The 144,179-nt window shown below is 41.3% G+C and overlaps 3 protein-coding genes and 2 pseudogenes across 7 annotated transcripts; 2 read left to right on the forward strand and 3 right to left on the reverse strand.

Moving 5' to 3' along the window:
- Window positions 1–27,098: 27,098 nt before the first annotated feature.
- On the reverse strand, window positions 27,099–63,598 carry SH3YL1 (SH3 and SYLF domain containing 1). Its single transcript, XM_084793594.1, has 10 exons — window positions 63,156–63,598; window positions 50,406–50,516; window positions 46,681–46,794; window positions 44,218–44,282; window positions 37,984–38,096; window positions 37,090–37,218; window positions 35,189–35,351; window positions 34,264–34,342; window positions 28,582–28,638; window positions 27,099–27,457 (listed from the first exon to the last, which is right to left on the reverse strand). Coding segments are annotated over exons 1-10 (1,023 nt in total). The 5' UTR covers window positions 63,157–63,598; the 3' UTR covers window positions 27,099–27,266.
- A 136-nt stretch (window positions 63,599–63,734) lies between these two features.
- On the forward strand, window positions 63,735–79,961 carry ACP1 (acid phosphatase 1). Of its 2 annotated transcripts, none has more exons than XM_084793595.1 (6): window positions 63,735–63,875; window positions 70,454–70,527; window positions 70,614–70,727; window positions 76,675–76,736; window positions 78,665–78,770; window positions 78,923–79,961. In XM_084793595.1, the coding sequence occupies exons 1-6, from the start codon at window positions 63,833–63,835 to the stop codon at window positions 78,998–79,000; spliced, it is 477 nt and encodes a 158-aa protein (XP_084649721.1). In that variant the 5' UTR covers window positions 63,735–63,832; the 3' UTR covers window positions 79,001–79,961. The 2 variants fall into 2 exon arrangements, with proteins under 2 accessions (XP_084649721.1, XP_084649722.1); XM_084793596.1 differs by lacking the exon at window positions 70,614–70,727 and adding an exon at window positions 70,766–70,879.
- ALKAL2 (ALK and LTK ligand 2) lies at window positions 79,099–90,967 on the reverse strand. 2 transcript variants are annotated; one of them, XM_084793597.1, is made up of 5 exons: window positions 90,127–90,967; window positions 88,235–88,288; window positions 88,074–88,154; window positions 85,122–85,187; window positions 79,099–81,647 (listed from the first exon to the last, which is right to left on the reverse strand). In XM_084793597.1, exons 1-4 carry the CDS (start codon window positions 90,380–90,382, stop codon window positions 85,123–85,125), a joined length of 456 nt encoding a protein of 151 aa, XP_084649723.1. In that variant the 5' UTR covers window positions 90,383–90,967; the 3' UTR covers window positions 79,099–81,647; window position 85,122. The 2 variants fall into 2 exon arrangements, with proteins under 2 accessions (XP_084649723.1, XP_084649724.1); XM_084793598.1 differs by lacking the exon at window positions 88,235–88,288.
- Window positions 90,968–131,942: 40,975 nt separating this feature from the next.
- On the reverse strand, window positions 131,943–132,283 carry LOC311603366 (elongin-B-like; annotated as a pseudogene). Its single transcript has one exon. The product of its transcript is annotated as an elongin-B-like (transcript).
- Window positions 132,284–135,610: 3,327 nt separating this feature from the next.
- On the forward strand, window positions 135,611–136,076 carry LOC311603575 (small ribosomal subunit protein uS19-like; annotated as a pseudogene). The gene has a single exon. The product of its transcript is annotated as a small ribosomal subunit protein uS19-like (transcript).
- The last annotated feature ends 8,103 nt before the right edge of the window (window positions 136,077–144,179 follow it).

A 144,179-nucleotide genomic window follows, 5' to 3' on the forward strand; every position in this document is an offset into this window, starting at 1 on the left:
CAAGGCTTTATTGCTTCTACAGCATGCGTTAGGAGAGTGACAAGAACCGTGATAAAGTGAGGATTTCCAGTAGCATTATTGCTATCCTCATTGTTTCTGGAATGGCTTCTTCACTCTGCCAATACACACACTAACAGAAACTGCTTTCATTTTTCAATTACATCTTTATATTGTGTATGGTGGTCAGAGAGCAATGCTTTGGAGCTGGTTCTCTCCTTCCACCCTGGAAATCCTGGAGATCAATGGAAATCAATATCAGCTTATCAGGCTTGGCAGCGAGTAACCTTTACTCACTGAGCCATCTTGCCAGTTCTGCATTGAAAATCTTAAAACAAGTTATGTGTGATATTACATTTGTAAAAAGGTTAAATAATTACAGGAATAACCCCAAAGTGTATTGTTATTGATATTTACTATTGTTGTTGCTAATTATTATTATTATTTAATGAAACACATGGGCTAACTTTAGGAAGTCCATTGAAACCAAAATAATCTGAGACCTGGAGGAAACTGCGATAATATTGTTTAATGATGGTAGCATGTTGTTGGTGTACTTTTAACCAACTATTTTATTTTGGGTTCCTCAAATTTCTTTCTCTCTATACCACCCTAATCCCTTCTAACGCCTCAACACCAGGTAGGAGAGAAACAAGGTTAGTGGGGAGAGGAGTGTAGTTTTCTTTAGATGCTTCCTGCTGTTTAGGGTTGTTGGGTTCTTTGGGGGAAAGTCCAACTTTGTTTGAGGATATCTTTGACTTTGTCTCATCACACTGCATCAACAGCACCCAGGAGCAGCAGGGGGGAAGCATCAGCAGTCTTCTTCTTTCTTGGAGTCCTTAGTCTATCTCTAGGTTTGCCTTTTATCACCACTAACAAAGACCATGGTCCTGCAGGAAGTAGTTCACAGCTGACAAACATCACAGGTCCTCTCTGGAGGCAACTATCAGCTGTGGGCAAACTGGAGCAGCTCCCAAATCCCACACCTGGGATGAAAACAAAAACATGTTTACATATAAACCAAAACTTCCGCAACATTTCCCTATTTCTGTCTTTCAAAAATGGCTTTTCTTTTACTTCTTGTTTTTTATAACTTGCCAATAACCCAAGATTGCCAGAAATGGCTTATTTGTTTCTCTGGCAGCACGTACCATATGTCTCAGACTTAATGCATTGACCCATTTGAGCTCTGAGGCTTTTAGCGGTTACTGGGAAAGTTAGTGGTGGTAATCTCTTCACCCTAGGCTGCTCCTCTGGGAGCATAATTTGTTCAAGATTAAGCTTATTTCTTAGAACGTGCCTTTTCTTTCTTTCTCTCTTTCTTTCTTTCTTTTTTTTTTTTAAAACACTTTTACCCTCTACAGTCTTCTGCTCCTTCTGGCTTCCCAGGCCGCCCAGGGGCTGTGGGAACTTAACAGGAAAAGTGCACCAGAACAGAGTGGGGCAGCAACTGTGGGAAACCCTGGCTCTCAGTTACCAAGTGTTCTCCCTCTACCAATGGTGCTTTTTGCCTTCCAAATGCTTCAGCCTCTACGTGCAAACTCTCTAGTCAACTCTGCAATCCTTTCCAAAAAAGAAGACGGAATACAGGAAGACAATGACTCAAAACCAGAGAATCCCCTCTGGGTGTAAGGCAGCAGAGAACCCAGCGGCAAAGCCACAGTAAACCTTTTGCTCATATCCTGAAACATTATGTTCATTTCTGGATATCCTGCTGTCTCCTCTATGGCATTAGAAGCCAGATTCTTTCATTATTCCAAACCCCATCTTGGGCACCACCTGTAGGCTTTGAAGTTTTTGAAACCTACTTTACTTGGGGCTCTTTAATGCTTATACCTCCCTTCCAACCCACCTACCCTAGATAGGAGAAAAAAAGAGGTTAATGGGAACAGGAGAAGTAGGCCTTTTTAGAATCAGTTTCTTGGAGTGATTCCACTGGTGTAGTCAGCAGACCAGCAATTCAGCAAAGGTGAACCACAGCAGCCTGAACCTTGAAGTGTTCTCTGGAGTGGTTCTCTCTAGGAGTGTCTCGAAGCAGAGCAATAAATAGCCAAACAATAAGAAGCAATGCCAAGCCTCTTGTTTGGGGGTATATACACGTGTGTGTGTGTGTGTGTGTGTGTGTGTGTGTGTGTGTGTACACATATATACATATATTCCTCTCAGAGTCCGTACTAGGATGTTTATCAGTTGTAAAAGACCATGCCCCCAGCAAGAGGCGGCTCCTCTTCTAGTGGGCAAACATCACTGGTTCTCTCACAAGTCTGTTTCCAGCAGACAAACACCACACACCCTCACACAGGTCTGTTTCACATCCCACACTTGGGATCAAAACAAAAACATGTTTACATCCACTACAGCGTGTGTCTTCTGGGTGGCCAGAGGTGCTCCTGATGGCTACAGCAAATGGTCAAACTTAATATCTTAAGTTTTGAAATTCCTGAATATCTAGGATTCAGTAAACGATGTCATTTTTTCCTGATATAAGGGCTCTGATACCCCACAAAGATACTTGGCTCTGCCATTCTTGTCCCTCTTCCCAGGCTATGAACAGGAAGCAGGGCTAAACTATTACATGCGAATTTCTTTTATGGACTCACACTTGGGTAACAGCTCTCAACGGCCTGGAGTGTTGTAATTGGTTCTAATAAAAACAGAGTTACTATTAAAATAAGATCAATATTCTTGCACTTTATATTTTGGATTTCAGCGCAGGAATCCCCATGAATTCAGAGTTTGAGTGCACAAAGCAGATACTGGATCAAATCAACAGTATGATGAGCTGGAAGGCCCCTTGACCCTATTCTGCCATCACGTGGCCGGATGCGGAATGTTTTCCGAGGAACTGCATTTTTAACAAAAGTAGCATTCCAAGGACAGAAAGCCTCCCCCTACTCTAAGAAGATGTGGCTGCTTGCTCCTGGCACCAGACATCACTATCAACATTGAGAAAGAATCATGGCTTCTAATGTGTATACTTGTGAGGTGCACCAGTGACTGAGAGCACCTGAATATTTCAAAAACACTTCCCAAAGTAGACAGACATATATGAAAGTGGAAACAATGTCTTTCCTGTCCCACCATAGGTACTTACTTAGAAGAAGAAACATGTGATCACAAAACTACGCTTTTATTCAGGGCTCTTCCCACGGGAGCATTTTGGCAAACCTTCTGGCTTCCTTCCTTGATGCTGTGAAGAGGGCTGTGGCCTACACACCAACTTCCCACTTGTACCTCAGATCACTCCATAGCTGTGTGTCTTGCTCATCACCCTGGACTTGACCTCTGACATGTAGCTGACCCTTGGGAGACTCAGTGAGTGTCTAAGGCAGAACATTATAGCCATCTCACTCCTATGTTAGTCAGACTCACACCAGGCAGTCAGGATGCAGTCCTGGCAACTCTATAGGCTTCTGCTACTGTGTTTACAGCTTGTTGCTTATCGATAACTACTTGAAAACACAGCTGAAGACATTCTGTTTCCTAGAAAAATCACAGCTGCTCATGGCTGCTGCAATCGCAGTCCCCTCCCCTCTGCAAAGCCCTTTTAAAACATCCCAATTCAAGAAAAAAAAAAAAAGGGCAACAGAACATAAGAACACATCCCTGGGACTCCTACTGGTACCTCTGGTGACTGTTGATCCAATCTCAGCTGTAGCATCTCTGCACCAATACTAAGCCCTCCTGTGTCTGTTGACCAGGCTTTATCACACTCAAGGAGAACGTTTCATTCTTTCTCTTACCACACTTCCCAGTCTGTTGGCTGCCATTTTGTTCTCTTGACAGTGTCTTTTGCCTTACAGAAGCTTTTCAGATTCATGAGGTCCCATTTTTTATTTGTTGATCTTAGAGCCTGAGTTATTGGTTTCTGTTCAGGGAGTTGTCTTCTGTGCAAATGAGTAAAGAAAAAAATTTTTTGAGTTAGGGCTTCTCTGTGTAGCCTTGGCTATCCTGGACTACACTTTGTAGACCAGGATGGCCTTGAACTCACAGAGATCTGCCTGCCTCTGCCTCTGGAGTGCTGGGATTACATGTGTGTGCCACCATACCTGGCAAGAACTGTTTTTCAAAAGGCATCACTAAGAGAATGAGAGTAAGCTATAGACTGTGAGAAAATGTTTTATAGGCATAGCTGAGTAAGGATGCTATCCTAGGTAGGGTTACCACTGCTGTGATAAAACACCATGCCCTAAAGTAGGCTGGGGAGGAAAGGGTTAACTTGGCTTACCCTTCCAGATCACTGTTCATTATGAAGGAGGTCAGGGGAGGTCAGGGTAGAAACTCAAACAGAGCAGGAACCTGGAGGGAGGAGCTGATGATGAGGCCATGGAAGGGTTCTACTTACTGTTTTGCTCAGCTTGCTTTCATACAGAACCCAGGACCACCACCCACAATGGGCTGGGTCCTATCTATCAACCACTAATCAGGAAAATTCCCTACAAGCTTGCCCACAGCCCAATTTTATGGGAGCATGACTTTAGCTTGCATCAAGTTGACATAAACTAGACATCCCAGATGCAGATAGAATAAAATCAAAATATGATATATGAAAGAATTAATAAAATACTTTAAATAGTGAAAGAAAAGGCGATCATGTCCCACACAGCCACCTCCAGTGTTCTGCACTAAATGTGAGAGGAGCTTTTGTGACCTTCAGGACTTTTTCAAATTTAAATAGGCCCATCTAAAGAAGTAAATATGACATTATTAACTATTGACATCATGGTGCAACTAATTATTTTATAGACTATTAAATAAAAACTCACCACTAAGCCAATATCTTTTCAGGGATAAGAGAAAACTTCATCACATTAAGAGTCTGAAAAATGTATTCAAGAGTGAAAAAAGGTCATGGCCACCCATATGTATGTATATATGTATATATGTATATATGTAACATCTATACGGAAATGTCCTCAAATCATTTTGGAAGCTCTGGCTTAATAGCCTCAGAGGTGTGCATCATCACCAATTCATTAATTTTCTGCCTTGAGTGAATGTGGGCTTGCCTAAGAAGCAGCTTGGGACTCTGCCACTAGAGGGTGCCAGGAGACTGTTAGGGAGACACATGACTAGCCAGGGACCTGGTGCGTGGACTCTCTACAAATAAAATACAATAAAACATGATCTTTTACCTTTTTTTTTTTTAGTGTAAAAAATAATATAACAACAGCACAACATGGTTGAAACAAGCAGACACTATTTTTCCTTTTATCAGTTCAGGAAACCTGGGGCTCTGGCTTATTTTTTTAATATACATTTATTCACTTTGCATTTCAATCATACCTCCTTCCTCCTCTCCTCCCGGCCCCTCCCTCCCTCTTTGCCCTAGTCCTCAGAAAAGGGGAGCCCTCCCCAACCAACCCACCCCAGCACATCAAGACGCATCAAGACTGAACACATCCTCTTCCACAGTGGCCAGGCAACGTAGCCTCACCAGGGGAAAGTGATTGAAAGGTAGGCAATAGAGTCCATGTCAGAGACAGCCCCTGCTCCCCTTACTAGGGGACCCTCATGAAGACCAAGCTTCCCATTGGGTACATATGTGTAGGGCGCATAGGTCCAGTTCATGCATGGTTCTTGGTTGGTGCTTCAGCATCTGCAAGCCTCCCTAGGCCCAGGTTAGTTGGATCTGTTGGTCTTCTTGTGGCGCCCCTGACTCTTCTAAGTCCTTCTATCCTTCCCCAGACTCTTCCACAAGGTTCCACAAGCTCTGCTCCTGAGTGGGGCCTCTCAGAAGACAGCTATGCTAGGCTCCAGTATGCAAGCATAGCAGAGTGTTGTTAATGGTGTTGTTAATGGCTCTGTCCCATGGTGTGGGTCTCAGTTTGGGCCAGGTATTGGTTGGAGATTCCCTCAATCTCTACTCTATCTTTATCCCTGTACATCTTGTATGCAGGGTAAATTTTGGGTTAATGTTTTTGGGAGTGGGTTGGTATTCTCCTCCCTCCACTAGGACTCGTAGAGGGTTCTGGAGTCTTAAGGAGCTTAGACCAGATTGCTTTGGCCCAATTGTTAGTATTTACTCAGCATGTACAAGGCCCCAGTCCCATTCCCAGAACTATAAAATAATAATGATCATTGTTGTGATGATAATAGTAACAGTATTGTGATGGGTAAATGATGTCAAGAATTTGGGTTACTATTTATTTTTAAATTTTTATTTTAGAGTCACAAACCATCACCTCAACAAAAAGACACCTAAAACTCTCCAAGTCGAAAAAGAAAAAGAAGAAGAAGAAGAAGAAGAAGAAGAAGAAGAAGAAGAAGAAGAAGAAAAAGAAAAAGAAAAGACCAAAGTCTCACTCAGGGTATCTCTTTCCCTTCTCAACAGTCTGTTTCATGGGCATTAGTATGTGGGTAATTGGCAGGAATGGAAGTGACTTGGTATTCATACAACATTAAGGGATTTCCCACAGCTTATAAAGATACAGCACAAAATGGTGCACCTAGGGCTTGACTTGCCATGCCAAAACTTTGAGACAGGCATATGAAACAAAGGGACTCATCAAAATCTTCTCATTGGGCATTCCATCCTCATGTCCTATCTTGTCTATCCTTTATCATACTCCACTCATCAAATAAGCAAATGGGAAAGCCATGGCCACAGCTTGCCTCTGGATAAACGAAATGGTCTAGAACAAAGTATCACATATTAGTGTCTGAGAAACTGAGTCTCAATGCAAGATTACTAGAGACCCTTACTATGACTATCACATCTACTCTCCTTATTAGATCATTCAGCCATTAATGAGGATGACAAGTATGGAAGGGAGCTACAACCAAATGAAAGACCAAAGTTGAGAAGCAGATACAATTATATGTGAAAGACTAACACTCTAGTCACACGAGATACAAGGAAGCCTTATACCATTATTTATTTAGTGGTATTGTCTAGGGTTTCAGCCTTACAAATATATCAGTTTGCTATGTCCTTAATTATTAGGATAAAGCATTGGATATTTACATACTCAAATATCAGTTATTTAACATGTTCAACATATTATTTTAGTGAAAATAGAATGGAGTTGATTCCAACCTGCAGTAACAAAGAAACAAGGAGTCGAAGATTTTATAAGTACATAATAATGGAAGATTATTATGAACATTTTACTGATGTCTGAAGTTTCCAAAGCACACTCCCCATTGCCTAAGAGAATCTGGAGATGGAGCTTTGGAGGAGACTCAAGACAGAAGCATGGAAAAAGAGCTGAGCCAAACATGATATATAAACTGATGTAAAGGGAGGAGCAAGGTAAACACAAAGCCGCATGTCCAAGGTTAGAAGCTGCAAGAACCAGCACAGTTAGAGAACGTCGTGTGGCTAGACTCTCAAGAAGACCTAAGGCAATGCTCATGACGCCAGCTCCAAGAAGGATGAGCTTGAAATCCTCTAAACATGAGCAATCAACCCAAGTCTTGGAAGTAGCAACCAAGAAACTACACAAGTCTCTATACTTAGAGCCTGAAATCTATCTATACCCACATGAAGACACAGGCAGGAAAGGGTTTGCTTTTGTCAGCTGTTGTCTGGGAACTAAATTGGTAATTTCTCACCTGCGTGCACATATGGACACATGCACACAGCCAGACAGCCAGACACACACACACACACACACACACACACACACACACACACACTGTTGCACACACATTCATACACACCAGTGAAGGACAAACCGGCAACCTGATGGCTGTAGGACTGCGAAACACAGGATGATCGTGGGCTCTGGCACCTTTGCTTATGTGAGACTGGATTCCATTTACACACTACTGACCATGTGCTGTTGAATCTATCAGTCACCCTAGCATGAAAGGAAAAGGACACTTTGGATAGAGGCACAAATAATTATTTTATTGTCATTGTTGTCATTGTATATAGCTCCCAGGAAACGAGAAAACAGTTGTGTAACAGAAAAGATGTGCGTGCTGTGCACTGATGAGGCGGGTGCCTGAGAGAAGCCCCCAGGTGTTCTGATTCCCACAATAAATGAACTAGCATGTGGTGCTTAAGACCGCTGAAAACCAGAAAATGCACCTGACCCATAGCTCCTCTTACGCACACACTGTATCTGAAGAAGCTCAATACCAGATGTCCTCGTTTGAAAGATCAAAGACACACAAACCACCTTCCCTCTCTTTATGCAGCTTCATTGAAATTCCTTCCTCCTTCCTCCTTTCTCCTTCCATGTCTTCTGTTCAAGCAGCAGCTACTTCCGGCCAGAGAGAGCATGGGTTCTCTCGCAGTACTGTCTTGTCTAACTCTGCATTGGTTGTAGGAATTTTCTTGATGTTTCTTCTACCTCCCAAGTGTGTTGATTCCTCCTCATGGCTAATGCTGAAGCCCCAAGAGGCCAGGCTCTGGCTCAGATGCTATGGAATAAATCTGCTCTTTTTGTGGGTCTCATATTTGCCACCACGCTGCTCCATGTGATTGATGGCTACCATAACCGTGATCTGACTTTCAGTCAGTTGCCTAATGATTTGAAACTTTTCACTAAAAGTGCGACAAGCCTCTTCTGTCTTTCAAATGATTTGTTTTGGAAATGTTAAGGAGGAGAAGGAAGAGGAGGAGGAGGAGGAGGAGGACTACGACAAGGAGGACAAGGTGGAGAAATTGAAACACTATGGTCCCTGCTGAGAACGAACTCCACAGAATCCTTGTACACTGGGGCCACTAACGGTGATGATTTGAATGTAAGCTGAGTAGCTAATGCTTCCATAGGAATAAGAACACATGCAAGTAACCCCACCCAGAAAGATTGTGCATGTAAAATCTCTTGTCCATCTTTAGAGAAAGTATAGATCATAAGGAGAGAAGACCTTAGCCCTTCTGCATGGTCTGTACATGGGGAGGGAGAAGGTTCCAAGAAGAGGCGAGCAACTGAGGGCTATGGAAATGCCAGGACCAGGGATGAGGGGTGCTTCTGTAGGACACCAGGACCTTGGCTTTGTCAACACCCCACACTAAGCAGACCCCATTCAATGCCCGAGTTCATGCTGTTTCTAAATGTCTGTTTCTGAAGTTCTTTTGGGAAAACAGGGACAAGGAAGGTGCCTACAGGCATGACCACCCAGAAGGCCAGGCCTGCAAATCTCAGCACCACCATCACTGTCTTAAAGCTGTGTTTAGATTTTATAGATTTTTTTTTGCTAGATTTTGTTATGTGAGCATTATGTACCAAAAGTTTTTAATTAAAGCTTTTAAAAAAAATATTGAGTGAAGTGTTCACTAGCCTGATTGGTAACACACACATACACACACACACACACAGAGACATACAATTAAACTTGTCATATAATTTATTTTCTTTAAAAACAAGCCCCTTATACAAATTGCCCATGTAACTTTTATTTAGAATCTGAGGTCATTTGTAGCTTAATGTCATGTAAATAAAATTCTCCAAAATGGTAAGGTCATTGTTTGGAGTTTTACACTCTGACAAGCTAAATCTTGCCAGTTAGATATTAAACATGCAAAGCCTCTGGCCTAGGAGCGCAGGGGCTAGCTGGAGTACACCTCCCAACAGTGTAGCTAGGAACACAGACACTGCTTTACCTTGGCACTTAGATCTGACAAAAGCATACATTTCTGTTGTAAGAAAAGTTGCAAAAAAACAATCTCTGAAACGGGCAGGAAACCCGTGGCGAGTCTGTATTCTCTGCATTAGCCTGCTGAAAGTTGCAAGTGGAAATATATCCTAGGCTTGCTCTGGATAACAATCTTCAGGACTTCTTGTCTCAGCTTCCTAGAGTTATAGGTGTCCATACTACCCATGCCCAGCTGTAGGAGAACCTGTCACGAGTGTGGGTTGTATCTCATTTCCCAAAGAGCACGATGGGCCTTCCCTGAAGGTGATACGCGAACATTACAGTAAGTCACTCACCAGTAGAACTGTGGCGTGAGGGGCTAGGAAGGCTGCTCAGTGCTTAGGAACAGATTCTGCTCTTCAAGAGGACCCACGTTCTTTTCCAAGCACCACGTCGGGTGACACACAACCATCTATAACCCCAGGTCCAGGGGATCTAATATTGTCTTCTGCACTTCACAGGCATCTGTTTGCACTCACAAGTGCATGCATATGTGCTCTTGAAAATAATTCAATTAAAAAACAAATGTGTCTCCATCACAAATACTTGAAAGTATTATATGTTTTTGTCTTTTCTAATAACATAAAGCTCACATATTCTATCAACAGATAAGCTAAAATACTTAGAGAAGGTCTTCAAAAACCTCAGAGTCCTATAGAATATGGCACTTGAAGATGTTTATATTGTTTTAATGAGTCTTTGACAACAAGACGGGTTAACTACTGGCAGCACCCAGCCTACCTCAAAAATGATGATGAGCATCAAAGAACCTTCTTATGGAGATGGCTTCAAATGTGGCAAACCAGCCACTGGGCTAAATGGCCTAGATTTGACCACTGACAGAATTCTGCCTAAAACTTGGCAAGCTTGGATGCAGGCAGAGTCGATGGCCGAACTCTGCCAAGACAGGTAAAGCATGTCCTCAATAGTTCCTGCCTCACAAATATGTCTGTCAGATATGCTGGGCCAGAAGGCTGAAGATGGTGCTCTAACATTTTAGAGTTATGAGTGACTCTCCAGGTAGTAAAACTGTCTCTGTCACTTTTTTTTTTAACTTTGGAAGCTGCTAACCTGCATTTCCTGTATACTCAAGCAATTAATTTTACTCCTTCTCAAGTCTCTGATGGGGTTGAAGACCAAATAGTTTAGTTTCACAATTCAGCTTATTTGTTTAGGGGTTAAGATATTTTTAGGTCTAGATAGATGTTTTAAGTTGATAGAGATGAGATATGATAGATATTGAGTTACATTCAGAATTTTAGACTCACCGAGATAGGAAAATGTTTTCTTCAAGGTTACCAAATACAAACAACCAGAACACTATGAAAGCAACATGAATATAATTCCTGATTGTTCTGTGGTTCTTCTTGCTGTGTGTAATTTAATTTATATATGCATAATAATATAAATGTATATGTTAGAAAAAAGAAGTTTAAAAAAAAAAGCTCACATAATCAAATTCGAGAGGATGTACTGTGGCCATAAAATGGTTACTTAGCACCCTTTAAAGAGGCTGCCAGGCTGTCTGAGCCTTTAAGTTGCCCAGAAGCCCCCATTCTTGAAAGGTCTGCTTTCTAGAGAGGAAGCTGACTTTGGACTTTCTTACAGTAAATGTAACAGCAAGAGAGGTTGTCTTTCAAAGTGAGGTCACAAAACATCCATGCCTGCTCCTGTCTACTTATTTAATACAGAGGAGCGCTTAAGGTGCCAGGCTTCAGAGGCTGTGTGTGCCTCCTGCCAGGCTACAGGGCTTTGAAAGAGTCTTCAGATGACAGTCCTGGAAACAGTTCAATGGCAGCTTTGCCTTGAGGTCAAAGCACAAGGCCCAGCGCTACCTGGGTTCCCAAAGGCAGGGACTTTGTTGCAACTGACTAAGCCCCAGGGTAATTTCTGTGTCTCATTGGGGGGGGGGGAGCATACTTCTGCCCTGGGTTCTTACTTTTAAAGACTGAGCACTTAGTTCCAAGGGAAGAAGTGACCTGTGCTTTCAGTAAGAATCTTTAGTGGTGGCTCAGGAGAAATAATATGTATACACAAAAATATATAGAGAAAAAGAATGAAAAGTTTAAATAACTGGTAGAAAAAAGCAGTTCTCTGAGCAAGTATTTACATTTACATGGTGATTAAGGGTTATAAGGTCAAGAAAAAGGACACATTTAAAGGGGATTTATTAAAGCTGGTAAAACTGAGATTAGTAAATATACATTAACCAAGAAAAGTACAAAAACAAAGGGAAATTTTTTTCTTGATTATATGTGACCATATAACCATGTGATCACAAGGAAAGTTTTGGAACAGACCTAAGATGAGGGGTTGGAAAATCAAGAAGCATGCTTGACTTACACAACAAAGAGAAATTACGGAAGACTAAAGCAATGAACAATATTATTTTATTAAAATCATCTAGCAGTTTTAGTTGGAAAAATCTGAAAGACCCCTCAGGCTTGGTGAGAATATGGGAGGAAGGGAGCTATTGTTCTTGCTTCTTCCTGGCAAACAGATCTGTGAGCAAAGAGGTGAGTCCTGCACGTGGCACCACCACAGTGTCTTCCCTCCCATGGCCTCATCATCAACTACAGCTCTACAGCGTGTGATAAAAAAGTGCGCCTGTAGTGAACAGATATTTTCCATGTTATCATGCCCTGAATGCACAGGAACTGTTTATATCATACCAGGCATAACAAAGGCTGTGGAGATTAAAATGTGTGGGAGGATGTATACAGCTCTGTGTAAAGGCTTCTATCTTCTGCCAAGGTCTGCGAAAGCTATGGGATTCCAAGTGCCTGGGGGTCCTGAGGATGGCTGTCACTCCAAAAGGAGTGGTATTTTGTGATCCTTTGGACACACGCCATGTGGAGACTATTCCTACCAGTGTTGAATAAATTTGCACAGATTGTTAAAGAAACAAGTTGCCGATATGTGTGTCAGAAGATTCACACAGCTTTGACTTAATGTCTCAGAAACTTCCCTTGGCAAACAATGCTTTGAGGAAGACATGGGCACAGACAGGCAGATGACAGTGCCCTATATAAAAAGGGCGGTATGGTGTAACCTGAAGCAGTGCATGGAGAGGAATACCTTTTAAAGTATGAAAAATGCTGCAATTTAAAAAGAAACATATGAAGATGGCAACACAGTGTGATCTCAGTCACATTCTAACTGATAAAAAGTCCTGAAGAAGAAGCAAGTTCTTTCTTACACACTTAGACATTTCCAATTCAGGCATTGAATACATTGCAAATATGTATATACTAAGATTAGACAATAAATAATGTACAATACTAGAAATATTTATGGCTTATCTGCTCTTTTCTTTAATAATTAAGACATTTAAAGCATGAGTTATGCTTAGATTTGTTTTTTAAAATGAACAAGTTTCATTTGCTAAAATAAGCATCAGGAAAAATTAAGGAATTCTGTGTTCATTGCCAAAATAAAAAACAATTGCATAAAGTTTATTTTTTAAAGAATATGTATAAGTGGCCTAGAGAGATGTTTTATTTTTATATTATTAGAGTCAGATACACATGTCAAATATAATTGAAATAATGTTTGTTGTTTGCAAACAAATTGTATCTGCTAGTGTCTTTCCAATCACTTGCTGATAAGATTTTAAAGCATAAGTGAAGTTTACATCTCTCTAAAGTATCAAAAAGTGAAGTTTACATCTCTCTAAAGTATCAAAAATTTTCCTTAGCCTCACTGTTGCAGGTTTTATTTGTTTGGCTTTGATTTCATTTATTTATTTATTTATTTATTTATTTATTTATTTATGTCTTTTGAGAAATGCTTGTCAGAAGCCAGAGGAGACACCACTTCAAAAGCATTAGCATGGCCAGTTTCAAGGACACAGAAAGGAAGTGTCAAACTGTAGAAAAATTAGAACCTTCCACGCTGCCAGTGAAAGCTTCAATGGCACAGCTGCTACATTAAGTTAACACTGTTACGTGATCCCATATCCACTTCTAGGTGTGTGTCTCAAAGCAGTCAAGGCAAGCTCTTAAGGAGGTACTTGCACATCTATGTTCGCAAAAGCCAACAGGTGTAAGCAATTCTAGTACTCAGAGATGGATGGATGGAAAGAACACAGCACACTAGAATATTGTGCGGCCTTAAAAATAAGGGAGTTAGGAGAAGAAGCTGCAACACGGAGGACCCGGCCCTTCCTGAGGGACCACATCACAACAGGTGACAGATCCCGCACAGCACTAATGTGAAGAATCATTGTCAAAGCCATGAAAATGGGTTGGAAAAGTTGTTGAAAAGAGCTGGAAATAAGGAGGAAAATAATTTGGTGTTTAATGAGCCCAAAATTTCAGTGCTAAAAAATGAAAAGGAAGCTCTTGAAATCTGGGTATAATAATGAAATGTAATTAAAATTGCTTCATTATGGACTGAAAAAAAAAGGTCTAAGAAGATAAATGCTGTGCTACGTGATTATAAATGCAGCTAAAATCCAAACAGAATGCTAAAACTGCAAGAGCTTACGTAATAATAGTACATAATTAGACTAGTAAAAGCTTTAGGGTGTCAACTTGTAGAAACAGTCCGGCAATTGATGGCCTCTCATTTCAGCTCTGGACAGCAAGTCCTACTACCCTGCTCCCTTCCACTACAGGGAGATCAGCAGCCAACTATTTCCAGAAAAAGGTGTATGAGCTGGAAGGTGGTTGGTCTAGCAGCAGACAGCACCACTATGGTTACCAAGGAAACCAGAGAACTGAGCTGAAGAGGACCCAAGTTTGGCTGTAACTGTAATGGAAGGCAAGTAAAAAGAATATGTGTGGCCTTGTCTGGCATAGTAGCAACACTAACCTCAAAAGAAGGAACATTTGGGGCTGGAGAGATGGCTCAGAGGTTAAGAGCACTGACTGCTCTTCCAGAGGTCCTGAGTTCAATTCCCAGCAACCACATGGTGGCTCACAACTATCCACAATGTGATTTGGTGCTCCATATCTGACTACTTCCTCTTGGTGGGGAAGCCTGGTGGCACTCAGAGAAAGAATAGGAAGGCAGCCAAGATGAGACATGACTGGCTGTGACCATATGGTGGGGGAGGAGATCCCCTTCTGTCACAGACCTAGGGGATAGGAAGAGGGTGGAAGAGGGAGGGAGGGAGGAATGGGAAGAGACAAGCAAGGGGATAAAAATTGAGATGTAATCAGAATAAATTAATTAAAAAATAATAAAAAAGAAGAAACATTTACTGAATGCGGATTTTCCCATGCATCTTTCCTGTTTATTTATTTATTTGTTTATTCATTCCCTTCCCATGCTTCTTTCTCCTAAATGTTCTGTGTCTCATACTCTGCTATGGAAGCTAGGCATCTGCTAAGTTAGAGGCCTATTGTGGTGCCTGGGCGCTGTCTTTGAGAAGGCAATTTAATTCTCAAAATCCCAGATGTAGGCTCTTTTCACTGGGCCGTACCAGAGCCTCTTGCTATCTGAGCACTCTTCCTCCTTCTCCGTTCTTACCAAGCAGTTGAAGACATCGTGTATAGAATAGGAGGAGAGTTGGGAAACACTTTCTGTCAGCCATTGTGAGGTCTAGTGCAGCTTGGGGTCATCCCTTCCTGGTTCCTGGGAAGGCAGCTATAAAACTCGCCTTTCTGGGGAGTGGCCATGGACCCTGTTACTGAGATCTGCTTACGTGGATCTTCTTTTTTCAGTGTGGCCCCTTAGTGTGTGTGTTTTCTCTGCTCTTCTGAGAACTGTGATGCAGCACCCATCCCTCTTGGTGCTTTCTGCCCAATGACCATATTCCGCAGAACTCTTTGGATCAATGAGGCATGCCCTGGTGCTCAAGGCCCGGCACTCACTCCTTCAAACGTTCGCACCTTTCAGGCTCAGGACAACTATAAATAGGGCATATAGCCAAAGTCTTGCTGTCCAGAATTATAAATTCCTCTTGGGGACTTTTTTTCTCTTTTCAGAACATCTGACTTCTAATGTTTTCTAGCTTTGGGGGATGCAGAGAAAGAGATACTTATTTTAGAGTTTGTTTTAAACTTTCCAATTTTCCATGACCTTGGTCCTCCCGTCTGTACAGGCATTTTCCCATAACCAATGATACTCAGGAGCTGAAGGGGAAAGTTGTTTTGAAAAAGACATCTGGAAGTCTGGAGGATACTTTATGTCTTCCTAGCTGGTAGCCTCTGTTACAAAAGGCAAGAAGAAATCATTGCCTTTGACTGGCCCAATGGATATGTGCCTAGGCTGCACTGGTGTTGGGGAGAGGGAAGGACCTAGAAGGACAGAGTCTGTTCCTGTCATGTCATAGCACCAGCAGGTTACTCATGTGTGAGGAAATCAGCTCCCAGTAGAAGAAGCTGGAAAAGAGAGAAAAGTCCTCTTGAACGGTACGTGGTAAATGTGTGAACAGCATCTGGAACCTATGTTCCCACTACAGGCACTACCTGACTCATGTGCCTACGATGAGTCTACAGATATTGTATAGGACCTTAAAGATAGTCCTATGTAAAGATATTATTATAAAATAATTCAGAGTGATTTTATTTTGCTATCATTCTCTGCCTTATAAAAACATTTCTATGTTTTCTCACATTCCCCTTTATTCTGCATTCAATATATATATAAATATATATACAATATTTCACTGTATTGAATCAATATTTAGAAATATATACTGAGATATTTGTTTCACCTTACTACATGTATTTTAATGTATTGATATATAGTTAGGCAAAAGTGCAAGGATTTCTATTTTTCTGTTCCTAGTGTCAAATGATTTGTGACCATATGTATAAATGTGATAGCAGTCTTCCTAAGCTATATATGTAGATAGTAAAGAACCCCCTCAAGAGCTACTGAAAATCAAGAGGCCCACATCAACCCCACAACCCCACTATCGAGAAGACCTTGGACAGGTTGGTCAATCAGTGCTGATTTCAAAGCTAAGAAAGACCAGTTTTTTGATACCTATAGTTACATCTGTTGAACAAAAGACATTTCATAGTTAAAGTTTTTTTTTAATGTGCATATTTACGCAATGGATACCATATTGAATCATACTGTAGTGCACTCTCCTTGACCAAGGCTATCAGATACAAACCCCCGAGGCAGGCTTTTTATGTTGTTTTTTACAGGCTCTTCATTGTAATTATAACCTCCCTGGAGGCACTGGAGAGGTCTCTGATATTTGGGAAAGATACCGAATAAAACAGAGCAGATGAACATGTTGCTTATAGCTACTTTTACATTCTAAAAAACGTTTGCCTTTGTTTGCTTGTATTTCTGTTGCTGTGATTAACATGACTAACACCAACTTGGAGGAGAAGGGGTTATTTGACCTAACAGATCATACTCCATCATTAAGGGAAGCCAAGCCAAGAACCTGGAGGCAGGTTCCACAGAAACCACAGAGAAATGCAGCAATCCGGCTTGCCTTCCACGGTTCACTCAGTTGTGTGTGTGTATATGTATGCATATACGTATGTATGTATGTATATATATATATATTTTTTTTCCTTCTAAGACAGGGTTTTTCTGTGTAGCCCCAGATGTCTGGGAACTTGCTCTGTATATCAGGCTGGCCTGGAACTCAAAAGATCTACCTGTTTCTGCCTCCCAAGTGCTGGGATTAAAGGTGCATGTCTTCATGCCCGGCTCAGTTTACTATCTTAAGCGACTCAGGACCACCTGTCCAAGGGTAACACTGCCTAAGAAGGCTGGACCCTCCACATCAGGCATTAATTAAGAAAAGGTCCTGCAGACACCCCCACATACCGCTCAGAGACAAATACTCAGCCGAGGCTCCCCCATTCTAGGTGCCCCAGTTTGTGTCAAGTTGGCAAAGCCTAGCCACACATATGATATCAGTATCAATAAAGTAAAGCACGATATAAAACTTTACATAAAGAAAACTCTTGCTCTGCAAATCAGTGATATGTCATATGTTTTCGCTGTCATACATTTTCACTGCTGGTCTCTGTACACACAGTTTCACTCAGTGTCTGTTAGGCTGAAATAGCTCATGAGGAGCACTGGGAGTTTCCCAAGCGTTTTTCATAAGTAGTCTCTTTCCTGTGCTGCTGTTCCACTATGACAGCCTGTCATATTCTGTCATATTTCCACACAGCTGAACATGTTAACATGTGAATAAAACACTAGTGTACCGTGATGGGAGGCAGAAACTCCGTGCTGTTAAAACAGGTCCACAGTTGCTGGTTTTTCTGCTTCATATACTTCGAAACTAATCAAACATATTAAAATAAAATCTATCCCTCTTATCCTGAGTATAGAAACTTCTGCTGTGGCCACCAACCCCTGACGTCCAGGAATACAAGGGCATTTGTGTATTTGTGACCCCAGGGAGCAGTGCCTGTGAAATCACTGCATCCTTGTGCCACAGTGTAACGTTTACTTTGAGTGTATTCTTTCCCACATTCTGTGCTGCTTTCATATAACACATGCAATTAAGACAATAAATTCAGATGAGATCTATTTTTTTTCCTTAGGGAAAATGAGGTGCAGCAGACCACCCAGGGCTGGCTAAGGGAGGTATTTGTCTCCATCTGTACATCTGTACATCTGTGGGAGGAAGAGGACACAGTCATTTCAGAATAGACGGGGAGGAAGGCAGAAAGCACTGGGGCAAATCTGTGCTTCCAGTCAAGTGACCATTTCCGAGTTCCTTAAACAGGCACCCAGATGCACTTCTGTCACTTTAGTGTGCTAATTTGGCTCTCACCTTCTTCGCTTGAATGCAAGCTAGAGACTTGTTTCCCCTGTGTTGAGCAGTATGAGCTCATCTGCCGAACTGCATGGCATCTGTAGGGGAGCAAGTTACACTAGCTACCATTTTTTTCCCCCACTAGAGCGTCACATTTTTTTTTTGTGGAGATAAAATGAAAGAATGTCTTTCTGAAAGGCACACTGAATGCCTCAACAACGGACAGAAATACACCTGGAGAGACTTCAAGGAGCACTGAGGACTGACAGAAACTGGATGGACCTTGGTCACGTTGCTTAGTAAGACACCACAGAGTACCAAATGCTGCATCTCATATCATCTTTCTAAGTTCAGAAGAGGGACAAATATGTGGGTAGGTTGCTTCACGTTAACACTGTAAGACACGGTTCCACTTGGCCACTCGGTAATTCTCACACCTGCACGAAAACATGATGTTTGCCTTTTTAAGTTCTCTGTAGTGTTTACAGAGCCTTGATCGCCATCTAGCCTACAGTAGCTAATCAACTAACACTTTTTGATTGAAGGCATAGATAACAGGGAAATCATTTAACCCAATAAATTCTTGAATTAAACTCTTAAAATCTAGTGGTCTCACTAAATGTATGGATGTAGCATTTTAACATGGGTATTTTAAGACACTTTCATTTGTCTGCTTGGCATTAATCCAGTAAAAGGGCACTTGTGTAACTTAGGACCTTTCAGTTAGCACGTCAAGCTCAGAGAATACAAGGACACAGCCTGCTTCTCTGGCAGCTCCTTGCTGCTGCTGCTGGTGGTGGTAAGACACACAGACAGGACTAGAATCAGAAGATACAGTATGCCCTAGACCTAGGTTAGCTGGAGCAGAGCAGCCCTGAAGGGCGAAGTTTATGGCCAGAGAGACTGATGTGAGAACCAAAAGGTGTTTTGAGATCACTGAGATCCCATCTAGGAGCTCTGTTCTAGAAAGTTGTAGAAACATAGGTACTGTTGGAGAACTACTGCTTCTAGTTGGAGCCTTAGCTCTCAGCTGTGTCTGGTGAGTTGTTCACACATCCACAGTCCAAGTCTAAAATGCTTTGCCACAGTGGCAACAGTGGCATGACCATTAAATCATGGGCCCAGCACTTGGTAAGAACACCTCTACACATCATTCGGTTTTATGCCTGCTTTGCAAACGGAAAGCCTCAAGTGCAAGAATGGAAAGTCCCTCAGCAAAGGCACAGAACTAGCAGGCAGCCAGGCTCCAGATCTGATATTTCATGTCTCAATAGCCAGGCCATTCGTGCCATACATGTTGGCATGAATATGATGTGACAATGTACAACTTCATTCACTTCAAGACCAGAGACATGTTAGAAAAAAACCCTTGGTAGACAGTGACCGAGAGCCATCTTGGGCTGGGTGGCACTCCTTGGGGGTTAAGACCCAGGCTACAGGCTTGCTCCATCCCTTTGCAGAGTTGTAATACTGTGGTCATGGTTCCTCACTACTGATATTTACACAGCTGTGAGGCTTTAATAGGCGAATGGCTGAGTGGAAAATACTTAGTAAACATGGAATACTGAAATGCATTGTGATTTAAATAAAACAATATTTCATTATTTAGATGTCAGAAAATTCTCACCCTTTTAAGTAATAAACAATTATATAAAGTTGAATTGTTTTGCTGTTGGCTTTAATTGAATTACTTAACCACTTCTTTCTTAATATAATGTGGATGGATTAGTAAATCATACCCATTTACTCTGTAACCAGCAGCCTCATCTAAGTGCATTCTATTAGGCATTAAGCTAGGTCTGGAATTATCTGAATAAAAACACAGGAAATCAGATTGTCCCAGTTTCCTTGATGCTGCTGTTAGAAAATACACTGATAAAAAGGAACTTTGGGGGAAGAGGTTTGTTCTGGTATACAGTTCCACTTGCACAGAGTCCATTGTGGGAGCCAAGACATGTCAACGGGCAGTAAAGGCAGGAAGACAGCTTATTCTCCACCTCCTCAGAAGCCCATAATTTCCCTACATAGTGCCAACCTCTGGGGACCAAGTGTTCAAATAGAAGCCTATGGGGGGCATTTCATGTTCAAACCGCAGCACAGATGAAATCTGGGGATCTGGGCAGGTAGGAATTTCTGATCATGAAGTAGTGTGTACACACCATGGCTTTGTCCACCCAGAGCGAAAGGCCTCTTAAGATGGATTTCTTTTCACTTACAGTGTGTATCAAAGTATGGGGCTCTTTGTAAGGAGAAACATTCAACATTGAAACACACACGTGTAAAGGTTGCGAAGATCCCTCCAAGGCTGTAGCCTTTCAGTCTCCTTCGCTCTTTCCTCTTTCTGCCCCCTGTTGAGCTGTGAGTCCCAGTACAAAAATGTAAATACACATATAAAATCACATAGACAACCCAAACACTACAGTGGCAGTGGCCTCGCCAGCCAAAGATTAACCTGGTAATGCCATGAAACACAAGGCCTCAACACACCAAGTGCAAGAACTCAGGTTGGGTGCCTTTGACGGGCACCAGCTGAGTATCTTCGGAGGACACCCTGAAGGAATCCTTGGGAGGGTGCTGGCTGGGAATCTTGGGAAAATATGCTTGGCTACCTTGGAGAGTATTATGGGTAGCTTGGGAGAGCACTGGTCAGTTACATTTGGAAGGTCATGGCCAGAAGTCTTAACAGCAGCAGAGGTCGGAAGTCCCAGGAGGATTCTATTTTGTACTTTGGAAGGGTACTGGTTGGAAACCAGTCAGTGGCCCTGATAAGATGTTAGTAATTTTTGACTGCTTATCAGTATCAAATTGTTGACAAAATTGACTTTGATAACCAGCCAGGCTAGAATAAGAACTCTGTGGTGGTCTGAATTAGAAGGTTCCCCATAGGCTTATGTGTTTGAAGGCTTGGTCCCCAGTCAATGGAACAGTTCAAGAAGAATTAGGAGGGGTGACTTTGTTGGAGTAGATGTGGCCTTGAGGAAGGAAGAGTGTCATTAGGACTTGGCCCCGAGGTTCTCTCTCTGCTTGCCTGCAGTCAGGATACAAAGCTGTTACTGCTCCAGCACCATTCCTGCCTGCCTGCCATGATGCTCCCTGCTATGTTGGTGATGATCTGACTCATTGAAACTGTGAGCAAGCCCTCAGTTAAGTGCTTTCTTTTATAAAAGTTGTCTTGGTCATGTTGTTCCTTCACAGCAATAGAACTGTATTAAGATAGACTATTTAAAAAAAAATAATTATGAGGGAGATTCTTTTTCAAAATGAAAATATAACCATGCAATTTTTTTCCATTCTTTTTCCTTCCTCCAACTTCCCCAGCCACCCCCCCCCCAAATTCCTTCTCACACACCCGGCCCCCTCATCTTTGTTATATAGGTGTATATAAATATGTAAATACAACTTGATGGATCCATTCAGTTTTGCTTGCAGGTACATGATTTCCAGCATGATATTGTTTAACCAACTATGGGACCTATCCCTTGTATCCTCCCATTCCTCCCTCCCTCCCATCTTCCCCTTACTCCCCTCCCCTATGACTGTGACTGAGGGGGACCTCTTCCCCCTGTATATGCTCATAGGGTATCAAGTCTCTTCTTGGTAGCCTGCCATCCTTCCTCTGAGTGCCACCAGGCCTCCTCATCCAGGGGACGTGGTCAAATATGGGGCACCAGAGTTTGTGTGAAAGTCATACCCCACTCTCCACTCAACTGTGAAGAATATCCTGTTCATTGGCTAGATCTGGGTAGGGGTTCAAAGTTTACTGCACGTATTATCCTTGGCTGGTGCCATAATTTGAGCAGGATCCCTGGGCCCAGATCCGCCCGTCATAATGTTCTTTTAGGTTTCTAGGACCCTCTGGATCCTTCTATTTCCCCATTCTCCCATGCTTCTCTCATCTAGAGTCTGAAGGGGGAAATTCTTAAACCTGTGCATTTAATGCATTTCCCATTAAACGTCTGAACACTAAGAGAGTTTTACCTACAGCATTTACTACTGTGATAGGCTGCTGCCTAATAGTGTTTTACTTGCCTGATTGTTTTCATATTAAATAAATTTGGATCCTCTCTTAGGAGGAACTACCATTCATTCTATTGTTTACTTGTCAATGTGCACTAGTGGATGTGTCTTCCATGTTACAACAGGATATTTTCATTGTTTATTTTCTCACTGTCTTTAAATTTTTACATATTTTTTTCATAATTATCATCTGTTTACTTGTACAAAATAATTTCTTCAGACCTAAGTCTGACATGAAATTAAGGCATACTCATATTTTAATCCTAATTATTATAGTATTCAGTTACAAATGTTGCATTTAGAAATGATCAATTTTAAACATGCTTTCCTCATTTATGGTTTAAAACATATTCATCGTAATTCAATCTTTTCACAAGTTATTTCAACTTAAATTATCCGCATTTAACTCAACTAGAAGCATGAAAAAAGTTAAGGGTAGAAGGAAGGAATGAAGAAAGGGAATCTGGAGGGAAGATGGAAGAAAGGAAGGAGGAGTTTGCGCTATCAGAGCACTGCTTCATGTACAGCAGAAATTTCATCATTTCAGAAGCATTTTCCATCAAGCGTGTGCCTGGGAAGGTGAGTAACGACCCACCGCACAAATGCAGCAGGGGCAACAATAGGCAGCACCTTCCTCAGACTCTAATACGTTTTCCAGACAACTGGGTTTTTTAGGGTCTGAAACCAGGACCTTTCCCTTGGGGACCGAAAGCCTCCAGAATTCTAATCTTGTAAGACCAGGCTTCCTTCCAGTGACAGCTGTTCTCCCTGACACTTTTACATGACAGCCCCAGTTTATGTTCTGCACTGAGAAGCAGCTGTTCAGATAGGTCTCCATGGCAGGTCTGGCTCTGCATAGACCAAGAGGGATGCCTGTAGGACATGCAATTGATAACAATTAGGTGGCCCTAAGAGCTCAGCCCTGGGTCCTGATGCTGGCCTCTGCTTCAACATGGTCTTTCAGGGAGAAGAGGCAGCATCTATGAGGATGAGGTATCACTCTTTCTATGGAACACCACTTTCCTAAACAGTAACAACCTAGGACCTATGTAACTCCTTGGTGTGGTAGAGCCTGTGGGTTGACAACTATATTCAGCTAGATGCTGCTGTGATTCCCTGGTGCACTGGCCTTTGCCAGCATGGGTGCCTTCAAAAGTAAAGCAATGGGCACCACATTGCTCATCACCCAGGCTTTCTATGTAGTCAGTGAGGTTGGTGCTCCCAGGACAGTGACTCTGCCTCCATCCACCCTTCTCCCAAAATCACAGCAGTAAGAATAGGTCTAAAATTTGTTCACTAGGACAAACAGATTTCTATGTTTAAAGAACTTTTTTCACTAACAAATGATGTCTCCTGTATAATCTGGGTAGATGAAGCCCTGTTATCAGTTTGAATGTATGGTTTCCTTTTTAATATGTACTTTTGAAGTGTATTTAAATGACATGGTTTTATAATCTTATTTTTCAGTAGTATAGAATATTTTTGCAAATTATTAAATAATGCTGCAATTTAACAGATATGCTTTGGTGTGGTTATCATTGAGCTGATGACTGTGCCAACCTCACTGAACTCATTTAATTAACTAGGTTCCTAAGGCCTCTCCCAGAGCCACTGATCTGGGGTTGGCAAAGTCTGACCGGACTGCATTCATCAGCTAATCCTTTGAAGAAACAGTTGTATTTCTAGACTGTCTAATATAAAGTCAACAGTCTTCAATGTAATATAAGCCATTTTGAAATTTATTGTTGCGTACAGTTGGGTAACAAATACCTTTTGGCCCTAAAGTGAGTAGTCTATACGATTCCTGAAGTTTTAGACCAATTAGAGTTCCTTCACACTTTTCAAATACTAAGCATAAAAATCAAACAAGCTTTCTTGATATTATAGCAAAAGCTTTCAAAGTTGCATAGTTCTGCTTACTGATGCTGCCAGCAGGGTTTATCCTAAGAATTTATTCATTCCTTCCTATGAGTGTTAGCATTCCGTTGGCCCCAGACTTTGTACCTGCCTCAGAGCCTCTGACAGTGCCAACTCAGGCACTTGCCCACTGGGGCTCTTGCTTGCGATGTCCATGGTGACTCAGGGAACTGCCGAGCCACCCATGCCAAGGCACTGCACTCCTCATTTCCTCATGGGTTCACACTCTGAGCTGACATGGACACCTTTTTCCCACATATGAAATTCTTTCTTTTGTTCCTGTTTCTGACAGGAGTTATGCAGAGGTGTAGCTCTGCTGCCTCAGAATAAAGCCTCTCCCTGTTTTTAATCACAAACTACTTAGCAAATGTTTCCAAATTCTAGTACTGACTTCAGGTCTTTCCACTTCATTAAGACACACTTGGATGTGTCTGGTGGGATCCCTAAAATTAACATGGCGAAAAAGGATAAGCACATTTTTGTTGTTGTTGTTGTTGTTCTTTTTTCTGTCTTTACCAAGCTTTTCCCACTTCTCCCATGCCACTACTCTACTATGGAGTACAGACCTTCTTTGCAGGGAAGATCCTGCTTTCTCTATTCTATCTTCTCAAGCTCACAGCCAACTCACTGATAGCCTCTCTTTATCCTGCAAACCATTCTATAACAATGCAAACCTCGGGACCCTCTAACCGGGTCATGTTCCCAGGCGTTGTCTCTCAGTGCCTACCTGCAGCTCTACGACGACAACAAAGGTAGTCCCTGCCGTGAGAATGCAGGTACGCAGAGTTAAAACCTCCTCCATGGGCGTCACAATCCTTGGTGAAAGAAGCCTTCCTTCAGCCTTCATGACCTCTCTAGGTACAATTGTTTCTTCTACTTATAATATCTTTTCCTAAATCCAGTGCATTCTAATTTAACTAAAGATTCTCTCTAAACATCTATCTATTTAACTGAAAAGCAAAATTGATGTCTTCATCATGTATGAGAAAATGTTTTGGACTATGTAAACACTGGAGTGGAGTAATTAAACCTACTTAGAGTATATATATCTCTCACATATCATCACATCCCCATCATAGGAGTGAAAACACTTAATATCCACTGCCTTGGTGATTTTTCAACAACAGGACATGTCATCACCAAGTACATTGTATAAGAAATCTGAACTTCTCTACAGAGTTCTCTCAGTCGCTCCGTGTTTATGCCACATACTCCATAGATGGGTCTCCCTAGCCGGATTTGATGGACCCGTATCTTACCCCTATGTGCCACCAACAATATTCTTTATAGTGCTTATCAGTGTCTAAACCTACTGCACTTTCTTACTTTTGATTCAGCTTTTATTGTTCTTCCTCTCCATTAGGTTAGCTCATTCAGTTTCTCTTCAACAAACATGTGGTCTGAAAGCACCAGTGGACCAACCCACAAGCTTATCTGTCCACATCTTCGCTTGACCTGTTAGATAGAGTCCAAATACTCCTAAAGCTCTGAGGCCCTTCTCACAAGCAACACAAGCTTGTGGGATCTGAGCTTCCCAGCCAGGGTGGGCAGGTGAGACAGTAGCTGATGCTCTGCACCTTGGGGGGCTGGGCAGGTGAGACAGTGGCTGATGCTCTGCACCTTGGAGGGCTGGGCAGGTATCTGAAAAGAAGGTGCTCAGAGCAGAGGGTGAACTCTAGGAAGGTGTCAGGCATGGCAGAATTAGCCTCGGAATGCATCCTGAACATGGTATTGCCTGTGCCAGTGAGCCACCTCAGACCCTGAACACAGACAAAAAGCAAAGCAAGGCTCTTCTCTTTCAGTGTGTCTTAGTTACATGGGCAGTCACTAGAAATGGCAGATTCAATGCCATGTAAGGAGTTGAACATTAGGTGCTAATGTTTAATGATTCCTTTACATGCTCAGAACTGTTCTAAGCATTTTATGCAGTCATCAGGTGTAGGGAAACTGAGGCATAGAGGTGGGGTAAATTGTTCAAGATCAGTCATGAAGGCTGGTCTGAGGCTTATGAAGTAACTCAAACATGTACATTCATGTACAGGGCAAGTGTTTCCTGTACTATGTGGGATGATTTGATCTTGTTCACTTCAGAGATAGAAAGGAAGAGATTCACTTCCGGCCAGCTACACAATGTCATGAGGACACTCATTCTCACATGACAAGTTAACAGGGGAGAAGTAAAAGCAATATACTTAACTGCACTTTATGGGACACCTTTTACGGGAGCCTCCAGACTGACTTGTGCTTAGCTTCCATGATGAACGTACAGCTGTGCATAACTGCAAGTGGCCAAGGCCACTACCTGACATTGCCTGTGCCCAGGGCGGGTCTTAGGATTTATAAGGCAAAGCACATCACAACAGTTCCTTATGGTTAGTTCCGAGGTGGAAAGGTGGAGGAGTGGGGGAAGATTGCTATTTCTAGGCTGGAAGCCTTGCTTTGAGAAAAAGAGGTCCTAGTTTCTATGATACTTCTTGGGGGACAGAAGTTCTACTTCCTATGGTCTGTCTTGGGAGAGAACAGAGAACAAAACCTGGCAGCCTGGGAACCAGTCAGGCGCTGGCTTCCCTGCTGAAGGCTCTGAGGCCCCTGGCTTTGTGGAAGCCTGCTGTTATCTATGTTCACGAGCCCACTTAATCACCTAGGCCTTGTTAAGTGAGAAGAAGAAACCTCCACCACACGCAGGTGCTCAGAGGTCGACCCGTGTGCATGCAAAGGTGAGCAGGGCTCCCCAGACATGCCTTGTTTACACTGAAACAGTGGTCAGTCACATTGAAGGGTCAGTGGGTCTGGTGTGCACAAAAGAACCATGACCATAAAAACTGCCGATGACAAGTGTAGAGTAGGTTAGTGACTAAGTTAATACAGAGAGTTTAGCAACAGGTTAATTTAACCATTTATTTATATGCAGAGAAAAATCTTTTACAACAGGATAAAACATTTGCAGAGTGAGCAAGGTATGTGTTTAAGCAGCTTGATGTAAATAGTGAATTCTGTCTGTGTGGAAATACTTTTGTGTAATTATCAAATAGCAGAATAAAAAAAGTTCACTTTAATTCATAGTTACATAGTTGGCTGGGAAAATTCCAGTTTGACCTCGAAGTTTTCCTTCCCACCAATCAAAATGTGAGTCAGTCTTTGATAGAACCAAGATTCTGTCTCCGGCTTGAAATTTCAAATCTCCTGGCTGTTGCCCTTCAAAAGAGTATAGTGCTGTCACCTCTATTGGCGGATTCAAACTGCCTAGAACAGGAAAATGCGACCAAATTATAAATATTTTAGGGAAGAAGTTCAAGTATGGTTGGTTAGGGTTTAATTTTTGACTTCCTGAAGGGTGTCAGAATCCACACTGCACAACTTCAGCCATGTTCACAACATTAAAATTAAAATTTTCTCCTTTCTAAAGATGAAAGACCTGAGATTGATCCCTCGGGCCCATATGGTAGGAGGAGAGAGCTGACTCCTTACAGGTGTCTTTTGGCTTCCACAGATGCTTCATGTGTGTACACTGCCTTAAAACAGGACCAGATCCATGGGATCATAGCAGGAAACATGAAAACCAAGAACAGTAGGGCCTAGCTCAGCCAGCGAAAGCCACAGGTTTACCAGGAAAGACATTTAAAAATATGTTTTATTTACATGATAATATTTAGAATTTTTATTACCTGATTGCTTGACAATATTATTTATACTTATACAAAATGGGTAATTCCTCAATAGTTTGTAAATTAAATAGCATATAATATTGGCAAAAGTTTAGGCCGTTAAAGCAATGATTGTTTAATTTTAGGCCTCAATGTGAGTTCAACCCACTTTTTCTCCCTTCCTTCCTTCCTTTCCTTCCTTCCTTCCTTCTTTCTTTTCTTTCTTTCGTTCCTTCTATTTTTTCAAGATAGGGTTTCTCTGTGTAGCCTTGGCTGTCCTAGACTTGATTTGTAGACCAGGTTGGCCTCGAACTCACAGAGATCTGTCTGCCCCTGCCTCCCTGAGTGCTGGGATCACAGGGGTACACCACTGTGCCCGGCCAACTCACTTTTTAGCAAAGTGCTTAATTCTTTAAAGAAAAATTTCTAAGGACTATTTAAATAAAACAAGTTGAGAAATACTTTTACTAGAAAACCATGGGCTGTTAATGACAATGCTTGGTGCTACACAGTTTCCACTGGCTTCTCAAAGCCTAGCCGAGAACACAAGCATGCCATTTATCACTAAAGAATATTTACAGTTAAACTTACTTTTAAGAAATCTCATAAGTAAAGTTATGAACACTTTCTCAGAGATTTTTTTTATAACCTATCAAATTAACTGGAAATTCCATGATTGTAGGGTGGTTATAAGTAATTGTTAAGCAATAGCTTTTTACTTACCGCTTTTCTCATGATAGCTAGAAAGCTCAGGATATAGCTTATATTCATTTCCATTCCCTGTTTAAAAAAATAAAATGAGGGGAGAAGATTTAAAAGCTTATTAAGGTATGCAAAACACACAAACCTATCAAATCCTAACCTTATTAAAGGTTTACACTATTGGGCCAGGCTCTAAGCTGAGAGATGCCTAAATATCCTACAAAAGGCCACACTGCAGGCTGAAGCGCCTGACACTAGTCCATGGTCCATGCACATCTCTTCCAGAGGCAACCAACGAACACCTTTTTGAACTGGAAATGGGAACCCTGATTCTACTGTACCAGGAAAGAAATCTAAAAGAGAAGACAAAAGAAACTAAACATTTTACTGAAAGACATGAAATAACATCTCTACAAGTAGAAAACATAGCAAGGGCAGGTTACAATATAGTGCAAATTAATATACAAACAAGACAACAGATGAGTTTCAAATGTTATAGAGTGAACAAAGGTAACATTATTTTGACTTATATATTGGGAGAGAAAGGAAGAATTGATAAAATGATCTCAAAGTATTTGAAGTATAAGCATCCCTGAACCAGATAGTTACACCATCACAAGAAACTCCAAGGGACTGAATATAATATTTCAACAGAAGGTGGAAAGACCTCCTTAGTCATGATTTAAAAAATAAATGTACAAATTTATATAAATTTACAACAATTACAACTTTTGCTGGGTGGTGGTGGAGCACACCTTTAATGCCAGGACTCAGGAAGCAGGGAGAGGTGGATTTCAGTGAGTTCAAGGTCAGTCTAGTCTACAGAGCAAGTTCTAGGATAGTCATGGTTAGCGAAAATCCACAAACATAGCCTAGAATAAAGGTAGAATACACCAAATCCAAATGTCGAAGCCACTAGAATACAAATATTTTCATAATTTAAGCAAGAAAATAAATATCCCAATAGGAAAAAAAACACTGACCAATAAAATGGAAACTTTTTAATTAAAAGAGTAAATAAAAAATATCAGAAGATATATGAAGAAATTAAAACTCACTAACATATAGGGATGAACATGACCCCATGAACAAGGCAAATTATCATCCTCTCCTGAGAAACGCACTGAACTGTTCCAACACTAACAGAAGTGAGGCAGGCAAGAGATGAGAGGGGCCAGGATAGACACTGTAGTGGGAATGTACGCTGAGGAATGCATCTCTCCACATGGTGGAGAGAGAGAGAGCGTTTGTGGTGGGAATGAAGACGGTAATGTTTGTGTGAGGAATGTCAAGAAGCAATGAGTGAGGAACCTGCGCAACAGGACTTTTTACTACGTTATGGGTTCTTCTTTTTTACACTCTTCTCCATCCCCCTAAAAAAAACAAACCAAAAACCAAACAAAAAACCCCTTTCAACCCCCTAACACAAGATATGCAAGAAAAAATGACAGAGAATAAAGAAAAGAGATCCCTGAATAAAGTCAGGGGTCAGAAAGGGGGTGCTGTTATCATTATACTACTTCCTGTTAATTAGGGGTGCAGAGCTCCTTGGGGGCAAGTTTGACCTTCACCATCAGGATATATAATTTCTTTTTCTCGTTTCTTCGTTGTGCATTACAACTTAACAAACTGCAGCCAACAGAAACTGCTAACCAATAACAACCTACCACGCTTGCTGAGGCCCTAGCATTCATATACCCGCTGAGAAGTCCCCAGGACTCCAAACGTCACACAATCGCAGAAACTATCTGCAGCTGGCAAAACCATGCCTCTGCTAGAGCACGAGGCAATTCAGAGTCAGCTGCTGTGAAGCAGCCCTGTATTTTTTTGAGACAGGGTTTCTCTGTGTAGTCCTGGCTGTCCTGGAGTCGCTTTGTAGACCAGGCTGGCTTCCAACTCACAGAGATCCTCCTGCCTCTGCCTCCCAAGCGCTGGGATTATAGGTGTGAGACAGTAAGCCCAGCTTGTGTTTTATAAAGGAACCAAAATTCCAAAAGTCTCACTATAAACCTGGGCTAAGAAAATAGGTTTGGAACACAAAAGTGGGACTGAGGACAAGCATGCTATCCTCATGAATATTTATTTCTGTTTATCCCATTTATTTATTCTATTCCTTCTCCCACTAATAGCAGTGGCATTTTAACATGTAATGCTGTTTTTCCTATACCAAAAATTTTTCAAGGGCAAGACTGAAGGTACAGCTGCCTTTGTGCTCCATTCTATGAAATATCACCCACTGTAGTATACATTTAATATAACCTATTTGATAATAAGCTATAAACATGAAGAATACAATTCTAATAGTGTCATAAAAAAGTGATGACAGACTGACTTGTCTGTCTAGTTCACCTTCTACTATTGTGATAAATACCATCACCAATTGTAGGAAGGAAAGGATTTATTTGGCTTACCTACCTGATCACATTACATACAGCACAGACAGGAAGCACGAAGGACAGCTACTTACTTGCTTGCTTTAGGCTCATGTTCAACTACCTTTCTTATACCTCCCAAGTCCACCGTGGGACTGCCCACAGTGGGCTCGGTTGTACCATATCAATAATCAATCAAGAAAGTACTTCGTAGTCATACCACAGGCCAATTCCTCAATTAAAATTCCTTCTACCTACGTATGTCTAGGTTGTGTCAAGTTGACTGTCCATCCTGCTAACGCCACTCCCAAGCCTGCCTCCAGCCACGGAGCTCCTGCCCAGCCTTTCTCTAGTGAATTTCCCCAGCTCTGAGCTCCACCACACTACTGTATATTCCCAGGTCTAGCTCCGGTATCCCAGTTCCCCCTGCACCAGTCCAACCTGAGGACAAAGAAAATAGATTGGACCACCCAAGCAAAGAATATGAAATGTTTTTTTTTTAAACACAGGGAAAAGCATGTAGGAACTTGACCACATGACCAATTATTTAAATTAGAGGAATAAAAGAAGACAAATCAGGCCAGGTCAGTCACATATGCCAGATCCTCAACTGGATCATAGAAGGAAACTTCAAATTAAGGGAAGACATACTGATAGACAGTTAACAAGCAGCAGAGGGAACACCAAGTAGACAGGGCCAGAAAAAAATGCTCCACAGCGTATTATATATAGCTAAACACTAAGTACACAGAACAAAAGGAGGGTACGGAAAGCTACAAGAGACAAACCACAAGCCACATATACATGAAACTCCAACAGAGTAACAGATGATTTTTTAATGGAAACTTTAAAAGCTAGAAGAACCTGGAACAATATACTAAAGGTTCTAAAAGCCCACGGATGCCAACTTAGACTACTGTACCCAGAAAAACTATCTACCACAGTTACAAGGAGAAAGGAAAATATTCCATAATAGAAACAGACTAAAAGAATTAATGTCCACCAAACCAGACTGACAAAGAACACTGGAAGCAATATTTTGGACAGGAGAGAGGAATGCGTATAGCCAATGCAAGAGTAACTTTTCTTCTCCCATCTCAATTGTCTCGGGAAGGCTTACTACCTCCTGCTGGCCTAGGCCTAGTCCTCGAAGCCTCTGTACAACCTAACCTAGGCTTAGAGTTTTCAGCCTCTGAGACTTGCTGCTTAACGAGCTCACCTGTACTTGTAGCTTGTTCAACTCAGCTGTTCTGGCTCTAGCTCTTCTCCCAGCTGACTTAATTAATCTGGCTTCTCTTTTGGCCCAGACTTGCTCTGCTTGGCCTCAAACTAACTCAGCAATCTGCTCTAAACTTCTGGCTTCGTCTCATTCTGTCTTTACCTGAGTTCCCTCTCTGCAACCCATCTCTCTATTACTGTCCTGGTAAAACTGCCTCTTAAGTAGCTTCCCTTTCCTCTGCGTTTTCCTGAGAGTTGGGCGTATCCTATTCTGTCAAACCTTCTCTGATTCGTCACCTTTTCTGTCACTCAATTAGACATCACTTTCTAACATAGGTGCTTCTTTCTACAAACTAACTTTACCCTCAATGTTTGTGGTTAAAGGCATGTACCATTACACCTGGACCTAAGCTTTTCTTTACCTGATACTTGCTCTATACCAGGCTGGCCTTGAACTCAGATCTGTTTGCCTCTGTCTCCTGGATTAAAGTGTGTTTGTATTCCAGCTGGATCACACAGATTTAGAAGACGTTTGGATGTGACCTCTTGCCAGAACAGGCCATGTTCTAAATTAACATGCCTCTGCAACTTACCATTTCTTTTTAAACTAAAAACTGTACAGTTTAAATTTTTACAACAGAAACAATTATCAATCCCTGAATGTTGTTATGAAGGTCCACTCAGCGGTGGGTGTGATGATCCTCCATAATCGCAGTCCTGCTCATCTGTCCTTCGGCAACAGTGCATATCAGCATCAATATTTTCCAGTCTGCCAGTCAGATGGACTATCTATCTCTTTTCAGTTGGTTTGTTAAGCTGTCTCCATGCAGGGAGGGTCTGCTTTCTGCATGTGCCAGATTTGATACATCCATATATACATACATACATGGTAATGCCTTGTCTTTTGATTTAATTAGAATAAAGTGTTGTTTGTGTGAAGTCTATTTTGTTAGGTATTAGAATAGTGACCACTACTTGCTTCCTGGTCCCATTTGCACACTTTTTTTTTTAAATCCCTTTAAGGTGATGCCTGTCATTGAAGACAACATGAGTTTCTTATACAGAAAATAATTTTTTTTCTTAATCTGTCAAACTACCTGCGCCTTTGATTGGGAAGTTGAGGCCATTAGTGTTTAAAGTTACTGTTGAGAGGCCACTTCTTGTCAGAATGCAGGCAGCAACTGCCTGTGGGGTACTCAATCCTAGTTCATAAATCTACAATACAGTCCCTGCAAACAAGGCACTGAGAACATGATGGGAGAATGGATGGAAAGATCCTATCTGCACACAATGGAAACTATGGAAGGGCTGTAAAGTTGCACATATACACAAAACACATATATGCATAGACACATGTCCTCTTCGATATAAATTAAGGAGGAAGGGGGTTTAATTTTGAAAAGGAATTGGGAAAACACAGGAGGAATTAGAGAGGATAAAGCAGTGGAAATGATGTAAGGACAGAGCAAGGGATGGAAATAATGTGCAGCACTCATATATAAAAGCCTTAGGTTAAAAAAAGTTAAAACAGATGTGATGACACGAAGAAAGCTGTGTGTTTATAAAACCTGATTTTACCTACTCTAAAAACACTTCATGGAGACCATGTGCTTCAAGGAATATACATAGAGCAAAATAAATTGTATTTGTAAACGTTCTTTTTAGTTTACCTGTATGAATGTTTTGCCTGTGTGTATGTGATCCACACATGAGCACTGCCCACAGAGACCTGAAGAGGGTGCCCAAGCCCCTGGACATTTAGTTACAGAAGGTTCTGAGCTGCAATGTAGGTGCTAGGAATGGACACAGTGTCCTCTGCGAGAGCACTCACTCAGTGTAATGTTTCAAACTCACATGATTTAAAGAAAACACAAATATAAATCTCATTGTCGACTTCAGAAAATGCCTTGTGAATGAAACGTCTTCACAAATGATGACAGTGAGAACTCATACATGAAAGCCTATGTTATGTCTTAGAAGATGCTGGACAGTTATTTTTCTCTTTAATGCTCACTTCTATTTGACATTGAAATATAACAATGTAACCGGTTTTCTTAATATTTAGTAATTACTTAAATTACTATTATATTTAAAGTGCAACAGAAGCACTTACTTTCGGAGCTGGCACTCAGCTGGGCAGGTGGCAGGGACTGCTGTGGTCTTGATGATGGTTTTGGAGGTAATTCTTTAGCCTGGAAGGCAAAAGAATAAATACACAAAATTTTTAAAATTGATTTTTACTTAGGAGAATAGGATGATTTTGTCTCTAACTTGTTTATTTAGCAGGCTTCATCCTCTGCATTTATTAACTAGGTTCCCAGAAATATATGTGTAGGTGCAGGGCAGATGTGAGACTCTGGTGTGGGTTACTCTAGGACACCTTGCACCTGAGCCCCTCCCCTCTGGCATGAGTGGGTATAGTTTAGTACACTTTGCACTTGTTCCTCCCGCATCCTTCCCCCTCCCCCCCCCCCCCCAGTGCGTCAAACTGTATGTGGTCTGCAGGTGCTGTAAGTCCAGGGATATGGTCATAGGGAACAGACAGCAGAGAAAGGCATGATAACTTAAACTCTGTACTTCAATTTTACTCTGCACAGCAGGGATTAAGTAGAGATCAAAGGAAAAAGGCACAGCTAGTACTGGTTCTCTAACATTATCAGATTTCATCCTAAGAGATACACGATTACAGAAGATTTTTTTTTTGTTTTGTTTTTGTTTTTCGGGACAGGGTTTCACTGTGTAGCCTTGGCTGTCCTAGTCTTGCTTTGCAGACCAGCCTGGCCTCGAACTCACAGCTATCTACTTGCCTCTACCTTCTGAGTGCTGGGACTTAAGGTGTGTGCCACCATGCCAGGCTTGAAGGCAAACTTCTTAAAATCCACAATGTCAAAACTCTGGGATATTTTTGAAGACTTTACACAAATGAATCATAAAGAAAGTTCACTATATCACTGGGAAACTTCATATTAGAAATAGTATGTCCTAAGACAGAATGCTACTGTGTCCACTGAGAGAAATGAGAAACCTCATCACAGCACCTTCCTCTGCTCCCGCACCACTTTCCTCAAATTGATGCGTTGTCCTTCGCTTTCATACTTTTCAGTAAAGGAGTCAAGAATTTCATAAAGATCTTCTGCTTGAGCAGGCCGTGGGACATCTCCAAATAAAATGTCATAGGCTCGAATGTCTTGACAGTAAAATCTAGTAAATACAAAATTAAGAACATGTCTGTAACATACTATTTGCTTTTGGAGGTAAATATAGCACATTCAGAATCATGTGGAATAATACTAATGAAATATATCACATACCACAATTCTTACCCCATGCCAAAGTCTTAGATTGGCCCCAAGCTCACTTTCTAAGTCAATGAACATAAATATTGATACTTTTCTTCATACAAAAGCATGTCACATATACAACCACACATTTATATAGAAATACATAAACATATAAAGCACATGTTTCATAAGCTTTATCTTTATGCCTTCCTATAAGTTCTATACATAACTTTGTGATTTTTTTAAAATGTTTGTTTCATCAAAATTAACAATTTGTGTTGCAGATTTGGAGGACTTGAAGCTCATGAAATGACTCAGCTGAGCTTCAGGGGAAAATCGCCAAGACCTAGAGTTAACAGTTCCTAAAAGCATTCTCAAATTCATGAAACCAGAAGTGGACAGACACACAACTCTTGTTTCTATAAGACGAAGACTTTGACAAACCACAATCTCCCCCACTCAGACTAGTCCTGGCTTAGATGCAAGGTAGCAGTTTGATGCTACACTCCTGGGGACACTGCTGTGAGCTTGGTAGGAGCATTCACTTCCTCAGGGGAGCGTCTGTCCCTGTTTGTTCCTATAGTCTAAGACACTGGCCCCTTTGTGTTTAAGATGTTGGGAGTCTGCTGGTTTGATTTCTAAGAATCACCTGAGGAAAAACTATTCAGACACAAGATTAAAGAATTCAATTTTGAATCAAAATTGGTCCCTATTAGGTGTGAAAGAAGACAAACCCGGAGTGTGTTGATAGGAAATCTTTCACAGTGAGGCACTTCTGACTGAGCCTCCAAATTATTTGCTGTGCTCACTACAAAGCATGATAATGTCATATTGTCACCTAGTTAACACTGCCTGGCCATCGACTTATGGTTGTGCTTCTTATAACGCCAAGCAGAAAAAACACATTTGCAATCAAGTATATATCACGACTGTAATCCTATTTGGCAAGAGAAGACAACGGAGGAAGAGGAAGTAGGTGAAGAGTATTAGTAAAAAAATGTAACATGCTTTGTTCATTTTTAAATAAGTTCTATTTTCATAAGCACATACTACTTTTCAAATTAAAAAATATTTAATTATATTTTATGTGTTTTGCCTGGGAATCTATGTGCACCTCATGCTTGCCCGATGCCCTCTGAGGTAAGAACAAAGTATCTTATCCCTTGGAACAGGAATTATGGTTGCTTGTTGTGAGGCACCATGTGGATGCTGGGAAACAAAGCTAGGTCCTTTGTAAGAGCAGTAAGTGCTCTTAACTGCTGAAGCATCTCCTAAGCCCCAAGCAATACCAATTTCATCTTAAAAGCAATACCAATTTCATCTTAAAAGTTTTAAATGTAGGGGGCTGGAGAGATGGCTCAGCGGTTAAGAGCACTAGCTGTTCTTCCAGAGGTCCTGAGTTCAATCCCAGCAACCACATGGTGGCTCTCAACCATCTCTAATGGGATCTGATGCCCTCTTCTGGCCTGCAGGTGTGCATGCAGATACAACACTGTATACATAATAAATAAATAAATCTAAAAAAAAAAACCCAAAATTATTTTTTAAAAAAAGTTTTAAATGTAGACCTTGTTGTATTTGAATGATAGTATAAGTGTACTTATAAACTCCTAAACTATGAAGAACTTAGAAGTATTATCTTCTCTGTCTGAACTTACTTCCGGTTGGTTTCTTTCCTTTCAATCAAACAGCTTCCTTCCAGGGAAATGCCAGCAAAGAGGCCCCGGGATTTGCAGTAAGTGAAGACGGCCGCAGAGCTCCTCAGGGACACGTTTCCTTCCAGGTTCCTACAAAAGATGGCAGAACCCAAATGACTGTTCATCACAGCAGTCAGCCACAGGCCTGGCTTCCTAGGCTGCGGTTCTCTTTGGCTAAGCTGGAGTTTTCATGTGGCTGGACAAGAAGGCAGCTGTGGGAAACCATACCACATGGGGCAGCTGGCTGTAGAAGGCTGATGGCCAGAGAGATTATGCTGGAGAGAGAGAGATTTGGGAGCTAGCCCTCTCAGCCAGAGCAATGTTGAGTGTGGATTCTTCTCACACAGGGCATGTTCAGACGTCTTACTGTCCAGCTGCCATAAGTAGGCAGCATTTGTAATTCTCTAGCATGATTACTAACCCAAGAAGAGTGTTTCATTAAGAGAAGGGAAATAAAATTACAGTGCTAAAAACACTGCTCAATAAGATTCAACCGTTTTTCATTCTACTGATTTAGTTTAAGAAAAACCTTTCTTTATTCCAGAACACTGATAGGCTTTATCAGTTAATACAGTTTGACTACACTTAGCTTCCTCACAACTACAGGAAGATCTATATCAATTAAACAGAAAGCATAGTCTGTGCATAGGAAAAACTTCATATTTTTTTCTTGTGTGTTCTGGGCTCAGAGTTTATTTCACTCATTGTTTTCTTTTTCTTCTTTATTTTTGTAAATTTCTTGATTAAGAGACCTTGGCAATTGTAGACATCATATTTAATTTAATTGAAATTTCTTCTTAGTGTGAAAAAAAAACTATGATTCTTTAGTCTTTATGGTTTAGAATGTTTACTCACCTGCCCAGTGGCCCAACTGCCACAGTAAAATTTCCTCCAAGTGTCAGGTTTCCACCCTTTGCAAAGGCTTCTACTGCTCTGTCATAATTCAGAATTATCACCAAATCCGATACCTGAAATGTGGAATCCCAGGCATTTATAAACAGATATACTGCCTGATGTAGTGGTATACACCTTTAATCCTAACACTTGGGAGGCATAGGCAGGTCTATCTCTGTGTGTTCAAGGCCATCCCAGGCTACATATGAAATTCCAGGAGGCTAGCTAGTCTACTGTCTCAACAAACAGTACTCCCACACAAGAAGAAACAAACAAACAAAACAGCCTTATGGAAATATTGCATGAAATACACTATACCATACATAATGTAAACTTTCAATGTGGATAGGAAGCCAGCTATGAAAGGGATGCCAGTACTCTGAGTAGATAAAGCCAGAAGCCAGCCTTGTACAGGTGATTATGACAAATGCCTGTGAGCCATCCAGCCTTCAGTAGTCTCCGCTATGCCTCCTAACAACAGGCAGTGCAGCTAATAATGCACCAATGAGCCTGTAAGTTGTCACACTTATAACCAGAACAGATTTTTTAAAAAAAGGAGGGGGGTGAAGACCAAACTGTCCACTGATCTTAAAATAAACGTCTACAAAATCTAGTCTCATAGAATACAGAGCTGGGACTTCACATCAGGTGCCTTCTACCCTAATTCTGTAAGTGGCTGTATACTTAACACCCGAGACTGCATACTGTATATTTGAGTGGTGTTAGTTGGCATCCATTAGTAATGTCCAAGGCAGTGATTTATTTTTTTTCTAAATAAGAATAAAAACTATAATAAGACAGAAATGAATGCTTAAGTCAACATAATAGAGTTTGTTTGTCAAATTCATAATGGCCACGGGAACCCCAAAGCTAGAGAAGAGAGCATTATCTATCACATGTGAGACATCACTGGAGAGCACAGTGCTGACCCCCATCTTACCCAGCTCTCCTAAGGATCAGAAATACACATCACCTGTATCTGTAAAACTGAAAGCATTATGGCAGGGGCTAAGAAATTGGGCTCAAAATGGAAAATATTTGGGTGTGCACTCCACTAATTCTCAATTGTTGTGTGATCTTGGGGGAACTAATGTTCAAAGCTTATCTCCTGTTTTGTAATGGTGGCATGTTCATATAGACACTCTCCACTGTCTAAGGAAAAGAAATCATTTATGAATTTTGGCCATGTAACAGGCCAAATAGATCCTAAAAGATGCCTTAACTTGTATAGTTCTTTAAGTTTTTTTTAAGTGTTTTCTAACCAATGTTTCATTTGATGTACAGAAAAAATCTTGTTATCAAAATCCTCCCTGATATAAACAGCTCTTGGTAAATGCAGAAGTCTTCTCAACTCTTTTCAATTCTTGTCAACTGTTCAGTGCAAAGTCACCCACCCTGACCCCCCTCCCTTGTCAGTAAGAGTGACACTGTCCTAAATACAAGGACTTTAGCCAGGTAAACAGAATGACTAAGGCCTAAAGGCAGGGTTTCTGTTTACCAGAGAAGCAGATCTCCAAGACCCATTCCTATTTGCCAGCAACCAACCCTAACCCTCCAGGAGCTTCCTTTAGCCTTCCCCCAAAGGTCAACTATCATGGACAAAGGCACCTAATCAATCCAGCTGGTCTGTATCAGTTTAGGTCTCCAGCCTGCTGACTGCCACATAAAATCTGCTTGCTTTCCACCATTTTTCTCATTGTTCTGCTCCCAACTCCCCCAAGATATGGCCTGAGCAGTTTGATCCGCAGTGAGTCTGCCCACTGACTGGCCTAGCTCTGTAGTTTCTCTGCTCCATCACTTGTACCAATTGTTCTTATTTGACAGATAGACAACTTCTGAGGATTGCAGTGCTAAATGACAGGATGATTTTAGCATTTCTCTATTGTTGTTTGCTTATTATACAGTGTCTCATTCTGCAGTCAGTGCTGGCCTTGAATTTACAATCTTCCTGTCTTGTTTTCCTGAATGCCGGGATTACAAGCCTATTCCACTACACCTGATAGCATTCTCTGTGCAAATTTCAGCACCTCCTGCAGTGAGTATATAAGGTGTAAGATAACAAACCTCTTGCATTGCTTGGTATATTCACATCCAAAAGATGTAAATTTCTTTCCAGAAATGCTGCACTAGTTGCTGCCTAGTGTTTAGCGTCAGTGTTGCAGCTCTGAGGTGAAGGAAGGCTTCCACAGTGGAAGTGCTGCATCTCTGAGGGGGAAAAGTAGCCTGACACTCTAGAGCCAAGGAATACCACCACAATGTTACACAGCACAACAAACCTCACACAGGAGATTTATTGGGAAAGACACAAGAAGGTGGCTGCCTCTGCTCTGGAGAGAAGCAGCAGGAAGTTGAGCAAGACAGGGTTTCTTGAGGGAGGAGTTTTCTAGGGTGAGATTTCCTTGGTGGGGTTGGAAGAATATCAAGTCCTGAGCTTGGGGATGAATGTGCTCCCTGGTGTGTGTGTGTGTGTGTGTGTGTGTGTGTGTGTGTGTGTGTGTGTGTCCTGCAGAACTTTTTATTTGTCTTCAGTGTTTGGGAAGAACTTTCTTTGAGGACAAAAGCCTGCCTGTTAGCGGGATGGAACTGGATAAACAGACTGTAAACTCACTTTCACCACTGAAGCCTGCTCCCCTCCCCCTGACCTGTGCCCCAGGAGGCCTGCCCCCTGCAGATATCTTTTTCCTTGACACAGAAGGTTCAACTGAAAAAAAAAAAAAAAAAAAGAAAACAAAGCCAGAGATAGTAGTAGTTTGAATCCTACTCAGAACAAAAGAATAGTTCAGGTATCTCTTTAAAAAAGAAAGAAAGAAAGAAAGAAAGAAAGAAAGAAAAAAAAGAAAGAAAGAAAGGGCTCCTGTGGCCTGCTGTGAGCAGGGACACAGTCTTGCCAGCAAGATTAAGTCCAATAAGGTCCAGGCCTGTGGAGGATGGAGCACAATGGAGCTGCAGCAGGGTAGGAGTAGAGTTGCCTTCTTCCTCCTTTTGCCCCACCCCCACCCCCAGCACACCACAGGCAGCTAGTGAGGCTGAGGTTCTAGCTCCTCAGGGGTTCTAGTGGCCACAGGGTGTCAGTTTTCTGTTGGGCGAGCCCCAAGTGAAACTGGAGACAGGAGCTGTTCTGTCTCCTCTGCCCTATTCCTGTGGTCTGCCTTTGTTTTTGATCCACCCAACCTAGACAATATTGTCGTTGCTCCTACTCTTTAAGTATACAGACACACCAAACTAAGGAAAATGAACAACTTGAGGCCAGCACTTCCTAGGTTCCTTTAGATGTCTGTGTTTTATGCTTTCTGTTTAATGTCTTAAGAACATCTAAGAGATGTTCTTTGTTACTATTATCTATCTCAAAGTGTACAGGCGCATATACTAATGAAGTGCTCACATGTAGGCTTAGATCTTTCAAAACCTACATGAAAAGGATAAAAGGGACTACCTAAAATTATTCAAAAATACCTCCAGCATCACAAATAACTAAATCTGCTTGTTTATACACATCAATTTATATGCTATATAAATCATAGTTTCTCCAAGGTTTACTTGGAAACTTACAAAGCCTGAGGGTTTATCAGTATGTACATAAGCAATGTTAATTTACCACAATACTCGATATGTATAATTTGGATTCAATCTTTTTTTTTTTTTTAACTATTTTTAACAACTAAAAATGATGTTGTGCAACATCTCCTGAGCTGAACAACTGCTTGCCTAAAAATAATCACAGCTATGCTTCTTAATATGTTCATATTCCTTCAGGAAAGGAGGAGAGAGGCAAGGCCACTGGACTGTCACATCAGTGTCCAGCCACTCTGCCCGAATAGTGTCTGCAATTAGGTCTCAAGGTTTTCCCGAGGAACCAGGGTATACAGGTCAGGAAAAGTAAGGATCAGGGGCAGCGTTGTGGGGCTGTCTACCTGTGCAGCCATGAGGAAGCTGTTATACATACTACGTGAAGACTCTAATTTAAGTAGCTATCACTTAACTCCCCTCCCCATAGGGACATTTTCTTACAGTGAATGGTAAATTTGTGTGTTTTGTTATATCTCCTAGTATTTAATTTTTTAAATTGTTTAATCAAGAGGGTTTATATGTAAAGGTTAAGATGGCTGGATGTTTTTAGGATTCAGGAGAGAAACATGACTTGTCATCTCAATCTACAGTTGCAGATATTTAGCTTGCTGGGCAATCTTACCCATTTGGTCTTTTTACATCTAATGTTCACTCATTCAAGGCCATTGATATCCCTAAAGCTCTTACTCAGATGTCAACTTTCTCTGGGTCAGAAACCTGACCCTGAGACAAAACACACACACACACACACAATTACAGAACATACAAATTTGAGGTTTTACTCTGAAAATAGAATAAATTATATTAATAAAGATGGGGACACATCCATAAAAGCTTGAAGCCAAATCACAGATGGTCTGAATATATTGCATAGGGATTGTGAAGAAGCAATGAAGAAGAAAATAGCATCATTTTACACCCAGCAGCTCCCAAAGTCACATGTGAGGATACTGTGAACAGGATGACTTTGATGTCAGCCTGCGAGCTGATTGGTGTGGTATCTACAGCCCAGTTCAACTGGCCTTGACCTTTACCCTGGGTTTCAATTCTTTTAACAAAGCTGATCCCCAGACTTTCCCACTCATAGCAACAGGAATCTGGTTTGCCCTCCCCCAGCATGGAATCCCTGGGGAACTTTTAATTACTTAATGTCTATATTTTAGGGCATCGGTTTCAACAACACTTTAAAAGAAGCACTAAATATGAAATAAGTAACTCTAGATAGTAATTCAAAAGCACACTAAAAAGTAAATAATTATCTTTCTTGAATGTCAAAAAAATAAATTCCAGAACTAACTTTTATGCCACCATGAATATAAGCGTTGTGATCCAAACTTTGTAAATGGCAAATATACATATATCTTACATCATTTCAGGAGCTTCTATCAGTCTATTTGATCAGCAATATAAGCTCAACGGAAGACCATTTTCACTCTGTGTTGTAGATGAAGAAAACAGAATCCAGAAAGGAAAAGTAGCCTCCAACATCACAAAACAGGAGGGTGCTCTGGCCAGTACCATCCCTCCCCAACAACAGTGTAGTTCAACCAATAACTTATGTTGCTTTTAAAAACATTAAAGTGCATCATTTAATAAGATGGAGTTTAGTGTCTTAGGGTTTTTATTATATGTGTTTTTCAAGGCTATTAAACTGAAAAAATTCTCAATTTCTTTTAAAAAAATATGTTAGCTGGGTGGTGGTGGTGCACACCTTTAATCCCGGTACTTGGGAGGCAGAGGTAGGTGAATCACTTTGAGTTTGAGGCCAGCCCGGTCTATAAAGCAAGTCCAGGATAGTCAAGGCTACACAGAGAAACCCTGTCTCAAAAAACAAAAACAAAAATTTTATTTTATTGGCTTTTAAAAAAAGATTTATTTATTATGTACACAGTGTTCAGCCTGCATATAATGCTTGTACAACAGAAGAGAGCATCAGATCTCATTGTAGATGGTTGTAAGCCACCATGTGGTTGCTGGGAATTGAACTCCTCTGAAAGAGGAGACAGTGCTCCAGCCCCCAAATCCTCAATTTCTGAAGAATAATCTTGGAACTCTCCTTTCTGGTTTTTATTCTTTTGAAATTTAAGCTACTTATTACTACTTAATCTCCCAACATGTTCAAAACAAATGCCAGTTGCCCTGATGCTCAGAGCAGGCTCACATGGAGTGGGGCAATGGGAGGGCACAGGGACTATAGAAAGGTTGGGAGGTTGTAAAAAGGGGATTGAGAGTTGTGGAAAGAGATGGAGACTTTGGAAATAAGGGGTGAGGTTAAAGGAAGAGGGATGTCAGAACTGGAAGTCTGGGTAGATTATCTATGGAAGGGAAACTACCAGGAGAAGGCACTGGAGGCCACAGCTGCCAGGAGTACCACTTCCAAGGTTCTGATGTGGAGTCTACTGTATACAATGCAGATGAAACCGTGAGGAGCAGAACTGAAATGCTTTGTGCTTATGTTGTCTTGATATATACAACAGCTAATATAGAAGGCCAAAGACAAGTTCACAGAAAGGGAGAAGAGGAGAGGACAGGAGAGGGAACTATAAAAGCACTAAGGAGGCTCAGTTACATCATGCTGAGCTGGGGTACCTTTAGGGACGGTGGCAATGGCATAGACGGCCCACTTACCTCTATTCCTATTTCAAATCCTCCACCAAGCCCAGCTATCCCAATGGCTGAAGGTGCAGACCATTCTGAGAAAAAACAAAAAATATTGTAACATATAAAATGTCTGACATAGGAAGAAAGTAATACTTATTTTTCAAAAGACTCATGAATCTTATACCTTAAAATCTTTTCCAAGTTAAAGGTTTTTTAAAAAGACATTGAGTATTCACCAAGAGTGTTAGACTCACAAACTTAGTAGCCCATGCTTTTCCCAATAGCTCACATAACACTAAACTATAATCTTATTATCCACTTAACATATGCAATTAGAATTTTAACTACCAATGTTTTGAAAACTTAACCGCCTAGGTTTGGGTCACCATCATATCATAGATATAAGAGTTCAAGATTCAAGAGCTTGTTTCAATCACAACCAGAGAGGGGTAGGTAACAAAATCCTAATTTGCTGGCATACTAAGTTGTTTTCGCTCTTCTTGTGCAAAATAAGTTTCCCTTATATTTGTAAACAAAGCATAATAATTCTATCTGGAGTTTTAAAATCGATGTGCACTTACCTTTTCTGTGTAGAAGCAAATATTTAAAAAAGCTATTTTTAGCTTGGTATTGAGAGTGTTTACCTTATCACTAAATGACACATTTTTAAAAAATATATTTTATTAATTTATTTATATTACATCTCAATTGTTAACTCATTCCTTGTATCCTCCCATTCCTCCCTCCCTTCCATTTTCCCCTTACTCCCCTCCCCTAAGACTGTGACTGAGGGGGACCTCTTCCCCCTGTATACGCTCATAGGGTATCAAGTCTCTTCTTGGTAGCCTGCTATCCTTCCTCTGAGTGCCACCAGGCCTCTCCATCTAGGGGACATAGTCAAATATGGGCACCAGAGTTCATGTGAAAGCCAGACCCCACTCTCCACTCAACTGTGAAGAGCATCCTATCCATTGGCTAGATCTGGGTAGGGGTTCGAAATTTACCGCACGTATTGTCCTTGGCTGGTGCCATAGTTTGCGCCAGATGCCTGGGCCCAGATCTGCCCATCTTAATGTTCTTCTTGTAGGTACCTAGGACCCTCTGGATCCTTATATTTCCCCATTCTCCCATACTTCTCTCACCTAGTGACCCAATAGGATGTCCTCCCCTCTGACCCACTTTCTTGGTGAGTGGATACTTTCATGGGACATGCCCCTTGGGCTAGTGTTCAGATATAAGTGAGTATATACCATTTGAGTCTTTCTGCTTCTGGGTTAACTCACTCATTATGCTAAATGACACATCTATGCTGACCTTCTTATGCTAGGGAACATATCCCAGACAAGTATTACTGATTTATAAATCTAGAATTAACCTGCCAGTCTCGGAAGAGTTCTGATTACAGGAAGCAATGCCTGATAATCCCGAAGTTGCTTTTCACTCCTGTGCTAAGAAAGAACTGCCTACCTTACAGGCCTGTTCTCGGGATCGGAAATTAGCCTTGCCTACATGGACAGCCTCTCTCTTAGTTTCAGCAGTTGTATAGCTGCTTTCTCGGGAAGATGGAGGAAAGAAACTTAGCATCTGAGAATAATAGAAAAATGCAGTATGGTTGAGAGCAGGGACGGAGAGGCTGGTCGAGGCAGACCCTCACCTTTAAGCAACATTATTTTAAAATGTGACAATTTTTTAAAATTAACTGAGTTTTTTTTTTTTTTAATTAAAGGGCACAGAAGGAAAGTGACTGGTGGATACTACAGTACACTGTAACCCCATACCAAAGGCAAGCTTGAACTATGAAAAGCTGAACTACAGCTAGGGGACTACAACCCTAGTGTCTCTGGGGACACCTAGAAGGAAGCAATGAATCCAACCTAGTGGTAAAAGACACGCTTGTCAATACTCGTGCTTATAATCTGACAGTATAAATGATTTCTGTTAAAACAGTTATTGATAGAACATTGTGTTCCCTTACATGAGGAACAACACAAGTCAAATTGAAAAGGCACTTTAGTTGGTTCTGACACATGACTAAGTTTTAAATACTACGATAAGCATTGGTTCTTAGGAGTCATAGCAAATGCACTTTGAATGTGTCTCAGAAGAAAATCAAAACAGCTTCTAGTCTAGAGAAAAACTGTCACACTGCTCTCAGCATGGTTCTGCGGGAAGGAGGGGGCAGGTCTTCAAATGTTCTCCAGAGAAACCAAGGGGTTTATAGGTGACACTCATAAACAGAAGACACTGGCTTTCCCATATGTTCAAGAAAGCATCCCATGGAAGGCCTACAAAATGTAATGTAACATAGTCATTTATGCCTTGAGTACCATGTAGTAATAATGCAAGGCTCGCTTTCCCAGTTGTTTCCTAACACACACTCCATGTCTCAAGAAGCACCAACGGGAGACCCACTGGTCATACTCCCTATGAGAGCATCCAAGAAGGACGCGTGACACAGAAGACGTACGGGCTCCACGAGTGCCAACTTACTTCCATCTGGAAGACGTGCCAGAACAATGCCACTGCCTCCCCGGGCTGTCACCAGAAAGCCAGCTTTAATCACAGACAAAACCGCGAGGCCTTTGGCTTTTGCAATCACATGGGCTGCAAACAAACAAAACAGTTATGACTAAGTGACAGCTTGTGGTGGAGCTTTGAGTTTAAAGACATATAGCTGAATTCGTTACTTATCAATATGAAAATTTGGATTTGACAACAAAATTAAGTGATTTGCCACTTTAGAAGGTTTTTTTTCTTAAATCATGATCTATTTGAACTACCACTTTATATTTAAAGTCTAATTCTAATGACAATACTAGTTTATTCATATTTTGGTGTTCATACAATAAAATGACAGTTATAAGTAAAAGTGCCCACTAGGGTACAATTCACCACAATGTGAATTTGCTTATATCACAGTTTATCTTTCAAACTCTCAAAGACATCACTAGAAGGCAGTTTAAGCCCAGGTGTGGTAGTATCCACCATTAATTCCAGTAACTGGAAGGCAGAAGCAAGGGGTTATCTGGGAAGTCAAGGCCAGCCTGGTGGACAAGTGAATTACAAGCTAACCAGGGGCAATGGAGCCCTGTCTAAAAAAAAAAAAAAAAAAGTGAAATCTCTAATTTTACAATAGTAAAAGACTTTGGGAAATCATGTGCCCCAGAGCATGGCAAGGTTAGCACACAAAACACAGGGAACCTTCTTCTTCTATAGGGGGTAGAGGACAATGGTTCCTTCCTGTGCATCAGGAACTGAGGACACCTTTCATTTGAAGGTTTGTTTTGCTTTTATTTTATGTGTATGTGTGAGTGCATGCATGGTGTGTGTGTGTGTGTGTGTGTGTGTGTGTGTGTGTGTGACATGTCTGAAAAGGTCAGAAGAGTGTTTGGAGCCCCTAGAACTGGAGTAAGATGGCTGTGAGCCGCCACGTGGACCCTGCTGTTTCTCCAAGCCTACGTCTGCAAGAGCAGCAAAAGCGCTCTCGGCTGCGGCATCCTTTTCTAGACAAATACCTCACTTTTGTGGGGTACAATCTATATTGTAATAGATTGAAAGTTATAACTTACATCATATACGATCAAGCACGTATTTTTTATTTATTTCATTTTATTGCCACAAGTTGGCACCATGCCTTCTACATCCCATTCTGTATCAATGATTCTAAAGTTATTAATGTCAATTTCGAAACATTAAACATAGAAAGCATGCTTTTAAACACGGGCCACTTCACATGCCACTTCACATGCTTATTTACTCATTACCTCTCCAGACTGAGAGACGATGAAACACTGGTATAGTCACCCCTAAGTAATCTGCAACTGTCTCTTCACCTATAATATAGAACAAGCTAGTGCAGGTTCACTTTCTAAACTAAGTTTATGCCTCAGCCCTTAGCATCAGTTGGTGACAACAGAGCTGCTCCTACTGAAAGTTTCAATCTTCTTCGTGTGCATGCAGTTCACTGGAGACCTTGTGGAAAGCACAAATTCATGCTTCTGAGTAAATCTCATCGAAGCTTCTAGGGATGCTCAGCAGCTGGGTCAGGCCACACCCTAAGCAGCAATGCTCTCTCTAGACGGAGGCCACTGCCGAGGTGACCTGATTGTAACTACTGTTGATAGCTGTCCTGACAACGTTCTAACAGACCTTTCAAATCTCCATTAAGTAATCTCAAGGCATCTGCTTAGAAAAACTTAAGTGCTTCTTGGCTGAAGGATACTCACACACTTTTTTTGGTTTTGTTTTGTTTTGTTTTTTTAAGACAGGGTTTCTCCGTGTTCACCTTGGCTGTCCTGGACTTGTAGACCAAGCTGCCCTCAAATTCACAGCGATCCTCCTGCCTCTGCCTCCTGAGTGCTGGGATTAAAGGTGTGAGCCACCACGCCAAGCTTACTCACACTTTTAATTAGGGTAGAAATTATTTTAGAGCACTGTCTAATCTGTCTGCATACAAACCTTTTTGGCATAAAATGGGCATTCCCTGAAACATCCTTGGAAATAACTGGATGCTGGTTATAGTAACCAACTGGTAACCATTCCCAAGGTTCTGCTCTGGGTCAGGTTGCAGAGGTCAGTCTGACCACTCGAAAGTCACACAACAGACTTGTGAGAACAAGCATTCCTGGTCTACTGCTCTGAAGTAAACCAGTACAGTGGGATGGACTCAAGATGAGACGTTTGATAACTAAGGAGTGTGAAGAGAATGCAATCTTGCCTTAGTCTGGGCCCAAGGTGAAAATAGTCTTGGGATGCTTCACCCCACCAAGACTTTGTCTCTACGCCTTTAATCCCAGTACTTGGGAGGTAGAGGCAGGCGGATCACTGTTAGTTCAAGGCCAGCCTGGTCTACAAAGCCAGTCTAAGACAGCCAAGGCTACACAGAGAAACCTTGTCTCAAAAACCCAAAAAAACAAAACAAAACAAAACAAAAAAATCAAAAAAACCAAACAAAAAAAACCAAACTGATAAACATCTTAGATAGACTAGGAGGAGCAAGTATCAGCCCAAGACAAAAGACAGGGGCCAGTGACTCTGATGGGGGTACTGTGTTACAAAAACAACCATAGATAGGTACGAGGGAATCTGAGGGGGGGGGGAGGGCGCAAGCTGAGGTTCCTGCTCAAGGTGCATGGGAGTTTCAGGGATTGCGGTGGCCGTGGTCTTTGGGGGCGGGAGGGGGCACGGGGGGGGGGGGGCATAACTCCAAGTTCGGTCCACGGACAGTGCAGCTTCTTCTGTCGGATAGATGATCTGCTAGACTCCTGAGAACTACACCACAGGAATTTCACCATGAAACTGATACCCAGAAGGATTCATTCTTGTTCTTAATCTCCTTTCCCTCCTATTTAGGGTAGTCAGGTTGTAAGGGAGGTACATGTCTTTAATAAATCCCTAATAAAGTACAATTGTTAGGGAATCAGAGCCAACATAGGAGATACTGATTCAAACTGTATTGGGAATTACTGACCAGTGTCGTCTTAAAAAAAAAAAATCATACAAACTGAGCATCTTATGTAAAAGGAAAAAAATTACAAATTAAAATTTATCTGTCAACACTCATGTTTGACTCTGCTTTGGTATTTTAAAAAACATCTTGGTTTAGGAAAGACAATATTATGTATTCACTCTGGTCACTTGCCAGGGAAGATCTGTGTTTGATGAACTACATTATCATGTGTGTGAACACAGGATTTAAAGCCATAGCACCAGCACTTGCTATGTGTCATTTCAGGAGTTACTGGATTTGGTACTGTTGCTGAAAACTTTGGACATAAAACAAGGGTCATTTAGAAGAACAGGAGCCCAGTTAGTTATGGAATTCATCAGAATCATGGTACTAAATTCTATGTGGCCTTTTGATTAAGAAACATCATGAAGGATTTTTACAAAGCTTACATCACAAAAATTTATCTGAGAGATTAGCTAGCGAGTTTTGAAAATCTGTTTGCGAATTCCCCCCAAATTGATGTAAAAAGAAGAGTTTAGAAAGCTAAATATATTGGGGAATCAAGGGCTTATACTGGTACTTTTAGTGGAGGAAGGCAAGGTGAAAGAAGACTCCCCTGCTGACTGCCTGCAAAGTGCTGCCCCTCCGAGGGCAGAGACTAGGGAGGGCCAAAGGCTTGCTGGGCTCCGTAGGACACCCAGGGAGACAAGCTGAAGAATGCAGAGAGTGATGTGGAAAACAAGCATAGTATTTAGAATTTACCTACCAGGAATGATCTTGTCAGGTCCATTTCTGGAAGTTATTTCTGTGAATTCTCTTAATATTTTGGCAGCCTTCTTTGCTTCTGATTTCAGATTAGAAGGTATAGGGTTATTCACTGAAAGAGGAAAAAACATACTGCACTAAGGGGAAAAATCTAGTTTCACAATGTATTTCAGTTTCATTTCTCTCTTGCACAATTAAGTATTTAAAGTCAAATGCTACCGAAAGGAATGACTTCTAGTCTTCACATAGTGATTTCTCATCGCTGTTTTCTTAAGTTGTGAAATCTTGCAGATAGCTAACACGAACACTCAAACCCTCACCAATTGTGAAAACATGTGATCCTTGGCCAAAGCTGGCTTGCCTTTCCTCATTAAGTATCTTCTCCCCATATTAAATCACTTTCATATGAATAAAACAATTGAATTTGAGAAACTAACAAAAGATATATTAATAGTTGTCATTCATAGATTAAAAAAAATTGATACAGTTGTCTCTTCTCATCAGAAATTTTGGAAACAGCTGCCTGCCACAAGTAAAATTCTGGCATGCCCAGAAATTGAATTAGTATGCTTCACAATATATGCCTGCTCTTAAGTAACATATTACATCCCTAGTATAAACGTGTTTCTTTGTCATAACATAATGCATGCAGCTCTTGAACTCCATAGCATGTTGGAGAAGGAGGACCATTCCTGTCTCTGGATGAGCAAACGTAAATCGGACAAGGTCCAGGTGAGCCCAGCAGCTGTGTCCTCATCTGGTTGTCTGTGGTCTCGTGTTTCAGAAGGAAGATGCTGATGGCATCCGTGCTACCATTTCACCTGGTGACACAACAGCAGGTGAACGCACACTAAAAACAGAAGGAATAACCAAGTAGCACAGGGGAAAGCCTTTTTTATTCAGCAAAGTATAGAGCTATCTAAGAAAATAATACAGATGCTCATTGGCAGCTGGTGAGTTTGAAATATGTGATTTGTTTTAAAAGTAGAAGTTGAAATAGAGTCAGAGCAGACTCTCGTGTGTTTTCCTTAGAAGACATCAGTTTGGCTCTTTGTGGCCCAACACAGGATCATCAGTGAGAATAAAGCTGCTGCAAAGTCCATCCCACAAACTATCAATGGTACTTTTCCAGTTTGTGAAAGCAAAATGAAATGTATATGCTGTGTATTCATTTTATACCAGTTCCTAACAGGAGGCATGGTATTGTACATTTTAACTCAATTTTATTTCAGAATATTTAAATATTGGTTCTTAAATTTACCTGTCTTCTGATGAAGTTTGCACTGTAGTCCCATCTCCTTTAAACACTTAGTTTGCCTAGCTCATCTGTAGCATCAATCTGATTTGTTACTCTATATCAGTTTTGTCTGTGTTGAATGTCAACTTCTCCTAACTACCTTATTTGATACACCATAAGATAAGTGGAATTACATATGTTGGGCAGAGATTCGAAGTCCATCTTTCTCTCTCCTGCCAGGCTGTATTTTTTTTTTTTTTAAGATTTTTTATTTATTATTATTATTATGTATACAGTGCTCTGCCTGCATTACACCTGCAGGCCAGAAGAGGGCATCAGATCACTGATGGTTGTGAGCCACCATGTTGTTGCTGGGACTTGAACTCAGGACCTCCAGAGGTGCAGTCAGTGCTCTTAACCCCTGAGCAATCTCTCCAGCCCCCTAGGCTGTATTCTTATATGAAGGAATAACACAATTTAGTCTTCCATCTATTCTTTTTCTTCTTCTTCTTCTTCTTCTTCTTCTTCTTCTTCTTCTTCTTCTTCTTCTTCTTCTTCTTCTCCTCCTCCTCCTCCTCCTCCTCCTCCTCCTCCTCCTCCTCCTCCTCCTCTTCCTCCTCCTCCTCCTCCTCCTCCTCCCTCTTTTTTGGTTTTTCAAGACAGGGCCTCTTTGCGCTAACCTTGGCTGTCCTGGACTCGCTTTGTAAACCAGGCTGGCCTCAAACTCACAGAGATCTGCCTGCCTCTGCCCTACCCACCCAGTGCTGGGATTACAGGCGTGCGCCACCACGCCCGACTTCATCTTTTTTCAGTGAGTTGTTCCTACTTTGGGCCTATGCCAAACTACACTGCTATAGATATTCCCATCATGATCTTTTGTGCACAAATGTCTTATTTCTTTTGGATAAATACCAACCACAGAAATTGCCAGTTTATAATAACAAGTACATTGTTAATTACATGTTTCTAAACAGTCATCTGAAGTGGTATTTTATTCTTCTACCCAAAACTCCCAAGACAATTAACTACTCCACATCTTCAGCAAGTGCATGGTATTAGACAGGCTATTAAATATTATCTGAGTGGCATTTCAATGTTGATTTCTCACATTCCTGGCAAAGTTGCAAACTTTCCTTTGTTTATTTCTATTGTCCCTACTTTATATTGAAAATAAATTCTTTACTCACATAATCTATCTTGATTACAGTTTCACCTCCCTCAACTCCTCCCAGTTCCTCCTCACTCCCCTCCCATCCAGATCCACCCCCTTTCTGTCTTTCAAAAGAAAAAAAAAAGGACTTCTAATTGATAATAACAAAGGACAACAAAATGAAATATAAAACAAAACCAAAACTATCACATCAGAGTTGTAGAAGACAAACAGAAGGAAAGGAGTCTAAGAGAAGACACAAGAATCAAAGATCCATTCGATCATATACTCAGGAATCCCATAAAAACACTAAGTTGGAAGCAATAAAACACACACACAGGACCTGGTGCAAACCCATGCAGGTCCTATGCATGCTGCCTCGGTCTCTGTGAGTTTGAATGACTTTGATCATGCTGATTTAAAGGGTCTCGTTTTCTTGGTGTCCTCTATCCCCTCTGCTTCTTACAGTCTTTCCACCTTCTCTTATTTGGGGTTCCCCAATCCCTCAGGAGGAGACATCCCATTTTAGGCCAAGTGTTCCAAGGTCTCTCACTATCTGTATACTGCCTTTCTGTAGATCCCTGTATTTGTTCCCACATGCTGCAGGAGGAATTTTCTGCTGAGCAAGGCACTGAGTATAACTAGAATGTCATTAGGAATCATTTCATTTCTATTTTCTAGCCTCTGGTTGTTGGTCACACGGGCAGTGTTGGGTTCCAAACACAGAGTGGGCCTTAAGTCAAATCAGATATTATTTGGCCACTCCCACTAGCTTTGTGCAGCCACTCCCAAACACACCTTGAAGGCAAAACAATACTGTAGAGAGAAAGGTTTGTGCCTAATTGGTATTTGTTTCTCTTTGGGAGTCTGCAGAAGAATATTTTTGTGTACTAAAGATGCTAGAACACAGGACTGAAAGCTCTATGTAGGCACCAGCTCAACTACTCCATGTTCAATGAGCTGCATAGGTGTTGTCTTCAACAATGAGGCCTTGCTGTCAACTTGTGGAGAGCAACCTATTGCCTCGGGAATAACGTGGGATGTTTGAGGATTCCCATGGAACCTCTTTGACCAACAGCTCAATTAGATGTAACAGAATCTTAGTGCTAGAAACTTCATTTGGTGACAAGAGGCAGCCAGTTGTGACTCTGTCTCCCCCATCATAAGTAGTCTTCATTTAGATCACATTCATATAGATATTTTAGGGCTTCTACTGTATTAGGTTTCTATACTACTTCTCAAATGGCCTTAATTTTAGCTGTCTCTCCCCATATTCCCTCCCTCACCCCATCTCCACTCACCATGTGGTCCTCCTGTTTAAGTCCTGCACCTATCTATCCATAACTATGTATTCAGTTCTCCTTTTCTTTCTTTCTTGTTTTTTGTTTGTTTGTTCTTTGAGTCAAGGTTTCTCTGTGTAGCCTTGGCTGTCCTGGACTTGCTTTGTAGACCTGGCTGGCCTTGAACTCACAGAGATCTGCCTGCCTCTGCCTCCCTGAGTGCTGGGATTACAGGCGTGTGCCACTATGCCAGGCTCTATTCTCCTTTTCTAATAATGGCATCTATCTGTACCTTTAAGAACCTTATTCTCTATCTACTCACTGTGCTTCAACAGATTGTAGCTTTTTGTCATCATTGACTTAGTCACTAATATCCACATATGAGAGAATACATGCCATATTTGCCTTTCTGGGTCTGGGATACATCAGATGACTTTTTTTTTCTAGTTCCACCTATTTACCTTCAAATTGCGTGTCATTTAAGAACAGCTGAATAATACTCTACTGTATAAATACACCACATTTTCTTTATCTAGTCTCTGGTTGAGGAATAGGTTATTCTAATTTCTGGCTATTATAAATAGAGCAGCAGTGAATATGGTTGAGCAGGTGTCTTTGTGGTAGGATGACGTGTCCTTTGGGTATATATGTCTAGGAGTTGTATAGCTGGATCTTGAGGTAGATCGAGCCCCATCTTGCTGAGGAACTGCCACACAAACTTCCATGGTGACTGTACAAGTTTGCAGTTTATTACTATAGCTTTGTAGTGCAACTTGAAATTGGGGATAGTGATACTTCCAGCATTACTTTTACTATTATTTAGGATTATTTTAGCTAGCCTGGGTTTTTTTTTTCTATATGAAGCTGAGACTTATCCTTTCAAGATCTATTAAGAATTGTGTTAGATTTTTGATGAGGATTGCACTGAATCTGTATATTTTTTTGGTAGGATGGTCATTTTTCACTATGTCAATCCTACCAATCCATAAGCATAGGAGGTCTTTCCATATTCTCATATCTTCTTCAATTTATTTCTCCAAACACTTGAAGTTTTTAATCCACAAGTCTTTCATTTGCTTTGTTAGAGTTACAGCACAATATTTTATATTATTTGAGATTATTGTGAAAGGTGTTTTCCTGATTTTTTTCTCAGTTTGAGTTTCATTTGTATACTGGAGGGTTACTGATTTTTTGAGTTAATCTGGTATCCAGCTACTTTGCTGAAAGTGTTTATCAGCTGTAGGATTGTCCTGGTCCTGGATCACATATACATCATATCATCTGGAAATAAATATACTTTGACTCTTTCCTTTCCAATTTATCTTATCTTGATCTCCATCACTTCTCTTATTGGTCTATTAATATTCTATTGGTCTAATGACTGTTTCTATTAATACCACTGTGGGCTATAGGTCTACTAAATTGCTTATCTGATCATAATTTAACTTTGGTAAGCAGTATATATCAAGAAAAGTATCCATTTTGATTAGGTTTTTCCAATTCAGTGAAGTTCAGGTGATTTTTAAAGAATGACCTTATGATTTCCTGGATTTCCTTGGCATTTGTTATTATGTCCCCTTTTTCATTTCTAATTTTGTTAGTCTTGATATTCCCTCTCCACCTTTTAGTTAATTTGGATAAGGATTGTCCAATCTTATTAATTTTCTTAAAGAACCAACTCCGTTTCTTTCTCTTTTTTGTATTGTTTTCTTTGTTTCTATTTTATTGATTTCACCCTGAATTTGATTATTTCTTACGTTTTACTCCTTTTGGGTGTGATTTTTTTGTTTTTTGTTTTTGTTTTTGTTTTTTGTTTTTTTGTTCTAGAGCTTTCAGGTGTTATGTTAAGTTGCTAGTATGAGATTGCTCTAATTATTCTATGTAGGCACTTAGTGCTATGACTTTTCCTCTTACAACAACCTTCATTGTGCTCCAAGAGTTTCGGTATGTTGTGTATTCATTTTCATTTGAGTCTAGAAAGTCTTTAATTTCTGCCTTGACCTATTTTTCAGTTAGTAGTGAGCTGTTCAGTTTCCATGAGTTTGTAGTCTTCCTCTTGTTTCTGTTGTTGATATCCAGCTTTAATCTGTGGTGGTCTGATAGGATTTTCTGTATCCTTTGACACTTGCTTTGTATCTGAGTATATGGCCAATTTTGGAGAAAGTTTGATGAGGTGCTAAGAAGATATATTCTGTTGTATTTGGGTGAAATGTTCTGCAGTATCTGTTAGGTTCATTTGGCTTATAAGGTCAGCTCCGGTATTTCTCTGTCTAGTTTTTGTCTGTATGACCTGTCCGCTAGGGAGAGTAGGCTTTTGAACTCTTCTACTATCAGTACGTGAGGGTCAATATGTGATTTAAGGTGCACTAGTGTTTCTTTTACAAAGTGGGTGTCCTTGTGTCTGGGCATAGATGTTAAGAACTGAAATGCTATCTTGGTAGATTTTTCCTTTGTTGACTATTAAATGTCCTCTCCCATCTCTTTTGAGTAGAATTTTGACTTGTAGTCTATTTTATTAGATACTAAAATGCCCACACCAGTTTGCTCCTTAGTAATTTGGTTCTTAGCATTTGGAATAAACTTTTCCATCGTTTTACCCTGGAGTGATGCCTATCCTTGATGTCAGTGTCTCTTGGATGCAGCAGCAGAATGGATCCTGTTTTAGTGATGCTGAGATACCAATGACTAGAGATTATTGATTCTGTGTGTGTGTGTGTGTGTGTGTGTGTGTTTCCTTCTTTTGAAGGCTGCTCTGAAATGATTTATTTCCTGTGTTTTTTCCCCCCAGTGGGTGTAGTTAACCTTTAGGTTAGGTTTTCTTTCTAGAACCTTCACATATAGACAGTGCTTAAAATTTCTTTTATCATGGAATGTAAATCATCTAAGGTGACCGAACATTTTGCTTGGTATAGTTGTCTGGGCTGATAGCAGACGTCTCTTAGAGTATGCAACACTTGTCCATGGCCTTCTGATTTTTAGAGTCTCCCTTGCAAAGTCAGATGTAATTCTAATAGGTCCCCCCTTATATGGCCATTTTCCTTTGCAGTTTTTGATATTCTTTGTTCTGTATGTTTAGTGTTTTGATTATTATATACTGAGGGGACTTTCTTTTCTAGTCCATTTTATTTGATGCTCTGCATGGTTTTTGCTAAGCATCTCCTTTAGGTCAGTGTAGCTTTCTTCTATGATTTTGATGATAATATTTTCTGTGCCTTTGACTTGGGTTTCTTCTACTTCCTCTATTCCTATTATTCTTACATTTGGAATTTTCATAGTGTCCCAGATTTCCTGGATGCTTTGTTTCAGGTGTTTTGTTGTTGTTGTTGTATGTTAGTTCTTTAACATTTTCTTTGATTGATGCATCCATTTCTTCTATTCTATCTTCAGTGCCTGAAATTCTGTCTTTAATTTCTTGTATTCTGTTAGCGACACTTGCTTCTGTAGTTCCTATTCGAGTTTCTAAATTTTTCATTTCTAGGTTTCCCTCAGTTTGGTTTTTCCTTATTTATTCTATTTCTACTTACAAGTCTTGAACAGTTTTATTCATCTCTTTCCACTGTTTGTATTTTCATAAATTTCATTAAGGGATTTATTAATTTCCTTTTTAAGGATCTCATATTTGTAAATGTTGTTTAAAGGTCTTTTTCTTGTGCTTCAGCTATGTTGGAATTCTCAGGGCCTGCTGTGATAGGGTTGCTGGGCTCTAGTGGAGATGCGTTGTCCTACATGTTATTATGTTTTTACATGGACATAAGGCATCTGAGATTTGGGAAGGTTATAATTCGAGGTGCTGATATCTTGTCTTTTCTTTGTTGGGTAGGTGTTTTGTTCCTTGGTTTTTGTTTCCTCTCTAGTTCTTATTAGAGTGTGGTGGTTGTGTGTTGCCTGGTATGAGTTTTTTCTAGGATACTAATGGGTATGGCCACTGGGCATTCTAGGTAAAATTTGTATCTGGAAGCTGACACTTAGGAATAGTGATGGACTTGGGGGGTGGTGACTGAAGGGAACCACATGAAGGAGGAAAGCAGCGTGTTCCACTAGGATCTGTTTAGTCACCTGGGAATGGGGACAGAGTGAGGAGAAACCACAGCAGAAGGTCTGTTACAGGGCTAAGGATGAGACTGGGGATTGGACATGGAGGAATGGAGGGAGAGGTGAAGGTCAGCTGTTAGCCTACTTGCTTCCCTGGTCATAGTGGCCCATAAGTTCCCAGAAAGGCGTTCTGAGGTTGGGGGCTACAACAAAGCAATGAGTGTGTGGCAGGACAGTTTGGATAGGAAGATCTGCTTGAACCACTGGAAATGGAGGCAGTGGGGAAGGGAGGATGCAACAGGTTTTTTGTTGTAGAGCTGGGGATGAGATTGAAGAATTAGATTTGGAAGAGCAGAGGGAGAACTGAGGTTCTGTAGCCAGCATACCCCTCCCCTGGCAGGAATGGCCTGTGGATTCCCAGGGAGTGCCTTCTGAACTTGGAGGCCACAAGCGGGTGGGTGGGGTGGTTAGGAGTGGAAGAATTTTAAGATCCACTGGAGATAGGTGTAGTGGGGGAAGGGAGGATGCAGCAGGTAGTCTGCTGCAGATCAGCAGGATTGTATCTGGAGAAGCAGAGGGTAAATATCTGTAGTTGGCCTACTTGCTTCCCCGGCCAGGGCACTTATTTCTACTTGCTAAAGTGTTTGTAAAACATTTTGCCCATTAAAAAATGTGCACTGTCTTGTTTTTGTAAATTACCCTTCTATATCATGGATATCTCTCAAGTATAAATATGAATTTTCATATATATTTTCATATATATATATATATACACACACACATATATATACACACACACATATACATATCTTGAATATTTTCCAATGGTTTACCTGATCATTTTCTCAGTGATATCTTCCTAAATCATGGGGCATCATTTCCTATAATATATTTAAAATTTTCTCTCCTATTTTGGTTTACAAATTCCCTATCTACCATATTTTCCGGCATATAAGACGACCCCCAATTTTTCCAGTTAAAATATAGAGTTTGGAATAAAGTTGCCGACTACCCCTTTTCCAGTGCAAACGCTGTGCAGTAGATTCAGGTGTGTGTCTATTTGCAGGCAGGGCACAGACACCCAGGTGCTTTATTAAATGTGGGCAGACAGCCAATGCCAGCCTACACTGCCCCTTTAAAGTGCAATCCACACTCAAGTCAGCCTTCTGAGTCTAATGGTTAGGTTCTGGTGGAGAGCCAATCCATGCCTCATGTTCTCCCGAGGTTCAGGAAGATGTGTGCAGTTTGCTTCTCCCTGATTCATACTCCCTGCACAGAGCACAGAGTGGGGTATTGGCCATGGCATCCCCCATTATATTAGACAGACATATGAAGCAAGCTGCAGGTAATTACCTACTATATAAGATGACCTCCCCCCATTCCAACTTTGACATGGATTTTTCAGGGGGAGGGTTAATAAGTAGTCTTATACGCTGGAAAATACTGTATTTGTTTACTTGATTCTTTTCCTCCAAGTGCATCACTGAGGGTTTGGTCCTTTTCTCTCATATCCCACTATTGTTTGCTTCTTTCTACATGTTGATTATTGTTATTTCAAGTTCATGGTCTTATTTTTCTTCCCTCAAAATGTTATGCCTTCAGCTTCAACTATTCTGTTTATTTCTCCGCACCTCCATTTCTGTCCTGGTGATATTCATGCCATCTTTTTAAGTCCATGAGCACTTTTGACAACCCTGTTTTGTAGCTGCATCCTCACCCATGATGCAGCAAAATCCATCTACTTATCATCTGATCATTTGGTGGATGAGCAATAGGAAGGATGGGCAAAACTCCCCTCACTGTCCCCATGGTCTCAGCTTAGCATCTTCACTAATGCGGGAATTTCAATCAAGTCTCCTTGAACTGATATTCTTCCAGATCCTGTCTGTACCTTGGAGACTTGGCTTGGACTAATTTCGGTCTTAATCTTGCTAAGCTCTGTGCACCTCCAACAGCTCTAGCATAAGTTAATGTGCTAGTTAGCTTTAACTTTCAACTTGATACAACCCAGAACCATGTGGGAAGACAGCTTTAAGAAGGGATTATCTAGGTCAGGTTGTCCTGTGGGTAATGGGTGGCACCATTCTCCAGACAGGGGACCCTGCACACTAAGAGAGAAGAAAGCTACTGAAAAACCAAGTAAACAAGATTTCATGTATTTGTTTTACTCTACTCTTGACTATAGATATGATGTAACTGCTGCTTCAAGGTCTTGACACTGTGACTTCTCTCCTATAACGGATGGGAACCTGGACTTCTAAGCTGATGAGATTTTTTCTCCCCTGAGATGCTCTTTATCAGAGTGGGCTGGATTCTGTAAAGCTTCCTGCAAGAGCACACACCTGCTCAGTTGTAGGGAGTAAATTTCAGTTAGAACACGTGTAAACTGAAAGTTTGGGCACAGACCCCACTTCCTGTCCTCTGCTCCGTTCCCTGAGCTTCTCACTTTTCCTTGATTTTGCTATATTGACAACAAACCATGGATATGGGTTTCCTGGTGAATGGCTCTGTGGACCACAATGCCTCTACTTCACATCACAATCAGGATCTGAATACTCACAGAAGCCTCAACCCACCCAATGCAGAGCCAAGCAAACTACACGGTTGCTTTACTGAGGAGAAAAGTGACTACAAAAGCTCAATCCAAGAAATGTTTTTTTTTTGTTTTGTTTTAAGAAGCAACTAAAATATTTGAAAATTTCTGTTCATTAAAATAGTAACATACTATCAGTATATTAAGAAGAGTTTATAAAAAAATTGAGAAGAAAATTTTTGTTTTGTAAACGTCACAGTTTCAGTGAACTTAAGATCTGGAAACCATTTTATATATTGACAATTTGTTAATAACTCAGGCTAGTAGGCCAAAGGGTGTCATTCACATCTTATTCTGAATAACTTTCCACTGGAGTGAGAAAGGTGATGACTACTTCTAAACTAGAACCAGGGTCAAGATCAAAAGCTCAGAGTTCAAAGGACCCCCGCCCCCTCCACTTCTCTTTCTATTAGAGTACTGGAGCCTAAATTAATGTCATCAACAACCAACTATCAAAAACATTAAAGCTCTTAAGCAAACAAATAAAAAAAAATCAACAGAAACATAAAGAGGTTACACATGTGAACAGTACACCTAGAAATGGCTTTCTAAAATTTCATGCAGTATTAATCCATGTCTTAATTTTTTAATTTACAAGGTTAATTTGCTAATTTGATTAAAAAAAAACCTCCATTAGAAATCAAAGAAATAAGAACACGACTAAGTTTATACAGTAGTTAGAAGAATAAAACCTTAACCAAAACCCAAAACAACCAAACAAACCAAAAAAGCAAAAAGTTAGGCTTCTCAAGAGGCTCTGGAATGCTGCCTTTCGTGAGAAGCACAAATGTAAACTCTGTTGACATCTCTGTTTGTAGATCAGCAGCAGAATCCTTCTGGGGCTTGAGCTTTAACTACTTTGTCTTAAGGAGACCTAGTTTGTCAAATGGATGAGTCAGAATCACTGTTCCTGGTCAGACTACTGACCTCCTTAAACAAAGTGTACAAGCAAATCATCCATGTGAACCCCAGCACTGCTTCCCTCTCCCCCCCCCCACCTGAGTGTAGATAGGGGACAAAGACCTGCGAGCAACTGACAGAAAAAAAATGTTTATCTTGTACCTGCCTCCCAGAGAAATTCAGGGAAGATGTAGGATTAGGACAAGATCACAGATGCATGCTTGTCTGAACATGTCTTTTTAAAAAGAAAAAAATAATTAGTGTGTTTAGGCCTTAACTGGTAAAGAATTCTGTCATTTTGCAACGTCATTTGCAAATGAGTGAATAGACAAGGACACTTAGCAGTCACGGTGTAGGAATAAAAATTAAAAACTATAAATGTACCAGAGTTTTAAAAAGAAAAAACTTTTTGTAAGTTTAAAAGCGAGGAAGGGTAGTATTGACTCATTTCACAGAAACTGAACATAGTGAGCCAGTAACCAATTCTCCTTAATTAAGATGCAATAAAACAGGAAGAACGGTATCACTTGTTTCTTAAACCTCCACCATCGCAATTTGCAAACAGCCAGATGCTGCTATAGTATTTCAATAACAGGCTGCAGAGTAGAGTAAAACAGCACCTTAAAGCCAGCCCTGTTGCTCTCTAAACTTCGTGTACAGGTTTACCAACTCCTTATGACTCTAAACATTTCCTCATATCTCAAGGAAGCACCCGGGCGGGCCAGCAGGAATCCAGAACCTGTTCACTTGGTAAACACAGAACATGGCAAGGTGTCTGCCCCAGGGCGGGGCATTGCTTCCAGTGGAGGGAGGTGGCTCCTTCAGGTTGTTCTTCCTTGCTCTGTCTTAGCAGGGCAATGGTACACTTACTGAAACGAGATGAGGACGGCGCATTTTGGCAGTAGAGAAACCTGCTTCTTACTGTCAGGGGACCAATTCAGATCACTAATAAAGGGTCCTACAGGCACTCTATCCGGAGGTGCAGCTCTGAGAGTATTCTCCATCCCCACGCCGCTTTGTAAGGTTGAAGGCCCTGTGTGAAAGACCTGACACCTCTTCCTCTGGATGCCCCAAAACCCATGAGCCCGCCTTGCCTAGAGGTGTATCTCTTCCCAGAGACCCCATTCCCACAAAAGCCTTACACAAATCCGTGGCTCAGCACCAAAGGCACAGCTCTCCCCCATCTGTGCCATTTCTCAAAAACAATTTGAAAGCAGAAGACAGTAAAATATCAGATATTAGAAAAATAACGAAATAAGAGTCAGTCTTCAAAACTGAAAATGCAGGAAGGAGCTTTTCTGAAAGGATCTAGAACGACTGTGGTTCACAGTCCACCAGAACCTTTATGGCCAAGAATGAAGAGAAACTACTCTTGAGCTCTGAGGATTTGCAAAAGGATCTGTGAAGTAAGAACTTGGTGGGGGGAAAAACTTGGTGGAAAGGCAGAGACAAACCCAGGGACTTGACTGTTTCTGTCACTCTCTTTCACAACGCCCTTCGAGAGAGGAAGAGCGGCCGCAGTACTGACGCGCCCCCCAGCCGATCAGACCCTTACTCACTGATGCTCGCCGCTCCGCTCTGCGCCCCAACTCCTCACACAGGCCCAGGAAGAGGAAGGCGTTCTCCTTGGCACGCCTCCCTGACGGGACCCGCCCACGGGCACACACCTGACACACCTGACCCAGGTGAGGGCACAGGTGTGCGCCCTGCGGTCGCCGGTGCAATCCCTAGTCCTATACCCTTGCTCAGAACATAGCTCCACTGCGTCCACCAGCCTCATTCCTTTGGAGTCCTCTAAACCACCGCCTCTTTTTAATCGGGAAAACACACTGCTGATGCAGCGGCGCGACCGAGACTTAGCACCGGGAGGGCGGTAGCTCGGAGCGGAGGAGCACCGCCCTAGGAGGGTCCACAAGCCGCTGTCCCTGAGCTCATTGGCCGTCCTGGCTCAATATCGTGCCACCGGGCCCTGCTCTGGGGGGTTGGGGGGGACGTCCCGCGGTCACTCCGCCCTCCCTCCCTAGGCGTGAGACCAGAGCTTGGCGAGAACTCCTAGGCTCCAGACCCAGTGGCCCGCCCCACTCAGCAGTCCAGCCCTCCAGGCGCCTTCTAGCCCCGCCCCTCGCGGCGCGCGAACGTCAGGCCCCAGACGGCGCAGGTTTCCGTGCAGTGCCTTCGCAGTACGCATGCGCCACGTCCCTACGCGGTTTCTGGGCGCCAGAGGCTGCACGGTAAGATGGCAGAGGTTGAGTCCAAGTCAGTGCTGTTCGTGTGTCTCGGTAAGGATACGCCGACTTAAGAGTCTGTTTTTCTTTGGGACCCTGACGTGCTCCCTGTGTTAAGCTTCCGAACGAGAACACTGGGCGGCGGGAAGCAGAGACCGAAGGCCTTGGCTGGGCTCGCGCCTACGAACTTACTCATTCGCCTGGCTTTTTCATGCCCATCCCCCACCCTCGGGTACTCCTCTGAACCTAAAACCGGTGTAGTTTTGTCCCAGATTATGTCCCTGCAACCTCTTCCTGCCCTTCCCAAGCCCATGACACTCTTTCAACTGCCCTTTCTCCACAAATATCTGTCCCAAGCCTGTTTCTCTCCCAAGCCTGTGGTCCTCTTACGTGCTCCTCCCTTAAGTCTGTGTCGCCCACCGCCTGCGGTGGTGACTTCCTCCTCTCTATTCTAAATTATCTAACCAAAACAACGTTAGGGGAGAACAGGTTTGTCTTGACTCCGTTTTGTTTTGTTTTGCTTTAGTGATCGTTGATTCTGGGCTTGGTCACCTGGGTGCCCAGGGCACAGTCAGAGACTGCTCACTCCATGTGGGGAGAGGAAGCACAGAGTGGTGGACGCGGTGGTAGAGAGCTAGATAAACCTCAGCCCCAAGAACATGCACCCATGGTGTACTTTTTTTCTGCTAGGTCCCACGTTGTCTGCTTTTCATCACTTCCCAGTAAGCTCATCATAATGTGAGTCTAATGAGTTTAACCAGTGACGAGGGCCGAGTCGTTAGGATCAAATCCTCTCAGGATATGCCATCACCAACACACCGAGGATTGTGCTTTTCTTTTTTTCTTTGCTTTGTTTTTCGGGACACGGTTTCTCTGTGGCACCCTAACTGTCCTGGACTCGCTCTGTAGATCACGATGGCCTCAAACTCACAGTGATCCTAAGTGCCTCCTAAGTGCTGGGGTTAAAGGCCTGTGCCACAATGCCGGGCTTGAGAGCTGTGTTTTTCTAATCAGTCAAGGTCACATGAAGATAAAGCATTACCCTGCCCTCTCCCCAGACGTCTCCCTCATCCAACTTGTTTTTCCTCCTCCAAACCCTGTCACTTGCCAACTGGTCCAGGTGGCTTCGTATCTCTAGAGTGACTGTCTAAACTGGTCCTTTCTATTACAATGGCTAGTTATGGATAATCTGGCCATTGTATCAAATTGGGCCTGGGCTGCAGGAAGAACATTCTGTGACAGGAGTGTCACAGGCAGGTTTGTTTGATGTCATCTTTGGGTCATAGTAGTTGTGGCTCTCAGCTGGTGGCCTCTCTTCTTTAGGTCTTTGAAACCTTGGTTTTCAATCCCTGGGACAATCACTCCATTTTGCTACATGAAAAAATAGTTTTTTGTTTTTTTAAAAAAGAGGACTACTCTTTCAAATACCTTCTGATTCAGAATTTTCATTCTCAGAACTTCAAAACTGATTCTCCTTTACACCATGTCTTGATTTTTTTTTTCAGAGTTTTTGCCTCAGTGCCTCCACGCTGAAGGGGAAGACCTAACTTGTCAGCAGCCTAGTTAGTGAGGCCTTTTGCCCTCTGCATTTCTTACAGGGTAGCACTCCTATTTAGGAGAGAAGTCTGCCAAGAGTTTTTCTGTGTACCTCCCTTTATCTCCCTCCCCCCCACCAGTGGGGACTGTTGCTGGACTGCTCTGAAGGTGGTTTCTACTCTGATGATGCAGTTACTGTCACTGGGTACCATGTTGGCTTTTGCTTGAAAAGCCTTATATTTTGCAAATTTAAAATGAAAGACACATGTCTTTTCTTCCCCAGATAATTAGTCACTTCCTTTTATTCCCCATAGAGATATTTTATTCCACAAATTTTATTTTTATTGACAGCTTGTGGAGTTTCTAGCAAGAGTTGTCTTTCTTGCTGGTAATAGTTTATTTTTCTTTTTCTTTATCTTTCCACTTTGAGTACACTGTAGTGTGTGCTATTCACAAGGTATCTGTCCTCGTAATTTCTATGAAGAGAAAAGTAAAAGTGGCCTTATTTCATGTTGATAGTGGGCATTAAGGTCTTTATTGAAGGCTGACTGCTGGAAACAACACATTTGTTAAACACTGGAACCTATTGGTACCCTGTGGGTCTTTCTCCTTATTATAGTTAACTATGCTGACACGTCGTACCGGCATGCTTTTTAAGAGGAAGTGCAGACTTGCATCTATTTGTCTTCAATATAACTCAGGATTTTGTTTTTGCCACTGGAGATACATATAGTGGTGAACAACATATATGGTGAACATATAGGGATACATATAGCGGGATGAAGTCCCAGCCTTTCCGAAGCCCATCTGTCAGTCATCTTCAGTCAAGGAACACCAGTGGCTGCACTCGGGTGGTACAGAGCGTTTAGTAAGAGCAGAAACCAAGTGGGAGCAGGGTGCAGATTATAGTCAAGACTCACTTGAAGGTGACCAGTGAGCAGAGACCTGAAGGTGGGCAGGAGGCCAGCGTGTCTTGGCCCAGAAGACAGGGCATGTGGTTTTCAGGTCAAAGTTGTAATCACAGAAGTCATTATACCTGGGCATGGAGACCAGGCAGCCTTTCACGGCCAAGACTTCCTTGCCTGTGAGCACTAAACTTGTATCACTCTAAATACATATATACGGTGAATACTTAAGGGCAGGGGTCTGCATTCCTTGTAAAGAGAGTGAATCCTTGAACTTTGTGAGATAGAAACTTAGTGTAGCCGTAGATGGCCCATAAGTAATCAAGCTTGGTTATGTTCAGTAAAATTTGTACTTAGATACCAACCCTGGGACCTGATCCAGTTTTCTCATATCAAAAGAGTTTCTGCATTTACTCTGTTTTTAATGATTTAAAACTAAAAATTTTGTTAACCCTCTGGGCTGTATGAAACTTGGTAGGCCATGAGTGATCACTTATGGCCCCCTGTTGGGAGTATAGATCATGGGAGGCTGTGTGAGGACTTGGCTTTACTCTGAGTGAGATAAGCTGTGGAAGGTTCGGAGCAGAAATGGGGAGGGATGTAATTTGTCCCATCTGCAATGTGGAGATTAGGCCGCAGGAGGCCCTGGGAGAAGCGGGCATGATCCTTGGCAGGCAGATGTGTGCTAGTCAGGTGGTAAGTTGCTAGTCCAGGGAAGTTTGAGGATGGTGTAGATGTGTTCTACTCAGAGCCCATTTGGAGTACAGCAAAAGCTGCTGTGTTTGAAGTGCAAATGTTTTATTCCTTCAGAACTGTTTATCGGACTGTCAAAGTGTATAGAAGCACCAGCAGTTTGCTGGTTTGTCAGCAGTGGGGCTACTGGTTAAGAAGAGCTCCTTTTCTGCAAGATTATGAGAGGAGCTTTTTGCTGTTAAGCTAGATGAGACCCAGCAAATGCAGGTGTGATCTTAGCTTTAGCCATTGTGGTTGAGGAGAAATGAGGTCATGTGTAAGTTTCCAGGTTTTGTGGAAGATCAAACCTCTGGTCCCTGCCCCCGCCCCATGGCCAGTGTACTCATTTTTTTTTTTTTGGTGGGGTCAGAGGTCTAAACTCAACTTTGTATCTTTTAATAACATTAATTGGGAAGCTAGAGGCAAGTTATTAGCATTGCGAGTTCCCTTCTGTTGATCTTGTAGGTTGCATGATTTGTAGTCTCTGTAGAAATAGGGTCCTTTTAATCTATACTTACATAACCTTACTTTAAATATAGCTATCTGGGGGGAAAGTATGAGTTACTATGCAAAAATGATGAAATGGCCCAAGTTTTTGTATTGTATTTACATTTAGTAATAAATTTTTTTTATACAGAGATGAAAACATCTTGCATTTTATTTTTACATGCTAAGGTATTACACACCAGTTACTTCTAAAGATCCAAAATACTGACAGCTGCCCTAATTTTCCCACCACTATTGGCTATATTGCCTGGAAATGTGGTGAAGTGCAAAAAAGCCTTATGGTGGTTAAACAGTACTGATGGCAATCTTTATGAAAAAAAAAAATCAGGGACACGAAGATCTTAGCCGGCAAAGCTCTTATCTTGTGGGCATGAGTGACCTGGATTTTATTCTAAGAACCTAAACAAAACAACAACAAAAGAAACTACACATAATAGCATAATTTTGCAATCCCAGCACTGGGTAGGTAGAGGCTGTTGGGTCCCTATGCCTCCTGGCCAACCAGCCTATCAAGGTTACCCTAAAATAGTAAGAAACCCTGTCTCAAAAAACAAGGTGACAACTTCTGAGGAATACCACCCGGCATTGTCCCCTGTCCTCTCTGTGCACCTGCATGCTTGCCTGTGCATCCACACATATACATAGAAAATTCAAATTAGAATGTGGAAAGGAAAACCTTCACAACCAGGACATTCAAAATGAATTCCTGCCTTACCATTAATGATTAATTGATAAGACTGTTTATTGCTATTAAAAAAATAAAGAAGCCAAATACTTAGTTTTGTAGATACAGAAGTTTGCACAGTCAGGGCAGGAACTGGTCCAGAGACCAGATTATCTGTGTTGCATCGCGTCTCAGAATGTCTGATTGTATGTCAAAAGGCAGGAGATTTTGGCCTCTCACGTACTGTTGCTTGCTTGCTTGCTTGCTTAATTTTATTCTTAGCGTTGAGGCTATGTGATACTCCCAAATACGATGTTTTGTCTTGCTCTGTACCTTGAACTAAGTCTCTTACCTCCTGCCTTCCTGCCTCTTGCCCCCTGAAGCCAAGCAGAACTCCCTTAGATAGGACATAGAATCTGTGATTCCTCCAGTTTCCTTTAAGTGTCCTGAAACCTAGCAATACTATTCCCCCTTCTCCATTAGAGAGCTGTGTGCCAGTGATCCTGCACTAGGAGGACCCCCACACAGCGCAGGTCTCCCTGCATTTGTTTCATGAGGAAGTGCTGCTCTGACCAGTCACAGGCCCATATAACTATTCATGCTTATCAGACTTAGTCATAAAACCAACTAAGCTAACGCTAGGTTAACAAATGGGAGGTGGGACTGTTTTTTTTCCAACTCTTTGGCCCTTCAATCTGGAGGTTTTCATGTCAAATAAAGCTAATTAAATCTTCTATGTTTTTTTCTTCTAAGCCTGCCTTATTAGAGTATCTGGGCTGATGTAAGGATAGGTTAGGAAAGGAGTTGTTCCTTCGTACCGTAGACTTTTTTTTGCTTTTTTATGAGTATCACTGTCCTCCATCTTGAGGTCTTCTGAACTTCCCACCTTGTAAGAAGAAATTGTGTCTTACACAGCTTTCTGTGTGCAGGCCTACCACAGTACTCAACTCAGAAGTAGTAGGCATGCAAAGTAAGTGTGTTTGATAAGCTGCAATGCCAGAATGCTCAGGTTGTTCTCCCTGGCTGCACCAAGCACTGACTTGGCATGGGATTAGGCTTCCGTGTCCCAGGCCCCTCAGTTCATCCTCCTTGCCTTCTGTGTCTGGACCAGTACAGATGCATCTGTGCATCCTGCTTGTTCTACCTCTAGGTCCTCCCACAATGCCATTTAAACTTCTTATCCTGTGGACATCAGCTGAAGCTTAGATTCTCTGGCATCTTTGTCTCTCTGGTCTTGTACTGTTACGGCACTTGTTTATCAGCAGTTATTATGTATGTTCTCAGTCTGTGAGCCTGCCTCATTGTCGATCTGCTTGTAACTCTAAGGTAAGTCTTTTGTCTTTCTTAGTGTAGTAAGGAGATTGGTTCTTAGGAAGTCATCTTTGCTTTCTCTGCTGTTTTTTGGAGTGATGGCGCATTTGTTAATACCTTGAGGCTCCACAGTTGATGCTGTTTGGGAACTCAGTTGGGTCCTGAGTCATTATCCTCTCACAGTTAACTAGGAACTCTGAGTAGCAGTTCTAAGTTGAACTTTGTGGCTTGTTAGTAGTGCTCTTAGCATATTGTCAGTCAATGGCAGGAAGGTTAGGTGTCTCCAAGGACAAGATTGGGACCCCCCAAATGAGTTTTCCCTTCTTCCAGCTGTCTCTAATCTTCTTATGAGTCACAACTATATCACTTTCCTGAATTCTGTGGTCGTTCTAAGGAATCACAAACCTGAGAGGCAGGGGAGGGAAGGCAGATTTGTAGCTGACTGGTATGGGGCTCTGAACCTAGTTATTGATGTCAGAAGTTGGGGTAGTCAAGAGAAACCTCTTCCTGCTGCTCTAACTGGCTAACTCTTGGGGACCAGAGTCTTCTTGGACAGAGCTTTGTACTGGTCGCTCAGTAAAGCTTGTGTTGAACTGTCTTGTGTTTTGTGTTTTGTTTTGAAGTATTATTAGTCTTCATTATGTATGGTATACTTGAAAATACATATTTCTCTTCGATTGTGTTTCATTTTTAAACTAAGCTGATTGCAGCTTACTTCATTGATTTCAAGACTTGGTTTTGGTTCATTGCTAGTAAAAATTGATTTGGGTTTTATTTGCTTTCTTGAGCTCTAATTGCTCGGCCATTGTGTCAGGACCCTGAACCTGGTTTGATTAACTGTACTGCCTTGCCAACCTTAGATGCAACCACCGGCATCCACTCTGGGAGTGGTTCACCCACTCTTTAGGCCAGGAGTTGGTATTTACCTTTCTGCCACAACTAACAACCTCTGTGTGTCTTCTCCCTCTTTTTTTAAGGTAACATTTGCCGGTCACCCATTGCAGAAGCAGTTTTCAGAAAATTGGTAGCTGATGAAAGTGTTTCAGATAATGTGAGTACTATTCAATAATGTAAAGAGTCCAGGCTGAATACCCCTGGGCAGCAAGATGCCAGAAAAACTCTTTTTCTCTCCTGCAGTGGAGGATAGACAGTGCGGCTACATCCACCTATGAAGTGGGGAACCCTCCTGACTATCGAGGGCAGAGCTGCATGAGAAAACATGGCATCCCTATGAATCACGTTGCACGGCAGGTACCGTACTGGAACTTGACGTATGTTTTGTGTTACAGTGGGCCATTGACAGCAGCGCCGTTTCCGACTGGAACGTGGGCCGGCCCCCAGACTCAAGAGCTGTCAGCTGCCTAAGAAATCATGGCATTAGCACAGCCCATAAGGCAAGACAGGTAGAAAAGATCTTGTTTAATTTCTACTACATAGAATCCCATAGCTCGAGAGACTGACCACCCAGTGTGTGGCTGAGTGTATTTGCTTAGGGTGCACTAACTTGTGACCTATATGGTTCTGGAAGATTTGGATGACCCTGGGTAACTTGCTGAAAGGCTTAAAGCCCAGTGACGTGGTCTTGGCTGTGAGCTAGACTGCAGTTGTGTCTTTATTATGTTACTGTGTCAGACTTGCTTTGGTTTGTTGGTGCTTTCAAACTTCTTTTCTACTTTGAAGTACCTAAAAAAGATAGGAGAACTCTGGTGTTGTTCTGAACACTTACTTGTCTGTCTTGAAGACTATGGAAAAAGGAACAATCACTTCAGTGACAGTTGAAGATAGTTTGGCATCTCTGTTATCAGAAGATGGCAGCTATATGTCTTTGAGTTTCCTACTTAAGTTAATTAGTTCATTGACCATTTTTTAGTGCACTTCCCGTTAGGCAGCAGAGGAAGGATCTTATATCATTTGCTCATTTGAGTCAGTTCAGGCTTTTCCTACTTGGCCAATCTGCCAGTGTCTGGGGAGTGTTGACTTGGAGCGGTCAATCAAAACTGTATGACATACCACTTTTCCATACTCTGAGTGTATAACAAAAGCAAGTGGATGATTTTGAATTCATAGGCCTTGAAAAGCAAAGCCAGAAGCTCACTCCAGGGCAGTTTTAATGATTAGCCTTAGAAGCAGGATTTCCATAGAATCTTCTTGTTTGTTTCTTTTTCCTTTGTTTTAAAGAAAAAGTTCTCAACCATTGTTTTTAATTCTTTAATTTTTCAGTTTGAAAGCACTAGTAAAGAATATTTCATATGTCAATATCATGAATTTGCTTATGTTTACAGGTTCTTTCTCTTTACTAGTTGCATACTGTATAAATAACTATTCTAGTCTATTCTAGTCCAGTTCTTAAAAATGTATTTTCCTAGTACGTAAACCTAGGCTTAATATATGGCATATTGTTTTGGTGCTAGTTCTATCTGTCTGTCTGTCTGTCTGTCTGTCTGTCTATCTATATCTTTTTTTGGTTTTCTGAACCAGGGTTTCTCTGTGTAGCCTTGGCTGTCCTGGGCTAGCTTTGTAGAACAGGCTGACCTTGAACTCAGAGATCCGCCTGCCTCTGCCTTCTGAGTGCTGGGATCATCGGCCTTCGCCACTACACCCGGCTGGTGCTAGTTCTTTTTCATTCACATAGAGATGTCTTGGGATGTGAGCTCTTAGCATGGTAAGCTGTGGAGACTTGCCCTTGTTTGAGTGTTTCTATTTTCAGTATCTTGTCATCAGCTTGGACTTCTTCATCTATGGACTAAGTATATCACCGAGGTTACTTGATTGCTTCTTTTTCATAAAGAAGTCATCCCCAACGTTTTATTCTGCTTTTTAGCATTACAGGAATAGGAGGATAACTTGCATTTTGCTTTGTTGAGTCAGGGTCATACAATGTAGACCAGATAGAGCAGATAGCCTCAAACTGAGGGCAGCCCTGACTCAGCCTCCCCAGTGCTAGGACTGCAAGTCTGCACTGTATCCCTGCCACAGAAGTGGAGCCCATGCCCCTGTAGTATCTTTTCTGTGTTGCTGCTGAGTGTCACAGCAGTTTGCCTGGCCAGGGCTAAGGGCTGTGTTGTACCTGCTCTACCTGTGCTGTACATTTGGGAAGCTTCTGTGTGAGAGTTCTGTGGGCGGTGCCATTGCAGGTAGAGTGCGTGAGTACAGGGTTCTGGTGGGTTTATGCCCAGCATCTGTGCCTGTACCTCATCAAACACACTGGGGATCTTCTCTTACCCTTAAGACACATATAAAAAGCTGATAGTATCTCTACTTTGTCTGGGAAATTGATCTGATCAATCCTTTTGGCTGTTCCTTTGATTCTAAATTATCTATCTTTTTTTTTCTGGGTGCTTGTTTTTCTTTTGATCTACAGTTAAGCAGCTTTGCTTTGGGAGCCCAAAGTATGCTTTTTGAATTGTGACTTGATGTTTTTAAATCAATTTTTGGGAAATTAGACTTATTTTTACCATATTTTACTTTCTTCTGAGAGATAACTTTTATGTATATTGAACATAAAAATCTTTTTTAAAATTTATTTTTAATTAATTTATTCAGATTACAACTTAATTGTTATCCCATCACTTGTATGAACATAAAATCTTTATACTCTTTTTCTTAAAATGCTTTGATTTTATTTATTTTTTTAATTTTAATTTTATTAATTTATTCAGATTACAACTCAGTTGTTATCCCATCACTTGTATTCTCCCATTTCTCCTTCCCTCCTGCTTTTACCCTATTCCCCTCCCCTAGGTCTATGACTGAGGGGACCTCCTCCCCCACTAAATGGTCATAGGCTATCAAGTCTCATCTTGGAGCACCAGAGTTCATGTCAGAGTCAGTCCCAGCTCTCCACATAACTGTGGAGAATGTCCTGTCCATTGACTAGATCAGAGTAGGGGTTCGATGTTTACTACTTGTATTGTCCTTGGTTAATGCAATAGTTTGAGCAGACTCCCTCCTCCCCCCCCCCCACCACCCACGGGCCCCGATCCACCCATCACAATGTTCTTCTTGTAGGTTTCTAGGACCCTCTAGGTCTTTCTATTTCCCCATCTCCTATATTTCTCTTACCTAGAATCTCAGTAGGATGTCCTCACATTTATCCCAATCTCGTGGTAAGTGAAGACTTTCGTGGGTCGTGCCTTTTGGGCTAGTGTCCAATTATAAGTGAGTATATACTACGTGAGTCTTTCTGCTTCTGGGTTAACTCACTCATTTTTCTCTTGGTTTTGTCCTATCACTCTGTTCTTAAGAGAATTCCTGCTGCCCAGTTTTATGTTAGACTAAGCATTTTGCAATTTCTAAAGTCCATCAGGTGTATTTATAAAGTTTTTAGTGTCTTAGACAGACAGTTTTAAGTTTTACTTGACCTTTTTGTAATTGTAGTTTTCTGGTGAAACCTAACCAGCTTCTTACAGAGTTTTGGACATTATACTGTTACTATTATTTTATAATTTACTCTTAGACAATTTCATACATGTGGATAATATGTTTGTTTTATTTGCTTCTCTATTTTCTTTATCTCCTCACTCCCCTGGATTCCTTCTTTCCAACAAATCTCTCCTTTCGTGTGTGTTGTGTGTGTGTGTGTGTGTGTGCATGTGTGCATGCATACATGTGTGTGTGCGTGCGTGTATGTGTGGGTGTCTCCATTCATCCCACTGAGTTTAACTAGGATTGTTTGTATGCCTATGGTATGGGGCTATTGATTGGATAGTGAGTAACCATTGGCTGCACCAGTGAAGAAAAATTACCCTCTCAGCTAGGAGTAAGGCTTCCTGTGGCCCCACCCCCACCCCATTCTTGCTAGAGCACCCATGGGCTCCATGTTGTGCTGTTAACAAAAGTGTTGTGAATTCAAAGTGAACATACTGTTAGTATTTTCAGTAAGGCCTGTTAAAGCCTTTCTGGTCCTGTCTGAACTGCTCTCTTTCCCTGTTTGGAGTGCTGGGCATTGAATCTTAGGTGGGGCCCCATACATGCCTGTATGAAAGTATCCCAGCATTTCCCTCTAGCCTGGGCTGGCCTAGAAGATGATCTTCCTGCTTCTGCATTCACAGGGAGCTGAAATTACAGCCTGCACTACCAGGCCTACGAGTGTGCTTTCTTTTCCTTTTGCTTTGTGATGATCTGTTGCTTTTTGTTCTCTACTAGCACCCCACACGTGTGCATACCAACACACACACATACGCATGTGTGTGCGCGCGCACACACACACACACACACACACACACACACACACACACACACAAGTACACACAAATAAATAAATAGGCAAGTAAAAACAAATCTTAAAAAAAAAGCCCATGGCTATAAATGGGTTTTTAATTTTTAAAAAATTATTTATTTTTATTTTATGTGTATAGGTGTTTTGCATGAAAGTATGTATACCACATTCTTGCAGTGCTTGTAAGGTGAGAAGAGAGTGTCACAGTCACTGAAACTGGAGTTGCAGACAGTTGTGAGACACCTTGTGGGTGATGGGTCCTCTGCAACTCTCTAGTCCTAGATTTGGTGTTTGTTTGTTGTTCAACAGCCATAGCTGTCTGGACTCACTTTGAGGACCAGGCTGGCCTTGAACTCACAATGATCCACCTGCCTCTGCCTCCAGAGTGCTAAGATTAAACGCATGAGCCACCACGCCCACCCTGGTTTTACCATTGTTAAAACTAAAACAAAAGTTTTTTTCTTAATTAAAAAATGGATTTGCATTTGTAGTAAAGAAAAAATAATTTTGTTTTAGTTTTAACAATGGTAAAATCCCCCATGAGTGGGCTGTTTGGAAATGGACTCAATGCTGTGAGCATTAAAGAGCTCTTAGGCTGTAATGCCTTGAGAGCTAAAGCCTTTGTGAGGTCTCTGGGTAGTGCAGTGTGTGCTCCCTGGGGTCAGCAGGTGAGGCCCATGCGGGGGAACTCAGCTGGAGGTGACCTGTTTGCTGTGCCTGTACTCCTGTCATACTGCTGTAGTGAGCCAGGTATTCTCAGGAGCATGGTCATCACCTTGAAGAAGAATCTTGGTTTCTGTGTGGGTTTTCTGATTATTTGGTAATGGGATTAATTTGTCACATGCCATATCCTGTGTGTAAAAATGCTTCACTGTGCATTTTTCTTGAGATGAAGTTCTAGCTGCTCTTCTCAGTTATTTTAAAATCCAAAAATCCTAAGTGGTTTGAGTTATTAAGCAGTATATATTTAAGACAAATTAGTTATAATATATCCAAAATTATTGCTAAGATATTTTTCATAACTTGTAAAAAAATAACATTTTATATTATAGTATTTGTTTAATATCTTTGAAATGAGTTACAAATCTTGAGGTTATTAGGACAATACAGTCCTTTGTAATTATTTAAATGCTATGCTAAAAGTTAATAGAAGTACATACTAAAAGCTAAAAATTTCCATTTTTAATAGAGTAACAAGCAAGTGGCTACAGTAATTGTTCCTTTAACCCAGGTGCTTCCTGGCTAGTCAAAATCTAGAAGGTGAATTTGTTCAGCTATGTTCAAGGGCACTTACCAATCTTAAACAATTTGGTGCCAGAAAAAGTACATCTGATGAAGTCCAACAGCTCTGCCCTCCACCTCAGCCTAGGTTGTGAATTTGTAGTCAAGGATACAAAGGACCTTCTACCCTTTGTAAATCAGTTACTCTCTCTTTTCTGTTGTCCTGGATCTCGCTCTGCCGTGCTTTCCTTGAGAGTATTTATTCTCCTTCATGGATGGATGGCTCCACAAGAGTGAAGATCTGTTCCTTAGTTGATCTGGAGTGTTACTAAGACCTAAGACAGTCAGTGGAATTACTAATAAGCTAGTGGAGGTGACTGCATGAATGTCATTTCATTGTGTCAACAGAATTACATTTCTTTACTGAGGCACCAAGACTAACAATAAACCTTATGTATATATTGTATATTTTCTAATTATTTCAAAACACCTTATACAAAACAAACAATAAACTTTATGTCTGTATTTTATATTTCTGATGTTTTCAAAGAATGCTTTACAAAATTATTTTGCAGTAAAGTTTTGGAAATACAGTGATTGTATTTTAACCTATAAAAACCTAAATTGCATATTTTGCTAAAATTTTAGTTGGTGAGTGAACATATAATTTAACTAGTTAATGAGTTAACATGTAATTACATGTTTTTTCAACTATTGTTTTATGTGGATATAATCACTGTTTTGACTTCTTAATTGTAGATTACAAAAGAAGACTTTGCCACGTTTGATTATATACTGTGCATGGATGAAAGCAACCTGAGGTAATCATGTGTGTGTGTGTGTGTGTGTGTGTGTGTGTGTGTGTGTGTGTGTATGTGTGTGTGTGTGTGTGTATTTTTAAATACATTTATTTTATTACACATGTATAAAACAAATTACAAACAGCAAGGAGAACCATGTGACAATCATGAGTTCTATAAATGTTAAATTCATAGTGGTTTGGCTATTTGTATTTGTCCAGCTTGAAGTAAATGTCTTTCCTGTCTTGTTGGGTCTAAATTTCTGAATGAAATTCATTATAACTTCGTTATATTGATCTAAAATGATCTTATCCCCTAGCCAACTAAACTTGATTATAAAACTGTACTTTATACCCCTCAGAGACTAGAGAAGGAATAAAATTTAAATTCCTGAGTGACGCAGCAGTGCGTGTTAGCAGCTTTCAAAATGAACAAATTGACTTAGACAGTTTACTGCCTGAACAGTCACCCAACACTCTCTATAACGTTGGAGCCTCATCTTTGGCTTTCTGACCCAATATCTCTGCCAAACTTATTCTCAGGGTAGGAGCTATTGAGGACTTGCTTACCCTGTCTTGGCAGAGTGTGACTGTCAACTCTGCCTGCATCCAAGCTGCCCATTTTTAGGCAGAACTAAGGCATTTTGCCTAGTGGCTGATTTGCCACATTTGAAGCCATCTCCATAAGGAGGCTCTTTGATGCTCATCATCTTCTTTGAGGTTAGCTGGGTGTTGTCAGGAGTTAATTTGTCTTGTCAAAGAAGTTTATTTGGTTTTTTGAGAGTTTCTCTGTGTAGCCCTCTCTGTCCTGTAACTCGGTAGAGCAGACTGGCCTCGAACTCAGAGCTACACCTGCTTCTGCCTCCTGAGTGGTGGTATTAAAGACAAAATGCTACCGTGCCCAGTTCATGAAGTAATCATATTTTAAACAATATTCTGTCCTCGCTGAGATGTGTTAAAGGCCCAGCAAGTTGTCCAGAATGACTGTCTGTTGTCTTACAGTTTTTAATGTACAAGGTTGATTACAGTCTACAGAATTACTCAGGAGGGCAGGAAGACTGGGGAGTGGTTATTGCAGAGATCTGTTTACAGAGCTGTGCCTGCCAGAGGAGAATGTCCAGCTAGTGCAGTGAGTGCTCATGGAGACCAGCGGCTGTGGGCTACAGATGTATAGGTGATACCGTGATTTGCGTTGACTCTGTTCCTGCTGTCACAGCTGAGGAGCATCAAATGCTGCACTCTAGAGTAAATCTGACAAGACAGACTTCACTGGGTTTATGTTTTTTGGTTAATTCACACTGATGGACTAAGGTGTTAAGTAGCCATGATTGACTCTAATGCTGATGTGGTCTGCCCATCCACACCCCTCATCAGTAAATTTACTTTATTATCAAGGACGAAATTGAAGAAGAGTGGAATTAGATTACTTCCCTAGGTTCATAGGATGGATGGTGGGGGTATAGAAGGGCCTAGAACCATAGCTGCTGCCACCTTGGCCTTCGTGCTTTCCACTGGCCTTCCTTGCCCCACCCACTCCTGCTCCTGGCCTCACTCAGCTGCCCTTGCACCCAGCCCTACTTTTGTTGCATTTGTCCTGATCATTGTCCATGCTAGCCCTTTGTTTTGGGATGTGGTATGCATGCTTTTTTGAGTTCTTTCCTGGCATTTTATATATCTGAAGTGGTATCTTTTTCATTGTATCAAAATAACATTTCACAGAAGAAAACTTAATTATTGTGTGACTTAAAGATGTACATTTTGGGTGTCTGAATTAGCGAGGCGGAACGCAGTTGCAGCAGGAGTCCCATAGGTTTGCTGGGTGTTCTGTTTCATTTCAAATCAGGTTGCACTGTTGTATTTTGATAGGATATTTCATAAACCCTGAGCAGATGTCCTTGTTTAACTTAAAACCATAGATCAGAAATCTAAGTTCATGTTTCGGTTTTACAGAGATTTGAATAGAAAAAGTAATCAAGTTAAAAACTGCAAAGCTAAAATTGAGCTACTTGGGAGCTATGATCCACAGAAACAGCTCATTATTGAAGATCCCTATTATGTAAGTACACTTCAGGTTTGGAGCCGCTGTTGTGATGGGCGGGGTGTATTCTGTGGTATTAAATGGGCAGGATGTATTCTGGGGTATTAGACGACAGGTGTGGGTCTTGTCATCATAAACTGTTGTTGAGTTTTCTTTTTATGTCCTTGCAGGGCAATGACTCTGACTTCGAGGTGGTGTACCAGCAATGCCTTAGGTGCTGCAAGGCCTTCCTGGAGAAGACTCAGTAGTTGGTCCAGCCCACCACCGTTGAGCAACCCACTCAGCCAGTGCCGTGCTCAAGGGTGGCGGCAGTCCCCCCTGTGCCCCACCTGTCTTTTCAGCTGACTTACTGCATAACATTCAAATAATTATAAGTGAAAATTAAGCATATGTTCAGAAGGATAAAAATACTTGAGTAAGACAGTTTGAGGTGTGGATAAACATTCTTAGACCAACTGAACCTCTCACGTTGCCCTAATGACAAGATAGTGGAACAAGCAAATATGGAATAAAATAAAACCCAATACAGTAAGAATGACCTGCAAGGTGCAGGTCGGCCTCTGAGCCCAGCCAGCCCAGGCGGCCTGCTCTGACTGGAGTATATGCATGGAGAGCACCCAGGGGTGCTGCTCTCTTGCCTTATATCTCTCTATTCTAGACTCTTATTGTGACAGTAGCTCCATCCATAACGGCCGTCCATGTAACACTGGAGGAGTTTAAACTCAGACTCACTGAGGGCATTCAGCTACTTTAGAAAGAGGAGAAGCCGAATGTGATAATGGGATTGCAATTCCAGCAGGCCCTCCTGGGCTGCCCAGTGACACCCTGTCTAAAACACAAGCAAATAATAAAAGATGGGCATGACAGCGTGATAAAATTAACATTTTTATTCTTACTTGGTGTTTGTCTTGGTTTTTTGAGCTTTGTTTCTATTTGAGCCACTTTGCCTCTTTAAAAAAAGAAAAAAGGTAAGTGTGCTTAAGTAGTGTATGTGTTTGTAAGTGTTCTTTTATCCACATTTTTAAGTTACAGGCAGGCATAAGTAATTTTAGTGCACGTTCAGAAGAATGACCTCAAATTTATATAGATCTATGTCAGAAAAGAAGTGAATTAAACTGGGAAGTTATCAAATACATCCAAAATAGAAATCTAGTGTCTGCCTGCCTTCTTATTGACAAATGAAAAAAACAAAAACAAAAAAACCTAAAACATTGCCTCTGTGTGCCTTTTTATTTTCTCTAGTGTAAGTTTGTATACTTGATATTAGAAAGTAGAGTGATGAAAAACATAGACACATTGTTGTGCTGTACATCTTAATTAAGACACCCCAGGAACTACCCTTATTTTTGGGCCTTGTAGCTGGTGCTGCTTGCAGGTTTCCTAGCTGAAAAGGTGATAGCTGTCTGGTTTAGTCTGTCTTCACTGTCTGTTCACAACTGGTGACCTCCAGCTATAGAGAACTTCTAGAAAAAGAGGCATCATGATGTTTGAAAGGAGCACAGAGTTCTGGGAATGTGCAGGAAGCTTGGCCAGGGAGGAAAGCAGCTGTCCCCACACCCTCTCCTCGCAGAAAGGCCATGAGGTCCTGGCAAAGACACACACTTTGCTGTGGACTGCTGTTGGCCTCTGGGTTTGGGTCTGAGTTTTCGCAGCTAAGAGCTAGGAAGGGAAAAGACAGGCAGGCACCACAGTAAGGAAACAGATTAAGTCAAAACACCCTTCCTGCTTTGGTAGTTGCTTCAGTATCTCAGGTTCTCTTTCATGTAAAATCCTGTTGTCTTCTTGAATTTTTACATGTATGTCTTAGATGCAGAGCCTTGGAATGTTCTATGGCTGTGTTCATAAGCACCACATGTGTATAAGGGCTTGTGAACAGAGAAACTTATCCTTTTTAGGTTCAATCAGATCACATTTAAAATACATCCATTAAAATTTGGAACTGTTGCAGGCAGTAATGCACGCCTGTAATCCCAGCACTGAGAGAGACAAAGGCAGGCAGATCTCTTGAGTTTGAGTCCAGGACACCCAAGGCTACACAGAGAAACCCTGTCTTGAAAAAAAGAAGAAAAAGGAACTATTCTTAGGATTCTTATTAGTTTGGCATTTTCTTAAAATCATGTAGAAAATAGTGGATATGAACTTACTTGGAGTATTGATGGCCAAATGAGACCAAGTGATCAGGAATCTATGTCAATACTTAGTCACCTCTACATATACATACATACATACATACATACGTGTGTGTGTGTGTGTGTGTGTGTGTATAGCAATAATATAGAAGAGTCGTTCTGAAGACTGTTCATTATACCAAACAGTTCATTTATTTCCTTGTATTTATTTACAGTATTTACATATTGTACAGTAGCTGGAATGTACTTTTACATTGACAGAGGACAAATAGGACTGGCCTGGGCATATTCACAGATACGTATGCCACTGTCTTCAGAACAACTGAGGTTTTTTTGGTTTTCATTAAAGTTTTCCATGCAGTTTTAAAGTATACTTTGGGAGTTTAATTGTAGAAGTAATACAAAATGTCAAATCATACAATATTTTCTATGAAAATATGGTTTAATGTTCTGCCTATATTTCTAAAGAATTATTCCATGTGGTTCCACCTAATCTTAAAAGGGAAATACCTCATTTTATAGCACTATACAACACATGTGGTGTCTTCTCTATTCTTATAATCTAAGACTGGCAAATCTCACCAACAGAGACACTGGTTTGCTGAATGTATATTTGTAAACTGTCAGCAACATAGAAAATGCAAAGGAATTATGGAAGAGTGTAAAAATAAATCTCTGTCCACAGGAAATGGGCATGGAGATGGTTCTGTTCTCTGTTGGTTTCCAAGGCACTTTTCAGGGTTCCTGGTGTGTCGCTCCTTTGCAGCTGAAAACAATGATACTTGATTTCATATAGCTACTCACCAATTCTAGCGGAACTGGTAGTTGAGCAGTGTAACAACACATGTATAAACAAGGAGTCTATTTCTCTTATGTTCAAAGTCTAGAGCCTTCCCCCACTCCCACCTGCAAAACAAGGCAATCCTCTGGTTACCATGTGTTCACTACCTCAGGGATGGAAGCCATCATGCACACCCATGAGTAAATATTTGCTGAAGTTTATTTTGTGGCCTTACATGTGCAAAAGGGTTCTTTAGATAGTCAATCAACAAGACTTGCAGTTTGTGTCACTTCCTGGAAAGAATGTTTGCTTTACACTGTACACCGTAAAGCTACTATTTAATCAAGATCCTTTCAGTACTCCTTGCTAGATTACCTGTCTACCTTTTGGTCTTAAAAGAAGGGTAGTGTCTAGGTTACTAGGCCATATTCAGGTTAATAAACAAGATACTTAGATACTTAGTACTCAAGCCTATACTTTGAAAATACCCCAGAGTTCAGACTTTTCACTTAGGTCTATGTATGACTTCAGAATATGCTTTCTGTGGTTGGGGCAGTTGCTGAGCTTCCCCACATTGTTTTTCTTCTAGGACTTGTACAGTCTGCCCCTTAGCCTCTGGCCTAGAGCTGGGACAGCAGGTCTAGTCCAGTGGTCTTGAAGAGAGGGAATGGGGACTGGATACAGCGGAAGCCTCACGTGGCCTCTGAACCAGCAGAATGAGTGCTCGGGTTTTCTCCACCGTGGTGAGGCATGGTGTTTTTTATTCTAGCCCTGAGGGTCTGACTAGTGTCCTGAACTAATCTGCAAAGTATAGAGCTACATACCTGCATTTATACTGGTGGCCACTAGATACAGGTTTGCTATCCATGTAAACTTTTTTTAAGCTAATAGTTGGCAGGGATACGAATGTTTTTTAAACTGCCCCACATACCATGTTTTGGCCAAACGACCTATTCCACTTAGGACACGTGACTGTTGAAGCAGGTGGTCTTTGGTGCAGAAGTTTGTGAACACAGATCTTCCTGCCTCTGTGCTGTGTTGCAGTACCCTGTCAAATTCACTCTTGAATAGTACCAGGGATGTAGCAGAGGCCGGTGTGCACCTTACTGTGGCTGTCTCATGCCGTATCTGTCCAACATGCCTTGCCTTTTCCTTGCTGTATTTCTGTAGTGTTGTGTATTGGGCAAGCATGGATGTGCTGCAGCATATGAATACTGTGTGTTGGTGGTGGTTTGGCTTTTTGGGAAACTGAATCTTGTGCAAGCCCTAGGAGGCTAGGTGGGACCAAAGGCATGACAGTTGTTGGGATACGCTGAACATTCTCCCCTGACTTACAAGTAAATGGGAATACTTGTCAAGGGTGTTTCTAGTGAGGTGGTGACACCACTACAAAGACACATAATGGAAATGACATTTTTATCCCCCAGTAATCAGCAGCATGCGCGCGCGCGCATGTGTGTGTGTGTGTGTGTGTGTGTGTGTGTGTGTGTGTGTCCATTTAAGAGGAAAACTGCTGTATGCTATAAATGCGTAGTTAGAGATGGGGAGGCCTGGTGGCACTCAGAGGAAGGATGGCAGGCTACCAAGAAGAGACTTGATACCCTATGAGCATATACAGGGGGAGGAGGTCCCCCTCTGTCACAGTCATAGGGGAGGGGAGTAAGGGGCAAGGGGGAGGGTGGGAGGAATGGGAGAATACAAAGGATGGGATAACAATTGAGATGTAATATAAATAAATTATAAATAATTGAAAATATTGGAAAGAAGGTATCGAGGGCACACACTTCTCCGCTTTGACTGGCATAAAAGCACCTGCTTCCTCCAGAAAGCCAGTATGCTTGGGTTCTGTTATTGTTGTTTTTTATTTGTTTTTCAAGACAGGGTTTCTCTGTGTAGCCCTGGCTGTCCCAGACTTGCTTTGTAGACCAGACTGGCCTAGAACTCACAGAGATCTGCCTGCCACAGCCTCCCAAGTGGTGGGATTAAAGGCGTGCGCCACCACGCCCAGTGAGCTAGCCTGCTTGTGCAGCCCTCCCTACTCTTTCACTTCACCCCGAGTAGAAAGCCCTTATTTTAGTGGTTCTTGATCCTGATAAAGAGTCAATCCAGATTGTGAGGCTGTTGTGCACTGGCCCTCCGACCCAGCCAGGCCCAAGGTTTCCCTCTGCACTGTGCTGCCTTTGTTCTGAGCATGCCCGTATATAAAAAAGAGTGCTCTTCTCATCCATTTTTTATGAGACAAGCTAAACAATTTTTTAAAGTGCAACATTCACTTTTTATTTGTATTTTCTGGACAGCAGGCATCTTTTCTGGGAAGAGCCATTTGCATTCAGGAAGTAGGTTTCATTTGTGTTATGAATTCCTACCTAATAATGCCTGGCACACTTATGACATAAAAATACGGAACTGATTAAATTAGAATTCTGTCAATCTGCCCGAAATGGCTGAGTCCTGTGGAATTTGTGTTGGGAAGTCAAGTCATCTTCCCTCTACACATTGCTAGCAGCCTAGCTGAGTGCCTCAAGAGGCCAGTGTACGGTTACAACCAGAGAGTGCATTTATAGTCCTGCCACTAAACACTGGGGATGGGCACTCAGAAACATTTATGTTAGCTGTGTTAGGCTTCTGCTATAACGATAAGACTACAGACCATTACCAGATATGGAAAACTTGTGTGGCTGTGGTTCGTAACAAATAATATAACTTAAAATTTTGTTTGACTTTATTAAGGCGCAAAAAGAATGCCGATTTGACAAGTTTCATGTTTCTGGGTTCTTGTGTCTATGTTGTATTTACATGTGTATGCAGTTGTGCACGCCCTTGTATATGCTAGAGAAGGATGTCACGTGTCCTGTTATATAATGCTTCAGCCCAGTCCTTCAAGACAGGCTCTCTCACTGAAGCTGGTGGTGAGGTGATCCTCACTACAGCTCTGGGATTACAAGTGTCTGTTACCATGTCTGGCATTTACATGGCTAGTAGGATTTGAACCTCACGCTTGCATAGCGGGTACCCTTATGCTTCAAGCTATGTCCCCACCCCCATGCTTCAGTTTTTAAATTGGGTGTTTGTATGGGCTGAAATGTACATTGTTGGGCAGCAAGGAGCTACAGTTCCTAGCCTGCCACATTCTCTATGTTGTTTATTAAGTAAAACTTGAAGGACATGTGCTTTCATTCATAAATGTCAGTGATAGTTGAGCCTGGAAGTTAACAGCAATAGGAAACTTGTATCCTGATGTAAACTGTCTGCTGAAACCAGCCATGAGCGTCCAGTAACAATGTCCATTGTGGAGAGCCAGCAGGGGGAGCCTTCTACTCATGACCAATGTTTTGAAATAAGTTGGCTGTCTTTTGCTTAGAGTGAGGCTACTGTAATGAAAGAATGCATGAGTCTAGATGCCCATATGTTTTTATGACCTACATGGGATTCTGACACCAGAATTATTTGGGAGCTTACCTTATCTCTCCATGCACATGGGACTGACAGCCAGCCGAGTAAGTAGCCTGGCACATCTTTTATAGTCTGCAGTGGAAACAAACCATGGACCCTTGTCAGTTGCCTGCACAACATTAAAATTAAACATAGGCTGTTTTTTCCAAGTATATTAATTATTATAACCATTTAAAAAATACCTGAAGTCCCTAGAAGCAATCAAGTCTTATCTGCAATCATGAGTTCTAAGTTCCTTACTTACTTTAGGGGAAAACTAGCATTACAAGCAGAAATCAGATAAAAGCTACAGAGGAGACAGACAGCATCCTCTAAACCATGGCTACCAGGGCCACAGAAATACCACAAGTGCTGCTTCTAGTGACATGGGCTTTTTACAGCCCTTGGCCTCTTTCAGATTGCATGCAGACTAAGTCCCACCTGAGATGAACCGAAACACAGAGTTTTGCTGTGATGTTTGAAAGTAAGTATGTCAAAAGCAGTAGGGCAGACTGGAGAAGAGGAGGCAGGGGGGTAAGAAGTTCAGTACTAGCCTGGGCTACAGAGTGGATTTGAGGTCACCCTGAGCAACTTAAGAATATGTCTCCCCAAATAAAAAAGAGATGGGGGTGAGTATAGCTCAGTGTTAAAGTATTTGTGGGAGGCCCTAGACCCAATCATCAAAAAGAATTAAAAAATTTAAAGCAAATTTTCAAATATAGACTGAAAAAAAGGCAGTTTTTTTGAAATGCAGCCTGATGTTCACTGCTGTGTCCTGTGGTTCCACACTTCATTCTTCTGCTCCATCGAAAAAAGTGTAGCAAGGTTCAGCTACCACAGCTAGAGGAGAGTTTCCCCAGGACAAACTTAACGTGGAAAGGTTCGGTCATTGATGATTTACTAAAGTTTATTTCTCAGGAGTAATAAAAACCCTTAAAATGGAAGTGTTCCTCCTCAAAGAAGAATCTGCATGAATGAGTGATAATGATAAATGTTTGCATACTCCCCAAAAGTTCCCTTCTAAATGTTTATGGCGTACATACTTGGCTCAGAGAGGAGAGAGAGCCTAACTTGTTTGTAACTGATGACCTAGATTTGTGCTTCATTGATCTTTCCCCACACCTTTTATGATGCAGTTTTCCTGAAGACCAAGGTGGAGTTGACTCTGAGCTCAAAAGTGATCTAATTAGCAAACTGTAAATATTCCCACTTGTAGCCTGCAAAGACCCTGGGTGTTCTCACTGTACTCAGTTCAAGTCTGAAACAGTGGTCCTCAACCACTGATGCACATGTGTAGTAGATTGCATTCTGTTTATTGGGAATGAGAGAGGCTTGCTTCTTCATTCTCCAAGCTCCCACAACTATCTAAAAAGGCTAGACTCTATGGTCCGTACCAATTCCCACACCCCAGGATTTCAGTGAATTTCTGAACACCCTAGAACATCCCAGAAGAACTGCTGCTCGACTCTTTGTGGAAGAAGAGGTGGAAGTGGCTAATGTAACAATGCACAAATGTGTCAACCTCCCACCTACAGCGATCAGCATGAGCTGTGACCAGAAGTCTTTATATGTTATTACAAAAGGATACCACAGTGTGGAGTACAGTATGACACCCTGGGAGAAGCTTGAGGAGACTTTACGGAGTGAAGCATGAGCCTTGAGCCTGGTCTTGTTGATGTTTCTGTGACAAGCAATTGAAATTCTGTCTTCTAACCTCAAAGTGAATAGGTCTTAATGCTAGAAGGTCATGCTCAAATTTAGAATCTAGAATCATATTATTGTATTGTACGGTAATATTTATTATAGACACACACTTAAACACTAAAATGGTTCTGTGGCCCCCATGAAACAAGTTAGTAATTCTCAAACAGAAGATGGTTTCAGTGCACAAGAAAGAAGGGGAGATAATGACACAAGAGGTCCACATGGCAAGTTCAAATGGAAACTCGAGTTCTACAGGAAGCAGACCTGCTCTCCTTGGGCTTCAGGCCTGACTGAGTCTGATAACTGCTCACTAGGCAGCCTTGCTGGACCAAGACCCACAGGTGTGAGGTCATACACCCACCTAGCAATGTCCAGCACACAGAAGCATTCTGTAAATGACAGACATCATTGTTCAGAGAAGCTCTGCTGCCTAAACAGAAAAAAATTCTACTTCGTGTAAATGGTATATTTGTGGCAAGTGGAAGAGGCTACTTCTGCCTGCCAGCTAGCCTGCTGTCCTCTTTATCATCTCTGAAAGCAGCTAGCCAGGTCCTGGTGTGTCTACAAGACTTTTCTCCTGTGAGTCTTAAATGAAGTGAAAGTCATCATCCCATTTTAAAAAATGGTTTTATGAAGAGTGCAAGGAGTCAGTTTCTGGAATATACTGTGGTAGATAAATAGATGAAGCATGTTGAAAGTGAAAAGAAGTGTAAAGTAAAGATTTATGAGAAATGGGCCAATGTATGAGCCCTGTGTCTCTGAGCTGAAGAAGAACAGTCAGAAGAGCAGCATTTGGAATAGCAAATACAAATCTTGGGTGATGAGGGTTTCATTATGGATGGCATGAAAACAGCACCGGTCAGAGCAGTGGAGATGGTCAAAAAAGGTTGACGGAAAAACTTGAGGCCAACCAGACTCGGTATACCCTAACACTCTGACCACCAGCAGACCCCTGAGCAACCCACATCTGACCTGTGTGATGTTCAATTGAGTAGAATGTGGACTTTGTGCCAGGGTTTGTAAACAAATGAGGATGTGAATGAAAGGGTTCAGCCCATTGCAAGAGCTGCTTAAGTCCAGTGGGTTGTCATGAGGTAAATATTTTCTGGTGGCATTGGTTGCTGCAGACTTTAAGCCATCTGCTCCAATGTCTGGGCATCCTGCCCCCAATCCAGTCAGGTAGGGACACTCAGTCCCCCACACCTGTCAAAGAGCAGGCCTCCTGCACTGAAAAGAAAGAATGGAGCTCCGTCTGTCTATTGGGTGCTCACTTACATGCAGGGATGGTGCAGTCTCTCGTGTTGTGGTAAAGTCTGTGAAAGTGCTTGCTGCACTTCGGACTGAAATAAAGAGGACCTGGAACACAGAGGAAGAAAGTCACAAAGACTCAGGGCAAAAAGGAGCAGGGAGGGCAGAGGAGTGAAGGGAACACACACCTGTGAGATGTTTCAGAAACTTGTCCTTCATCCTTAGATCTCGAGGAACAATCTCTATGAGGGGTGAAAAATCGTATTACTTGAACAGAGCACCTACTAAGTGTGATCTTAAGTGAATGTGGGGGGGGGGGATTTTGAGACTTGCATTATCCATACTACAGTGCACCAGATAAAATAGGAGAACACTTGGTAGTTGGACGTAATACAATGTGGATGCTTAAGTCAGGACATGATTTTTCTCCAGCAGCATTAACCATTCTTAAAGCTCCAATATTACCAGGCTATTCTCTCTGGATATAATAAGAGTCAGAGGCCATAAAGTTATAGGATGAAAAAAAATGTTTTTTGGATAGATTCCAATGGATGAATCACTTATATACATGTTAAGTCGAAGAACTTTGAGATCAAACTCCACAGCATTTAAATGTTTAAGGAATGAACCTGAACCTTCAACCCCTAAAATGTGTCATTGAACATTATACAATGTAGACGATTTTTAAGGATCAAATTTCTTTAAGGTTTTCTGATAGGCTGGTATGGACAGGTGGGAATGCACATCATCCTGGTTCCTAAGGCAAAGCAGGGAACCCAAGGAAACGTTTTTACACACCATCTCATAGTCACACTTTCATTGATATCTGGCCCCCAGTGATGGTTCCCTGATTTTTTTTTCTGAGTTTGGATATTGTCTGCAGTCATTTTCTATGTCTCTGGCCCACAGGAGCCCAATAGCTTCTCTATGATTGTGTAATATCATATTTTATTTTTACCAGAAATATCATTTTCCCCCTTCCCAATAGCTGAAGAGAGACACTGACATCGAGTCTTCCATGAGGGAGGTAGAGCCTGCTCCCCAAGGCCTTTCTTCATGAACTCCTTATTTGAGTCCGTTTACACAAAAGTGACCCTATCATATTTGACCTAATTGTGTCATGAAAGCATTAAAAGCTTGTGTGCTTCCCTGAGAAATTCCCACGGGCCACTCTGGGAAAGGCTCCATCAGGGAAGCTCTGGCCACTTCTTCCTCTGCTGGAAATGGTGGGCTGGAAAGAGCAGTGTCCTGAGCTGGGCACCAGCAAGTCTTGGAAGGGGATTAGGACTGTTATCTTAGAAGCTCACACAGTCTCTTGTTTCTGCCAGTTTCTTTTGGGGAAACAAGCAAAAACAAATCAAAACAAACACTTTTAAAACTTGATTTATCTTTAAACACATGTTTCTGAAAAACAGTTCTAAGAAAATACTGATATAATGTGTCTTGCAGACATGGAAGGTAGCCCTTCAATCCATACTGTTAAGACGTACTTTTACTCCTCAGTCCACATTGTGGCGAACTCTCCTTCAGGGCCTATACTGACAGGACCCTACCCATTCTTTTTCCTTCAGGTCTACCCTGCTGGGCACTCTCACATCCTCGGTTTCTCAGGTCTATATCGCCAGAACTCATTCTCACTCCCTCTATCAGGTCTACATTGCCAGGACCTCACCCACTCAGGTCCTTGTGACCCACATCGCTGGACCCTCATTCACTCTCAAGCTCATAGATTGGCACAGTCAGACCAGTCACCTCGTCTCCACCCCTCAGGTCTACACTGCTAAGATACTCACTTTCTGTTCTTCGGAGTCTACATTGCTCGGATCCCACTGGTCCATACTGCCACAGCACTTTCTTTCTGTACCTTGTGGTCGACACTGTAGGAAACTTACCCACTCTGTTCCTCACATTGCTAGGGCTCCCTCTTCCACACCCTACCTATCCCCACAGGTCTACACTGCCAGCCACTCACTACTTACTTTCTGCCAGAACCCTCCCTTACTCTGTTTCATATTATAATCTACACAGCTGGATTTTCACCCACTCTAAGCACTTCAGGTCTACACCGAGGAACACTCACCCACTCTCTGCTCCTCTTGGTCTGCCCCATAATCCGTGGCCTCTCTGCGGCCCAGGGCAAACTCGGACTCTCCGAGAAGCTGCAGCCTCTTGGAGTCTCCTGTGTGGAATTTCTTCAGCTCCTGGACCAGCTCAACTAGCAATCTCAGCAGCGTTTGCCGGTCTGCAGGCCCCCGAGGCTGCGCGCATCCCCGGTCCCCCACCGTGCTCAGCAGCAGCAGCAGCACCAGGAGCAGCGGGCGCCCGGACACGCGCATGGCCCTGGTGGTCTGCGTCGCGAGTCTTGGGACCCGCCGCCCCACCAGCCGGCGCCCAAGTTTCCCGCACGCGGAGCCCGCGCCTCACAACTTTCTTTCACCGCGGGGACCGCGCGCAGGGTCTTGGACACCTCTTGGAGATGCAAGGCCACAGGTGAAGCCGGGCCTCCTGCGGGGGCTGTGGAGGTCTGCGGCCGCAGAGCAGAATGGGCGGCCCTGGACGTGGGAGGCCAAGGCACCTGCCAGCTGTGGGTCCCTCGCTGCCCTTAGGCACCTGCGCCCACGCCGTGGATCCCGCGTTGCCCTCGGGTACCCGAGCTCACGCTGTCGGTCCTGCGCCTGCCGCGCTCCTTGGTCCCTCCAGTCCCGACTCTACTTCATAAGCTCCAGTCCTACTTGTCCAGCGCAGGGACACAGGACGCACAGCTCCTACGGGGACAGCGCTGACCCTACTGCTTCGAGTCCCGCTGTCCTCGGGCGCTTCTTATCCCCGCGGCCGCCGACGTCAGGCGGGTCCCCCGGGTTCCGAGCGCCGCTTTAATTAGAACCACCAAGCGAGCGCCGCTCTGGGGCGCGGATATTCGTCAGGTCCCTCCGCCTCTCGCTTTCTCATCCCCCTCCCCTGTCCCCTCCTGGCCCAGTCTTCAGTCTCCGCCCCTCCCTCACGTCTCCACCCGCGTCTAGTCTCCCCCTCTCTTGTCCTTCCTCTGCCTCCCCAGTCTCCCTCTCCCTCAGTCTGTTTCCCTCCGTTCCTGTCACCAGTGACAGGATGAGCAGAACCGCCTTTACCGGGAACTGGGATCTGTTTTTGTCTAAATGTAGATCTTGGGCTATTTAAAAGGAGCTGCTTGATTGCCTCAACATTGAGTATCATCTAGAGTCCGGACTTATCTGAAGAGAGATCCGCTGAACACAGGCAGGTTTGGGGTCTGAAGAAGACGGTAGGAGCCCTAGCGCCTTGCAGAAAGCCGGACACTTGGAGGGATCCAAGCAACCTGCGAAGGTTCTTAGGGCAGGGACACTGCTGTACCACGGTAGACCCTGGCCTGGGTTGGCTCCAGAGCTCTTGTCAAACAAGCTGCATCTTTAAGAAAGTTTGATCTTTTTGGATATAGCCAGGCACATTCGCGAGGCTCAGCAATTTACTTGCTTGATTTTTTTTTCCCTTGTGATAAGTATTACCAACTGCACAGTTTTCCATTTCATTGGTGCTTTCTGGGCAAGAGCTGGACGTCCTCCAAGTTAGCGGTCACATCAGGAAAGGTGTTCTTAGTACAACATCAGAGAGAACGCAAGCATTAAAAGCCTTGATCTTTAACCCGCAGCTGCTCAGGCTGTTGCGGAGATACAGTGCCTTGCCGGTGCTCACCTGCTTTGGCCAGGGGTGAGGAGGGCATCACTGTGTGTCAAGCCCCTGCTTGCATGGATCCTTTCCTTGTAATTCTGTCTCCTCTCTTCACCACCTTCTCCCTCCCATCACTGGTTCTGTTGCCTTAGAAGATCAAGCGCCTGGTCGAGTGGGACGAGTAGCTACGGGAGACCCTTAAATGTGCCCCCTGGGAGGTGTGTCTATCTTGAAAAGCAAACAATTTCATTTTCAAATTTAGGTTTGTTTTTTTTTATTTTTTGGTTTTAGTTTAGTTTAGTTTTTTGTTTGTTTGTTTTTAGTTTATTTAGTTTTGTTGCATGCAATGGAGTTGAAATGCATAGGTTCCTAATGAAATGCATGCAAGAGGAAGTAAAGTTTCTCTGGTTATAGAGATGACATGCCCAACAGCTTTTCTCTTCAGAGGGTCAGCAGCCATCTAGCACTCTGGCATCTGAAGATCTACGCACTACTAATCACAGTGCAATGGAAACTTAATCACATACTCTTTTAGACTTACCTAGACCCGTTTAAAACAGTGCTTCACGGAACCAGAAGCCTCAATTTTGAAGACAAGACCAAACAACAACAACAACAACAACAACAACAAAACACCACCACCAACAACAACAATGGAACTGAATCTACCCCTTCAAATCCTAGCAGCACAACGGACCTTGCTGGTGGTGAATATTATCCTTCCGTCTTTTTTTTTTTCCTTTCGGCGAGACACATGCGCTCCTTGTGGGGCTCCTTCCTATCACTCAGTTGCGTTATGCTTAACTCGGTGCACTACAAAGATGGTTACCAGCACAAGCAATAGAGAAAATGTGTGTTCTCTTGGCTTTTGGAAGTGAAATTTAACAATCAAAGATGAGACGATTTATGTGTTTATTCCATCTTGCAAAGTTCTGTGCCAACGTGACTCCAAGCCCCCATTGTTTCATGCAGTATAAACAGTTTCAGGCTTTAGACACTTACTTGAAAAAATATATTTATTATTAGTGTTTCCTCAGCGTTTATATATTGTCAGGATGAATTCTGTGGTGCTCTCCACTTACCAGAATGTGGGTGTGTGTTGTTGAGTTCCTTCCTCAGCAGCCAAGGTCGGTCACAGCACCACACATGCAGGTTGACAAGGACTTGAAGGTAGATCAGAATAGTACTTGGTTACTTCAATTTTTTTTTGCATAAAGTGAGCCTTAGTGGATGGACACTGTCCACAATCTAAAACTATATAATTCTGTAATACTACAAACAACAACCAACTTCCTATAAAAAGCTTAAGGTAATTCACCCAAAGTTATTACTATTAGCTTAATGTTTATTTTTTGCGGGAGGGGGGAGAGAAAAGTTATTAAATTTATGTAATTTCTACTTTTCTTGATGAACAACTGACGACTGTCAAGGAATTCTTGAGTTAAAAAGAGAAAACTAGCAAGAAACTCTATTCTAGCCGGTCCAACTTTACTTTTCTATTGCTGTGATAAACACCATGACCAAAAGCAACTTGGGAAGGGAAGAGTTTACTTGGCTTATATATCCCTAGTCACAGTCAACTGAGGGAAACCAGGGCAGAAACTCAGTTGAAAGAATTAAAATGAATAATCACAAATTGATAATGAATTAAAATGAATAGTTATTTTTGTTTACCAGTGTATTAGCTGTATTAGTTACTTAACAATCTTCTTATTAGAAAGATCAACAGTCATCTCATAAAAAGTAGCATTATGGGCTACAAGAAAATATGGATAGACTCAGAGGCCATGGAGGAGTGCTGCTTACTCTCTCGCTCCACATGTCTCGCTCCACATGACTTGCTCCACATGGCTTACTCAACCTGCTTTCTTATAAATCACAGGACGATCTGCTCAGGGGTGGCACTGTCCCCAGTGGACTGGGCCCTTCCACATTAATAATCATCAATCAAGAAAATGCCATACAATCTTGCCTACAGGCAATCTGGCGGAGACATTTTCTCAATCGAGGTTCTCTTTTCTAGACAACTCTAGCTTGTGTTAAGCTGACAAAAACATCCACCCCACACACAGGCTTATGAGGGGATTGTTTATTTGCTAGATTTGAATTAATTTACTTCTGGAGAAATTTACTACAAAGAAAACCACAGGGAGCTAAAAGTTGTACGTAATCAGCCTTCATTGCATATCCATGTCAAATTATTATTTGAGAAATTAATTTTCTTGGACAATTTTCTTGAGTCATAAACAATGTAAAATAAGCTTCATATTTCAAACATGACTTTGCCTGGTCCCTAAAAAGCACATATTTAATTTTAGATGAATATTAACTCCCTTTAAACAAGCAGTTCTCAACCTGTGAGTCAGGACCCCTTTGGTGGAGGTGGGCGGGGTGCGTTGAATGAAGGGTGTTGAGCAGAGTTCACCTAAGACCGTCACAAAACACAAATATTTACATTTTGATTCATAACAACAGTCATCAGAAAAATTCGAGTTGTGAAGTAGCATGTGTTCAAACTTCCTGGCACCTTTAACTTCTGGCGGTCTCTTTTACAACTTATACTTCATTCTCACAGCTGCACAACTCACACTGTGAGGGAGTCCTACCCTACAACACACTGCTTTTCTTTAAAATCTCAAACAGACACTGACCATGACTCTTGCATCCTGTATGTCTGCAAAATAGGTGTCATGTAGGCAGCACCAAGGTTTGGTGCCCAGTGAGCTGAACATGGGTGTAGTGAGAATTCTGGGAGCTTTGTTTCTTTAAAAATGAGGAAATCTTATAAGAATGTTATAAGAATCCCAGATGTAGAGATACGAGGTGGCTTCAAACTGTCCACAGCAGCTGACTATGATTTGCCTTGTGCTCTAGCAGAGGCGTGGTTTTGCCAGCTGCCGAAAGTTTTCTGCAATTGTGTGACTTTTGAAATTCTGGGAACTTTTCAGAAGGTATATAAATGCTAGAGTCCCAACAGGTGGGAAGCAATGGTTGGTTTTGTTGTTGTTGTTGTTGTTGTTCTGGGGGGTTTGGTTGCAGTTTGTTAGCTCAAAGAAGAAACAGGAAGAAAGAAATCAGATTCAGGGCTCTCTCTCTCTCTCTCTCTCTCTCTCTCTCTCTCTCTCTCTCTCTCTCTCTCTCTCTCTCTCTCTCCTCTCCCTAGTGATAAGGGATGACACAGGGATGAGGATAAAGGGTGGGAAAAAGAAGAGGACACCACAAAGTAGCAAAGACAAGCCACACAGAGGTTCTCTCCTACAGGATTTACAGCGGTTTCTGCTGCCTGGATACAACGGGGGGCATGTGGGCTGCCCTGATTCTCTTACCAAAAGGTTCTACCCTGGAAAGTCTCCTACACGTCTTTGAATTTCTGCCTTTCCCAGTCACTGGTGTTTGAGGTCTTGCTGATTCCTGAGATACATACAGTTGAGGCTTCTTTCCCTAGTACACAGGCGGGGAACATTCGGTTTAGTTTGACTTGGTGTTTGAAACAAAACTCCTCAAATGTGTTTATTTTCTCGTAAAACCGAGATAAGGTCTTCTCAGTTCCTCATTGCTTCTGATTAGCACTACAAACCTGGCTAAGAGAAGGCCATCGGTATTAGTGTCACAGCCTCAGGACTGAAATGGTTTGGTTGTTTTCTACCAGATGACATGCTTTATTGTCTTTAAGATAGACCTTCCACAAACCCTAAAATCTAGCCAAATTCTTTGCTAGGAAATTATACAGATGATGTCCAATAATTGGCATTGCCACGAAAGCCTTCACCAGACTAACTCTTCATGTCTGCATTCCTGTTATTATGATAGTCTTTTGAGTTCTCATATGAATGTAGAATTTCATACATTCATTTTAGATTTTTAAAAGCGTGTCCTTATTATTTTATGATTTTCCTAAGTGTCCGTTGTAACATCTCCTTTTTCATGTCTAATTTATTAATTTAGCTCTTCTCTTTCTTTTGTTTATTTATTTTCTTTTGGCTAAAGGCTTGCCAATATTGTTCACCTTTTCAAAGAGCCAAAACTCTTCATTGATTCTTTGTACTCACCAAAAGTTCTTATTAAGTTATGTCTGCACTATTCAACATAATCAAATAGACCCAAGTACCAATTTTCTAGGCATCCCTCAATTTTGCCAAGTTTGCAACCAATATTAATAATCACAGGCACCTGTGCTATGAGATCCAGTGTTGCCAAAATATGAAGATAATTTGAAATAGACCAGTTCCTTTGAAGGCATGTGCTCAGGTCGTAAAGATTAACAACTACATTTTAATAAAAGCATTGATGCTTTTTTTTAAAAAACTGCTTTGGGAATCCTTGTAGGGAAAGGGAAATTCAATATGCCCTGTCATGGCAGGAGACTATTCATATTGGCATGGGGGTCAGGGAGAGGAAATTACATAATAGAGCATCCAAGGTCAGGCCTGGAATGTCAAAGGTCAAGATAGAAATAGGAGCTGAAAGGAAGAAAAGGGAGTCAGTAGGCCAGGAACCTTTATGACTCCTCTCTAATCCTCTCCAGAATTAAATGTGAAAGCACTGTGAATATAGTTTGAGTTTTTGTTCCTCTCCTTGTAGATGAGTTAATATATCTTGATCCCCATATGTTCATTGTGTACATGAAAATGTCAGGTGCACATACTACCTCAGAATGCTTGGAACAATAACATGTGTTAATTTCTTACTACACTGTCTAAAATTTAATAAAAATTTAACCACAATAATGATTAGTTTTTAATATTAGTTAATATTATTTTTTCTATATATCCTGGAGATTGATCTATACCTGCTGTACTTTGGCTCTCAAATGAGTAAATTACTGTATAAAACAAAAGTGAAAGAACAGATAGTAAATATATGTAGAAGACATATACAGAAAGCAATATATCATTAAATCAGATACGAAATCCACTAGAGATGACTAGAGTACCTTGATAGAGCAAACATAAACAACATCATCAAATTGTGGGCTCGCAAACATCTGGCAGAAATCAATTGGGGAAGCTTGTGTTGAAGCCATTAGCAGGAGTTCCTGATAGAGTTTGTTTGTTTGTTTTAAGATGAGCTTTGACCTTGGCACCCCATAGGGTGCCACCATAGGCACTTTTATACTATGGGATTAAACTCTGTTTCTAAAGCTTTACCTTTTAGCTGTTTTAAAGATACATCATGAAGTCTCTTCTTGGTAGCCTGCTATCAAGAAGAGACTTCATGTTGTATCCTTTAAGAACCCTAAGAGCATATACAGGGGGAAGAGGTCCCCCTCAGTCACAGTCATAGGGGAAGGGAGTAAGGGGGAAATGGGAGGGAGGGAGGAATGGGAGGATACAAGGGATGGGATAACAATTGAGATGTAATATGAATAAATTAATAAAATATATTTTTTAAAAAAGGATTCAACATGACCTAAGATTTGGAGTTTGAAGGACAGTTGACATAAACGTGACTGAATCTGAGATAAGGAAAGGATTTCTTGTGCCCGGAGACTACTTCCAACAAGCTTAAAAAGCACATAGTAAGTTACCAATTTAATATATAATAGTATATGTATTAATCACTTACATTTCCTCTTCATTTCTAACAATATTTTATGAAAAGGGCATATTTGAAGTCCTATGGAACATATATTGATTCAGAATATGTAATTTGTTCACAAACATAAAGCATAGATATGTAAATGCACCTAAATACCCCAGTTAGCAAATTTTCATGAGAGTAGCAGTAGCAGCAACCATGACATGGATAACGCCTGGGCCTCAGTTTAGTGAATCAGTGGCCAAGGCAGCAGCGTTCAGGCCAATTCTAAAGCTGTAGTCCAGACTGTGCCCTAGGATCTAAGCCAGTGGGTAAATTTCCACATATATGGGCAATGCCTATTGCTTCTATCTGAAGCAACAAGCATGTACAATTCAGTGGATATTTATGTGGTATTTTCTTCTAGAATACAGACACTCTGGGATTTATAAGCTTATTAGAAATGTCTACATTTTATTCATCAGAGCCTTACCTACAATCACAAGAACATTTGAACATAGCATTCATGCTTTCTCTGACATTTCCCCCGTTATTATGCAGTTCTTATGAGAAAAGCAATCAGATATTATGTCAACCCATTTGGGCTCCTATAAAAATATCATAAGCAGGGTGGAATATCAACAGCATATTTATTTCTCATAATCTAGGGACTGGGAAGACCAAGATAAGGAGGCACCAGTAGATTCTGGTCACTGACTTCTTTTCACATATATGTGCCTTCTTGGGGGCTTCCTCAATGGTAGAAGGGGCTAGGCAGCTCCTAGGTCCTCTTCCATAGTAATCCCATAATGAGATTACTCTCATGGCCTCTTCAGTTTTCCAAGGTCCTACCTGCTATACTGTTGGATTGAGAATTAGGTTTTAATAGAAGTTTGTGAACATATAACCATACAGACGACAGCAGGCCATAGTGCTGGGATTTTATCTAGTTTGGGCTTGCACAGGTCTTGTGCGTGCTGTTCCAATTACTGTGTGTTCATATGTGCAAGTGCCCTATTCTGTTTGGAAAAGATGGTGTCCTTGAAGTCTTCAACAACTTTTCTCTTACAATCTCTCTAAACATCTTCCTTGAAGATCCTTGGCAATGAAGGGAAAAGGTATGGTGTGCTCTATTAAGTGCCAGGCTCACCACTATCTCCTAATTCATTGCATGTTGGCCACTTGTGGATTTCTGTCTTAATTGCTGCCTACTGCAAGAAGAAAGTTTTCTGATAAGGGTTGAGAGACGTACTGACCTATGGGTATAGCAATAAGTAATTAGGGGTAATTTAAATCCTGGATAGAGAGTCTTTCCAAAGGGCAATTGTACTATTGGGAGTTTGTAGGTATAATATTCCTGCCATATCCAGAAGATACTAGCTCAGAGAAGTCTTTCCAGCTCTTAGGCTCTCACAGTCTTTCTACCTCATCAATCTTTCTACCCCATCTTCCACAATGTTCCCCGAGGCTTAGGTATAGGGGTGTATTATAGAAGACTATTTGGAGCTAGGCACTGTTCTCTGCATGTTGGCTGATTGTGGTTCTCTGTAATAAGCCTCTATATGCTGCAAAAAGTAACTTCTTTGATAATGGGTGAGAACCATATGCTTATCTGTGATGATAAGAATAAACCAACTGCCTTCACTGTCTCTGCTTTGATGATGGGTCTAGGTCTGTTCCTTGATTATTGAATGTGTAATGCTAAATGCTGAATGTCACCACATTATTATTTTTTATTTCCTCAAGGGAAAACATTCGGATTTAAGAAAGAATAATTTGTTTTTTGTTTGTTTGTTTTAGGACACCGTGTTAGTTACGTTGATCATTGCTGAAAAAGTAAAACAAAACAAAAACAAAGCAAAAAAAACCCTTGCAAAACACAAAATCTTGGCAAAAAGCATCTTCAGGAAAGAGGGCCTTACTTTGGCTCACAGTTTGAGTACATAGATCATCAAGGAGAGAAGGCTGCAGGATCACGAGACAGCTGGTCTCATTGCATTCACAGTCCTTGAAGTCTTCAACAACTTTTACTCTCTCTCTAAATATCTTCCTTGAAGGGAAAAGGAAGCAGAGAGAGATGGTCACTGGCTCTCATCTCACTTTTCCCTCTTTGTTTAGTCCAAGAGCCCATCTGATGGAAGGGTGCAAGTACATTCAGAGTGGGGCCTCCCACAGCAATTGAGCTGATCTAGAAGCTCCCTCACAGTTTGTTTTTCTAGATGATTCTAAATCTTGTCAAATTGACAATCAATCCTAGCTATCAGAGATTTTTCCCCCTTTGAAAGTCTGTATTTTTGTACTGATATAACATTACTGAAACAAACAAAAAACACGTGTCTTGTCTTTCATGTCACAATATTTGACTCTGCACTGCATTTATATTACAAAAAAATAGTAAGTTCATGAGACAGAAGGTATGTGCCCTGGCGTTATCCAGAACATGCAAAGCCTGACTTGATAGCGAAAAATCTATCAATGCCTGTGTTGTTATCGTGGCAGGTACAGTGAGAGCTAGGTAGACACAACATCTGACATTGATGGGTGTGGTTTTATAGGTATTTCCTATCATAGCATGAAGATAAACCAATTTTTGAGGGACCGATTTTTGCTAAAATGAATTGATAGGCTCTACTTAAAATGGTGGGCAACTCCTCTTACTTCTAATGGTTATGTTCTTACCCAACTTTGGTGGATATTTCTAAAGAAAAGTTTCTTATAAATTTCATCCAACATGAAGAAATTGTTTTTTTTCCAGCAGGTTAAAATCAGAGAATGATAGAAAATAATGAAAAAAGTTATAGCCACTCCAAAGCTGTGACTTATGTTAAGCCAGCATTTTTTGTTTTTGTTTTTGTTTTGTATTTATACATGTATGTGCTTTATTTTGCATAAGTGCTTAGAATTACAATGAATGGGTCACAAATGTTATATGATTTACTTTCTAAGAAATAAGAAAACCCTTCTCCAAAGCAGTTGTCACATATTTCATTTCTAACAATAGTGTGTAGATGTCCCAGTTGCTGTGAGTGCTTGCCTATATTTTGAGCAATCATTACTTTTGTGTCTTCTAATGAAACTGTGGTATTTTTATTTTAAAAGCATTTTATTATGTTACTTTTAAACATATGTATTTATATGCTTACACATGAGTAAAATAAACTACATACAGCCAGAAGAACCATGAGACAGTCAGGAATTATATAAATGTTACATTCATAGTGATTTAGCTGTTTGTATTTGCCAAACTTGAAGTAAACATCCTTCCTATCTTGTTGAGTCTAAATTTCTGAATGGAGAAGAAGATCTATCATATCTCATCTCTATTAACTTAAAACATCTATCTTGATCTAAAAACATCTTGACCCTTAACTAACTAAACTTAATTGAAAGACTAAACTATCTAGTCTTCAAACCCATCAGAGACTTGAGAAGGGATAAAACTTAAATGCCTGAGTGAACCCTGAGTGCAGGTTAGCAGCTTCCAAAAAAAAAAAAATAACTGAGACAATTTGTTACCTGAGCAGTCACCCAACTCTCTCTATAACATGGGAGCATCATCTTCAGCCTTCTGGCCCAATATATCTGACAGATATATTTGAGAGGCAAGAAATATTGAGGACTTGCTTACTCTGTCTTGGCAGAGTTTGGCAATCGACTCTGCCTGCATCTAACTTTGCCCATTTTTAGGCAGAATTCTGTCTGTGTAAGCCAGCATTTTTTTCTGTAATTCATATGTATAGGAAGTGAAAGCTCTTTACATGTTTGACATTTATTTGAACCCTTATGATTAGCACATTTGTGAAAGAGTGGTTCCTTATGGAGAGTGGGCAATTATAATTTTCTTCATCATTTAAAATATACCACCCTTGAGAAACTGTTATATCAAATGCTAGCATCAACTCTATCAAGTTTAGAGGCATTCAGACACAGAGGAAAGACAAAGTCAACCATCCAGATGCCCAAACATTTGGCATCTATAAAATTGGACTTAAGTGACTGCCAACTCCTTACGAAATCATTTTTGCTGAGCGGGCTCAGAGGTTATGCCTGTAATTACCTATATGTATCCCTGGGAATACTGGTGAATTTTAAGCTGGCATGATTCTTAACTGTGCTAAAGATGTTTGTTATTTAAAGAACCCATGGGTGCCTTATTTTTTTAAAGTAAATAAACATTTCATTAGGAAAGTTGCTATCTTCTATTCCTTTTTTTGAAAAAAGTAAATCTACTAAAAATTATGTCACTACATAGAAATGAATTTTAAAAACAAGTTGTGGGTATTTTAGAATTATTTTTCTTACATACATTTTATACCATCTAATTTATAATGCTATAAATATTAGTATTTAAGATTTCCTTTTGGCTCGCAAGAAAGAGACATTCTGTTTGGTGCAGTTGGACCTGCTTTTCCAAATCTCCTTGAGGAAGAGCAAACTTCAGCTGAGCCCGGGGCTTTGGGAAGATATGAGTCTGCTGTGTCTCTTTGTTACCCAGGGAAAATGCATTCTTCTAACCCCACCATCACTTCTATTTGATCTTTGGGGTCAAGAGCAGATTTTCACTCTGTATGTATTCTTTCTCATACATGCAGTTTTCAAAAGAATTAACATACTGGAAAGATCAGCCAACACACGCCTGCAGATTTCCTTCTTACTCAGAAGCTTCTCATTTCTCCAGGATTTCTTGAAGTTTTAGTGTCTCTTGACGTTGTGGGTGATAATTAGAGTCTCTGGATCAGCAAGTTAGAAATAAAATCTAAGCCTTGCTTGGATTTCCTTGGTGACCTGACCCTTGGTTTCAGTAAGATGCTTAGGTGATCATAGTTATATTAAAGGCAGAAGATCCATTTAAAATAGGCTAGACTATTCTAAAAAAAAACAACACAAAACAAAAAGACGGCTGTTGGTCCTACGTGTGATAAAGGCTTAGCTCCTCGATCATTCACTGCCTTTCTTCCCTGTATTGCTGTGGCCAAATGTAGTATTTCTCTATTCTTTGGTTTTTCTAACACCCTATTGAAGGTTTCACATTATATGCACCTTAATCTTGCATTCAACTGAGACAATATTAACTATACATACTTCTTTTCTCCTCCCATCTGTATCATGTTTTTGTATTTTTTATTTTTAAAGCTGAACAGGAATGCATTCTGTTCAAGCCGCTGAATGTGTAGTCCAGGCTATAAATGATCTGAAAGTTGGAAATAAATGCCATACCAATGGCTGTTGTGACAAGCAAGAGAAAACTCAAAGGTGGTTTATAATTATATATAAAATACATGTGTGCCATAGACTCATATATGCATGGTGCCAGGAAGTCGGAGCCTGAAAAAGCCATGGTTTTTACCCTGTGGATCGTATCTGCTTTCTCCACCTAATGTGGAGAGTCTTGATTATTTTCCAACAGCCTCTGATAGGTACCACAGATCGAGTCTGCAGCACGGTGCTAAATTCTCTTCAGAACTGGAAATTTGTTATGTGCCTGGCTTTGCTTTTCCTGCAATGCCTGTTAGTTATGTGATGGGCAAGCACATCTCAACCCTAAGCTTTTTGGTCAGGGCCCTGAAAGAACCACACATAATTCTTTTCAGGAGCATTTAAAGTGGTTTCGAATCCTGGACTTTGGAGACTGGCTCTTGTGATGTCAGCCTCAGTCGTAGCAGCTGATTGAGCACTTGGTTAGTTCACTGACAGGTTAAAATAAAGTATCGGAGTGTTGGGTTTGCTAACATATACCAGAAAACACAGCTTGCTTTGACTCACGCAAATACCTCATTATCTCTGATTCCATGTTGTCTATACGGATGCAGCTTACCCCTATACCTTACTTGGAGCTATAATCTCCATTTTACAGGCAGCATTACAGGACTTTTGCATTTGAAAGTCTTTGTGTAAAACTCTCCTTTGTTTCTTGATTTTATTGGCTGATGTGATCATGGGACACTGAACAATTCAGGACTTGCACCTAACAAAGATTTTGTATGAACATCATCATTACATTAGTGTGTGTGTGTGTGTGTGTGTGTGTCTGTGTGTGTGTGTGTGTTGTGAGTAGGAGTATGTATGCCACAGTGTCTATGTGGAAATCATAGGACAACCCTTACGACGTGGCTTCCTGGGATCAAACCTAAGTCAGGAGGCTTGGGTAGGCGGGTGCTTTTACTCACCCCTCTGTTTTCATTTTTCAATTGGGCTTCACAAAAATATACTTTAATGTTTAAGAGAGGTTGAAAACTACTTATCTCTGCTCATCTCTCTGAAAAAGTTGGATCTCTCAGCAAAAGCAGCCAAGACTGGAGCTTCTCGAGCAGCTTCCAAGAACTCCTTCCACTTGCTTCTTGTTTTTTAAGGAAATGAGCCGGCCACCAGGCTTACTGTACAGAGAGAACAAGGGCTGGCCGGCTGGAGAGAGAACAGGGCCTTGGGGTCCGCCTGGGCTATGATGGGGAAGGAGAGTGGGTAAAACTGAGTTTCTTCTATTTCTGCTTTGCTTTTATGAACAGGGGAGCTGGAGGTTGAGTGTCTAGGAAGGACATCAGCTGCCTGAACCAGATTCAACACTGATTCCACTAACTGATCATGCAATGTGAGCTTGCAAATCTATGGTCAACAAAACAAATGCTTTCCTAAATATATTTAATATTTTTCCTTATTTCCTCCTCTCCTCCTTTTCTTTTTTTTTTTTTTTTTTGCCCTCTTTCCCACCCACTACCTATTACAAAGGAAATTAGAGTGTTCTTTTGAATTCTAGCCTTGCTAATAAAAGGATTTATAAACATACTCAGAAGGAAGGAAGTGCAATAATTTTATTAGAGTTTTAGAAACAAACAAACAAACAAAAACAAATAAGCAAAAAAAGCAGAAGTGCAGTAAATCCAGGCATATGCCAGGAGGATGGAGAAGGAGAGAAAGAGAGTCACAGCTTTAAAATTTGGCATAAAGATCAGATATACAATGAGAAAACCCTGAATCTCAGAAAAAGCATATTTTCTTTCCCCCTCCCCAGTATATGAAAAAATAGATGAACATGCTTAGTCTAGGCTGCAGATCTGAGTTCAGAGGGCACCAGTTCTAGGCTCTGGTATCCCAAGACTAAGGCTGTGTGGATAGAAATAGAAATGGTTTATTAAGAAAAGGAATGCACTCCTGACAGTGGAAGAGAACTAATGGGCTGAGGAAAGCGTAAAAATGAGCCAGGCATAAAGGTGTAAGTGTTTTCTATCAGACATTTACACAGCATCTTCCTGTCATCTGTATTTCCTGGGCTTTTTCTCAGGCTTAAGGGCTTCTGTAAACTTGCTTCTCTCGTATGTTAATGTTGAGGTGTCAGTCTCCAGTTCTTGCTCTCCTGCCACACTTGGTCCCTCTTTTTCCTCCTACTCCCCACCCACTTCTGATACAGGGTCTCTTTGTAGCCCAAGCTGGCCCTAAACTCCAGATCCTTTTATGGCTACCCACCTCCTGAGTTCCAGGACTACAAGTATGCACCACATCGCTTAGTTCCTGTTTGCGTTGGTCCAAAGTCACCCACTCTTAAAGGGTAACTGCTATTAGATAAGAGTAAAACAAATTTTCAACACATGCTGATTCAATAGGTCATCAGCTGTGAGGTATCTGATGTGATGTGTGAGGTTCTCTGCTCTCCCAAAGATGTTGCTTTGCTATTCTGTCAGTTTATAGTTCTGCTAAATGAAACTAATCTGTACTAGGGTTTGGTCTTTTTGATAACCATGATGGCTTAATCTGTGGATTTGACCAGTTCTTTCTCTATTGTATTATTTTTTTTTTCACTCCTTAGACCCTCCCAAAAGTATGTGTACTTATTTGTTGTGTTGGGTTGTTAGCTCACAATAAAATATGCGTAAGACAGAACACAAGGAGATATAATATTTCTCTTGCATTTTGGCAAATGACAGCAGTTAGGGGAAGAATATGGTTTAACTTAGGTAAAAACATAGTTTGAATCGAATAGAGCAAGTCAAGTGCTCCACCTCTTGTCTCCTACATTTGGAAAGCATCTTCTGGGAGCCTGAAGTATACCCTGTCATTATCTTCTTCTTTTTTCCTTCTCTTTCTTTCTTGTTTGTCAAACATTACCTTCTGAATCATTTGAGACAAGGTTTATCTATCTAGTGTTGGCTGTCCTGGACCAGGCTGGCCTTGTACTCACAGAGGTCTGTCTGCCTCTGCTTCTCCAAGTGCTGGGATTATAGGCATGTGGCACGGTACCCGGCTTCATAATTTTTAAAAAAGATTTATTTATTTATTTATTTTGGTTTTTTTGAGACAGGGTTTCTCTATGTAGCCTTGGCTGGCCTAGACTTGCTTTGTAGACCAGGCTGGCCTCGAACTCACAGCAATCTGCCTGCCTCTGCCTCCTGAGTGCTGGGATTAAAGGTGTGTGCCACCACACCCAGCTTTTAGATTTATTTATTAATTATTTGTACAGTATTCTGCCCACATGTGTGCCTGCACACCAGAAGAAGGCAAGAAAGTACCAGATCTCATTATGGATGGTTGTAAGCCACCATGTAGTTGCTAGGAGTTGAGCTCAGGACCTTTGGAAGAACACATAGTGCTCTTAACCTCTGAGCCATCTCTCCAGCCCTCATAAAGTTTTTCAAGAGAACAAAACTTACCTATCCTGCTAAAGAATTTCTTACTTATCTAAAGATCAGTATTTCTCTTTGGCAGGATGACTGAAGAATGTTTGGAAATCCATGTTAGAGGAGACTGACTATTAGTTGGTGAACATGTGCAACGGCCCTTTGCTTAAATCCCTTTAGTCAGTGGCTTCAGAGAGCATTTAAATTAGTGATATGCAAAGTGTGTCATCACTCACAGTAGTAGTTGGCTTGGTGTAGCTCTATGGGTTTGACAACCTGCCTGAGTTCTTTGGAAATATGACTATAGGTACTTCACTGTCTAATTTTGTTTCAGATAGCCAGCAGTCACCAATAACATTTTGTTCATCTTGCTACAAGTGAATTAGGAGCCACAGGTGCTAGCCTTAAGAATTGCTTAGCTATGTGATATAAAAAGTATAAATATTAGTTCAATCATAAGAAGCCTTAATATTTAAAATCTCAATGTAAATAATAGGGTCATGAATACATTTGACCACATATTTAAAACTAGTATGACCATCTTCTGCAGTGACTTGCTCTACTTAACTCACAGGACTTTGGTAGCACACAAGTTTGTCTAGTTTCATCTTAGACAGATATATTAAAATACACCTCAGACACAAAATGCTGGACAGAAATGTGACGCCATATAGAATGGAGAACAGACAGTGCAGGCTCAGAGATTTTAGGTAGAGCCTCTGTGAAGTCCTAAGGCCACAACAGCTCAAGATTGAATGACAATCTAAGAATTCAGGAGACAAAAGGAATGAATCAGAAAGATGTGAGATGAATTTTCAGGGAACATAGAACAGGAGATGTGCCATTAAGTGCCTTAACTGTGCTGACTGCTGTGTAAGACACAGAAACATACACACAGTTTCTATACAAGATGCCTGACTACTGTGTAAGACACAGTAACATACACACAGTTTCTATACAAGATGCCTGTATTTTGTGGCCTGGCTTATGCTACCTTGTTATGAATGTGTCTTAGCTCCCCTCTGGACTCTGCATTGGGCTACATGGTGCGCTGGTGGAGGGCAGAACACAAACTCTGTGCTTGCTACCATTTTCAATTTGATTCAGATTAAAAAAAAAAAAAGGGAAATTGTGGAGACCAATATGCATTCAGGTCTGTGTTTAGCTGGGGGTCTTCATGTCAGCTAGGGGCCTCTGCATAATCTGCTAATCGTGGGGGAGCTGCTACCAGAAAGATCAGAAAGGGAGCACTGAGTGTCTCATGAATGCATATGTTTTGCATTCATGCATTGTTCTACTTATGGGTGAATCCAAAGAAAACAGGAAGATTACAAAGTCAAATAAGGCAGTGCATTTCCGTCCATGCAGACAGAGCCTTTGAGGGATCACCCACTTCTACACTCTTCTCTCTGGGATTTACATCCCAGCCTAAGCTGTTCTTTCCCTTATTCATAGTGCTAGGCTTGAGCCCGTGTTCTATCTGAGCAGAGCCTGGGTGCTGGTCCACAGTAGGCCCAGCCCCCAGCATCAGCAGAGGCAGTAGGAAGTTTCAAGGACTGCACAGTGGATTGTAACCCTATTGGTTCCTGCTTGGTGGTACCTAAGGTTGAATCTGCTTCTCCCTGGAAACTTCCTGCTGCCTCTGCTGATACTGGAGGATGGGTTCTGCTCACAAACTGAAAACACATTGAGGCCTTTGCAGCCCAGGAACCCAGGGGGTCACCTGCTCCTGCAGTCAGTCCTCCTGTCCTTCATAATGGGATGGACTTTATCTGGTATTTGGGTGGGTTCCTCTGGATGGTATTCCTGTGTCATCAATGAGATGTTGCTTTGATTTCTCATTTGATCCTGTTTGTTTATTTAATATTTAGCTGACTTATTCTCCATGGGCTCTGTGAAAAGGATGCCTATGAAGTGAGAGGTGAAAAAAGAGAGAAAGTGAACTGTAAAATTTTTATTCTTTCTTTCTTTCTTTCTTTCTTTCTTTCTTTCTTTCTTTCTTTCTTTCTAAAAGTATGGCCATATAATGCCTTCTTTCATGAGTCTTATTATATTTTTCTTCAAAACAGTGTGACCTGTGTGTGACAGAAAGTGATCAGGTATTGCATTGCCTGTCATTCCAGAGAAGACCCTGGGTGCTGCTCTACCACATGCATCTTTCATTCCTTCCCAATGTATCAGGGGGCCTGGCACTGAGGATGGCACGGATGAAGTTCACAATCAGAAACCAGAAATCTCAGTTAGTTTTATTTGTAGACTGCAGGTATCAGAGTAGCAAGAATAGGTCTGCTTTCCCTGTGACAGATTGCCTAATTTAGCTGGATGATGGAGATATAGTGACATTCAGTAAGTGTTTTGAATGTTTGAGTCAATACTTTTACTTTATTTAATTAAGAGTGAAGAGTTTAGATGAGTCACTAGGGAATCTTTTTCAATTGGAACGTTTTAGTTATCCTCTGATCAAAGCTGCTTACCCAGGTAATGTTGACGACTGTTTCCATAGAATGCTTTCTAAACAGTGCCACAAGCTTATTCAAGCGGCCATTTGAAAGGCCTAGTGGATTAAAATAGATTCTAGGAGGAAGAGCCTCTTTGATGGGCCCCCTCCCCCGAAGCAAATGACAGCCAAAGACTAGCCCCCATGCCCAGGGTTTACATCTGCACTCAAGGACCTGAGATATCTCTTGCACAAATACTTTATAATGCTTAAGATCTGAAGTATGGAATCTGCTTGTAATGTTATTTTTGACTCACTGGTGAAGAGATATTAATAGGACAGACATGGGGGCTGTGGGAGGAGTTGGTTGCTCTTACCACCCACTTGGTCTGAGAGCACTAAAGGAAAATTACATATGGATGCATTGACAAACTAATGGCTATGCCTGCACCACCAGCCATGGGAGATGGAGAGGCAGGGAGAAATTTAGTTTCAATGCCAGAACAATGAAATATGAACTAGCTCAGCTGTGCCACACCAGGTAAGAAGGAAGCAGGGCCCAGGGCTCTGGGCAGATGCGAGAAAGATAGAGAATAGGATTTGAAGCATTTGCCATGCGCTGTGAGCCACCTGCAGTGAGCTGGCTCTCACACCGCTTTGAGTCATGTCTGACTCTCGGCAGGAGCTTGGCCTTTGGCTTCTGGCCTCATTGTGAAATGGGAGGGTCCCTTTGCCCTATACTTGCTTTATTCATACTCTGTGCGTTTACTACGAGTCACCATTCGCTCAAGTAAATGCTGTTTTTCATTGTTCAGCTAAACTGTTTCTCTGTATAGACAGACCTGTTAACCCACACAAGAGGAGACTCTGATGTTTTAATTTGGTACTTGTATTTATTGTGCTATAATAAAAACCATCTGTTGCAATCAGCCCTGTTGTGGCAGGGGCTCTGGAGACGCTTGGGAGTGGGTGGGGCTGCGCCCATGGGGTTGCAGACTATTGGTTCTGACTCTGAAGGCTCACCTGTCCTGGTGTGGTATTGGAGTTCTGCATAAAAGATGCAAAACCATGAAAGTCGGAGATATCTTGTCAAGCAGGCCTGACCGCTAGGTCTTGGAGGTCTGTTTCCATCTGACACCCCTCATCATGTCCCCGTTCCAGCTCCCAGAGGCCTGTTTGCACGGTCTCCATCATGGCTCTTTAGTAGAAAGATTGCCTGTGAAAGGGTTATTGCGTCAGAGACAGTGACTATCACCCGAGTCCTTATCCACTTCAGGAGATATGTCTGTCGTTTTGGCAGAAGAGTTTTCCTATCTTTGTGGAAGAAAATTGTTTTTGGCTTGTTACCCTTTGGGAGTCAAGCTTCGCACTACCTCACAACTTATCAGCTTTGTTTCACAGAGATAACCCCTCATGCTTAGAAATGCATACATTTGAAACCCAAGTCACAGTTGTGGTTGTGATAATGTGAGAAGGGAAGGCGAAGACACCCAATTTTTATATTGTTTTCAGAGGAGAACAACAACCAGATGCTTGCAGAATCTGATGTTGGGGGAAGAAAGAGTCCTGGTTCATGAAGCAAAAATAAATAAAAATTCACTTCTTGTCTTGGTAAAGTGAGCTTCCCAGTCACAATGCAATACTAGGGCACGTGCACTCCTCTCAACGTCTCAGTGTGAATTGTCAAGTGTCTGTGGCCTGATAGAAAGGACAGGCTGGCCAGGATCTGGCTGCCTTATATGTACATGTTTAATGAACACTGATTAGATGAGCTTCATGCTATACAGCATTATGTCTATAATGCAAGACATTTGCTGAGTGTGTGCATGGGCAAGGAAGCTGAAGGCTTCTAAGAGTTTTTTGCTCATTGGCACCAAACAGAAGGACAAACCATATAAATCCTCATCAGGCATGCATGTGGCTCACACTCTTCTTGCTTGTACCCTTTCTGGTTCCCAAATAAAGGCAGAATTCCACAATCATGTGGCACAGCAGCCCACTGGCCACCTCTCTGGATTCTGGCCAAATATCTCATGCACCAACAGTGCTAGAATTTTTCATCCTCCTCTGGTGGCTTAGCAAGTGACAGGAAAAGCACCTAGATGTAAACAGCACACTGAGCCAGCAGGAAGGCTGGAAAGGGGCCAGCCAAACCCTCCCAGACAACACTGTGTGGCATAAGAGACCTGGCACAGTCCAGCCACTCACCCTGCTGGACAGCCCAACTGATACTGTACATGCTAATTATGAGAGGCCTGCTAAAATGTGAGATTTCATTTTAGATCAGCCTTGACACTTCAAACATCCTGACAAAGTTGTTTCCCAAGGGCACCAAACAAGGGACTGAGCTATTAATCAAAGGTAGTCCAGGCTGTCACACCTACTTTGCTTTGAAGTTCTCATGCACAGGAGGAAGCAGAACTGAGGGGAAAACCAGATTTTTTAAAAGGGTTGTTCCTCCTTGAATTGGGCAAGATGGGACATAGTGCCTTGGACATTTATTGAGGGTCTAGTCAGCAAGCACATGCTGGCTTAGAAGAGGCTGAGACAATGTGAGGTCTGCAATGGAATTTTTCTCTTTGAGATATAACTATGTCTCTATATAATTTTGTATATACATGAAACTTTAATACATAAAAAATTTAACATATTACCACTTGTATGAATTCCTAAACAATCTAAATCAGAGTATTTTGAGCCATATAGTCATAGGCTTTCTTCACTTTAAAGTTAAATAATAGTTACTTATTAAATGCAATGTTTCTTACAATGAATTTTGATCATATTATCCTCTATTACTCAAACTCCTCCCATATCTACCGTTTTCAACCTTACCTCCTTATACATCCAACTTTGAGTTGTTCCCCCCCCCCCAGTCCAGTCTGTGCTGCTCAAGTCCTCCCCTCACTTGCTGCGGGGAGGTCTGTTTCTTTGTGCTTTGGTGTCCTTGTGTGTGTTTCTGCTTTCCATAAAACTTGGCTGAGCACTGAAACCTTGTTTTCCCTACTGCTTTATTCTGTAGTTGGTGGATAAAAGGAACCCATTTCTGAGGCTTAGATGACCTCATCGTGATGTCATCTTTGGGAGGGCTCTACCCAAGATTTCAAGGAATGTCCTGCTGGAAGGGGCGCTGGATGAAGCCTTGGGGGCACACACGGGAGAAACTTATGCACGCTGTTTTGATTGTGGACTGGAGCTTTGAAGAACTACTTGGCATCTCCTCCCTTCCTCGGAGTTCTCACTCTTCAAACACACAGATTTGGTAAAGTGCTGTTAGGGTTGACTCTCTGTTACCATACAGCTTTATGCTGTTTAAACTCTGTCATGGACATTTAAAAAGTTTGTACTTTTGAAAAAGAAGAGAAATGAAATTTCCAACCCTGGGATAACATGAATCTCAATTCTTTTTTCATATATATGAGTGCTCTGTTTAACAAAAAAATATTTTAGTGTATGAGTGCTCTGTCTTCACACACACCAGAAGAGGGCATCAGATTCCATTACAGATGGTTGTGAGCCACCATGTAGCTGCTGGGAATTGAACTCAGGACCCTTGGAAGAGAGGGCATATGATGTTTTTCTGAAAACAGACATGTGAAAGTGCTCACGATGTTTAGGAAGAATATAAACAGAACCCCACAGACAGGGAGACAATGCTTTTGCATTGTTATGCCATACAGTGCTTTTCGCTGGTCTTTGCTAGTCTTCACTTTGTAGAGAGAAAGACACCAGAGGAATTCTTGTGGTACTGCAGCTGAATCTGGCCACGTCCACTGGCTCGTGCTGATTCGGTGAAACCTTGCTGTGTTTTCTGGATTGTGCTGTTGCTACTGGTTCCTGTTGCTGTTTGGTGTTTGCTATTGGACTGGACTGCAGGTATCCTGACAATGCAGAGCGGGACGGGCCCAGGGAACTACTTCTAAATGGTCCACAACCCCCTATTTTATTAACCTTCTTTCTCCTCCACCTCTGGACAGGGAGGAGGCAGTGTTTAAGAACCCTAAATAAAGTAGGTTATCGAAAAATCTAAGCCTACAGTGGATAGTGGGTAACGTACTTGGAAGGAGATGTTATGAATGAGACTAGAGCTCTGTGGTCCAAGCCCTGACTCTTACTAGCCTGGGAGACCTAGGTATGCTTCACGTTCCTAGCTCATCATGCCCAGCATAGTGGGTGACAGGGAATGAGAAGTTCTTAACACAGAGTCTGGTCTCCTTCCAACCCAAGTCAGGGTATCATGCTCCTCACTCAGGCCCAAATCTGTATCACAAGGGAAAACTTAAAATACAGGAAGTATCTAAATTTTACCACTTTGGCACATAAAAACATAGTAGACTTCCAGAAGTTACCACTTTGGGTCTCTAGATACCCACTTACTTATGTTTCATGACAATAAATTGCTACTTTGCACTTTATTTTTGGTTTCAGCTTATAGTAACAGACACTTCAAAATGAACTCCTGTGCACTTCAACCAGAATGCTCATGTTTGTTTTTTTCTCCAACAATCAGTCCTCAGTGTTTCATGGAGAATATCTGGGGAAAACGTTTTTGGCGACCCTCTCGGCAACAACGGTGATACTCAATTTTTACTTACCAAATTATTTACATTGCTTTGAGTTCAGGATCAGATCTTACACAAAAAATATTATCATTAGCTCAGAACATATCTTGAGAAATAGAACTTCAGAGAGTGCAGAATCTTTTCAAATTTCTAGCGATTGGTTTTTGGAGTCCCTGTGGGGAAAGGACTGGGTGAGCCTGGGGTTTTGGCTTCTGGACGCCATCATGGATGTGTGCCACCTTAATAGCCCCAGAAAGGGCACTGTTGTGTGAACTGTTTGCTCCTAAGACTGTGGAGATCTGCATGGAAAGAAGTGTTTTGCCTTTATCCTCAGAATTTCCTGGAGTTCATATTTGTCCACACACAGACTCTGTATTTGAAGAGTAAATGTTCAGCAAAAAAAACAGCAGCATACGTAGAGGAGCATGGTGCTGGAATCACTTCTGCCTTGAGCTAAGCTTTTGTTTTCCTGAATGGCATTTATTGGCCACTGTGGCTTTCATGCTTCGAAGGGAGTTTGCAACTTGGCACTTAGTATCTCATGCAAGCTTCTAAAAGTAGTATAAACTAACCTCAAGCATCCAAGAAGACTTTGATTCCTACCAGGCCTTGCCTCAGGACTCCAGAGTTTAGAGAACCACCTAAAATGATCCCTTAGACCCATTTAGGATGTTTGTGAATCCACAAAGATAAAGATGGAAATTCTGTCTCTGGCTGTTCACCTGGTGTGAGTTCTGAGGTCACATTGAGGCAGCCAGGAGCAAGGCTGGATAAACAGCTCAGCACACAAGTTGGTAAGTAAGATCTTGGTGTGGCCTAAACTAACATCCATCCTTTTCTTGTACCCAGATGTATAAACTTTCATGGTTTGTATATTCAGGATCTAGAAGCCAGAAATGCTACTTTTAAGGTTCCCTGGCATGCCTTCTGCTGAACCCGAAACTCTGTATATATCAAGTCCAATAGAAATATTACTCGAAACAAAGTGATGGCTTTTTCATGTCTACCTGGTATTGCTTCTGAAGGTAAGGCCCAGGAAATCACACAGAGCTGCTCATTTCTGAGCTCTCATGACTCACAAGCAAAGCATATCTGTTTGTTTTTATTTAATTTTGCAAGTTTTATATAGAGTTCCCATAAATAAAACATTGTGCTTTGAGAACGTGAGGGCATGAAAACAAGTGCAGCTTAGCCCAGTGTGGTGCCCAGTACCCTAGACGTCAGAGATTCTTCTTAGGAACCTTGAATTTTACATTAGAAAAAGATTATTGGTCTCAGAAGATGTCTTTTCTTTTTTTGCTTTTATTGCAAATTGCTTTTGTGTAGCTCCTTTTCCTTGCCATACTCACAAAGGATTCAGAGATTCTGCCGGGGGCTCTTGGCATATGGCCATAGTTGAGAGCCCCTCTGGCCAGTCCTGACAGAGCCCTGTCAATTACTAGCTCTGCATGAGACCGAAGAGAAGAGAACTTGGGTTTTTGTTTTTTTTTTAGTGAAACATACAGATGACATTTGCTTATGAGGTAATACCCAAAGTTGTTATATTTGGATATTTGTAGTTTTATAACCAACACTTCTGTAAATGGTTGCTATTTTTTTTCTTGGGAAATTTCAAGCTTTGCTAAGAGCAACTTGAAGAAATCTGTAAATAGGTACCTATTTTATGTATTTTTGTTTTAGTACCACTAATTTTTTTACACTAATATTGTAGACTCTGCTTCTGTCATTAGTGCATAACAAATATGGCAGACATGGGTGATAATCTTGGCTGTTTAACACAGGGATGTTGGAGTATTGGATGTGAAAGAGGAGGAGTCAAGAGGAGATAGCAGGGGGTGGGGAAGGTATGTATATATGCAGACATGAAGAGTATAATTATATATATAATTATATTTGTCCTATGTAGGGCACAATGTTCCTCCCAGAAGCCATAGGTTGCCAAGTAAAAATCCCAGGGTCTGATGTGGTTTACTTTCCATGGAGTTGTTGTTGGGGTGTCCCAGAGACCCTTAAAAAACAATGCAGATGGTGCCATTGCTCTTGGATGTGCACGTGAGCTTAAGACGCTATTGTTGAAAACATCACATACTTTGATCACAGGACGTGAAAACATCAAGCTAATTCCAACCAGGAAGCATCTTCCCTCCTGGCTAGCTTTCACAGAACCAGAAGGGGCTTCGTACGCTGTGGAGGGAGCTCATTTAGCTATGAGCCATGTGAGTTAAGGACAGGGCTTTTGCTTAAATGTCATGGTTTCCTGTTTTGTGTTTTTTATGGTGTGTGTGTGTGTGTGTGTGTGTGTGTGTGTGTGTGTGTGTGTGTGTGTGTGAGAGAGAGAGAGAGAGAGAGAGAGAGGGAGAGAGAGAGGGAGAGAGAGAGAATGTGTGTGTCTCTGCATCTATATGTGTTTCTTGTATTTTTTTTTGCAGGGGGATGGGCTCTTTTTTCTATTTATTTTAGCATGTTGCTTATTATTTTTAGATGCCTGTTTGTTTTCTAAGGACAGTGATAAAGAAAGGGCATGGATCTGGGTAGATGGGAAGCTAGGCGAGATCTGGGAGGAGCTAAGGGAGGAAACAATAAACAATATATTGTATGAAAAAAATCTATTTAAATTAAAATCAGAAATGACAACTTCCCCCCAAGATATGCCCATGAAAACAATGTAATAAATATTAAGAAGGTGATCAACTTAAAAAAAAAAGTAGAGCTTAAGGCCTAATCCACAGGGAAAAAAAAATCACATGCTTGGTACTATAATTCTCACCAAGAATTTATGGTTGAGGAGCTGGTAAGCCCTGGGGTAAATCTACTATTATTTTTCTGAATATCCCCTTATCTATAAATTAGTACAGCTCTCAGATCTTGTTAGAGAAGTTTCTTTGTGCAGTGGTTGGCAGTTAACTCAGATATTCACAACTGGCTTAAGTGCACAGTTTAAGTGGCTATGGAGTCCCTATGCCACATTGGGGACGTCTTTATCACACACTCTTAGAAGGCTTGGGTACCATTGTGGAAGAGGGGGTGGAGAGATCATAAGAGCTCACAGTTAGGGAGAACCACACCAAAAGTGCCTTCGGGAGGTGACAGCACCAGTGCATTCATCAACCCTCAGTAGCTGCGCTTGTCTGTGCATGATCGGGCAAATCAACTTTCTAGCATGGAAAGGGAGTGGTTTGTGTGTCTCCACCCATAACTGAGGAGTTACAGTTGATGACGTCTGGGAGAAACTGTGAGCTAGTTTTCTTTAAGGGTTTGGTCCCTGGAAGGTGGTCTACAGTGCTCCACTGGATGGCACCACACCCATGAGCTTATGGGCAGCACAAAGTGGACTTGAGAGTTTATAAAAAAAAAAAAAAGGGGATGCAAACTTGGGAATGGTGGGGAAATAGAAAGGAGATCTGGAAGAATTCAGGGAATACGATCAAAATAAGTGTATCTGTATATGTGAAGTTATCGAAGAATTAATGAAATAGTGCATTAAAAGAATAAGTAAATATAGTCAAAGGAAAATCAGAACTTTCAAGGGGCAATTAGGCATGATCTGAGAAGGCATAGATTCTCTTGAAAATTGTCATATATCTGAGAATTCAACAGTCTCAAAAATATCATCTTCTAAATCATATCTAACATTTAAAAATTAGTGAGAGGCTGGCTTAACAGATTATCAGTCGATACATAATGTGGGAAAAGTTTCAGGCAAGGAAACATTTGGACTAAATTAAAAGTGAGGCAACTGGAGGAAGGCATATTGGTACAATCAATTAATTTAGCAGCAGACAGTGACACAGCAAATCAATTAGTTTGGGAAATGCGAGTGCATTAGCTACTTTTCTTTGCTTCACTATGACAGACTAAATTATAAAAGAAACTTAAGGAGAAAAAGGTTTACTTTTAACCCTGCCCTCCTGCCCCAGTTTAAGTAAAAATCACAGCAGAGAAAGGACAGTGGTGCAAGCTTTCAGCAAAGTGTGCTCACATCTCCTTGAACGAGCATGCAGACAGGGATGCTTCCTTCCGGCTCAGACAGGCCTCGAGTCTGTAAGGTTCTACAGTCTCTCCAAAAGCAGCACTACCAGCTGGATATGAACTGCTCGGTCACGTGAGCCTGTGGGGATATCACACATTCAAACAATAACATTTTACTTAATGCACAATTTTGTAGTTCAGGTACTGTATTTTTTTGGACCATGAGAAGTAGCCAGTTTTTAGAGCAGCAAAACAAGAAAAAACATTCTGAACCAAATTAGTACTAGTATAATAAAATATTTATAAATATAACAAAACATGGTAATATTAAACAGTGTTAACTCAACAGGAGGAAAGACTCAGAGACTCAAGCCCTTTTCTAGGTTTCTGGAAGCCCCCAAAACCCATCATCACTAGTGTCAGAATTTAGGAAGCTGAGTTGCTGACGATCACCTGTATCACTTTCTTCCCCATCTTCATATATGATATTATCTTCAGTTCCATCTAAGGCATTGCAGATGCCAAGCTCTGTGTTCGAATGGATTTTGGCAATACCGCCCACGCCTCTTCCTGTTCCCACAAACACTTTGCTGTTCACGCGAACACACCGAACCCTTCGCGCATTCCTCGGCTCGCACACTGAAGACATTGGTAAGTGACCTCTTTGTTGATGCCTGATAGACAGTAATTGGACCATAAGGCACACCTTAATTTTCTCCCACTTTGGGGGGAAAAGTGTATTTTATGGTGCAAAAAGTACTGTAGGTGGCCTGGGCTGGCCTGGGCTAGGTTACTTGCTTTCTTGTTTATTTGTGGACCAGGGAAGGCCTGCTGATGGCCACAGCTAGTTAGGGGGTGACCTATGATAAATGAATCAAGCGGTAGCAAAGAACCAACAAGATCCAACGGAGCCTCATTGATTCCATGTATCAGAAAAGCTGAACAAGCTGAACAAGCAACACAGTGTAATGGAAGTTTTGGTTTCTTTGTAAACCCAGTTGTGCTATGTAAATATATTTTTGTTCTAATCCCATGTGGTATTTTAGTTTGAGCTTTAGCTTGTCCACACCTGTTAATTGTCTCCTGTGGGGTGTGGCTTTCACAGCTGCCTTCCCCTGTGCAGCATGGAGAGGGGCGTGGTCTAGGCCTCTGAGACTATAAATGAGAGCTCGGAGTGGGATGTGCGGTACTGGCGTATGGCGGGTAGCAGTTTGAAGAGACAAGAGATGCACAGTTTTGCGGTTTGGAGCAGACAGAAGGAGACAAACGCTTCAGAAGCAGCGTCTTGGAGGACACTGCTGGCTACATCTGCTGTTGATTGAGATGGGTATAGCCCCAAAGAACCCAATTGACCCTAAACAGTCGGGAGAAGTAAAGGGGCCCCATCTCTCCACTAACCATCTCTCTTCTATGTAAAGTTGCAAGGTTGGAAGGGAAGTTGTGGCCTAAATAAAGTAGGGTGTAAAAGAAATAGTGCTACAAAGCAGCCGTAGGGCTCCAGGTTTCAAACACAACCATGGCAATGATGCAGTAAGTGTAAACATTTGCTTAAGTTATTTTTACTTCAACGCATAGATAATCAGAGCAAGAAAAACTGTGAGACTTAACTTAGCTAGAGGCTCCTGAAGAGATCTGACCAAAAACAATCACAAACACAAAAACCACAAGTTAGCTGAACCAATACACGAATAAATAAGTATAAGGGACACATCTCAGTTGGTCCAGACAGTGTAGTATTAGGGGCAAAGCCATTTATGGAAGATCAAAGAGGGGAATCTTAAAATAGCAAAATAGTCAGATCTGTAGGAAGATGCCGTAATTACCAGTAGTAATGAATCTATATGTAGAGACTCAAAAAACAGAAAAACAAGGAGAAGCAGACAAATCCAAAAATTATGGTGGAGATTATTGACATTCTGTTCTCAATAAGTGATAGAAGTAAGAAAAACATTTATAAAACTTCCACATATGTGGACATGAGCAACGTAGTTATAAGTAACTCAACAAGTAAATGACAGAAACTAGGAAATTGGAGTCTATTCTAACTGTATCCAAACAAATGTAGCAATACCAGTGCTTAGGTAGAAACACACAACTTATATGATTGATAGTAGAGGGCTAGGAGGCAGAGACAGGGGGATTGTTTTGAGTTTGAGGCCAGCCTGGTCTACAAAGTGAGTCCAAGATAGCCAAGTCTACACAGAGATACCCTGTTTTGAAAAACAAAACAAAACAAAACAAAAAGAAAGAAAAACAAAAGATTGATAGTAGAAAAAGAATGTCAACTTGAAGGTGTTCTATATTTCTACCTAATGATCTAGAAAACAAGATATCAACTAAACCCAACTTAATAAAACATAGGGAATAATAAAGAACTAAGTCAGAGAGTGACAAACAGAAACTGAAGCTAACTAAAAAGACCACTGTTCAGAAAAATAATACAACTTGTAAATTCCTAACTAGAAAATAAAATAACAGAAATGATGAATTTTTGAAATGACAAAAGAAATAACATTACCATGTCCATATCATTCCAAAAGACCATAGGGAATACTGTAAACAAAGTTACTCCAATAAAATAGAAAGTTATAGAAAAAGTAAAAAGTATTTAGTAGATAAGCTTATCATAGTTGACACCAAAGAAAACTGAGTAATCACGATCACTAAGCACAACTGTCAACTTAATTGGACTAAGAAATGCACTGTAGCTTAGTGAGGCTTAGTGTGTGTGTGTGCACGCGCGCGCATGTGTGTGCGTGTGTTGGGGGATGGGGGAAGGGGGCCGTATGCATTTCTAGAGGAGAGTAACTGAGGGAGCAATTCTCCCTTAACGTGTGTGGCACCATGCTACAGTCTGCTTCATATCTACTTTGAGTTGATAAACTTCCACACTTTTAGTCTCCCTTTCTACATGTTCACCCACCCTAAGCGCACAGTCTTGTTTTCCTACTCAACTCCCTCCCTCTACACACACACACACGCACACACACACACACACACACACACACACACGCACACACACACATGCACATACGCCCCCCTTTTGTGTCGCACACTCCAGGGACCATGATGCTCAGCTTCACCCCATCCCTAAAGTAATGGCAGCACTTGCCTATGCACAGAATCAACAAGGCTGAGGTTCGTGAACCAAAGTAATTCCTCTTTTAAGATGATTTCGTCAGGGATTTTGTCATAGCAGTGAGAAAGCTACCATGCTACGTAGGCAATAAGGATTTCCAACTTTCATGCTAGAAATTGTTTAAGCTTATAAAACACCTTGCTGCAAAGATACTTCAAGGAACACTAGTAAAACCAAGAGCAACAGAAGTTTATATAAACTTTCTGAATATTCAGAACAAAGACTATTTTCCAACGTGTTGTGTGTCTACACAGTTCTAGAAACAAAACAGGACAAAACTGTTCCCTCAAAGGAAGGTAGGCCAGAATTTCTCATTAGCATAGTCCCTAAAGTCTAGATACACTAAATGAAAGAGTGACCGAGATGTAGAAAGATCAGCTCCCTCTCCAGCGCATGTCTGCCTGTGTGCCGCCATGCTTTCTGCCATGATGATAGTGGACAAAACCTCTGAAACTCTAAGTCAGCCCCAATTAAATGTTGTCCTTTGAGAGAGGGAAAGATTATATATATATATATATATATATATATATATATATATATATATATATATATATAGAGAGAGAGAGAGAGAGAGAGAGAGAGAGAGAGAGAGAGAGAGAGAGAGAGACACTATTATTGAGTGTAATAGGTCCCAAGAGTTCAAGATTGTTGAACATATAAAAAACCATCACTGTAAACAGCATGTTAGCAGACTAAAAAAAAGAAAAGCTACACAAACATTTTAATAAATGCAGACAAATTAAAAGCTCATTTGTGGCTTGTAAACTTTCAGCAAGTTCAAGAAAAGATTATCATCAGAGGACTTTCTGGTTTGACAAAGGCCTAGTGAGAAACTCACACCTCCCAACACAGTGAGTTAATACACTTTTCAGCTGAAACCAGGAACAGGACAATGTGGTCTTTGTGACTTCAGACCAGCATTGTGCCAGGTCTCCTGGCTAGTGTAATCAAACTTGATGTAATAAAATGCACATAGATTGGAAAGGAAGAGATATGTGTCGTTGATCTAATTTTATAATTGTTTATACAGAAAAAGCTAAGGAATATAGAAAATAAATACAAAAAAACACAAGAAATCAGTGCAACAAGGTCACAAGATACACAATAAAAATAATTTTATTTATAAATAGTTGATCAATCAAGTGGAAAGTGAAATGAACTTTATATTAAGATAAAAAAGTATATAAAATATTCAGGAACATCTTATATAAAAATTGTCCAGATATGTAGGTACAGTCTAAAAAGGATTAACTCAGTAGGAGGATGTGCTGCTACATTTAAATCACAGAGGCTCACATTATCAAGAATTGAAATATACAAGATTTGGTGTTTCAGTATCAAAAAAACCCCAACTCCAATCCCAATAGGGTGCTTCTGAAACATAAAACCTAGGTGGAAATAAAAAGGATTCAGAATATCTTGGATATTTTATAATGACTAATAAAGTCAGAGACCACCCTGCCTAATTTGATGACTCACCCCAAGGTTGGCCTAGTGGAGATATGTGCCCCCAGCACATAAGATTCTCTTGTTGCCTCAGAATGGACACCCAGGTGTGGTAACTTGAATTATAATAAAAATTCTAAAAAAGCTAAATGGAGAGGAATATACTTTTAGTTAATTCTAGATTCAGAATAAATATAGAAAGCTCAAACCTTTACCCCTATCTCTCTCTGTATGTGTGAGCAAATTAATTTTCATATGCAAACCCTCCACAAACAACTATAAAATGAAACATATTCTGGCTACCTCAGAGAAGCCAGACATTTACCTCACAACAAACAGATTAGAAAATTAAATCATATTACATTATGTAGAAAATATAAAGGCTAGTCATAGACTGGCAGAAAACACTCACAATGCTTACATCAGACAAAGGCGTTCCATACAAATTACATAGCGGATTCATTGAGTAGCTTATACAACCAGCCTCCTAAATAAGACTGCGTGTCCCACAAAGGCATGAAAGCTACTTAGAAACAATAGATTTTAGAGTAGTGTGACTTACATCCACAGACTGGTAGCATTTGTTGACATGAAAAAAAAAATCACATCACCACACCAAATGTTGACGTGATTGTAGAAGCTGTGAACTCTCCCACACTATAAGGGTTAATGACTTTAGAAACTGTTTGACAATTTATAGCAAGGTAAAATTATACCTGCTGTAAGATTATGGTGCTACCCTGGTATTTACCCAAGTGGTATAAACACATCTGTCTACTATAAGACTTAAAAACATTTTTAGTAACTTCACTCATTATTGCCAAGCTGTAAATTGAGATAGCACCCATTGGCAGGGTGTTCATGGTGCAACAGGCTGTGAGTGCTGGCATGCATGTGACACAGGGAATCCTGAGAAACATCTGCTGACAAAATAACTTAGGCATGGGAGATCACATGTTGTCTTGGCTCCTTCGGTGAAGCTGAAGAACTGGGTGTCTGTGTTGTGGGAAAAAGAGTAGTGGGTCTATCCGAACAGAGGATAGTGACTGCCCTGGATACAAATGGAGGCTCCCTAACTGTTGTGCTCAGCAGATCCATGCAAATGCCCAGGCTTTGACCCAAGAGTTGTGAGCCTCACAGGGAAAGGCCTCTGCACTCTGACTCAGTTAGGAGAGAGAAGTTCACCCACCATGCCAGTGGTCTGACTGAGCTCTACGTTGTAGGAACAAGTGTCCAGCTGGAAGGAGGACTGAGCAGAGAAGAGAAGGAGGAAGAGAAAAAACCACAATGTAGGGGAGAAAGGCTGATGGTTGTGACTCAAGGAACTCAGCCCAGCCAGGATGGTGCTGATTGCATCATCGTGGCTTCGCCTGTGTGTCTCCTGTAGCTGCTGTAGCTGTAAGGTAATCATGCTGTGTAACGCATGGACTCTGTAGTAATTTGTCTCAGCTGCTTGAGGAAACGAGTGAGACTGACATGATGGGTTCATGACTATCTTTACCCACATATCAAAACCAAGGTCAGTGCACTCGACTGCATGACTTTCACCTTAACTTAAGAACAATCTCAAAACAACAACTTTAAAGATGCAAAAACATCTATCTATTCCATACTTAGATACAAAAATGTGTTTCCCTCACTCTGTTCACAAACCAAAAGTCCAAAGCATTTGATGCTTTCTCCAGGAGATTTAAACAAAGTGCTTCTGGTTTGGATGATATCTGTTAAGTAAAAGAAATCCTTGGCTGACTCCATCAAATATGAATTTCTAGAGCACTGCAGGAAGGCAACGCAGGCTGTATAATGTGGGCTTTCTTTTTTTTTTTTGACTTTTATCATTATTATTTTTTTTCTTTTTTTCCTTTTTTTTCCTACTTTATTATTTAATTCTTGTTACATCTCAATGGTTATCCCATCCCTTGTATCCTCCCATTCTTCCCTCCCTCCCATTTTCCCCTTATTCCCCTCCCCTATGACTGTTCCTAAGGGGGATTACCTCCCCCTGTATATGTTCATAGGTTATCAAGTCTCTTCTTGGTAACCTGCTGTCCTTCCTCTGAGTGCCACCAGGTCTCCCCCTCCAGGGGACATGGTCAAAGATGAGGCACCAGAGTATGTGAGAAAGTAATATCCCACTCTCCACTCTACTTTGGAGAGTGTTCTGTCCATTGGTTAGATCTGGGTAGGGGTTTAAGGTTTACCGTCTGTATTGTCCTTGGCTGGTGCCTTAGTTTGAGCGGGACCCCTGTGCCCAGATCTGCCTATCATAATGTTCTACTTGTAGGCTTCTAGGACCCTCTGGATCCTTCTACTTTGCCATTCTCCCATGCTTCTCTCATCTAGAGTCCCACTAGAATGTCCTCCCCTCTGTCTCAGTTTCCTGGTAAGTGAAGGCTTTCGTGGGACATGCCCCTTGGGCTAATATGCAGATATAAGTGAGTATATACCATTTGAGTCTTTCTGCTTCTGGGTTAACTCACTCATTAAATAACCCAATTGAGAAATGGGGCATGGAACTAAACAGAGAATTCTCAACAGAGGAATATGAAATGGCTGAGAAACACTTAAAGAAATGCTCAACCTCCTTAATCATCAGGGAAATGCAAATCAAAACAACTCTGAGATTCCATCTTACACCCATCAGAATGGCTAAGATCAAAAAGTCAAGCGACACCACATGCTGGCGAGGATGTGGGGAGAGAGGAACACTCCTTCATTGCTGGTGGGAATGCAAACTAGTACAACCACTTTGGAAATCTATCTGGTGCTATCTCAGAAAAATGGGAATAGGGCTTCCTCAAGACCCAGCTATTCCACTCCTTGGAATATACCCAGAAGATGCTCCAGCACACAACAAGAACAGTTGCTCAACCATGTTCATAGCAGCCTTATTCATAATAGCCAGAACATGGAAACAGCCTAAGTGTCCCTCAATAGAAGAATGGATAAAGAAACTGTGGTACACATACACTATGGAATACTATTCAGCTATTAAAAACAAGGAATTCCCGAAATTTGTGGATAAATGGATTGAGCTAGTAATGTGGGCTTTCACTGCTCAAGCTACACCCTGTGACAATACCCCACCACCTTTGCTTTCATGGGTTTTCTACTTCTTATCCCATCACGTATGCAGATTGCAGTAACATTTTTAGTTTCATCAGGCTCTAAAGAGGCAGTGGAAGAATGGAAGTGCCTGCAGAAAGACATGAAAGGTGGCCTCAGAAGGCTGACGATAATGAATAATAGTCAATGGAGGCTGCAGTTTGGCACTAGGGAAAATGACATAGGAAGGAGGCACAGTCAGGGATAAATGGGTAAAGAATGTGACAAAAATATGCCGCTGGACTTTATTGTGTCCTTTCCCCATCGTCTCGTGTGATTAGCGTGGATCTCCTAAATGCTACAGGGAAGGAAGGGAAAGGTGCAATGGGAACCTATCGAATATTCTCCAGAAAGGCTTGTGGCGTTTCTCACTGATGCCATCTCTGGGTTGAGATTAAAGAGTGTCCTGTCTCTAGATTTGCAAGGGAACAGCAAACAGTGGGTAGTAACAGCCGGGAGGCAGGTGGACAGGTATCTGCCCATGACATTCTCCAAGGACCAGCCTATTTGCTTCTGTGGTCTCTCCTGACTCAAGTGAGCCCTTCTCTGTATTAAGTTCCCACTTGATTCCTCTGCTGACTCAGTTTGTTTCTCAGTTAACCAAGGTAAGAGACCACAATAATACACACTGACTGGATACCTCTTCCTGTGACCTAGGTATGCACCTCTTCTGGCACACATGTGCTCAACAGACCAAAGATCGATATTCTGATTCAAGTGTTTGCTTCCTCTGATTCAGACACACCCTTCCTCTGAGTTGGGATGCTAATTTTCTTGTTCAGATAATCTCTCCCCTAGCTCTCGTGAGGTCTTCTCTCATCGTTAGTTCTAATATGGTGACCCATTGTTTTATTACTCAATGTTTGCTGATCATGTCTTCCTCTGCATCTCTGAACTTAATAGAGAAGCAAAGGTTTAATATTGTCTCTCTGAACTTTGAAAACTAAAAAGGACCATAAAAGGTTAAAAATAACTTTGTACATGTTTTTCAATGTAGTTGGTTGGGATACACAATCTGTGTCCCTCATCTGGCTCTGGAGAATGCCAGAACTGTGCACTCCAGGCCAGCAGGCCCCCATTTGCTCTCACTCAGAAGAAAGGGCACGCGTGGATCTTGCCGGTCCTGCCAAAAGGATCGTCACAGAGTGTGTGATGGCTGCTGCACTGTCACACGCTTACAGGATACATTCGGTAGGAAGTCCCACCTGGACCTGATTTCAAATCTGTCAGTTTACATATTGAACTTTAATCTAAAATTAGACAATTTCTTGTTGTATTTTGTCTCAAGCAATCTGAGCTTCTCAGTCTCCCACTGGCAGCATCTAAGGCAGGTGCGTGCCTAGGCTCTGGCGGTAGCCAGATCCGTCCTGTTTGAGCTGATTTAAATTCTTAGTTAACTTTATCAGAATGTCAATCTTATATATGATATTGTAAATTGAATTATCACTTCTTTTTTAAACAGATTATTTATAGTAGAGGTATAAAAATATGACATTTGTCTAATTTATTATTTCTAGTAGTTTGTATGTGTGTTCTATAAAATTTTCTATGCAAAGAGTTATATGATCTGCAAATGGAGATTGCTTTACATCTCCATATCCAATTTAGACATTGGTACTTCTTGTGTCTACTTCTTGCTTGGCTTCTCTTGCTAGGAGGTCCAAGAGAGTACCGGAAATAGAATGAAAGTGAACATCTCACCTTGCTCTTAGGTTGACCAGGATCCTTGTCTTTCTCAATTAAATATGATATCTGCTGGGCATTTTTAGTTGCCCTTTAATGTTACAAAATCTCCTTTAAACTCCCACTTTGCTGAGTATCTTTATCATAAACGGATCCTGAATGCTGTCAAATGCTATTTTTGTATCAACTGAGATGGTCTCTTAAGAGGTGTGTCCCATCTGTGTTGTATATTACAGTAGCTGGTTTTCTTCTTTAGAACTACACTAATATTATTGGAGCAACTCATCTTCTGCTGTGTCTAATTATTTGTGGTGTATAATCTTCTTGATGTGCTGTTTGATTCCATGTGCTGAAAAGAAATGTTAATTTTTAACTGTGAGGTGGTTGTTATGCTACCGAGACTGAGTTTCCTTTGGTGAGAGGTCGGGTCTAGGCTCAAAGCCAGAGTGATTTGGACAGATATCAACTGCATGTTTGCTAGCTGAGCATTTCACAGGAGTGGAAATTAGTCATATCAAAGAAAACATGCCTTAGCAAATAGATTCCTACTCATGGGAGGCTTCAATTCCATATAGATTTCTTACCATACTCACAGTTAACAGGAAATTCTTTAGGGGTAAAATGAGCACATAATTATGTATCCTTAAAATTAAAACAGCAAAGTGTTTGCCATAGTATCACATCAATATAAGCCATGGATTAAAGTTACAAAATCTGACTAGGTGTGTGCTCCGTGTTACCTTATTATTTTTTGATATTGACTTGTAGTTAAACTTAGCTTTGAAATGCTTTTTTTTGTAGTTAAATATTTACCACATAGTTTTTATTATGTTTGGTTTGCTATGCACCAGCAAATAATATTTCGAGAATTAAGATAATTCTTCTTTTGTTGTTAGTTGTCACGTTTTACTTATAAACCACTAAGTCTAGTTAGTTCTGTTCATATATTGTCGGGTTATCCCCTGACGCATGGAAAACCTACCATGCACCATATCTTCAACAAAGAATAATTCTCTCTTCCCAGAAACTATCTACTGCCAATAGCTCAACACTGGGGAGGGGCCTGGAGCTGATCTGTTCCACCTATGCGGGAATTTCTGTTAGCTTAACTTTGTATCGATCTTGTGCAGGTAGCCACAGCTGATGTGAGGCCACAATTTTGATAGCTGCTCATGTTCAGGAGACAGTACATCACAGCACTCCTTCTGTCCTTCACCTGTTACATTCCTTCTGCCTCTTCTTGTGCAGAGTTCTCTGAGCCGAGGTGGTGGCTTTAATAGAGTTGGCACAGCACCTGGATCAGGTAGCATTTCTCCACTGATTGCTGTCTGTTGAAATAAAAGCCTTCTCTAACGAAGTGTGCGAGCAGGTCTATGGCTATAAACATAAATATTTAGAAGGAGATTTAAAGCATGACCATTTAATGAAATAATAATTGCAGAATCTATCTAAGGACCAGTGACCTCCCCAGCAATGAGCTTTTGACCAGGATTATAATTCCAGCCATGAAATTCCCTCATGGCGAACAGGACTGTCAAATCCAATCAGAAAGTGATTATCTACTCAATAACCGATGTACCAATATTACATCAGCAGACATAGCTTGCCTGGAAGGTTGCTATTAGAAAATTCAGGAAAGACCACCTAGGCCCTTTCTTCCCCAATAGGCATGAGAAAGCTAGTCAACAGAGAGGAAGTTTCCTGTTTGGTTTGAGATCAAGTTTTCTGCATCCTGCAGGCAAAACGTGTGGTGCAACAAGGTCTTACCACATAGACCCTATGGGTAATCAAGCATAATGGCAATAGCCTGTGTTATTTTGGTGCCCTCCGTGGTCTCCTTAATCAATAACGTGTAGAAAAATATACTACGCCTTGCACTGCAGTTCTCTTCTAATAACCCTCATCTTCTGGGAGTGACATTGTCCATCCATGCAGGGTAATTTTTCTCTAAGGCTTGTTTTAAAGTTCTATTTTGATATTAGCTTACTAACTAGTGGGGTTCGATATGGCTGTTTTATTTTACTTTAAAATAACATCCTTAGTTTTGGTAAATTTACCACTCCAGGCTCCTTTAACTCATTCCTACTTAATACTTTGTCCTCAACATCCCCCTCCTCCTTTTAAAAATTGTTATACTGTCTCTTCCTTTATTTTTTCTATATTGGGTTGTGAGATAATATTCCATATTGCCTTACATACCCCTATTTTGGATTAACCTTGTTCTTTGCTCCCTAATTCTTCCCATGCTCTCATACCCCTCCCTTTTGAAGCCTTTGCCTGCACTATGTTTTAAATGTTATGTTTTCCAGTAAAAGATGAAAATCTAAGAGAATTTTTAATTTCTTTTTACTTCAAGTAATCATCTATAAAATTTGATTTCTGGTACTATGTAATTTTTGTTTTTAAAAATGAACTAATATATAATTAATTAATAATTATACTTATTGAGTAAAGTTAAATATTTCTTTATTAGTCCCTTGAATTTCAGTTATTTGTTTAAGTGTCTGAAGCTTGGCAGAAAGTAACCTTCTGCTGTTTAGCATGTCCTTTACCTCTCTGTGGGCCTCCAACTCAAAAGCTACTGCAGGGCTTTGTAGCCCAATCCTAGTTAGTTGGGTTTTTTGTTTTTGTTTTTGGCTTTTTGAGACAGGGTTTCTCTGTGTAGCCTTGGCTGTCCTGGACTCACTTTGTAGACCAGGCTGGCCTCGAACTCACAGTGACCCACCTGCCTCTGCCTCCCGAGTGCTGGGATTAAAGGTGAGCACCACCACCACTCCGCCCTGGTTAGTTTTTTGTCAACTTGATACAGTGTAAAGTCACTTGGGAAGTGGAACCTCAGCTGAGAAAATGAGTCCATCTGATTACCTGTAGGATAGTCTCTAGAACATTTTCTTGATTAATGATTGATGCAGCCCAGCTTAGCCTCCTGTGGGTTGTGCCATCCATGGGTACACACCATGGGCAGGTGACACCGGATTGTGTAAGAAAGCTGTCTAAGATGGTCAGTAAGCAATCTTTCACCATGGTGTCTGTTTCAGTTTCTGCCCCCAGGCTTCTGTCTTAAGTTCCTGCCCTAATTTCCCTTTACTAAGCTATAAAGTGAAATAAATGCTTTCTTTTCCAGCTTGCTTTTGGCCGAAGTATTTTATTTCAGCAATAGAAAATAAACTGAGACGGGGTTAATGTTCTTTATTCTCTGTGTTGCCTCCACCTTACTGTGCCATTTCTTTTGCTCTCCCTTCCTTTCCCTTTTATCCCACATTTCCTATGTATGTTTGTGGAATGGAAAACTATATGGTTATCAATGGGTTTAAGGAACAAGCAATTAGAATGTAGTTATGGATTGGCTAGGTTTCCAGTACCAGGCATGATTTCCCTCTTGTTGAGTGGGTCTTAAGTCAATTTAGACAGCTGTTGGTTACCTATCACCAAGCTGTGTGTGCCACTACTGCATCCTTGCTGTTACCATGCCATCATGGTCATTGTTATGGTTCTTAGGTATCATAGCTGGGTAGGACTGTTGGTTGCTTCTTTCTTTTGGAGTCTTGTGTGGCTTCTTCTGGGACCATGAAAGCTAGTCCTCTCATCACTCATCAAGGAAACTTCACTGTGAAACAGGTGGAGACCATTACAAAACCCCCCCCCACAACTAATGAAAGTAAAGAGCCATAGACCCTAGCCCCCACGGATCTACAACACAGTTCCTGCATCTAAAGCTGAGGAGTCATTGTGGAGGAGGGAGCAGAAAGATCATAAAAGCCAGGGGCATTTGCTCTGAGATTGTGTCTTCTAGAACTGTCAGAGGTGACACCCATTAAAGTCTCACCAACATGGCTGCCTAAGCATAAGCTGAACAAGGATAACGTACACACACACACACACACACACACACACACGCACACACCCCAAGCCAAACAAATTCCCCCTCAAAACAAAACAACAACAACAACAACAACAACAAAACTATGCTAACATGGGAGGGAGAAGCTCACAAGAACTTAACCCTATACAAAGAATTACAGTCAGCTGAGGAACGATGAGAGCAGCAGAAGTCGTCCTCCCCTGGGAAGAGCACAATTGGTTGTTCAATACCAAATGGTCAGCCATGAAAATGTGCTCACAAATACCATGTATAGATTAAGCAGGTTGTATTACAAGTATTTTGGAAAATATATTCCATGAATTAATATGATAGCAAGAGAGGTATTTGGGAAGATTTGAAGAGTGGAAAGGAAAAGAGGAAATGATATAATTATACTATGATCTCAAAAATAATTTTTAAAAACTATATAGATTTAAGTTGTGGTTTTAAATCTCATTCTCTCTCATTTGGATAGCAAAATTTAATACATGCTTTTAATCACGTACTGGAATATCATAATTTTCATCTGCTGGACTGACTAAACAGCTAGAAGTTGTGTCTCTTCCTAGATATGTTAGAAATGCTTTGCCTGCCAGCAGCCTCCATACACGGACTTTCAAGACAATTAACATAATGGGAATCGAACGGGCATACTTTCACCCCTGATCATAAGAAATTGATAGCAGTTTTCTACGTCTGGTGGCATCACTTGTATTGACAACTGAGATGTAGCTGGTTTGGTCCAGGAGTGGGGTGAGATCATTTAGTCACCATGGGGGTCTGAGAAGAGCCCCTCACAAAAAATAATTCCTGTCAATAATTCTGTGCCTTTTGCAGAAGGGAATCAGACACAGCAACAGCACATTTCATCTAGGACGGTCCCTGTAGTCACCAAGACAGTCTGGCTGATGCAAATTTTGAGTCATGGACACTTGACCTTCAAGAGCCACTCAATGCCTGAGAGATATCCCTCATTTTTTGGCAAGTTGTTCTTAGAACAAAAAAAAAAAATCACAAGAGTGAGCAAATATAAACCACAGATGTCAGAGGTCAGCTCGGGTGCTTGAGAAGGCTGTGTGTTAAACTTGGCTAAGCTTGCTCTCCCACACCACCGCTCGTGCTCCCCAGGGACACCGAGTTAATATCCTCATTATTTTGTCAGGTGCAATTTACCAAAGTCATAAAAACCCTCATGTTACCCATGTGTCTTTTAAGAGAGACTTAAGTTCTTTTCTAGAATGAGAATTTATTTTTAACTAAGTACCCAGACTTCAGTATGCATCTCTAAATAGGAAAGATTGTTATTTTTTTTTTTTTTTGAATCTGGCTGAGGGAGGCAAGTTATCTGACTAATCAAGAATATATTACAACTCTTTTTTTTTTTTGATGATGGATATATTCTCTATGAATCGTGTTGGAGGATAGAGTGTGGATGGACGGGGGAGGAAGGAAGTGGGGTCTGGTGCTGGGTCAGTTAACCAGCACTCATCACTGGACCATTTCCAGTTACTAAATATGTTGCCACGTAGACAATGGAGGCCTTAGATGGGCGCCTTAATGTTAGTTGTTAATTCAGAACATCATGTCAGGACGCACCTCATGCTAGAGTGATGTGTGGTTCAGTCACAATTCCTTGGTAATTGTGGTGCAGTGTTAGCCTCCCACTGGCTTAAAATTTATCATTCACATCATAACTTTAGAAGTAGTAGTCAAAGAATCCCAGGTAGCAAAAGCCACACAAACCAATATTAAGTGAATTTTCCTCATTGTAGGACCAATTTTCAAAAAGTATTTTTATTTTGTTGGAATTTTTTTTTTGATAGCGAAATCTTTTTTTTTTTTTTTAACTGGGGGAAGGAATGGGTCTCTAGAGGGTGGGCCTGGGGTCCTCACTGCACAGCTTCTTCATCTGCACTGCATCCAGAATCCTGCGGCTCCGTCTCATCTGGAAGCTCTGGAGGACTGGAGAAGGACTCGATGTACAGAGCTTGAAAGGCATCATCTGATCGGAAAGCCATGCCCACTGTGGCAGGGGCCTGTGGCCGTGCTGTCTGGCTAGTGAAGCCACACGCTCACAGGGTTTTTCCATCATCAAGGAGCTGGTCATCCTTGTACAGCCGCTGCTCATCCAGAGGTTGGTGATGCACTTCAGCTCGAACATGGTACTCCACTCTTTGGCATCTGTGAAGATAGTGGTCTTGTAGCGTCTTGTCATGAGAAACATGTCCATCCCAGCTGCTGCTTCTGGCTCTATGCTTGGTTGGAATTTTTAACATTAACTTCTCAATTGCTTATGATGTTTTTAGGTCTAGATAGATGTTTTAGGGTGATAGAGATGAGATATGATAGATATTGATTCACGTTCAGAATTTTAGACTCACCAAGAGAGGAAAGATGTTTTCTTCTAGGTTGCCAAATACAAATAGCCAAAACACTATGAATGTAACATTACTATAATTCTTGATTGTTTTGTGGTTCTTCTTGCTGTATGTAGTTTATTTTATATATGTGTAATACTATATAAGTATATAAAAATTAAAAAATATAAAATTGTCTTGATTTCTGTGTTATTTTAATTCATGTTTGCATCCTGGAATGCTAACTAAAGATTGTTCACATACATATTACTACACATACCATGAACTGGAGATGAAAATTCTGAATCTCTTCAGCCTTAGCAGGTTTTCCACGTGTATACTCTTTATTAATCATAGGTACCACATGTATCATATGGTAGGTCTGCTTAACTGGTCCACCATCTCTAACTGGAATTTAGTTCTTCTGACAATGTCTCCCTTTCTCTTGGGCCTGGCTCCTGGTAACCACTGTTCTGTTCTCTGCTTCTGGGAGTTTGCTGTTAGCATTCCATGTGTAAGGAGTACAGTACTTGTCTTTCATCCCACATGATTTCCAGGTCCATCTAGGTTGACAAGCTTTTCAAAGACAACATTGCATGGTGTATGTCATTTTCTTTATCCATCAGCCAATGGGCATCTATCTGTCTTGGCTCCACACGCTATCGACTGTGAATAGTATAGCAATGAAAACGAGAGTGCAGAAAGGTCCCTGGTATCTTAATTTTATATCTTCTAGGTGACTGCCAACTAGAGATTGCTAGTATGATGGTAATATAGTTTTCAGGTGTCCACTTCACATTTCCATAATAGTAAGCCTGAATGACTGTAACAACTGAACTTTCTCCTAGTGAAGCTCAGGGTTCCTTTTCTCTACATCTTTACCAGCATAAGTTTTCTCTTAACTCTTTAGTTACAGTAATATTCTAGTGGGTCTGAGCTTATATATCAGTGTAGCCTTAATTTACATGTTCTAAGTTGGAGGTGTGGAGTTTGCGTCCAGATACAGACTAGAAACCTGTGCACCTTAGTCTGAGAAATGCTTACTTAGATGCTTTACCGATGTTTGTACTTGGTTAATTGCTTAGTATGTTTTTTGTTGTTGTCGTTGTTGATGATGGTTTTCTTTGCTATGTGGTAGACTTTGGGTTGATTCAGTTTCCTTTCCATGTTCCTTTTTATTTTTTATTCCTTCCTGGATAGATCACCAAATCACTCTACAGAATAAGGTCATTAGACGTTCCACATGCTTCTTCAAGAAACATCAGTCCAGCTCAATTCCTATAAAAGTACAATATTGTTTTTCACACAAATGAAAAAAATCTAGACATCTGTAAGGAATGTCACAAGACTATCAACAGCTACAGAAATCACAGGAAAAGGACAAAATTTGAATTACTCAGGGTAAATTTTCCCAATTTCAAAAAATATTGCAAAGTTATAGAATTCAAAACAGTATATATAGTTACTATATAATGCAGTGATTCTATTTCCAAAAATGCTTTGAAAAGAATAAGGTCAGTCTTGAACATGTCCACTTGTATCCATGTTTATAGCTTTATTTTTTTTTTACAGTAGTCCAAAGACACAAGTACCTTAATAGCCCAAGTGAAGAATGGATAAGTGCAATATGGTGTCCAAACACAAGTTGATGCTTTCAGTAATAAAATGACAAAGTATTCATGAAGGCTCAACCTCAAAGACGTAGTCAGCATGGTAAGCCAGGCAGAACCTTGCAAGGGTCCACCCGAACTACTTAGAGTAGTCAAATTTATGGACACAGAGTGTAGACTACAAGGGAGGAATGAGGGTTGGTGTTTAAGAGAAACCATGTTTTTGGTTTGGGAAGATGGAAAGTTCTAGAATTGGATGGATGGTAGCGATGGTGAATAGCAGTGTGAATGAACTTCCTGCCAGTGTGATGTACAACTAGAAGTGTAACTGTGGATTTTATGTAATGATTATTTATTACAAAGAAATGAAGACTTGGACAAATACTATCTGTCTCTCTAAAAATAGTTCCAAAGTAAAATGTTTTTTAAAAGTTACAATACAATGTAGTATCAGTCATTTTAGTAATTCTCCCATTGTTTGCTTCCTGTTTTTTTTAATTTTATTTTTAATGAGCTTGTGTGTGTCTGTGGGTGCACGTGTGTGTATGTGTACATGGGAGCCGGAAGAGGACTTCAGATGCTCTGGAGATAGAGTGATAGGTAGTTCTCAGCCCCTACCGTTGGTACTGGGAACTGAACTGAAATGCTCTTATGTAAATCAAGCTTAGGCATCTCTCCTGTCCTTTATTTGTTTGTTTCCCTACTGTTTTAGAAATTTGGCATCTGGCATGCATAGACTGTTTTAATACAAGATATTTGACTACTAAAGGGAACACTGGATAGTTACTGGAGTGGGAGGTAGAGATAATTCAAATATTTTTCCTCTGTTGGATGCGGAGTTTAGGGTGAAACAGAATCCATAGATAATCTCGCATGTAGGCCTTATTTAGCATGAGCCGAGGAGCCACAGATGAGGACAGACATGTTCACTTGCTCAGTGCAGTGAACACATAGAAAGTTTTTTATTTTAAACCTTGAAGTATTTTATTTTAATAGTTTCCATCTTCAGAAATTAGCTTGTACACCCAGAACTCACATTCTGTCTTGTTTTTAATTGATGTGGTTATTTAATTAAATTCACTGAGCTCCTTGGAGAGTTTGGAGCCAGAATAGTTAAAGCGGAAGTTGTGGTGTATAATTCTTCACATTTGCGTTCTGCTACCTACCAGGTCATACAGCCTTAGCCTTCTACGTGATGATTTGCCTCTGATGTGTAGGGAGTGATACATGGAATATGAGTGTGACCACGGATATTCAAAGTTCATGGTACTAACCTCAGAGGCCAACATTCTAGAAACATGAGATTAATTATGAAGTTGGGATGGCAAATCAAGTCCTAATCTGCTTAGCCTGATATTATACTCTGTGGTTTCTTTCTTTCTTTCTTTCTTTCTTTCTTTCTTTCTTTCTTTCTTTCTTTCTTTCTTTCTTTCCTCTTTCTCTCTATGGGGATGAAAAGGCAGCTTTTTCAGTGACTGAGTGTTAACCATTTTCTTCTGCCATCTTGTACTGCTTCACCTGCATCCTACAGTGAGAGTTGGTAGTTGGTTTTTCAAACGTAGATAGGCCAGAACACGTAGGCTTAATAAAAAGAAGTCAGGTCCGAGCAGCCGCCAAGATGGCTGAAGTGGAGCAGAAGAAGAAGGGGACCTTCTACAAGTTCACCTACCATGGCGTGGACCTGGACCAACTGCTAGACATGTTCTGTGATGCAGCTGTACAGCACCCACCAAAGGCGGCGCCTGAACCGTGGCCTGCGGCGCAAGCAGCACTTACTTCTCAAGTGCCTGAGGAAGGCCAAGAAGGAGGCTCCACCCATGGAGAAGGTGGAGGTGGTGAAGACCCACCTGAGGGACATAATCATCCTGTCGGAGATGGTGGGCAGCATGGTGGGCGTGTACAACGGCAAGACCTTCATTTCAACCAGGTGGAGATCAAACCGGAGATGATCGTCCACTACCTGGGCGAGTTCTCCATCACCTACAAGCTGGTGAAGCACGCTGGCCTGGGATCGGTGCCACTCACTCACTCCTCCCGCTTCATTGCCCTCAAATAGCCCCGGCCAATAAACACTCGCATTCAGTAAGAAAAAAAAAAAAAAAAAAAAAAAAGGAGGTCAGATGCCTTTAGTCAAAGTCAGGAGCTACCTAAATTATTGATTCAGAGTTTGAACTTGGAAAAATAGGTATCTTAGCAATGAAATCTCACAGCCTAAGTCTGAAGTGTGTTTGTTTTCAAGATGATGTTGTAGGAAAAGCGCATAACGACCCTGGGCCACAGATGTTAGGGATTCACAACTAACTAGATATAGAAATCAGGGAACCTGGGATGCTGCCGTGGAGGTTTCTGGGCTGCAGTGATAGCCTGAAGACAGAGAAACATCAAAATGCAGAAGGACGCAAGGATCTGAAATCATGCGCTTGAGATGGAAAACTAGGGTTTAAGCCTTAAGTGCTTTTATTTTTAAATGTATTTTCCCACATTGTGGACTTTAAGTCTCAATGTCTAGAGGCAAATGTGTTTCTGGAGCCTATTGGATAGAGACTCTCCCTTAAGGAGGATCATAGTCCTCTCAGGTGACAGGTAAGCAGTGGCATCAAGCCAAAGCACCCCTCATCACTGGGTGAACACAGTTCCCAGAGCGTGGTTGATGTAAATGGGCACTTGGCATTTGTTAGCTTCATCAATACCTTAGACATTGTAGCAAACATCATTTGAGCCCTGGTCAATGAGATTACAATCTGAGTCCATTAATCATAGAGACAAGCCACAAATAGAAAAGTGCAGAGAGCCGGGGATTGTTACAGCTCTGGTGAGCAAGCTCCCTGCTGATGTCTCATCCCCTGTCCAACTTTGCAAAGATGTGATAGGTCTAGAGAGAAGATTCAGAGGCCTTGTGACGGACTCTGGGATGGCTCCGAAACAAGGTTAAAAATGATCTAACCCTCTGTCGTCATTGTGCTGGATAGGGCAGAGGGAACACCAGGACAGCTCTCTCTTGGTCCTATGAACCTTACTTGCCCTTCTGTGGCCACAGATGGGTCATTTGCAATCTCTCGGGTGGTTAGGAGGCTACTACTTCCTCGGTGTCTCTTGAGTCAGAAATGTCAAAGAACAGGTCTCTAGTGTTGAAGGTAAAGTTGTGTGTGTCTGAGTAATCAAAACTACAATGGGCTGGGATGTAGCTCAGTGGGCAGAGTGCTTGCCTGGCAGGTACGAAGCCAGGGGACCCACTCTCATCAATGCATAAAGCAACCATGATGTTGCCCATACTCTCAAGCTCAGGAGCTGAAGGCAGAAAAATAAGGCCTTGGCCATGGGAATAAAGACTGCAATTTGGGAACACTTCACAGTTACTGCCACTTTAAGGGTGAGATGTATATATATATATATATATATATATATATATATATGATTTTTAAGAATATGTAATAGTGTTACACCTGAGCAACCTGCAGGCCACAGAAGGAGGCATACAGGAGCACATAGCTCATCTGGCCTCTTCTTGTGCAGCTGCCCACTGGCCTTGGCTTCAAGTCAAGGTCCTTTGGGATTTGACACGCGTTATGCAGACTATAAAGGGAGGACTGCAGAGCGGAAGGAAGAACCCTGAATGTCTTTGCATAGATTCTCTTCTCAAATTCCACCTACCCTTGGAGCCTTACTGAAGTTTCCAGGGATCTAATTAACAGTGGTTTTTCTTTTCTTCACATACTCAATTTATGGAGATCTCTTATAGTCTTAAAATAGAATGGTAAGTGGTTTCAGGACTCCCGAGCTGGTTGACCCATGCCTCATGTCAAACATGTTAATCAGTGACTGTGTTGGCTCAGGGGCTCCCTAAATCTGTACTTGAGCTGAAAGATTCCCATTGATGACCAATGAAGGGAAGAGTTTCATCATGTGTGTGGGAGATAAAACATTTCTGTTCTGCTACTGTGTGTGTGTGTGTGTGTGTGTGTGTGTGTGTGTGTGTGTATACAATGTGAGAAAGTCCAGTTTTATTGTTTTATATGTGAATATCTAGTTTCCCAACATGATTTATTGAAAAGACTCTCTCACTATGTGGCTTTGGTGGTCTTGTAAAAATTTACTTGCTTGTCAAGGGTTATATTTATTTCTGGGCTTCCTATTCTGGGCCACTAACCTATATATCTGCTTTAATGCCATGACAGCAATGTTTTCATTATATCATTATAACAAAATTTGGGATCATGTGTTGCCCACTAGCTCTGTATTTTCTTTGATAATGTTCTTATAGCTATTTGTAGCCATTTATATCTGTGTATACATCTTAGAAATTCTTTTTCTGTATCTGTAAACAATGGATTAGAATTTTGATAGAAATTGTGTTGAATCTGTAGACTACTTGAAATATTCTGGGCATTTTCACAGTACTAATTCTTTCAGCTCATGAGCTCCACTGCTCTTCCACTCTTTTGCATGGTTCCCAGGGACTTTCATCAGTGCTTTGTAGTTTTCAGTGTATGAGTCTTTCACTTCCTTCAATAAATCCATCTCTAACTATTTTTCTTATTTCCAGTATCATACATTGGATTGCTTCCTGTACCTATTTCCCATATGTTTATGTGGGAGGAAGTGTGCAAGTCATGGCATACATGTAACAACCTGTGAGAGTCAGTTCTCTCCTTGCTCCATGTGGATCCTGGGCATAGAACTCAGGTTGCTAGGTTTGCCCACAAAGCACCATTACCCACTGAGCCATCTGGCAGCCTCATTTGCTTTTTTTTTTAATAGGCAGTGTTTTGCCATGTAGGCCAAGCAGACCCTCAACTTTTAATTCTCTTTCCTCAACCATTCTGGGTGCTCAGATCTCAGGGTGTGGCACCATACCTAGCTCTTTTCTTGATTTATTTAATATTAATTTATATAGATGTAAGGATGCAACTAGTTTGGGAATATGGATTTTTGAACATTATAACTTTAATAAACTCATTTATTAGTTTAACATTCATGTGTTTAAAATCACTAGTTTTCCAAACATTGTAAAACCCATCCTGTGAAGGTAGTGCAGTTTTTCTTCCCACTGATTTAGATATCAATTTCTTTCATTGTCTCACAGTTCTTACTAACACTGGAAGCACAATGTAAAAAGAAGTGGTGAGGGTGAGCATCCTTGTTTTGGATGAGGTTTCAGGTATAATATTTCTGCCTTTCCCCTTGACTATGATGGTAACTGTGAATTTCATAACAGGTTATTATGTTGGAAAACTTTTCTTTTTAAGGCTGATCTTTTAAAATGATTTTTGCTACCAAGTAATATTAAACTTCCTCAAATGCTTTTCCTGCATATATTGAGCTCACCATAAGTTTTCTACCTTGCATTCTACTAATGTACATGTCCTGGATAGCTTGGTCAACTTCACATGGCTTAGAGCCATCTGTAAGAAATGCCTCAACTGAGGAATTAGCTAGATCAAATTGGTCTGTGCATGTCTGCAGGGCATTGTCTTGATTGTTTATTGTAGGAGGGCCAAGCCCACTGTGGGCAGTACCATCCCTAGGCAGATGCTCCTGTGCTGTTTGAAAAAGCTGACCAATCATAAACCTGGGAGTGAGCTAACAAGCATTATTCCTTCAGTGGTGTCTGCTTCAAGTCTCTGCTTGATTTCCTTTAATACTACATTGTGACCTGGAAGTGTAAGATGAAATAAATCTTTTCCTCTCCCAAATTGCTTTTGGTTATGATATTCACCAAAGCAAGAAAAATAAAAGCAGGCCAATAAGCTACCATATTAATCTTTATATGTAAAAACAATTTTGTACCTTAAAGATAAAGTAAGGAAGGCCATAATGTGTAATGTTTTAATGTGTTGTTTGCATGTATAATTTTCTTTCACTTAGATGAATTTGATATAAAAACAATGCTATCTTCATAAGATGAGCTCAGACGTGTTTTCTCGAACTTTTCTTTCTTTCGGGAAAAGTTTAAGTTAGTACCAATTTCTGTTTTTATTTATTTAATTAAAACTTTATTGTAAAGAAATTGCAAATAAGATAGTATGAAGTGAGATTATAAGCAAAGTCTATATATTCTAGTGAATGGCTCTACAGTTAGATGAGCCATTGTGAAGATGTGGAGCTTCACGCTGCCTTGTACACTTTGACTATCAATTATAACTTTATGCACTTACTGTATTAAGTACTTTTCTATTGTTATGATAAAAAACACCAGGCCTGAGGTATCTTATAGAAGAACGAGGAGAAGTTTTACAGCTCGGAAGGGAAAGGAATATACCCCAATGTCACCCTGCACAATAAACCTCACACCAGAGAATGATTGGGAGAAGCACAGGGGGGATGGCTGCCTCTACTGGAAAGAAGCATCACAGAACTAAGCAGGAGGCTTTTTATCGGGTTTCACGTGGGGCGGGGTGGGGGGTGGGGCGTAGAGCTTTTCCAAAGTGGCCTAGGATTGCTGGGATTCTTACTCTGCAAGGCAGAGCTTGGCTGCCTGTGTTTGCTCTGTGTGCAGAGCCTGGCAGTTAGAGGTCCTTAGGGATGGGGCCTGGCCACTGACGCACCTCGAGGGGCTGACACACAGTTTATTTGGGCTTAAAGTTCCAGGGGCATAAGAGTCCATCACGGAAGGGAACCATTTTAGCAGGCGGTAGCCATGACAACAGAGGCGGCCAAGAGCTCCCACCTCAGACCAGAAGCAAGAAACACAGAGGAAATGGCACAATTTCCTGAAGTCTCAGAGCCCATCTTCAATGACATATTTTCTCCAAAAAAGGCCACACCTCCTAAACCTTCCAAACCGTACTATCACTTGGGGAAATCAGGTATTTACATGCCTGAGGACATTTTATGGGGGCACATTTTATTCAAACCATCACACTTATCTTCACCTCTTCCGCCCACCCCACAACAGAGTTAAACTAGAAGGTGCAATTAGCTTTAAATCGCCCTTCATAACTCACATGCCCCTTACTTGGATTTCCTCCTCATTCATTACCTGATATTGGCCTTTCTTTGTTTCGTGTGCTGCTGCTAGAACCCAAACCCGTGTGAATGTTGTGTAGGTACTCTGCGGCTGAGCTACTCAACTCTTCCTCTCTTTTAATGTTTGTTAGAATTCAGCAATGCAACACACAGTTCTAAGCTTCTTTAATGAGAGACTTTTATTATTATTTATCCAATCTCCTTAGATCTTATTCATCCGTCCAGGCTCTGCATTTTTTATGGCTCACTCTTGATAGGTTGTAGGTTTCTACGACTTTACGCTCTTCTAGGCTCTTCATTTTGCTGACGTAGAGTTGTTCACTGTATTCTCACAAGATCCTTATCTATAGCGTCCACCAGGATGTCTCGTCATTCATTTTATTATTTTCAGCTGAGCTTTCTTCACTTTTATTAGTCTATATTCTTAAATTGAGCAACTCATTTTACTCACCTTTTCTACTGCTTTCCTAGAGCCTTTGAATTTATTTCTTCTCTGATGTTTGTTAGTTTCTTTTTATTTGGACTTTGTTTTGTGTTTGTTTCTTTGGTTTTTTTGTTTGTTTGTTTTGTTTTGTTTCTCTACTTTCTCTGAGGTGTAATATTAGGCAAACGGAGGTAATTTTTTTTTCTTTTAGAACTCTTTTTACTTCATCCAGGAGATCTGTTGGGAGGGGGAAATATAAGCATTTTAATTTTCATACTAGTTTTAAACCTCTCTATTTTATTGACACACTGGTTATCCATGCATGTGTTCTCTAAGTTCCACAGATTTGTGAATTTTCTCGTTTTCCCTTTGTTACTAATTTCTTAACACTGCTATAAAATTTGTCCATGTGTTTTAAAGATACAGAGTGGTTTTGTCATGTGTTCGGTAGGTGCTGTGTGCTAACGGAGGATGTGCCTTCTGATGTGGCTGCACACTAACGGAGGATGTGCCTTTTGACGTTGCTCATGCTGCCTGCCGGTTAAGCCTCTTGGTTTAAAGTGCAGCTCAAGTCCAGCATCTTCTTACTGAGTGTGTCTCTGTGTTGTTTGTGCATTGTTAAACTCGGGGAATTGCAGATCTCTCACCCCATTACCGTCCCACCATCTAGCTCTCTGAGCATCTTTCTTAACATCTGCTTTTATGTTTTGGTGCTCTCACGTTGGGTAACTATAGTTATTAGAGCCTCTTTATAAATTGATTCCTTTATTATTATATAATTCCTTTTTGCTTCTAATAACACATTTGACTGAATAAATATCTTTTCTCTTCTTTCTTTCTTTCTTTCTTTCTTTCTTTCTTTCTTTCTTTCTTTTTGAGACAGGGTGTTTCTATGCAGCTTTGGCTGTCCTGGACTTGCTTTATAGATCAGGCTAGCCTCAAAGTCACAGAGCACTGCTTCCCTCTACCTCCCTGAATGCTGCGATTACAAGTGTGTACCACCGCACCTGGTTCAAATATTTTTTTCCTAACAAAAGCATAGTTGCTCTCTTGCTCTGCTTTTGTTTCCATTTGTATGGAATGTCTTTTGCTTCCTTTACCTTTCAGCCTATGTGTATTCTTGAAGTTACGATGAATTCACTGTAGGCACCTTAGAGTTGAGCCTTATATTTTATTTATTAATGCATCCTACATTATTTGATTTGGATATTAAAATTATTCTTATTCAAAATAATTTGAAATGAAAGGGTTTATTTCATCTTAACACTTCCACAACAGAGTTCGTCCTTGAGGAAAGTCATGACAGGAACTTAAGCAGGAACATGGAGGCAGGAACTAAAACAGAGCCCACATAGAAGACTGCTGCCTGTTGACTTACTCTCCATGGCTTGTTCATCTTGCTTTATTATACAATTCAGGACCTCCTGCCCAGGGATAGCACCACTTAAAATGGACTAAGCCCTCTCACATCATCATTAGTAAGAAAATGTTGTTACAGAGATGGCTGCCGATGACTCTGGTCTATACACTCCTTCAGCTTAGGTTTCCTCTTCACATGTGACTCTAGGTTTGTGGGAAGTTGACAACTAAAGCTAACTGTGACACCATTTGTTACCATCTTCAGTGTTCTTCAGACTCACTACTACCTTGGCTGCAATGGCCACTGGATGTACCTAAGGGACGTAGCACAGTGAAATGGATTCTGGAGAAACATTATCATATATATCATATTAGCAATAAAGATTCCCAAGAGGTATGCTCTTCTTAAGTGAGATTTTTTTTTGAAAGAATTTTCTCTTTTATATGCTTGAATTGAGTGGAGTTTGAGTAATTCTTGCCATACTCTCAAGGAAGTTTTTTCTAGTCCCAGGATAGAAAATACTTGGCTTCTTTTTGACAGCACTAATCTCTTAAAAACTAATGCTTTCCTTAGCCCCAACCTTCCGAGAGATTTTAAAAACAAGCCTTAAGTATTTCCAGTCTTGGTGCTCTGATTTTCCCACTTGGTTCTGACTATTTACTCGAGCAATGGCAGTTTGCAACAACCGTGACAAAGCCTGAATGCTAGGCCATCTAGAATTTGTATTTCTATCTTAAATAGCTTTCCACAAATGCTCAGGACATAGACAAAATATAGCTAGAAGTTCTTTTTTCGTGCCAAGATGTCAGATAAAATGGCCTGTAGTCCAATTCCCAAGATAGTATGTGTTCCCATCTGAAACCTCATGAGCCGGGCATTCGCTGTCCACAATTTGTTGGCATTCCAGTTTCTAAACTCCCGCCAAGAACTGGTCACTAAGCTCAATTCACAGCATTCTAGATTTCTCTATCTATAAACTACTCCAAATTTCCCCTGAAATCCACTTCCAAATACTCAGCATGGTTAGATTTAGTCACAGCAATGATCCCACTTGTTTGATGCCAAAAGAATTCTTGTTGCTATGACCACAAACAGAAAAGAAACAACAAGGAGAGTTTATTTAATACATGATTTCAGTGATTTCAGTTAATCATGACAGGCTAGGAGGGAGGGACACAGTAGATGGCCTCAGTGGAAATGGGTAAGGAGGGAAAAGGGTCTGGAAAGCAGGTGTAAGCTTTGAAGCCCACGTGGTTAGGGAACTGCTGCCTCAACCTAAGTTCCACTACCCCAAAAAGTCCACCACATCTCAAAATAATGCTATAACTTGCCAGTCAAGCATTCAACATGTGAGAGCTTGGTGAGCATTTCATATCCACGCCATAACTAGTATTTATTATTCACATTTT

The sequence above is a fragment of the Acomys minous genome (genome assembly GCF_964271855.1).
Source record: "Acomys minous genome assembly, chromosome: 8".
Lineage (NCBI taxonomy): Eukaryota > Metazoa > Chordata > Mammalia > Rodentia > Muridae > Acomys > Acomys minous.

Coding starts and splice junctions, on each gene's coding strand:
- ACP1 (XM_084793595.1), top strand. CDS start 63,833: ATGGCAGAGGTTGAGTCCAAGTCAGTGCTGTTCGTGTGTCTCG. Junction 63,876..70,453: donor AGTGCTGTTCGTGTGTCTCG/GTAAGGATACGC, acceptor TCTTTTTTTAAG/GTAACATTTGCCGGTCACCC. Junction 78,771..78,922: donor TTATTGAAGATCCCTATTAT/GTAAGTACACTT, acceptor ATGTCCTTGCAG/GGCAATGACTCTGACTTCGA.
- SH3YL1 (XM_084793594.1), bottom strand. Junction 38,097..44,217: donor GATTTGAAATAGGAATAGAG/GTAAGTGGGCCG, acceptor TCCACATTTCAG/GTATCGGATTTGGTGATAAT. Junction 34,343..35,188: donor TGGTGCGGGAGCAGAGGAAG/GTGCTGTGATGA, acceptor TTTGCCTTCCAG/GCTAAAGAATTACCTCCAAA.
- ALKAL2 (XM_084793597.1), bottom strand. CDS start 90,382: ATGCGCGTGTCCGGGCGCCCGCTGCTCCTGGTGCTGCTGCTGCTGCTG. Junction 88,155..88,234: donor GTTTCTGAAACATCTCACAG/GTGTGTGTTCCC, acceptor TCTGTGTTCCAG/GTCCTCTTTATTTCAGTCCG. Junction 85,188..88,073: donor AGACTGCACCATCCCTGCAT/GTAAGTGAGCAC, acceptor TTTCCACTGCAG/ACTATAAAAGATGTGCCAGG.